Source organism: Trichomycterus rosablanca, chromosome 13 (genome assembly GCF_030014385.1).
Source record: "Trichomycterus rosablanca isolate fTriRos1 chromosome 13, fTriRos1.hap1, whole genome shotgun sequence".
In the NCBI taxonomy this organism is placed as follows: Eukaryota; Metazoa; Chordata; class Actinopteri; order Siluriformes; family Trichomycteridae; genus Trichomycterus; species Trichomycterus rosablanca.
Genome location: NC_086000.1, coordinates 34,453,179 through 34,597,357, shown reverse-complemented (window position 1 = coordinate 34,597,357; position 144,179 = coordinate 34,453,179). Strand labels below are relative to the sequence as shown.

At 41.2% G+C, this 144,179-nt stretch overlaps 1 protein-coding gene and 1 long non-coding RNA gene across 4 annotated transcripts in view; both read right to left on the bottom strand.

Annotated features, from left to right (window-relative positions):
- Positions 1 to 39,101: 39,101 nt before the first annotated feature.
- On the bottom strand, positions 39,102 to 133,546 carry bcl11ba (BCL11 transcription factor B a). 3 transcript variants are annotated; one of them, XM_063006954.1, is made up of 4 exons: positions 133,248 to 133,546; positions 98,227 to 98,616; positions 42,689 to 44,545; positions 39,102 to 39,136 (listed from the first exon to the last, which is right to left on the bottom strand). In XM_063006954.1, the coding sequence occupies exons 1-4, from the start codon at positions 133,318 to 133,320 to the stop codon at positions 39,126 to 39,128; spliced, it is 2,331 nt and encodes a 776-aa protein (XP_062863024.1). In that variant the 5' UTR covers positions 133,321 to 133,546; the 3' UTR covers positions 39,102 to 39,125. The 3 variants fall into 3 exon arrangements, with proteins under 3 accessions (XP_062863024.1, XP_062863022.1, XP_062863023.1); XM_063006952.1 differs by lacking the exon at positions 39,102 to 39,136 and having other exon boundaries at positions 42,552 to 44,545; XM_063006953.1 differs by lacking the exon at positions 39,102 to 39,136 and having other exon boundaries at positions 42,552 to 44,545; positions 98,227 to 98,613.
- A 9,730-nt stretch (positions 133,547 to 143,276) lies between these two features.
- LOC134325825 (uncharacterized) overlaps positions 143,277 to 144,179 on the bottom strand; it is a 4,397-nt gene continuing 3,494 nt past the window's right edge. Inside the window, exon 3 of the long non-coding RNA XR_010014365.1 lies at positions 143,277 to 143,730. This is a non-coding gene — a long non-coding RNA (uncharacterized LOC134325825). The remainder of the gene's footprint in view (positions 143,731 to 144,179) is intronic.

Below are 144,179 nucleotides of genomic sequence, written 5' to 3'. Positions count from 1 at the left end.
CAGTTGGTAATGCTGTTGCCTCACAGCAAGAAGGGCCTGGGTTCGATTTCGATTCCAAATTTTGTTTATTAGGATTTTAACGTCATGTTTTACACTTTAGGTTACATTCATGACAGGAACGGTAGTTACTCGTTACACAAGATTCATCAGTTCACAAGGTTATATCAAACACAGTTGTGGACAATTTAGTATCTTTAATTCACCTCACTTGCACATCTTTGGACTGTGGGAGGAAACCCACACGGACACGGGGAGAACATGCAAACTCCGCACAGAAAGGACCCGGACCGCCCCACCTGGGGATCAAACCCAGGACCTTCTTGCTGTGAGGCGACAGTGCTACCCACTTAACCACCGTGCTGCCCCCAAGTCCAAAGACATGCTGTCAGGTTAACTGAAGCTACTAGATATTGCCCTAAATGTGACTCTCGTGTGTGTGTGTGTGTGTGTGTGTGTGTGCTTATAGGCAACCATTTCTGATTGCTACAGTAACCCTTCTGTTATGAGTTTTCCCATGAGCCAGTGTCTAGAGTTCTGCAGTCAATACTGTTTTTGAGTTTCCCTGTTTGCTTTTCTGGTAAGTATTTGGGTCGTACCTCACCGATGGACTGAGTAGCTGGCGTAGATGCACCCAAGCTGTCTTTTGTTTCATCTCGAGCCTGTCTTTTACATTTAGACCACACTTTTATCCAAAGTGACTTACAGTACTCTGACAGTATACAGTATTGTCTAAGCAATTAAAGGTTAAGGGCCTTGCTCAAGGGCCCAACATTGACAACCTGGCAGTGGTGGGGCTTGAACCAGTGACCTTTTATTTACTAGTCCAGTACCTTAACCACTAGTCTACAACTGTTTTTCTGTGGTTCTGTCCCTGTAATGTTCTTTGGGGCAGGGGCAGCTCAGTGGCTAAGGTACTGGACTAGTAATCAGAAGGTTGCCACTTCAAGCCCCACCACAGCGAAGTTGCCACTGTAGGGCCCCTGGGCAAGGCTCTCAACCCTCATTTGCTCAAATTGTATCTAATGATAATTGAAAGTCGCTTTGGATATAAGTGTCTGCTAAATGCCACAAAAGTAAATGTTTTAGGGAGCAGTGGTAGCTCTGCGGTTCAGGTACTTGACTAGCAATCGAAGTTGTCACTGTTGGGCCCCTGGGCAAGGCAAAGTTGCTTTGGATAAAAGCGTCGGCTAAATGCAGAAAATGTTTTGTTTATTATATTTTGTTGTAATAATATTTTCTCTTTATTTAATTTATCTGTAATTCTGGTCAAGTTTCCCGAAGTTTGGTTCATTGCCTGTTTTCTCAGGTGCAGGGTTTTACCTGGTTACCACCCGGAGATGAGTCTTTCTCTTCATGATGTTGTTATTGCTGTTGCTCCTAAGTTGCGGACCACAAGAGGGCAATCACCAAATGACATACTAAATACATAATAGAAGTATAAAAAGTATTTTTTAGCATTTGTGTGTGCTGTTTGGTGATGTAGGGGGCCCTAAGCAACTCCTTATGACAGAAAAAGCCCTGCTGAGATCTGCGGGAAAAAAAAAAAGTTTATCTTCAGAACGTCGGATTCAGACGAGGGTGGTCCGCCCCGGTTAGCTCATGTTTGCATACTGGCGACTGTACAAATTGCCCTCAAGTGTGTGCAGAGGCTTTTTTTTTTTCCCTGCTCATCCTCATACACACGGAGGTTCTGCTGAAAATTCTTGGTTCTGTCAGTGAAACATTTTCCCCCTAAAGAAATACAGGGGCTGTGTTAAATCCCAGCACCGCTGCCTGGTCTTGTTCTTCTGGAATGCCGTTGCAACCGGAGAAAATGGTATGCAGTTCACTAGATGGGTGGTTGTGGGGGTGGGGGGGTAAGCTGAGCACGAACATGCTCGGGGAAACTCTCGCTTTAATAGACTGTACCGTATGTACAAATACCACAAAGCATTCCCCAACTGCGCCTTTTTTCTTTTTTAATCTTGCTACATGCGACTATTGCAATAACCGTTTCATCTGATGCGGCGCGGCGATTTCAGAAAGGTCAACTTATCTCACCGATGCACGCGTACACCGGCGACGGAGGCCGAGGCGAATACGTAATGATAATTCAGCCCTCAGACAATGAAATGTGACAGAAAGAAAGATTTTATCATGTGACACAGCAACGCGACAAGCTACAACTTATAAAACGGAATCAGAAGATTAAAAATTCGCTCCTAACCACCACCATCCTTATGCAGGTCCAGCCTATTTTGTTTTTTGCACCAGAAGGCTTTTGAAAACTCATTAAGCATTGAAAGAAAGAAAATGAGATCATTAGACTGTATTAATTTTGTGTGTACAAGGAGTCTTAGGCAACAAGTTACTGTTTACTGGTGCTGACTGAGGAATTATGAGGTTTATATGGGCAAGTTGTAGCCTAGTGGTTAAGGTACTGGACTAGTAATCAGAGGGTCACTGGTTCAAGCCCCACTACTTCCAGATTGCCACTGTTGGGCTCTTAAGCAAGACTTTTAACCCTTAATTGCCCAAACTGTATACTGTAATTGTAATGTAAGTCGCTTTGGATAAAGGCGTCTGCTAAAAGCAGTCAATGTAAATGTTGGCCTCAGGTGCAGCATAAAATTAAAAGCCATGCTGCTAGACACTGTGCCTGCATTCCAGGGGTTAAAATCATGGGCGGGGCAGTTAGTGCCAGTCCTAAGAACGCATAAATAGGAGAGTTTTGTCAGTATAAACTGTGCCAAATCAAATATGTGGATGAATGATCCACCATAGTGACCCCTAACGGGAGTAGTCGTTCATATGTGCTTGTCCTCAATGATGCTTCATACAGCGTCTGCATTTATGGTGCTCCTGAACGTGGCTTAATACAATCAGAGCTTTACCTGCATGCTTTTAAGTGCAATTACCAACTGATCTATGCTGCTATCGTCACGGTCACAGCTTCCTGAGCTTTATCTGTATTTTTTCTCATGTTTGTATCTTTGAGAAGCATTAAGAAGCAAGATTAAAAAGGAACCTTGCATCCGAAAGATGTAATATACAGTGGGGGCGGCATGATGGCTCGGTGGGTAGCACTTACAGCAAGAAGGTCCAGGTTCGATTCCTAGGTGGAGCGGTCCGGGTCCTTTCTGTGTAGAGTTTGCATGTTCTCCCCATGTCTGCGTGGGTTTCCTCTGGGAGCTCCGGTTTCCTGAGCTATAGAGTTCAGGCATTTACACCAAACCCACTGGTAACAGTTCAGTAAACAATGAATCAAAATAAACAATGTACTGGGTAGCACGGTGAATCAGTGGGTAGCACTGTAGCCAAATAGGAAGAAGAGCCTGACATTGATTCCCAGTCGGACGGTCAGGGTCCTACACGTGTGGAGTTTGCATGTTCTCCCTGTGTCTAATCACATGCAGTATGTGTGAATGAGATGGACTGGGCCTCGACGGGACCAGGGTGTTTGCTTTTTGCCCTGTGAATCTGACCCACTGCAACCCTGACCAGGATGAAGCAGAAGTAAAACAGACAGTAATGGAATGAATAAAAGCAATTATAATCTATTCCTGTAACAGTTTCTCTCAAATGGGAGAGTGGAAGTTGATGACATTTCCTCAAAGCTACATATAGTGGAAACCAGGCTGTAAAGTACGCTAAAGTAAGAATAATTTAAGCTTCAGAGGGACCCTGTTGACTTTTTTTACATTTTGTTTGTGACTGATCAGGGACCATTCTGTCTCTGTCTCGTCCTAAAGGAACGGTGGTACCAGAAGTTTGGCAACTGTACCATCTCATTTTAAAAACTGGAACTAAATGGGATTAGGAGATTCCTTATATATATATACAGTATATATACAGTATATATATACAGTGGGGTCAAAAAGTATTTAGTCAGCCACTGATTGTGCAGGTTCTCCTACTTAGAAAGATGAGAGAGGTCTGTAATTTTCATCATAGGTACACTTTCACTAAAATTAGAAAAAAAATCCAGGAAATCACATTGTAGGATTTTTAAAGAATTTATTTGTAAATTATGGTAGAAAATAAGTATTTGGTCACCCACAAACAAGCAAGATTTCTGGCTCTCACAGACCTGTAACTTCTTCTTTAAGAAGCTCTTCTGTCCTCCACTCGTTACCTGTATTAATGGCACCTGTTTGACCTCATTATCTGTATAAAAGACACCTGTCCACAGCCTCAAACAGTCAGACTCCAAACTCAACCATGGCCAAGACCAAAGAGCTGTCGAAGGACACCAGGAAGAAAATTGTAGACCTGCACCAGGCTGGGAAGAGTGAATCTACAATAGGCAAGCAGGTTGGTGTGAATAAATCAACTGTGGGAACAATTGTAGGAAAATGGAAGACATACAAGACCATCGATAATCTCCCTTGGGGTCAAGATCTCATCCCGTGGGGTCAAAATGATCATGAGAACGGTGAGCAAAAATCCCAGAACTACACAGAGGGACCTGATGAATGACCTGCAGAGAGCTGGGACCAAAGTAACAAAGGCTACCATCAGTAAACACACTACGCCGAGAGGGACTCAAATCCTGCAGTGCCAGGCGTGTCCCCCTGCTTAAGCCAGTACATGTCCAGGCCCGTCTGAAGTTTGCCAGAGAGCATATGGATGATCCAGAAGAGGATTGGGAGAATATCATGTGGTCAGATGAAACCAAAATTGAACTTTTTGGTAAAAACTCAACTCGTCGTGTTTGGAGGAAGAAGAAAAACCCAAGAACACCATACCTACTGTGAAGCATGGGGGTGGAAACATCATGCTTTGGGGCTGTTTTTCTGCAAAGTGGACAGGGCGACTGATCCGTTTTTAGGGAAGAATGAACGGGGCCATGTATCGTGAGATTTTAAGCCAAAACCTCCTTCCATCAGTGAGAGCATTGAAGATGGAACGTGGCTGGGTCTTCCAGCATGACAATGATCCCAAACACACCGCTCGGGCAACGAAGGAGTGGGTCCGTAAAAAGCATTTCAAGGTCCTGGAGTGGCCTAGCCAGTCTCCAGACCTCAACCCCATAGAAAATTTGTGGAGTCCGTGTTGCCCAGCGACAGCCCCAAAACATCACTGCTCTAGAGGAGATCTGCATGGAGGAATGGGCCAAAATAGCAGCTACAGTGCGTGCAAACCTGGTGAAGACTTACAGGAAACGTTTCACCTCTGTCATTGCCAACAAAGGTTATGTTACAAAGTATTGAGTTGAACTTTTGTTATTGACCAAATACTTATTTTCCACCATAATTTACAAATAAATTCTTTAAAAATCCTACAATGTGATTTCCTGGATATTTTTTTTCTCATTTTGTCTCTCATAGTTGAAGTGTAGCTATGATGAAAATTACAGACCTCTCTCATCTTTCTAAGTAGGAGAACCTGCACAATCAGTGGCTGACTAAATACTTATTGGCCCCACTGTATATACAGTATATACAGTGTATCACAAAAGTGAGTACACCCCTCACATTTCTGCAGATATTTAAGTATATCTTTTCATGGGACAACACTGACAAAATGACACTTTGACACAATGAAAAGTAGTCTGTGTGCAGCTTATATAACAGTGTAAATTTATTCTTCCCTCAAAATAACTCAATATACAGCCATTAATGTCTAAACCACCGGCAACAAAAGTGAGTACACCCCTTAGTGAAAGTTCCTGAAGTGTCAATATTTTGTGTGGCCACCATTATTTCCCAGAACTGCCTTAACTCTCCTGGGCATGGAGTTTACCAGAGCTTCACAGGTTGCCACTGGAATGCTTTTCCACTCCTCCATGACGACATCACGGAGCTGGCGGATATTCGAGACTTTGCGCTCCTCCACCTTCCGCTTGAGGATGCCCCAAAGATGTTCTATTGGGTTTAGGTCTGGAGACATGCTTGGCCAGTCCATCACCTTTACCCTCAGCCTCTTCAATAAAGCAGTGGTCGTCTTAGAGGTGTGTTTGGGGTCATTATCATGCTGGAACACTGCCCTGCGACCCAGTTTCCGGAGGAAGGGGATCATGCTCTGCTTCAGTATTTCACAGTACATATTGGAGTTCATGTGTCCCTCAATGAAATGTAACTCCCCAACACCTGCTGCACTCATGCAGCCCCAGACCATGGCATTCCCACCACCATGCTTGACTGTAGGCATGACACACTTATCTTTGTACTCCTCACCTGATTGCCGCCACACATGCTTGAGACCGTCTGAACCAAACAAATTAATCTTGGTCTCATCAGACCATAGGACATGGTTCCAGTAATCCATGTCCTTTGTTGACATGTCTTCAGCAAACTGTTTGCGGGCTTTCTTGTGTAGAGACTTCAGAAGAGGCTTCCTTCTGGGGTGACAGCCATGCAGATCAATTTGATGTAGTGTGCGGCGTATGGTCTGAGCACTGACAGGCTGACCCCCCACCTTTTCAATCTCTGCAGCAATGCTGACAGCACTCCTGCGCCTATCTTTCAAAGACAGCAGTTGGATGTGACGCTGAGCACGTGCACTCAGCTTCTTTGGACGACCAACGCGAGGTCTGTTCTGAGTGGACCCTGCTCTTTTAAAATGCTGGATGATCTTGGCCACTGTGCTGCAGCTCAGTTTCAGGGTGTTGGCAATCTTCTTGTAGTCTTGGCCATCTTCATGTAGCGCAACAATTCGTCTTTTAAGATCCTCAGAGAGTTCTTTGCCATGAGGTGCCATGTTGGAACTTTCAGTGACCAGTATGAGAGAGTGTGAGAGCTGTACTACTAAATTGAACACACCTGCTCCCTATGCACACCTGAGACCTAGTAACACTAACGAGTCACATGACATTTTGGAGGGAAAATGACAAGCAGTGCTCAATTTGGACATTTAGGGGTGTAGTCTCTTAGGGGTGTACTCACTTTTGTTGCCGGTGGTTTAGACATTAATGGCTGTATATTGAGTTATTTTGAGGGAAGAATAAATTTACACTGTTATATAAGCTGCACACAGACTACTTTTCATTGTGTCAAAGTGTCATTTTGTCAGTGTTGTCCCATGAAAAGATATACTTAAATATCTGCAGATATGTGAGGGGTGTACTCACTTTTGTGATACACTGTATATATATATGGTTTATGCATTTGTTTATTCATTTTCAATTGCCTGATTGCGTCATGTTTCCTCCCACCAATGCCGATCCCTACTCTGATTGAGGAGAACAAAGCTAACCCACTCCCCCTCCGACACGTGGGCAGCAGCCGTATGCATCTTATAACCTGCACTTTGACGAGTGCAGTGCAGCTCAGCACCGTGTATGGAGAGACACACGCTAACAGCACTCTTTTCTCATCTCTGTGCAGACGCCATCAATCAGCCAGCAGAGGTCGTAATTGCACCAGTCATGAGAGAGAGCCATCCGGCTTAGTCCCGCCCATATCTGAACAACAGGCCAATCGTTGTTCATGTGGCCGCTCAGCCTAGCCGGCAGGCAGAGCTGAGATTCGATACGATGTATTCGAGATCCCAGATCTGGTTCCAGCGTGTGTTTTTACCGCTGCACCACCTGAGCGGCAGATTAGGAGATTCTTAATGGACCTGCAGACCTCCAATTCTGACCGAGAAGAGCCATGACTAACACACGCCCCCTATGACACGTGTGCAGTAGCCAACCTCTTCTTTTCACCTGCGCGAGGCGGGTTCATATGGGAATTCAAATCACGCACTGATCCCCATTATCCCCCGTCTCTTTTACCAGCCAGTAAAGGTCATAATTGCAGCAGCTTGCAGGTAGCAGAGATGAGAGTTTGAGATGTTAGCTCTGGCATGTTATACCACAGCTCTACACAATCAACAACTTTTCCTACTTTTATAGAAACTATATAAACAATATTTTTTTTATATTAATATAGTTCTCCAAACACCCCCTAATTTATACACGTCTGTTCAGGGTCTCAGAGACCTCGGCTAGAATATTCACGTTTTTAGCTCCTGTCTGGTGTTAATGGTACAGCTCAATCTTACACACACACACACACACACACTTTACAAAATCTCCCACCACCCTCTCTGTCTGGTTAATTTGGTTTTGCTCAATGTAATTTCCTTTTACCCACAACACCAGGGTCTCCGGGACCCCAAAACACAAGGCATTAAAGTCGACGTCAACAGAACACAAAGAATTTAAAGTATTATTCTACTCTTCATGTATTTTAAATGTCTCTGTGTTCACAGGGTTCCTTCTTTCTTTCTCGTGTCGTTCGGGAACACCTTCTCACACGTTTACAGAAGGATCCTCTTTTGTCTGTAGCGTGGGGAGGGGCGGATGGATCTTGGGTTTCGCTCTCTGTCTGGCCCCAGGCTGAGCTGGCTGATACCGAGAGGAGGTATGTAAACCATCGGAACAGGTCAGAGCAGTTCGCGCTCCAGAGTGTCGGACTTAACCCCTCACTGCCTGCCCTCACTCGTTCACGTTCTGCTGCCTCGCAACAACAAACGTACCGGCGGTGGAGTGATGTCTGAGAGCCACCCTGACACATGAACCCGAGGTGACCTGGGAGGGGAAGTGAGCGGCCAAAAGTGTGCACACGTTTATTTCGGTGGAGAATATAGATGGGTCATCATTTTTAATACATTTACATTTTCAGCATTTAGCAGACGGACTTACAATCTAAGAAACTGAGGGTTAAGGGTCTTGCTCAAGGGCCCAACAGAGGCATCCTGGGATGGTGGGGCTTGAATCGACAACCTTCTGATTACAGGCCACTACCTTCAACAGAGATGTTCACAAGTCACAAAATATGAGTCCAAGTCAGTCACGAGTCTTTAGGCTAAAGTCAGAGTCAAGTCACAAGTCTTTAGACTAGAGTCAGAGACAAGTCACGAGTCTTTGGACTAGAGTCCGAGTCTTGTCACAAGTCTTTAGACTAGAGTCCGAGTCAAGTCACGAGTCTTTAGACTAGAGTCCGAGTCAAGTCGCGAGTCTTTAGACTAGAGTCCAAGTCAAGTCACGAGTCTTTAGGCTAGAGTCAGAGTCAAGTCACAAGTCTTTAGGCTAGAGTCAAGTCACAAGTCTTTAGGCTAGAGTCAGAGTCAAGTCACAAGTCTTTAATTTAGAGTCCGAGTCAAGTCACGAGTCTTTAGGCTAGAGTCTGAGTCAAGTCATGAGTCTTTAGACTAGAGTCCAAGTCAAGTCACAAGTCTTTAGGCTAGAGTCCGAGTCTCGTCGCGAGTCTTTAGACTATAGTCTGAGTCAAGTCACAAGTCTTTAGGCTAGAGTCAGAGTCTCGTCACGAGTCTTTAGACTAGAGTCCGAGTCAAGTCACGAGTCTTTAGACTAGAGTCCGAGTCAAGTCACGAGTCTTTAGACTAGAGTCCGAGTCAAGTCGCGAGTCTTTAGACTAGAGTCCAAGTCAAGTCACAAGTCTTTAGGCTAGAGTCAGAGTCAAGTCACAAGTATTTAGGCTAGAGTCAGAGTCAAGTCACAAGTCTTTAGGCTAGAGTCCGAGTCAAGTCACAAGTCTTTAGTTTAGAGTCCGAGTCAAGTCACGAGTCTTTAGGCTAGAGTCCGAGTCAAGTCACGAGTCTTTAGACTAGAGTCCAAGTCAAGTCACAAGTCTTTAGGCTAGAGTCTGAGTCTCGTCGCGAGTCTTTAGACTGGAGTCTGAGTCAAGTCACGAGTCTTTAGGCTAGAGTCCGAGTCAAGTCACGAGTCTTTAGACTAGAGTCCAAGTCAAGTCACAAGTCTTTAGACTAGAGTCCGAGTCAAGTCAAGAGTCTTTAGGCTAGAGTCCGAGTCAAGTCACAAGTCTTTAGGCTAGAGTCCGAGTCAAGTCACAAGTCTTTAGGCTAGAGTACGAGTCAAGTCACGAGTCTTTGGACTAGAGTCTGAGTCTCGTCGCGAGTCTTTAGACTAGAGTCCGAGTCAAGTCACGAGTCTTTAGACTAGAGTCCGAGTCAAGTAACGAGTCTTTAGATTAGAGTCCGAGTCAAGTCACGGGTCTTTAGGCTAGAGTCCGAGTCTCGTCGTGAGTCTTTAGACTAGAGTCCGAGTCAAGTCACGAGTCTTTAGACTAGAGTCCGAGTCAAGTCACGAGTCTTTAGACTAGAGTCCGAGTCAAGTCACGAGTCTTTAGATTAGAGTCAGAGTCAAGTCACGAGTCTTTAGATTAGAGTCCGAGTCAAGTCACGGGTCTTTAGGCTAGAGTCCGAGTCTCGTCGCGAGTCTTTAGACTAGAGTCCAAATCAGGTCACGAGTCTTTAGACTAGAGTTTTAGTCAAGTCACGAGTCTTTAGGCTAAAGTCCGAGTCACGTCACGAGTCTTTAGACTGGAGTCCGAGTCACGTCACGGGTCTTTAGACTAGAGTCCGAGTCAAGTCACGAGTTTTTAGATTAAAGTCCTAGTCAAGTCATGAGTCTTTTCACTGGAGTTCGAATCAAGTCACAGGTCTTTAGATTAGAGTCCGAGTCAAGTCACAAGTCTTTAGACTAGAGTCCGAGTCAAGTCACGAGTCTTTAGATTAGAGTCCGAGTCAAGTCACGTGTCTGTTCACTAGAGTCCGAGTCAAGTCACAAGTCTTTAGGCTCAAGTAGGGTATTCCACCATTTTATGATGCATCAGAAGAAGAGGCTGTGTCCAAAATCAAGATATTAAAATATGTGTGGACATGCATGTGTTTAGAATTGTCACACATAACTAATGTTAACCCGAGTCCGAGTCATTTGAAACGAGTCCGAGTGAGTCTGAAGTTGCTGTGTGTGACCCCATCTCTGACCTTAACCACTAAGCTTCAACTGCCCTATTAGAATTAAAATGTCCAACTGTAAAATATACACTATAAGGACAAAAGTATTGGGACACATCTTTCAAATTTAGAATTCATGTGTTTCAGCAACAACAATTGCAAACAGGTGCAGTAAATCACTGCTTTATACCTAATATTTTACAGTGGTAGCCTGGTGGGTAGAGCCTTGGGCTATTAATTTAAAAGTTGAGAGTTCAAATCCCACTTTTGGGCCCTTGAAGGCCCTTAACCCTCTCAGCCCTTAACCAGGGGTGCCGTACATTGGCGACCCCAGCTTTCCCATTGGACTTGTTTTGCTTTCCAGACCTGGCAACCCTGTTCTCAATTCCTCTCTCTCTGTTTTGGACAAATGCTGAGCTTTAGCTCTGCCATGCAGCCACTGTTGGGCCCCTGAGCAAGGCTCTTAACCCTCTCGACTCCAGGGTCCCAATACAATGGCTGACCCTGCGCTCCAACCCCAGCTTCCCCATTGGACTCATTTTGTTGTGCAGACCTGGCAACCCAATTCCTCTCTCTCTGTTTTGGACAAATGCTGAGCTTTAGCCACTGTTGGGCCCTTTAGCAACTTCTGCTTTACACTTAATATTTTACAGTGGTTGCCTGGTGGTAGAGCTTTGGGCGATCAGTTGAAAAGTTAAGAGTTCAAATCCTACTTTTGGGCCCTTGAACAAGGCCCTTAACCCCTTTCAGCCCTTTACCAGGGGCGCCGTACAATGGCTGACACTGTGCTCTTTTATATTGGGTTGTTTTTTATTTATATTTTTAATCTGGTTTTGATCAGCCACTTGACTCGTTTCGTTGCGCAGATCTGGCAACCCTGTTCTCAGTTCCTCTCTCTCTGTTTTGGACAAATGCTGAGTTATCACAGCTCTTAAGCCTTAGCTGCCAGCTCTTTCATTCGGTGGCCTTTGATCATAGGGTGGTCGCAGAATTTTGGCCATGAAAGGCATGTTTAGAAACTCGATAGGGAGCGCCGAGCCAACTGAACCCCGTCGGCTCCCTCTGGCACAAACCGAAGCACGGCCGCAGGGCTTTCTGAGTCCGAGTTCTGAGCTGCAGGCCTGAAGAACACCCGTTTCTGGTTTTACTGAGGCCTATCATTTAGGTCAGCGTGCCGCACAATGCAGAGTCTGAGCCACCGTCGAGGATTTAGCGGGGAAACGTCCCTCCGAACGTTCCCTTCACCGCGTCTGCGTCATCTGCGGATGACTCGGCTTACCGGAGCGACTCAGGGGTTACCTGTGGTCCGAGGGCTGGAAAGGTTTACCGTAAGACACGATTTCTCAGGATCCTGTCAGATAAATCATCACATTACAACAATTGATAGGCTGGGCGATGCCCCCTGTGTGCTGGTGCTGCCTAATTAAAGGGTCCGACAGACAAATGAATGCACTAGAGATAAAGAAAGAAAGCATAATATTTTTATTCGGGCAGTTTGCATGCCGTGGCTCATTTTGTTCTGGTCACAAATCCAACATCATCTTAGTCCTGACCTGTGTAGTCCTGTGGTGTTTCTGAAAGTAGGATGCAACGACCTCAAGCTGGGGACTCGATGAAAAGGCCCACAAGACTGCGGCCTCACGGTCCAGTGGGTTATTATAAATGTTACAGTTTCCTCTGGGGAACACACACACATGCTTCTTCCAGCCTGGTCATTTTCTACTGAATTCCCCTACTGCTTTTATTTTTATTTTATTTTATTTATTTTTTTATTTTAAATTCTATTTCTATTTTCAGCCACCATGGATCTTGATCAAGCTTACGGTGGAACAAAAGTCCATCCTCTGCATCCAAAAGTCCTCATTTACACACAACAAGGACAATTCAGATCCGCCAATCAGGCGGCACGGTGGCTTAGTGGGTAGCACTGTCGCCTCACAGCAAGAAGGTCCTGGGTTTGATCTCCGGGTGAAGCAGACCGGGTCCTTTCTGTGTGGAGTTTGCATGTTCACCCCGTGTCCGCGTGGGTTTCCTCCAGGAGCTCCGGTTTCCTCCCACAGTCCAAAGACGTGCAAGTGAGATACAAAATTGTCCATGACTGTGTTTAACCTTAAACTTGTGAACTGATGAATCTTGTGTAATGAGAGAACTACCGTTCCTGTCATGAATGTGACCAAAGTGTAAAACATGACGTTAAAATCCAAACAAACAAACAAACAATTCGCCAATCCATCTACTGATATGTTTTTTTTAAGAAGTAGGAGGAAACAAGTGTTTGGAGGATAAGTTCTAAACTTCACAGACTATAACTGAATGGAATGACCAAACCCAGAGTGCCTGGGCTGTACAGCACCAGCACTATCTAAGCTGTACGGCACCAAACCTTTCTGCCACTGTTCCACCTATTATCCAAGGTCTATAAAGTTGCTCCTAACCACTCTTATCCAAGTTCTCACAAACCCTAATTTTATTTGTGCAAATGTAAATTTCTACACTCAACTTTACTGCTGGTTACTTCGCTTCATGAGCAGGGTTGCCAGATATACATCCACTTCTTATTTTAAATACAAATGCTATTAAAATAGAGCGACCTCAGTGTGATCTTATCAGCTAGTACAACAGCCACTCTTCTGAGAGACTCCTCATAGGACTTTGAAGGATGTCTGTGGGAATTTGTGCTCATTCAGTCAAAAGATGACACCGAGCTTTTCTTCATGTCTTTATAGAGCTTGCATTCTTGCACAGGGTCACAGTCATGCAGGGACAGGAAAGAGCCTTGTGCTCTACACTAGCTTGTGTGAGCTAGTGCAACTACCAGGAATAGTTTAATTTAATTTTGTTTAATTTGGTTAATTTAGTTTAGATTAATTTTGAGCATGTCTGGATATTGGGAGAAACCCCACCTCCTTCCCCACTCTTCCTTGGTCCAGTATGTTAATCAATTCAGTGTTTATGAATGTTATTGTTTTACAGCTCACTGTTCATACCAGTTGTAGATGAACCCTGTTCATTTTTATGTAACGTTGGCGTCTGTTAACCTCACAACGTCCCGTCAGTGCTGATAAAGCTAACACAGGTAACACGCTGGATGGAGATGGCCTGATGAAACATCTTCCTGATCAGGATGCCACCACATGACGATTAAAACACCAGTGTGTTCCAGGCAGTGAAGAGATATTGCCATTTCATATGAATTTTCTGCCTATCGTGGCCATCTGGTTTTAATAGAACATCGATTGATGTGAACAGGAACAGAGGGCAATTTGTTTTCACACTGGGGGGCTTAAAGCTGGATCTCTCTCTCTCCCTCTCTCTCTCTCTCTCTCTCTCTCTCACACACACACACACACACACATTCCCACACAAAAAAAGAAATGTTGGCACTGGGTACCTGGATGTTGGTTTGTCAGTGGGAAAGCCAGAGGCAGTAGTACACAAATTCCTTGAGTAAAATTACAAATGCCAAAAAATAAAAAACCCATATAGAAGCACTTTGTAGTTCTACAATTACTGACTGTAGTCCATCTGTTTCTCTGCATGCTTTGTTAGCCCCCTTTCATGCTATTATTCAATGGTCAGGACTCTCCCAGGACCACTACAGAGCAGATATTATTTAGACACTCCTACCTAGTTAGTCCACCTTGATGTTAAGTCAGAGACGATCGCTTGCTCTTGCTGCTGTTTGAGTCGGTCATCTTCTAGACCACATGATGCTGCCCATGGGGCGCTGTTGACTGGTTGTTTTTGGTTAGTGGACTATTCTCAGTCCAGCAGTGACCATGAGGTGTTTAAAAAATCCAGCAGCGCTGCTGTGTCTGATCCACTCATACCAGCACAACACACATTAACACACCAGCACCATGTCAGTGTCACTGCAGTGCTGAGAATCATCCACCACCTAAATAATACCTGCTCTGTGATGGTCCTGTGGGGGTCCTGACCATTGAAGAACAGCATGAAAGGGGGCTAACAAAGCATGCAGAGAAACAGATGGACTACAGTCAGTAATTGCAGAACTACAAAGTGCTTCTATATGGTAAGTGGAGCTGATAAAATGGACAGTGAGTGTAGAAACAAGGAGGTGGTTTTAATCTTATGGCTGATCAGTGTATATACTGTATATATAAAAGACAGTAAAGCTGTCCAATCAAAGCTTCCCTCTAAATGGCTCAGGCTTTGTTACTGCTAAGTTTGTGACAAGTTTAGCTCACCGTGGGGACACAGGTTTGGTGTAGTGCACACAGAGCTTGTGTAATGATGCGTTTATTACTATAGAACCCTCTCCATGCTGTTGCTCTTTGCTATTGTCTGATTTTTTGTTTCCTAAATTTTACATAAAAACAGACAGTTTTTTCAGACGGGGGGGGGGGGGGGGGGGGGGGGGGGGGGGGCAGAGGGTCGAGGTTTAAAAGTCATGGTTTGCTTCAGGTACTTACACTACATTGCGTCCCACTGCTGGTTGGACACGAACCAGATTCTGTGCTAACGTGTGTGTGTGGATGTGAGGCAGGCTTGTATTTAATACAGTACTGATGGACGTCCAAGATGCCAACACAGCCAGTTTGCTCCTACAGAAAGGCTATGAGCATGAACGTGTGTGTGTGTGTGTGTGTGTGTGTGTGTGTGTGTGTGTGTGTGTTCATGGCTTGCATTTGGTATCTGTGCATATGTAATTTCTATTCGGGCACTTTTTGTTTTGTGTGCATGATACGCCCGTGTGTGTGTGTGTGTGTGTGGAGGGGGATGTGAGGCTTGTATACAGTACTGATGGATGTCCAAGATGCCAACACAATCAGTTTGCTCCTACAGAAAGGCTATGAGCATGAACGTGTGTGTGTGTGTGTGTGTGTGTGTGTGTGTGTGTGTGTGTGTGTGTGTGTGTGTGTTCATGGCTTGCATTTGGTATCTGTGCATATGTAGATTTCTATTCGGGCACTTTTTGTTTTGTGTGCATGATACGCCCGTGTGTGTGTGTGTGTGTGTGAGTGCATTCAGGCGTCTGCTAAGGGGCTTGGCATTGTCTGAGGGGGTGAGGGGGGGATGAATACCCTCTGCCAGCCAGCTGGCATCCCAGCCTCTTTGTACAGCCCAGCTTTTCATATTGTCTGCTCAGTTTACAAATAAACATGGAAAGGGACAAGCAAACACATCGCACGGTCCTCGTACCCACGACCGATCCAGAGCAAATCGAATACGGGGAAGCTTCATTTTCACCCTCGGGGGTGCACAGGGACGCTAGGTTGGATGCCTGTGTTTTTCAATACCTCAAAGACTACAAGATCTAAAGAGATGACTTTCTGTGTGCGCTGCCAAAAGTAGCTTCATCAAGTGCTAATCAAGAGTGAAGGTACATTTTTAGTCAGACTAGTACAGTATGAATTCCAGTCTTGACAGGTATTTTGTGGACGATGGTTGAAGAATTAGACACGACAAAAGACCTTTTAAATGGAATGTTTTCCTTTAATCTACTCCGGATACACTGCCACCTCCTTCTACACACTCGCACCTTCACACACACACACCCTTTTTTAAGTTAAACAAAAGCTGCTTGTACGAATCCCACCCTGCTAACCAAGTAATGCCAAGTTTACACTACACGATATTTGCCCTGATTTTCGCTCGGAGGCAAATCAGCGTTCGCTCTGGCCTGAAAACTGGCTCTCGATCGTGAACGGTTCAACGACTCGATCTGAGCAGCTTGCAGAGCGCTCGCAGACTCAAGAAAAATACCTAGCATGCTAAATATCTGGACCTGTCGGCATTGGTGTAACTAGGAGCTCATGGACCCAAGTGCAAAAAAAATTTTGGGTCCCATTAACAAATTTCATATTGGTCTAGTAACTTTAAGCAGGTTACACAGATTCCCAAAATCCCTTGCTGTGCACTCACTGTATATTTTGATTACATGTATTCTGATATTTCATTGTCTTTTAGGTATTTTAATATTTTACTTGAAAATATTGTCGTGTTTTTACTTTCGTTATCGTCGCACTTTACCGCTAGCATTAGCCACTTGCTACTGTAGAGGGTCGGCTCACCTAGCCTCTGCGAGTGCTGCTCGTCCGGCGGGGATGCTACGGGTCTTTTGCTGCGTGCGGTGGTGGAGGAGTGGGAATAAAGGCACACGACAAGGTAGAGTTCACTTTAACTCTTTAGTCAGGACTTCAATGAGCGTTACAGCACTTTAGACTGCCCAGCTCCAGCACCCAAACTACCTACTGGGTTCAATGCTGGGGCCGTACGGCGAGTCTCATATACAAAATTAACTAACTGCAGAACGTCTGAATGCACATGTATAAACCGGGTGCTGCATTCTGATTGGCTGAGCTGAATGTCACTCACATATCGCCACTACAATATTGTAATATAATAATAACGACCTGGCGAGTGCAGTGCGAGTGAATCGCATTGCATCATGGGTAGAGTGTAGTTTGGGAGACCAGACGGACTCGTCTGAGATTCCTCCTGGTAATAGATGGTGTAGTGTGTGACCCCCTATCGCCGATCAGTCAGTGATTGTAGTGTGAAAACCACGACGACTTAAAAGACTCCTGACTACAAGAGATCGAGTCTTGTAGTGTAAACTGTACAGAGATCTAAACAACTTGAAAGTCATGTAGTGTGAACTTAGCATAAGCCACTTTGCAGAATGAGCAAAAACATCCCAGAGCGCTCAACACACACACACACACACACACACACACACGCACAGGCACACACACACGGGCCAACCTCTCTGTTATCTGACGGCGGTATGCAGCGCCCGTCAGCTCTGACTGATCCAGCAGCAAGTCCTCACAGATGTAAATAACCTTTCTGCGGCGACTCACGGCAGGCCGCTGCTCTGCTGCCATTTGTTTATTTTATTACGCCGGACGGAGCGATACGGCGACGGCCACCGCTTCAGGCGCCGAAAAGCAATAAATAAAGACCTTTCGTCTGGAATTAGAATCACCAAAGTGTTGCCGTGGCTTGACTTCTCCACTAACAGCAGGGCGGCGAATCATCACACGCCGGACATACGGATCCTGCCATGGTAGCACGCGTGCATAAGGGAACGTGTGTGAGATTATGTATTGGGAGGCTATAGAATACCCATTACGTGTGCCCAAAACACAGACACACACAGACGGACCGACCTGTCTGTCTGTCTGTCCGTCCGTCCGTCCGTCCGTCCGTCCGTCCGTCTATCTATCTATCTATCTATCCGTCTATCTATCTGTCCGTCCGTCCGTCCGTCCGTCCGTCCGTCTATCTATCTATCTATCTATCTATCTATCTATCTATCTATCTATCTATCTATCTATCTGTCTGTCTATCTATCTATCTATCTATCTATCTATCTATCTATCTATTCATTTATCTACCTACCTGTCTGTCTGTCTGTCTGTCAGTATATCTATCTATCTATCTATCTGTCTGTCTGTCTGAATATCTGTCTGTCTATCTATCTTCCTGTCTGTCTGTCTGTCTATCTATCTATTTATACCTCAATAGTTTGTGGTAAAATGTTGGTGCAATACCAAAACTGTCCAGTGGTAGCTCAGTGGTTAAGATATTGGACTAGTACTCAGTAGGTTGCTGGTTCAAGCCCCACACCCTTCAAGTTGTTGGGCCTCTGAGCAAGGCTCAAATTGCTCTACCCTCACTTGTTCAAATTGTATTTAGTCACTGCATAATTGTAAGTTGCTTTGGATAAAATGTAAGAGTATATATATGTATTTGGGGGCAGTTGTGGTCTAGCGGTTAGGGTACTGGACTAGTAATCACTGCCAGGTTGTCATAGTTGGGCCCTTGAGCAAGACCCTTAACTTTCAATTGCTTAGGCAGTATACTGTCACAGTAATGTAAGTCGCTTTGGATAAAAGCATCTGCTAAATGCAGAAAATGTAAATGTCCAGTTGTTTAAATGACATTGACCATGGTGATCTAGTCACATTAGGCTGTTCCAGAACTTTAAGTAAAAGCTCAATGAAAAAAGAGATTGATTTCATCTTTGTGTACGTTAAACCTTTTTGCCTCTGGAACAGAAGGTGTTGGGGCATTAGCACTGTATTATGTAAACATCATTGGAAAAGAGGGTTTGCACCATAGGGTGCACCTGGTCCTTCCAAAATGCCTCATATCTTGTGGCTATTTTGACTATGCAAAGCAATCACTGGTGATCAAAAATCGATGATTTTACCAGATACTTACTGAATTATAATGAATTCTTTACTGCACGAACAGATGAAAACAGACATTGGTGTCAATTTTTTTTTTTGCTTCCTTCAAAAATGAGAGACAAAGACCATGGACATGTAGTCATGTTAGGCCAATCTAGAACTTCAAATACAAGTTCAGTGATGTTTCCCAGTAATGGACTGTTTTCTTCGTTACGGTCTGGGAGGCGTTTTCTTGTCTTAAAAGCCAAAACGGAGAGGATGAGAAGGAGCTTTTTTCCACAAGCTATTCGAGTCCTCAACGAAAATAGCATTCAGGACTAAATTTACACAACTTGCACAATCTAATTTATATGTATATATGTGTGTATATATGTAGACATATGTATGTGTATATAAGTATATGCGTGTATACAGTTTTTATATATAGACACACACACACACACACACACACACACACACACACACACATTGAATAAATAAAAAAAACAGGCAAAAACAAGGCCATATTGAGCGCTTTTTAATAACCAAACAATATATTAAATAATCATCAAAAAATAGCTCAACTTAAGACCTACCTTTGATTTCAAATCAGAAACCCACTTTGGGTAGTTAATGTTAACAATGGGCCTATTATTATGCAAATAAAATCAAATAGACGACTAAATAACATTTTCTTATTTATTCATCATTTTTTGTATACTGTTCTATATCATAGAGCATTATGTTTATCCTTCTACATATATTAGTTTGTAATGTTAATTACCTAGCAAAATTATTCCTCATCTGTAAACCTCAACTGTTGAAGTATAAATGCTTGCATGAAAATAACTCCTTGACTAAAGGTGACTTTTCCTACACAGCGTTTTGGCCATGATGCTTTAATGAAAAAATATTGTATGTTTGTATCTATTTTCAACAAATGACTGTGAGAGCTACTTGACATTCTCCTGCAAAATGTTTGTGCTCATGCTTTTTTTTTTTTGGCTTTCACATCAAAATAAGTAAGATTTTAAATAAAACAAAACTAGTGAAACACTTTTGGGGGGAATTGATGACAGAGAGGGTAATATTAATTTTTAAATATTAATGAATGTAGAAAAAAATTGGGCTCCAGCAGAAAGGGTACTTTTCTCGTCCAGGGCAAAAGGGCAGGTGCTTGAGCACCACTAGGGGTCTATCTGTGCAAGTGCCTGTATATACGTATATATATACATTCCACAGCTCTGGAAAAAAATAAGAGACCACTTCAAAATTATCAGTTTCTCTAGTTTTACAATTAATGGGTATATTTTTGACCAAAATGAGCAGTGTTGTTTTATTCCATAAACTACTGGAAACATTCCTCCCAAATTCCAGACAAAAATATTGTATTTTAGAGCATCTTTTTATTTAGAAAATGACTAACAGTCAAAATAACAAAACAGTTACAGAAATTTCAGACCACAAACAATGCAAAGAAAACAAGCTCATATTTATTTTTTAACAACACAGTACTAATATTTCAGCTTAGGAGGTGTCTAGAAATCAATATTTCGTGGAATAACCCCCGGTTTTTAATCACAGCTTTCATGCGTCTTGGCATGCTTTCCACCAGTCTTTTACATTGCTGTTGGGTAACTTGACGCCACTTCTGGCGCAGACATTCAAGAAGCTCAGCTTAGTTTGATGGCTTCTGACCATCCATCTTCTTCCTGATCACATTCCAGAGGTTTTCAATGGGGTTCAGGTCTGGAGATTGGTCTGACCATGATAGGGTCTTGATCTGGTGGTCCCTCATCCACACCTTGATTGACCTGGCTGTGTGACATGGAGCATTGTCCTGCTGAAAAAAACAATCATCAGAGTTGGGGAACATTGTTAGAGCAGAAGGAAGCAAGTTTTCTTCCAGAACAGTTTTGTAGTTTTTTAGCTTTGCACGACTTCAGCCCTGCCTCCAGAAGCCTGTTTCGAACCGTCCTCGCTGTGCATTTCACCCCAGCTGCCGCTTGCCATTCTTTTTGTAGGTCACTTGATGTCATCTTATGGTTGTTAAGTGACATTCGAATGAGGTGGCAGTCATCACAGTCAGTAGAGAGTCGTTTTCGCTCTCTGCCAGTCTGTAGCTTTGTTGTCCCATGTGTTTGCTGCTTGACCTTGTTCTTATAAACCGCTGTTTTTGAAATTTTTAGGATGAAAGCAACCTGACACTTACTGTATTCCTCTGCCAGTAAAGCTAGAATTGAACCCTTCTTTTCCTCACTAAGAACCTTTCTTTTACACTTATTTGGCATGGTCTGTAGTTGTATTTTGACTACACTTAATTTTTGGGTCGTACTGGCACTGCTTTTGCCATCCAGCTGGTTCTATAACAAGAGAATAGTGATGACAGAAGCAGTGGTTTTTATACTATTGCTCGTTAGGATAGGATTTGGGTCAGGTGATCACCTAATCAGCATCTCATTAAGTAGAATGAGGTGGACTGTAAAGGAATTCTCTTCAGAACGGCTGCTGTACATGTGGAGATGCTGATTTAAGAAAAAACTGGAGTGGTCTCTTATTTCAGCCATTCCAAAACCAGTTCTGATGTATAGACACCCAAGGAATTTCAGGTACTTCCTTATGTTTCCTTATGATTATTTGTTTTGCAATGCACCCGTACCTGCATACCTGCAGCAAGAGAGTCCAGGAGTTTGACAGTAAATACGGTTAAAATACTTCGGGTACTCCACACAAATATACACACAAGTAAAAGAAAGTTAATCGATCCCCTGCTTTGATGTTTAAACACTGAATATATTATTCATATATGATAGTTGTTGACTAGTGGTTAAGGTACTGGACTAGTAATCAAAAGGTTGCTGGTTAAAGCCACACCACTGCCAGGTTGCCACTGTTGGGCCCTTGAGCAAGGCCCTTAACCATCAATTGCTCAGACAATATACTGTCACAGTACTGTTGGTCTTTTTAGATAAAAAGTGTCTCCTAAATGTAAAATCTAAATGTGGTTTTAGCCGAATTCAAGAATTTTCAGGTACTCCTCATACTCCAGGAGCCTAATGTTTAACACAATGTTTGACAGTAGGTACGGTGTTGTTGGGTTTAAATACTTACATCACATTATCAGCATTTAGCAGAAGCTTTCATCCAAAGCGACTTACAGTACTGTGAGAGTATACTGTCTAAGTAATTGAGTGTTAAGGGCCTTGCTCAAGGGCTCAACAGTGGCAACCTGGCAGTGGTGGGGCTTGAACCAGCAACCTTTGGATTACTAATGCAGTACCTTAACCACTAGGCTACAACTGCCCTGAAATACCTCAGGTACTCAACACAAATATACACACAAGTAAAGAAAGCAAATCGATCCCCTACTTTGATGTTTAAAGACTGAATCTATTATTCAGATATGATAATAACCGAAGCAGCTGACAAGCCGTTAAGAATGAAACAAACAAACAAAAAAACTTTAGGTCATTGTGGCTGAAGCATATTGATGGCATGTACAGTACGTGTCCCTTACAGGTGAATGTAAACGTTTGACTCCTACACCGTCAAACATTTCAAAAATTTGCATTTCGCCGTTAACCTCAGAAAAATCACCATCCCTGGTCAGATTGAGGCTCCAATCTGCTGTCTGTGATGTACTGTAAACCAATTTACAATCACGGCGGATGAATCCAATCAGCGCGGGGTGCTGAAACAATCTAGGTCACTTTTCAAAATGACTGCCACAGGCAATAAGATTAAGGAGCGCAGCAATTCAGGGGGAGTCGCAGCACTAACCCGGTCTGAAATCAAAGCTCCACGGTTCGTCCCCTCTCTGGTTATTTCTCCGGAAACGTTTCTGTATCTCTGTATCAAAACTAGCGTGAGCGTTTTAGCATAGAAAACTTTTTCCTTCCCCTCCACACACGTGCACTTTCTTTTTCCCATTTCTAAAGCTTAACTTCATTGTCTCGAAACCTTTTCTCTTGCATCTTAAGACAAAGATTTATGTAAATCTCCGGGCCCGGCGTTAATGCGTGGCGCACGGTGAGAAATAGCATCCCTAAATCGCCGTATTGTTGTTGAAAATGACATGGCAGCCTCCTAATCCCACAATGCGATCATCCAAATGTGTCATAATGCTCTGTGTAGGCAGGCGAATCTGAATATCAAAAAGGCACCTCGCACCTCACCGGTGTCGCCGCTTGTTCACCGATTTTTTATATGTACAAAATTTATCCATTTTCAGCAAGTAAGAGAAGAGAAAAGAAGAAAAGTTAGAATGAGTGTCATAATGTAACACTACGACTTCAAAGCGTGGGACTGATTTATTATTTTTCTGCTGCAATTTCATCTTTGTTCATTCATTTGTTAAAATAAAAATTCATTTATTTCTCTTAGTTAAGCCATTTATTCTGGTCAGGGATTCAGGTGCAGATTCTATCCCAGGAAAAGCAGATATGAGGGGTGTGAAAACATCATTTTTTCTTTTACTTTTATAAGCTGTTTAAATGGCTTCGCACATGACTTTGAAATATGTCAGTGGGAATTTGTGCCTATTTGTATTGGCTGGGCACTGTGATTCATTCCAGAGCTATTGAGTGGGGCTGAGGTCAGGACTTTTCTTCATGTCTTTATAGACTTTGCTTTGTACACAGGGACACAGTCATGCTGGAACATGAAAGGGCCTTCCCTAAACTGTTGCTGAAAAGTTGGAAGCAGTCTTCTGTAAATCCTTTATACAAAACTTTGGAGTGTGTCTGTTGGAATTCATCACACATTCTCTCTTGGGGAGAGGTCAGGACTGCAGGCAGGCCAGTCCGGTACCCGTACCCTCTTCCTCCACAGCCACGCCTTTGTCATGTGTGCAGCATGTTGTTTTGCAGCGTCTTGTTGAAAAATGCTGGACGTCCCTGGAAAAGACGACGTCTTGAAGGCAGCACATGTTGCTCTAAGATCTCAATGTACTTTTCTGCATTAATGCTGCATCACAGAAGTGTAAATGACCTTTGCCAAGGGCACTGACACACCCCATACCATGACAGACCCTGGCTTTTGGACTTGTAGCTGATAACAGTCTGGATGGTCCTTTTCGTCTTTGGTCCGGAGCACACAGCGTCCATTTTTTCCAAAAAAGACCTGAAATGCTGATTCATCTGACCACAATACACGTTTCCACTGTGTGATGGTCCATCCTAGATGCCTCAGAGCCCAGAGAAGTCGACGCCGCTTCTGGACATGGTTAACACAAGGCTTCTTTTTTGCACAGTGGCATACATTGCCCCCGTCCCAACATGAAATATCTCAGGTTCATCCTGTCTGACATCAAATAAAAGTCAAAGTAAATGTAAGAAACTCTGTGTTTTTTATTTTATTAGCATTTTCCATACTGTCCCAATTTTTTCTGATTTGGGGTTGTAAATTAACATTTTTCTCCCACACTGCCCTAGATTATTCTTATCATTATAGAGCTCGGTTTGTGCTTATGGGCGTAATCATGCTGTAAGAGAAAGGGAATTCCCCAAACTGCTGCCACATTATTAAAACCATATCATTTATCTTATCAACCATATCATTTATTAATTTATACACGTTAGCAATGGATGTGTTGAAAACAGTTAAATACAATCATAAGGAAGGGGGTCCACATACTTTTGGCTATATAGTGTGAGTGTATGAAACCAGTTGAGCGGTCTGAGGAGGAACGACTGACGTTCCTGCATCAACAGACATTTTTCACAGCTTGGGGTCGAGACGCCACATTCTTTTCAAATTGATTTGAACGTCTTTGATTAGTTTTCTTGTCATTTGTCATGCTGTCAGAGAGAAGAGAGAGATTTTTTTTTTTTTGGAAACAGGCATAAAACATCCATGCCAATCAATTGGACAGGGACAAGTTGGGTGAATAATAGTGGTAATAATTACAACCCTAGTCTGGGGATTTCCCTGATTCGCCGTGACTCCCTTGTTGAGCCGCCTTCCACTAAGACTTCATTTCTCTTTCCATAATTAGGTGAGTCGTCACCGCACCTCTTTTTTCTTTTTGCGGTAGGTAGGACTCGTATTTAAAAGGCGTCTGACTAACGCCGTGCCTTCTCCGCCCCTCCCTCCTGTCCGATGGTAAATTCCTGTGCCATCGCTTTGGGCCCTGATGGGGGATTTTGCCCGAAAATCTAGCCACATCGATCTGGAGATCTTAAGAAGTACCTGTCAGCACGCCCTTTCTGAGCTGAACCGGGGTCTTAAAAGTCACTTGAAGTTTGGCTTTAATGAGAGGGGAGGTTTGCTGCACCCTCACGCTCAGCGCTGGATAATTCTGCACCATCTGAACACCTCATGCACGTGTGGCTTTTAATCCCAGCGCTGTTTATGTAACGAAAGTAAGCAAACGAAGCTTAATGAGAGGCTGCTTTACACTCAAGCACTTTGTACACACATACACACACACACACAGATATACACACAATTACACACACACACATGTACACACACATGAACACACACACATGTACACATACATGAACACAGACACATGTACACTACACATACACACATATATACAGTGGTTTATCAGTGGCGGCTGCTGGTCTTTCAAAGAGGGGAAGCTCATTGTCGGCTTACATCATAAAATTTGTCAATTTATTTATACATAAATTCTGTCCTCCGTTCCTTTTCAAGAAAATGGCCTGAAATGGGTTTCAGTTTGTCTTTCGACTTCACTCTCAAAATCTGTGATGGGACTGAAGCTCTAAGTGATGGTGTAGAGATCAAAATAGCTGTCAATCAAAACGGAATTCAACCTTTCAACTGATCCTCCAATCATCTTGCAGAAGCTCCGCGTCCAGACCCGCCCACAGCTCCATTCACCCCCAGAGACGCTCAGCGTCCGGGGGCGGGACAAAATCGTGGCATTTATCCAATGACCGGCGAGTTTCAAAGCAATGAAAAAAAACGTTCCATGCAGCCCCATTGAAGTGAATAGACGCTCAGCTTCTGCGGGCAAATGCATTGACACTACGGGAATGTATGAGAAGTTCGAGTCAGTCGATTTGTGATAAGTAGCTGATTCTGAACGAACTCGTCTTTGAGATGAACGTGTTCTAACGCATTTGTAGTCAATGAAATGTTAACACAACTGTACATATTTGACCATGAAATTTTTGACATTTTAGGGGAAGCTGAGCTTCCCTTGCAGTCTTAGAGAAATCGTCACTGATATATATATATATATACCCATGGACACAAGCACACGTGCAAAAGGACACACATGTTCACTACATACACACACACACAACACAGAAACACATACACACACACGTACACTGCACACACACGCATCAACACAGACACACATATACACACACACACATATACTTTACCCATGCACACACACACACATAAACTACACATACAATTATACTATACACATGTACACATGCACACAAACGCACACACACACGCAAACACACAGACACACGTACACTAAACACACACGCATGTATACTATACTTATATATACTTATATGAACATATACACACATGAAAACCACACACGCACACACTTGCACATATATACCCGCACACACACACACACACACACACACACACACATACATACATATATATACATATATATATATATATGAAGCACTTTGTAGTTCTACAATTACTGACTGTAGTCCATCTGTTTCTCTACATACTTTTTTAACCTGCTTTCACCCTGTTCTTCAATGGTCAGGACCCCCACAGGACCACCACAGAGCAGGTATTATTTAGGTGGTGGATCATTCTCAGCACTGCACTGACACTGACATGGTGGTGGTGTGTTAGTGTGTGTTGTGCTGGTGTTAGTGGATCAGATACAGCAGCACTGCTGGAGTTTTTAAATACCCTGTCCACTCACTGTCCACTCTATTAGACACTCCTACCTAGTTGGTCCACCTTGTAGATGTAAAGTCGGAGACGATCGCTCATCTATTGCTGCTGTTTGAGTCGGTCATCTTCTAGACCTTCATCAGTGGTCACAGAATACTGCCCACAGGGTGCTGTTGGCTGGATATATTTTTGGTTGGTGGACTATTCTCAGTCCAGCAGTGACAGTGAGGTGTTTAAAAACTGCAGCAGCGCTGCTGTGTCTGATCCACTCATACCAGCACAACACACACTAACACCATGTCAGTGTCACTGCAGTGCTGAGAATGATCCACCACCTAAATAATACCTGCCCTGTGGGGGTCCTGTGGGGGTCCTGAGCATTGAAGAACAGCATGAAAGGGGGCTAACAAAGCATGCAGAGAAACAGATGGACTACAGTCAGTAATTGTAGAACTACAAAGTGCTTCTATATGGTAAGTAAAGCTGATAAAATAGACAGTGAGTGTAGAAACAAGGAGGTGGTTTTAATGTTATGGCTGAACAGTGTATTTAATGCTTAGATTGTGTACTGACACAGTACTGTAAGTTGCTTTGGATAGAACAGTCTGATAAATGCTGTAAACATTACATGAAGATAACATTTTTTGGCTCCGCCCACTTTGTGTCATCAGCACGTTGCATTAACGTTCATCATCGGTCTCAGCCGAGCTCCTGGTACTGCGGCACAATTTACCCTCATACGCTGTCGTTTCACTCAACTCTAAAACTGCATGTTTATTCAGGATGTAGAAACAACGTTAATATGAATGTGTTTACATGAAACTGTCTAGCAAAATTGTTCATTCAACACACACACACACACACACACACAACACACACACACAGCTCTTGTTATCATGTGAATGGATAGGCTAATAGAAATCCCGTCCTCTTCAGTCAATGAGATTAAATAAAATATTAAGTGCCTGGCCTCGCGTTTCCTCCGCTATCTTCTCTTCTGTTTTGACAAACACTTCTTTTTATGCACAGATTGCGTCTTATCTGTCGAACTTTTATTGCGCCCTGCTGATTTTTTTTTTTCTTTTCTTACGAGAGCAAAACATTTTAATCATCACGATTCAGTCTCCTTCTCCAGAGCCGCGTCTTTAAATATATCGCATCGGTCGCTGACCTGAGTCATCGCTTTACGCTCATTAGGTTCTGATTATCGACTCTAAGTGGGCTCCAGAAAACAGAACAGATATTAAAAACTTTAAAACGATTAAAACGGACAGTTAGATAAACAGTGGAGGAACAGAAGTCTAAAATCCTAGATTTTTTTCCCCTAAATTTCCTTCCAATCTAGTTGTATCTAATTACATGATTTGTATTTCCGCCTCTGTTGCTGAAGACCTTACACTCCCGACCAAGGAGAACCGTAACTAATGATACGTGTGAATTAGCCAACCGTTTCTTGGTTTATATGGAGATCTGTATCATGCACTGATCCCCATTATCCCCTGTCTCTGTGCAGGTACCATCAATTGTCTGTCTGTCCATCCGTCCGTCCGTCCATATCTATCTATCTGTCTGTCTGTCTGTCTATCTATCTATCTATCTATATATCCATCTGTCTATCTATCTGTCTATCTATGTCTGTCTGTCTATCTATCTATCTATCTATATATCCATCTGTCTATCTATCTGTCTATCTATATCTGTCTGTCTGTCTATCTATCTATATGGGGTGCTCAGGTAGCACTAAATCAGACTAGTGTACTACTGCTGATATCTGGGGTTCGAATCTCAGCAGCTTCACAGACATGACTGGAGCCTAGACATTGTGAGGTGCACTTGTCAGTGCGCTTGTCAGTGCTGGTCACAAGCCTGGATAACATAAGGAGGTTTGCATCAGGTTGGACATCCATTGTATAAACTGTGCGTGGACCAGCTCTGCAGTGGCGACCCCTAAATATTGGAACAGCCAAAAGAATAAAGACAAATGGAACACATAGAAGTGTTAATTAATACCTAATACATGTGCAAGGTGACTACAGCAAGCTGAACTGAATTAAACGTGTAATGTAAATTGAATGTAATAAAGAAAGTGAAAGATTTTTGGGTCGATCTGGGCTGAATCTGGGCAGCCCGTCCTGGTGCTCCTCACTTACACACGACTGGAGAGTTGAAAGCTGGAGTCGCCTTCCCTCTTTTCCCTCGCTCGTTCTCCTGCTTTAGAGGGAATAATCCCCCCATGGGGAACTTCAAAGAGCGGGCCAGTCAGGGATTGGCTTAATTACCCTTTTGCCTTGAAACTGATGCCAAATCAAGACTTGTCCTGGTTCTGGGTTCTGTCTCAACAAGCCTCATTTTTAGACAGACTATTTTTTGTAAGTCGAATAAAAGAGAAGCTATTTCGACTTATCTTTTAAGAGAGAGGGTCTGTTTGCACCCTGGAAATAATTAGCTCTGACCCATCAGCTGTGGCTTTAAAGCACTTTTTTTCCTATAGCTTGGCTATGAGGTTCATTCATTCATTTATTCATTGTCTGTTTTACCGTCAACTTATTCTGGTCAGGCTCATGGTGGGTCTGAATTATTGGGCAAAAGGCAGTAAACACCCCGGACACTACATTTGTCCATCACAGGGCACACACACACACACACACACACACATACACTTAGGCCAATATTCAGCACCTCCACTTGGCCTGGCTGTATGTGTTTGGACTGTGGGAGGAAACCGGAGCACCCGGAGGAAACCCACACAGACACAGGGAGAACATGCAAACTATTTTATCACCGCTTTATCCTGGTCAGGCTTATGGTGGGTCTGTTTTATTGGGCAAGAGGCAGTAAACACCCCAGACACTACATTACTCCATTACAGTGCACACACACACACACTTAGGCCAATTTTTAGTAGCTCCAATTGGCCTTGCTGCAAGTCTTTGAACTGTGGGAGGAAACCGGAGCACCCGGAAGGAAACCACACAGACACAGGGAGAACATGCAAACTCTACACAGAAAGGACCCTCCAAATTGAACCCAGGCCCTATTGGGCCTGTTTTTAATTTTTGTAATTTATTAATGTTAACTAATTTTGTCATCCTGGGCGAGTTTGAGGTTGGTCCAGCAACAACACTGGACACAACTGCATGAACATGCACACACATTGTAAAGCAGATGAATGCTGTCAGGGGGTGAAAGGAAATTAAAATTATTTATTTATTTTATTATGATTTTAGTGTCATGTTTTACACACTTTGGTTACATTCACGACAGGACAGGTAGTTACTGGTTACACAAGATTTATTAGTACAAGTCTTCACCGTCAAACACAGTCATGGACAATTCTGGAATGGAATCTTCAGTTCACCTCACCTGCACGTCTTTGGACTGTGAGAGGAAACCGGAGCTCCTGGAGATAACACACCGACATGGGGAGAACATGCAAACCCCACAAAGAAAGGACCCGTACCCCCATTACCTGGCAAGAGGCAAGAGCCTTATTAATGATAGAACCTTGAGAAAATCTTGTGGACACAAGAAAACAGAGAGAACTTTTAATGTCCAAAATTGAGCGTCTATCCCAGGTCTGAAGGATCTTGGTTTACTACCTGTGTGTCACTGTCTTCTCTCTGTGCCCACATGGGTTTCCTTCAGGTAGTTTCTCCAGTTTCCTCCAGCTCAAACACATGTGGTTGGTAGGTTGATCTAAACTGCCTCAAGGTGTGAGTGAATGTGAATGTGTGTGTGTGTTGCCTTGAACTAAACTGGTGCATAAGTGTGCATTCATGCTTATATGATTGGCAGAGGTGTCCAAACTTTTCTTGTTGGGGACCAGATGGAGTAAAAATATGCAAATAGACTCTTTTGTAATAAAACAAATAAAAATACAACAGAACTACCTGATTACTCACAGTCCCACTTCCTTTTTTATTTAAGTAATAATATGTAATGAATTACATTTACTGCATTTATCTAAAGCAACTTACAGTACTGTGACAGTATGTTGTCTAAGCAATTGAGGGTTAGTGGCCTTGCTCAAGGGTCCAACAGTGGCAACCTGGTAGTGATGAGGCTTGAATCAGTGACCTTTTCATTACTAGTCCAGTACCATAACTGCAAAGCTATAACTGCCCTGTAGTCTATAGATTTTCACTCGCCAGTTTATAATCCTAATGAAACGATTTTTATACGTCTTTAAATTAAACATATCCACTTCCCTCTGAACTCATTCATTTTCCCAGCACCTAAAATCTTCTGCATTCGCATCTAGTTTTCTTGTCATTGGAGCCGCTATGGAACGTTAATGTAGGTGTAACGTTAATGTTTTATGTCGGGGGAAAGAAGACCGGGAGCGTTTATTTAACATACCCACTTTCCTCTGAACTCATTCATTTTTCCAGCACCTGAAATCTTCTGCATTTGCGTCAAATTTTTGTTCTTTATTTGGAGACACCATTAAACGTTCATGTAGGTGTAACGTTAATGTTTTTAATCGGGGGACAGAAGGCCGGGAGTGTTTTAGATTTGTTTTATGCAACAGAGTTTAGGCTGTTCTTTTTTTAACCTGCTTAATAGTGGTACACCTTAATTTTATTTCTAAAATCCCTCATGAGCCGTTTCAGAATGGTAATGAGTCGCAAATGGCCCGTGGGCTATAGTTCGGACATCACTGGAATAAGGTACTGTGTGTGTGGGTGGCATAGTGGGGGTCACATTGCAACACATCCTTAGTAAATGTCAAATGTAGTTCCAATATATTTTAATTATATATTTTAATTACATTATTTTGGTAATAATTGGTTTAAAGAAGTGGCTCCAAATTCACTCACTCACTCACTGTCTTAACCTCTTATCCAGTTAGAGTCGCGGGGGGGTGCTGGAGCCTATTCCAGCTTTTCAATGGGCGCAAGGCACACAGTAACACCCTGGACGGGGAGCCAGTCCATCGCAGGGCAGACACACACACACACACACACACATTCACCTATAGAGCAATTCAGTGTCTCCAATTAACTTGAGTGCATGTTTTTGGACTGTGGGAGGAAACCGGAGCTCCCGGAGGAAACCCACACAGACACGGGGAGAACATGCAAACTCCACACAGAAAGGACCCGGACCGCCCCGCCTGAGGATCGAACCCAGGACCTTCTTGCTGTGAGGCGACAGTGCTACCCACTTAGCCACTGTGCCGACCTGGCTCCAAATTAATAATTAATTTTTTTCTGCTAGAATTTATTGATTTGACAGTCAGGCTGACACAAAAATTAATATCTTCAACCTTTATGAACCTATAAATAAAAAAATAAAAAAAACGTGATTTATGACCCCAAACTCGAACAGTCACCTCTACTTCAGTACGTTAAAACCTCCTCCCTGTTTGTGCGCCTCTGAGGTCGGATAAAGAATCTCAGGCTCTTTTTTTCCGAGCCGAGTGAAGTGTGAAAGCCCCGTCGAGCTAAGCCGCGAGCCTGTTTGATGGCTGGCCGAGGGGAACGCGGTATTTAACACCGCCGAGAGTTGAGCATGAGCCGGGGCTTAATGATGGGATGAGCGCTAATTCAGCGCCCGGCGCCTGCCAGCCGCGGGGCACCTGCGGAGCTCGGCGTCGCTCGGCTCGGGAGCCCCGAGACGATCCGCGTTCCTCCATCTCACGTTCACACAATGCTGAGCGCTGACACTTCTGTCAAAGACACTTTCTGCAAAATGGCCTCAGACAGCAGCCGCGCCTGCTCTCACGGTTTGTGTTCAGCTTTCTGTCCGGGTTTCGTCGCTGCTCCTGACAGCGTTCAGACGGCATCGTAGAAAACACCAGCCGTGACCTGTGGATTCAGTTCATGTGTTTTAATAAAGGGTAAAGATACACAGCACGCCGTCTTAAATCTGTGACCCGACCCTGCTGATCTCACGCATTTCTTCTGAAACTAAACCAAAATAAAACTGTGCAATTACAGCTCAGGTCAAGGTTTACATACACACAACAGTTTTGGATTTTTAATGATATTTGCAATGTTTTTTGGGTCAAAAATACATAAAAAACACCTAAAATTTGGTTGTATGCCTCTTCTTTCACTTCAATTAACCTTGTTAAATAGCTATCGGCAAGCTTTTGGCCCGACTCTAGTTGGATCTTTAATCGCTCTAAACGGAGAGAGTTTATCCACATTTGTTCATTTTTAAAACAGATTTCAGTACAGTCCAAATATTCCAACTGCGGGCGGCACGGTGACTTGGCGGGTAGCACTGTTGCCACACAGCAAGAAGGTCCTGGGTTCGATCCCCAGGTGGGGCGGTCCAGGTCCTTTCTGTGTGGAGTTCTGTGTGCATGTTCTCCCCGTGTCTGCGTGGGTTTCCTCCGAGACCTCCGGTTTCCTCCCACAGTCCAAAAACATGCAGTCAGGTTAATTGGAGACACTGAATTGCATTATAGGTGAATGGGTGTGTGTATGTGTGTGTCTGCCCTGCGATGGACTGGTGCTACTGTGTGCCTTGTGCCTATTGAAAAGCTGGAATAGGCTCCAGCACCACCACCCCCGCGACCCTAATTGGATAAGCGGTTAAGACAGTGAGTGAGTGAGTATTCCAACTGCAATATATCTCTTTATCATTCTGACCACTTTCTGCAATGCATCAGATTTCCTGACCAATGAACATCTTTCAAAATATTTCTGGTCATTATGGCCAAACAACTCTGATTTTTACTACAGTACAGCAGTACCTTATAACTCGAAATCTTTGAAACTCGACGCCCTTTGTGGAGAAATTTTTACCCTTAAACTCGATGTTTCCCTTAAATTTGACGTGTTCAGCTTTAATTTATTTATATTTTTTCAAATTAAAAATAAACAGCTGCTTTGTTCAGCGCTTTGCTTGAGACGTCATCAAAGTGCCAACATGAGACGAATCTACATTATAGCTCAGGGTTCTGAGAAATTGTGAGAATCATCTTTTCCAAATTTAAAACACTTATTATAAAAAATAAAGCTTAACGTGGTTTAATGTAGTAAAAGAAGGAGACAGGAGCATTAAACTTCATTATTACTGCTCACAAGTTCTCTCCACTAATGAAATTCTTCACTCGTTGTTTCAGTGCAATAAGTCTATATAAATGAAATACAATTGCAAACAGTTAAAAATCTATATAAAACTACAATAAAAGCTGCTTTACGTCTTTATGGTTTCCTTATGCTTCTTAATGAGATGCTTGATCTTGGTATTCCGTATTCAGCTCAGTAAAGGTGCAAAAGCTATATACAGGTATATATATATATTTTTTTTTTTTTTTTTTTTTTTTTTTTTATATATATATTGATTTTAACTGTTTTTTAATTGTATTTTTATATTACATTTGTGTTATATTTCAGTGTATACGTGTCAAAAACAACCCCATTATTTTACATAAGCCTAAAATATTTGCAGTTTCACGGGACCATGGAACACATTAACAGGTTTCCCAAACATCCTTATGGGAAAAAATATTTTTTAACTCTCTATCTATTTCCTCGGCTGCTCCCGTTAGGGGTCGCCGGAGGATCGTGATCCGCATTATTGATTTGGCACAGTTTTTACGCCGGATGCCCTTCCTGACACGACCCTCCCTATTTATCCTGGCTTGGGACCGGCACTACAATGCACTGGTTTATGTATCCTAGCGGCTGGTACCTATAGGACAATTCAGTGTCTCCAATTAACCTGACTGCATGTTTTTGGACTGTGGGAGGAAACCGGAGCTCCCGGAGGAAACCCACGCAGACACAGGGAGAACATACAAACTCAGCACAGAAAAGACCCGAATCGCCCCACCTGGGGAACGGACCCAGGACCTTCTTGCTGTGAGGCTACAGTGCTACCCACCGAGCCACCGTGCCGCTCTTGGAAAAAATACTTTAAAACTCAACGTCTTTAAAACTCGACGCCACTCCCAGAACCAATTCCAGTTCCAAGGTACTGCTGTATTCTGCTCCTGCTGGTAGTTGTTACTCATGTAATCAGAAACAACTTTTAGAGCTTTAATCTGCTAATATTCATTTTAAACAGTAATCTAAAGCTTGCTTGTCCATGTAAAGCATCGTTTTTTAAACAGACCTGTTAACTGGTGTTTCATGAATTCCATCTGACCAGCTGGACATTATTCCTCTATCCTTCTACAATTTCCTATTGTATTCTTGTTCAATAAACTGATGTTGTTGTATTTAATGAGAAAATGTATACATACATATCCAGGCAGCACGGTGGTGAAGTGGGTAGCACCGTCGCCTCACAGCAAAAAGAGCCTGGGTTCGATTTCCCGGCTCGACAGCCAGGGCTCTTTCTGTGTGAATTTTGCATGTTCTTCCCATGTCTGTGTGCATTTCTTTCAAGTGCTCTTGTTTCTCAGTGTGTGTGTGTGCGTCAGCATCACATGCGCCGTATGAGAACAGAGGAGCTTCTTTGATGAGCAAGGGAGGAATTGCTGGTGCTGTTTTGACTCCTTTATTCATTTTATTACCTCTTGTTGTGTAACTCCCAGTGTGGTGCATTGTTCTGATGACTTGCTTACGAAATACGAGGGATCTTCAAAAAGTTTTGACACTTTTATATGTTGGTTGGAAGCAGTGAGGGTGGGAGGAGTAATCGGTCGTGTCTAAGAGACGCTTATAGTCCGGATTTAGCTCCATCTGATATTTACCTTGTTGGACGCTTGATTTTCATGTGATGATGATGTGAAAGCAGCGGATCGCAGTCTATCGCAGGGCAGCTTGTTGAATATTGTATTTTAAAAACAAATGCTATTAAAATAGACTGACCTCTATGAGATCTTTTCAGCTAGAACAACAGCCACTCTTCTGAGAAGGTGTCTCACAAGAATTAGAAGTATGTCTGTGTATGGGAATTTGTGCTCATTCAGTCAAAAGACTACTACTACTAGACAACTCCTGGGTACTAAAGTTGGTCAAGAAAGCCTCAGTTGATGTTCCGGTTCATTCCAGGGCTGTTGAGTGGAGCTGAGGTCAGGGCTCTGTGCAGGACACTGGAGTTTCTTTAAATCAAGCTTTTCTTAATGTCTTTATAGAACTCGCTTTGTGCACAGGTTACAGTCATGCCGGAATAGGAAAAGGTCTTTCCTAAACTGTTACTACAAAGTTGGAAGTACATAATTCCCTTTATATGATTGATTCATTACACCTGTTAGCAATTGTTCTTGCTGAAACCCATGAATGTAATAATTTGAAGTGGTGTCCCAATACTTTTTGTGCTTTACTAAGGTTTATATACAGGGGTTGGACAAAATAACTGAAATTATTCATTTTAGTGTGGGAGGTTTCATGGCTAAATTGGACCAGTCTGGTGGCCAATCTTCATTAATTGCACATTGCACCAGTAAGAGCAGAGTGTGAAGGTTCAATTAGCAGGGTAAGAGCACAGTTTTGCTCAAAATATTGCAATGCACACAACATTATGGGTGACATACCAGAGTTCAAAAGAGGATAAATTGTTGGTGCACGTCTTGCTGGCGCATCTGTGACCAAGACAGCAAGTCTTTGTGATGTATCAAGAGCCACGGTATCCAGGGTAATGTCAGCATACCACCAAGAAGGACAAACCACATCCAACAGGATTAACTGTGGACGCAAGAGGAAGCTGTCTGAAAGGGATGTTCGGGTGCTAACCCGGATTGTATCCAAAAAACATAAAACCACGGCTGCCCAAATCACGGCAGAATTAAATGTGCACCTCAACTCTCCTGTTTCCACTGTCCGTCGGGAGCTCCACAGGGTCAATATGCACGGCCGGGCTGCTATAGCCAAACCTTTGGTCACTCGTGCCAATGCCAAACGTCGGTTTCAATGGTGCAAGGAGTGCAAATCTTGGGCTGTGGACAATGTGAAACATGTATTGTTCTCTGATGAGTCCACCTTTACTGTTTTCCCCACATCCGGGAGAGTGACGGTGTGGAGAAGCCCCAAAGAAGCGTACCACCCAGACTGTTGCATGCCCAGAGTGAAGCATGGGGGTGGATCAGTGATGGTTTGGGCTGCCATATCATGGCATTCCCTTGGCCCAATACTTGTGCTAGATGGGCGCGTCACTGCCAAGGACTACCGAACCATTCTGGAGGACCATGTGCATCCAATGGCGGTGCCGTGTATCAGGATGACAATGCACCAATACACACAGCAAGACTGGTGAAAGATTGGTTTGATGAACATGAAAGTGAAGTTGAACATCTCCCATGGCCTGCACAGTCACCAGATCTAAATATTATTGAGCCACTTTGGGGTGTTTTGGAGAAGCGAGTCAGGAAACGTTTTCCTCCACCAGCATCACGTAGTGACCTGGCCACTATCCTGCAAGAAGAATGGCTTAAAATCCCTCTGACCACTGTGCAGGACTTGTATATGTCATTTCCAAGACGAATTGACGCTGTATTGGCCGCAAAAGGAGGCCCTACACCATACTAATAAATTATTGTGGTCTAAAACCAGGTGTTTCAGTTATTTTGTCCAACCCCTGTAGAGTCACTATATAACATTTTATTTCAGTTATACTAACGTAATGATTATGTAGGTAAAGCTAGTAAGGGCATCTGACCTTGAGTCACTGGAGCTTCTACACCAAACTAATCAAATTATGGCTTATTTAAATAATATAAATATAAAAATTTATTTATATGTGAACTGTGTATTTATTTCACTTAATACTTGCTTAGTTTTTTAGTCATTAATTGTTAATTTTCCCGACTTTAAAAAGTCAAACTTTAAAAGTTCTGGTAAAATTACATTTCATGTGTAAATACTCTTAAGTAAATGAATCGTAAATGAAATGACGACACAGATAAGCATGTTGAGTTAGACAAGTAAAACAGTTTGTATTTGTGCTCTATTCTTTTCATGCTAAGAGAGCTGCAGCTTTACAGCTCCGTACAGAACCGTGTTTTACACTCAGATTCGAACACACAGGGCCGGGGGCGGAGGGGGCGAACAGGTAAAAGACAGGCTGCTGCCGGGGCCACTCCCAACACACACGAACAAAAAAAACCAAACCAAACCGAAACCTGAACAAAGTCTGGGTAAGCATTAAAAAAATATTTACAACCAAAAGGATAGTGATCAAAACATTTACTCTCATATATGCAGCTACAGTACACGGCTGTCGAGCAGCCCTCCGATCCCAACTATACAAGGTTCAGATTATCAGCAATGCATTTTTTTTATCTGGACAAAATTAAAATAAAAAATAACAAAGAAATAATAGTGGCATCTCGTGCCTACAGCTCGTTCATGACCAGGCACCCAAAATCTTGTGAGAGACAAAGATAGATACAAGGTCCGAAATGCAAAATGCCATCGAGAATCCATTCCAGATTAAATAAAACATACGGATGATTTTTTTTATTTATTTGCTAAACTCTGGGGGGAATCTCCAGGCATCCAGGTATCGCTTTCCTCTCAGCTTACAAGCTCCGTTTGCAGTCCTCTTCTTAAAGATCATATGAGTTTGTCTTCTCACACCCAAGGCAGAAAAGCTACAAAAATTCAAGACTTTTACAAGTACAGTGACAAAAGAAATGTAAAAAAAAAATGTAAAACTCATTTTAAAACAGTATTTTTTGAGGAGGGAGGAAGAGGAATAATGTTCAAAATAAAAAAGGGAGGTTTTTTTTCCGTTTTTGTAAAATCCCCAGGCATTCTCAATATTACAAATACTGGTATACTTTACAGTAAACAAGGAAAAAAAAGGAATATATATATTTATATTTATATATTTATATATATACTAAACCCCGTCACCAAAAAACCAATATACACACAGCCACTATGGCATTCAGAGAAATTTAATAAGTAAGTGTTGAAAAAAAAAAGCATTTTCTTTTCATTTCAAACACACATACACAGAAATCATTTTACCCTTGTACTCATTTCAATACTGTAAACGTATTTAAAGACAGAGTGCACTAAAGTTTGAGTTTCTGTAGTTCCTGATTTTTATCCAGTCTTTTCCTTGTAGCAAAAAAAAAAAATACAAATACAAATAAAATGACGTTTTGTCTGGGATGCAGTCGTATCCTGAAGTAAATTCTACATATATACGTTTATAACGTGTGTGCTGTGCCGTATGTACATATGCATATATACACAGATGAGGCATAACATTATGACCACCTTCCTAATATTGTGTTGGTCCCTCTTTTGCTGCGAAAATAGCCCTGCGACTGTGATGCTCTGTGTATTCTGTCACCTTTCTATCAGAACCAGCATTAACTTCTTCAGCAGTCAGCAGAGCTACAGTAGCTCGTCTGTTGCCTTCGCTCCCCACGTGCATCAATGAGCATTGGCCGCTCATGACCCTGTCGCCGGTTTACCACTGTTCCTTCCTCGGACTTTTGATAGATATTGACCACTGCAGACCGGGAACACCCCACAAGAGCTGCAGTGTTGGAGATGCTCTGACCCAGTCGTCTAGCCGTCACAATAGTCCTGATGAAGATAATCAGTGTTATTCACTTCACCTCTCCGTGGTCATAATGTTATGCCTCATAGGTGTATATATACACACACAGACATACATCAGTATTGTGCTGGCTATTCTCACCTTTATTTCACTTAAATTATTTCACTGTTTCTTTTTAGAAGCAAATAAATTTTATGGACACGTTTTCGCCTTTTCAAATCTTTGCTTCACAAAACAAAAGAACCATTGCATTTTGTCTAAAGACAATAAATAGGAAGATCAGTATTCAAGGCACACTCATGTCAAACTGAATGGCAGTACAACTGTCCGAATAATTTAATCATATTATTTTAATTATTAATATTATTCTCTTTTATAGTGCCTGTGTTGTGAAAGCCAAGCCTAACAACACGTGCACTCGAGTCTCACATGATCCCTTTAGCGACTGAATCCTCGGCGTAATTTCTTGCTCAGAAGCCGTTTTCTGCGTGAAGTTGTGAACCGACAGACAAATCGTAAAGTGCATTTTAAATGCATCGAATCGGCTGATTTTTATTTATTTTTTCTCTCTTCTTTTTCATTCTTAACTGTTATGGTGCTCGGCCCTCCTGTGACGTGTTCATCAGTGAAGAAAGTGATTGGACAACGTTTCAGGCATATTAAGTAAAACATTTAATGCTAGTTTTATTAGATTCAGCATTTATAAATCCTATTATGGGCGCCCAGGTGGTGCAGTGGGATATTCTGTTCGAAACTCGGCATTGCCACCGGTCGGCTGGGCGCCATCTAGCGGGCATAATTGGCAGTGTCTGCAGCAGACACGGTTCTGCTAGGGCGGGAAGACCGGACTCTGTGGGTGGGGTCTACAAACGCTGTGTAAGGACTCTGATTAGCAGATAGAGAGGCGCCTGTGCAGAGTGCATGGGGGGGGAAAGGGTTCCACAAAGGGCTGTGCGTGGGTCGGAGGAGGCGTGAGCAGCAATATATTAACCTAGACTGCAATCGGGGATCCACCAGCAACGGAAGACAAATTGACTACGCTAAATTGGAAGGAAAATGGGCGAAAATACATAAATTATAGAGTACTCATTCTTAATCTGAACTGATTATATTGATTATAGCTGCAGATTAATTAATGATTTATAACATTATTGTAAATCAGGTGTATTTAACAGGAGTGTTTAAGCAAGCATAATAAAATGATTAATAATAATATTATTTTTTACAATAATTATAATTTTTAGGCAGTCAAACTACATTAAGCTATCTACTGTTTTAAATTGTGTTTACTTCCGCCCTGCGTGCAAAACTAAACTAAGCAAAACTAGAATACTGTGTAGAATTATTACACAAACGAAACGGCAGTAAAGATTTCTACAATTTCTCTGCATATCAGTGATTCACCACAAATCCAAAATCAAATCGTTCTCTTAATCATTAAAGAAAGCAGTCGAGTTCGACCGAATACGAAGCTTCTCGGCAAACACGTTATTTCTTCCCTCAAAACAATTACTGAAAAAAACTGAAGCATAAATAATTGTTTGTATCCAGAGGGGTCGGAAGTATATTCAGCGGCTATGCTTTATTTCCCAGACTGCATTTTCATTACTAATTCATGGACCTCGGTGAACGTCTGTGTTTAGAGCTCATAATGCGTAAATCTGTGATTAATATGTGTTGCCTAATATAAAACATTACCAAAAGAAGGAGGGAAGCAAGGCTTAAATTTCAGCTCACTACCTCAGCTACACATCACAGGAAATCCTGAACAAGAAGAGAGAGAAAAAGATAGTCTTACACTTTTTAAACAGATACTCTGTCTGTGCATAAGTTCTGCCATCAATTCTCAACATGATTGAACATTTGTGTATAAAATAAGTAATTCAGCATTTTTAGAAGTTTAGTTTGTTATTTTCTTGCTTTCTTTGCATCATAACTAAAATCAGACGGGTAGGTAGATTGCTTCATTAACCTGGCTGAGTTAATAAATAATAGTTTACAGTAATAAAAAGATCGAATGCATATATTTGTATATACAACTATCAGGCATAACATTATGACCACCTTCCTAATATTGTGTTGGTCGCCCTTTTGCTGCCAAAACAGCCCTGCAACTGTGCTGCTCTGTGTATTCTGACACCTTTCTATCAGAACCAGCATGAACTTCTTCAGCAGTTTGAGCTACAGTAGCTCGTCTGTTGCCAGCCTTCGCTCCCCACGTGCATCAATGAGCCTTGGTCGCCCATGACCCTGTCGCCGGTTTACCACTGTTCCTTCCTTGGGCCACTTTTGATAGATACTGACCACTGCAGACCGGGAACCCTCTGACCCTGTCGTCTAGCCATCACAATTTGGCCCTCGTCAAACTCGCTCAGATCCTCAAGCTCGCCCATTTTTCCTGCTTCTAACATCAACTTTGAGGATAAAATGTTCACTTGCTGCCTAATATATCCCCCCCACTAACAGGTGCCGTGATGAAGAGATTGAAGAATCAGTGTTATTCACTTCACCTCTAAGTGGTCATAATGTTATGCCTAGTCAGTGTATTTTTATAGCTGTAAGTCTTACAGAAATGTATAGCTGTGTTAAAATCAATGTTAAGTCACGCTTAGGTAGTCGATGTTGATAGAAGTTGCGAGTCTGCTCAGCACAAAAAGTTAAACTCGAAGCGAGGGACCTGCTTGTGCGCATATCATGGATGTACTTGGTACCAGGAAGTGTCTGCCTTGATGATTATTATTATTTTTTTTTTTATTTCATTCAGGTTTACTGTCATATCTGACATTCAGTGCTACACTCCCAACCCCAGCTAGACCGGGACGTCCGAAATCAGTTCACACCACAAGCTCTAAGGATTGCTGTCCGCTTTTTATCTAGTCTATTAGGACTACAAAACAATCAAAACCATAAAATAAAAATAAAAAATAGCTTTCTCCATGTGACGCCTATTCAAAACCGAACCCGGCTTCTCTTCAAGAAATTACTCGCAGCTTAAATATACAATTTCATGAGCAGCGGCCTTAGAAGAATCGTACTCTGTTGTGAATAAAGAAAATCTCAGGTCTGGGTTTCAATAAAATAAAATAAAAATAAAAAGAGAAGAAATCACAGCACTTAAAAAAATAAAAGACGACGTGAAAAGAAATAAAATGCACCAACACATGCCAAAACATTACAAAATCCAATAAATACAGAAATTATTGCACAGTTAAAGATTCCATTTAGAAATCATCTAATTCATCCACTCAGAGACAAACAGACTGAAATAAAATGCCAATTCAGGCAGTTTCGACCCGCTCCAATTATCTTCCCTTAGTCCTTTTTATTCTCAGATGGCAGTTAGGCAAATCTAACTCAAATTATTATAACCGTTCGAAGAAGAAATAAAAGCAGAGTATCCAGCTAGCCAAGGAATGATTAGACAAAATGGGAAAATCTGGCTTAGCTTCTCTCGGCTTGTTCGATTTTGACCTCGTTCGTCATCAAGTGTTCGCCGTGCCACTTTTTCATGTGTTTCTCGAGTGTGCTGTAGACGCTAAAGGGCATTTGGCAAATATCACAGCGGTACACTTCCTTACCCAGCTGCCCGTGCGTCTTCATGTGGCGGGTGAGTTTGCTGCTCTGCGCGCAGGCGTAGTTGCACAGCCCGCACTTGTAGGGCCGCTCCCCCGTGTGGCTGCGCCGGTGCACCGTCAGGTTGCTGCAGTTCTTGAAAATCTTGCCGCAGTACTCGCACGTGTCGCTGCGCCGGCTCTCCTTGGAGCTGGGACGTCCCAGGCCGCCGCTGCCGGACAGGTGGGGCGTGCTGCCTCCGCTGGCCGTGCCGCTGCGCCCGGAGAGGCCGCCGTCCAGCAGGTCCCCCGGCGGGGTGGAGAAGCGCAGGCTGCCGTTCTCTGACGAGTGCTCGGAGGACGTCGCGAAAGGGGATTGTCTGGAATCAGTGAAGCCAAGAAAGGGGTCTCTGATAAAGTTCCTAGATGCCGCATAACCCACCAGCCATTGGGAGTAGACGTTCTCGGAAGGGATTAGAGGTGCTGGCGGCATATCCAAGTCCTTCTCGATTTTTATCCTTTTGGAGGAGTTGGAGAGGTGGGGACTGGTGATGGGGGTGGGCTTGCGTGGAAACAGGCCTGAGAAAGAGTCGCCTGAGCCGCAGTTCCTGCCGTTTACCGTGGTCCTCTGCACTCTGTCTATTTCCTCAACCACAGAGTCCTCATCCCCAGTGTCTCTCTGTCCCTCTGAACCTCTTTTAGAGAATGGAAGCCTTTTACGATTGTCAACGATTAAATTATTATACTGCTGGATAGAGTTCAGCCCGACAGTGTCTACTATTTTACCCAGCGACAGGTTCTTTTCATCAGCAGGGGGTTTGGCCCCATTTTCCCGGTTACGACTGAACTCGAAGTCCATACTAAAGTTTGATTCGGGCCTGCTCTCGTTTTCCAGTTCCTCCTCCTCTTCTTCCTCCTCCTCTTCCTCGTTCTCGGCCCCTAGACCCTCCCCTTGAAAGTCGCCATCCCTGTTTTTCATGTTCTCCCCGGTAACATCGCTGGTGCCCGGTTCAGGCGAGCTGGTGGTGGAAAGACCGTCGTCCGATCGCCCCGTCACGGAGCCAGATTTGTGCATGTGGGTCTTCATGTGGCGCTTTAGCTTGCTGGCCTGAGAGCAGGCGTGGTCACAAAGCTGGCACTTGTAAGGCTTCTCTCCGGTGTGGCTTCGCCGATGCACTATCAAGTTGCTCTGAAACTTAAAGGTCTTGCCACAGAACTCGCAGGACTTGCTTTTGTCCTGGGTCTGAGGTGGCGTGGTGCTGTTCGGGGGCATGGGCGGCAGCGGAGGGGTGTTCAGAAAGGGCGACTTGCGGTTGGGCTGAAAGGGGTTGGGGTTGAGCAGACGATGCATAGGGTTGGCACGACTGGGTGAGAGCGGAGGGGTGGAGTTGTTGTTGCCGGCCAGTTCTCGTAGGCGGCGCGAGAAATCCATAGACTGCGTCTCCATGGCCATGGGCGTCAGACGCATCACTCTCTCGAAGGCACTGGGATGCTGGGAAATCAAACCCATTTCCTCCGCGCTAAGGCGTTCCAGGCGATGAGGGTCTAAATGGTGGCGAGGAGGGGGGCTGACGAATGGCGGGGTGTTCGGGAGACGGTTCTCCATGAAGCTTGGTGTCGGTTCACGGAGAAGCGGGGCGGTCATCCGGAGAAGGTGAAAGGGGTTGGTGTCCCCGAGAAAGTTAGTGAGAGGCGATTGGGGGATGGAATCAGCACCAATAGGAGGAGGAAGGGTGATCCGTGGGGTGAGCGAAGTGGTGGAACCGTTGGGCTCCAGGTAGATGCGGATGCCGTGAGTGTTCTGAGCGTGTTGCAGGAGGAACCAGGCACTGGCGAAAGGCTGCTTACAGGTCGTACAGATGTAGCTGGAAGGTTCGTCTCTACCTGCAGGCAAGAACAGGCAAAAAGGGTGTGGTTAGGATTCAAGTGGTCACATGACTTCCATGTCCAAGCAATACAAGCAATACAAGCAATACAAGGTCTTGCGTATGGGCCCAAAAGTGGCAGCTATAGAAGTTGATGAGCCTTGAATCTTTTACTTTCCAATTAATAGTCAATAGTTCAGTGATCCAACCTCCACTGCTTATTTATATTTATTTAACTACACTTTACGGACAAAAGGTGGCGGCACGGTGGGTAGCACTGTCGCCTCACAGCAAAAAGGTCCTGGGTTCGATCCCCAGGCGGGGCGGCCCGGGTCCTTTCTGTGTGGAATTTGCATGTTCTCCCCGTGTCTGTGTGGGTTTCCTCCGGGAGCTCCTGTTTCCTCCCACAGTTCAAAAAACATGCAGTCAGGTTAATTGGAAACCCTGAATTGCCCTATAGGTGAATGGGTGTGTGTGTGTATGTGTGTCTGTCCTGCGATGGACTGGCCCACCTGTCCAGGGTGTTACTGTGTGCCTTGAGCCCATTGGAAAGCTGGGATAGGCTCCAGCACCCCCTCATGACCCTAATTGGATAAGCGGTTAAAAAAGTGAGTGAGTGAGTATATGGACAAAAGTATTGGGACACCTAATTCTAATTACTGAATTAATGTGTTTCAGTCACAACATCTGTAACAGATAAATTACACAGAGGTCACTCTATTTTAATAGCATTGTTTTTAAAATGGGACGTCCAACACCAACAAGCTCATGGTCAGGTGTCCAAATACTTTTGGCTATATAGTGAATATGATAATCAATAACAATAAATGAAAAGGTCATGAAATAAAGTCAAACAAGACATGCCATTACAGGCACAGAGTCCTGATCTCAGCCCCACTCAACAGCTCTGGAATGAACTGGAAAATCAAGTGAGGCTTTCTTGACCAATCAGAGCCCAGTTATACAAATGCTGTCATCTTTTGATGACACAAATTCCTACATACAGTACATACTTCAATACTACTCATACTTGTGAGAAACCTTTCATAGCTGAACATATCACATGGACGTCACTGTTTAATACAGTATGTTTTTGATCTAGGATGAAGCTGTAGCCTAGTGGTTAAGGTACTGGTCCAGTAATCAGAAGGTTGCCGGTTCAAGCCTCACCAAATCAAATCAAGGTTTATTTGTCACATACAGAGTCATACACAGTACAACTGGCAGCGAAATGCTTTGGTGACTGCACGGCCACGTTTGTTACAAAACAGACAAAGTAGACAAAAATATATATTTATACAAAAAAATAGAAATGTTTTAAAATCTAAAAGTGTAGAAAAATACAAAAAATTAAAAATGTAAATATAATTTAAAATAGAAGCAATTTAAAGTGAACCAAGCGTGCAAAAGTGACAACAGTTGTGCAAGAACTGAACATGATACTGAACACACCACTGCCAGGTTGCCACTGTTGGGCCCTTGAGCAAGGCCCTTAACCCTTAATTGCTTAGATTGTATACTGTCTAAGTCGCTTTGGATAAAAGCGTGTGCTAAATGCTGAAAATGTACATGTCTAACAAGCTCATGGTCAGGTGTCTGAATACTTTTGGCCATATAGTGTATAACAATGATTGTGATATTTGCATTAAACACACAGCATGATTAATATGTGTCACAGACCACAGGGCGTTTCGGACCGCACTCGGATAACAACCAGTCGAGCCAGAGAGTTTTTTGTATCTGTGCAAACTGCTGTATTGTAAATCAAGCACACAGTCCAAGAACAAACTCTGCTCCGGGGCATTGGACACGTCTTAATATTTGCTTTGCACCCCGGGCGACGGGCACGGCCTCACTCATCCCGCTGCTCTTTGAAAAATTCTGCACAAACTTGACGAGCTCACGACAGGCGCATTTCCATACGCAGCTCGGATCGGTTAGTGCTGGAAACACAACGAGTCCTACAGCGGCTCGTCTTTAATCTCGCCGAGCACAAACGACGGCGTTATTAATCCTCCTCAACCAACACGCAAAACCCCGAGCACCGGGGTCGACCCGGGGTGCTAAAGTAATATATGGTGGTAAATTGGAAAAAATACAAGTTGGACTGTGATTTAAGGGACTCTTATTACTATCAAACAAATAAACTCGTCCCCTGCAGGAAACAAATATGGGTCCATCAAGATAAATGGTTTCTAATAAACAGTGAATACTGAGTTTGAAGAAGCTGAGGAGGGGAAAATGTGACTTAATTTTATTCCGTGTCAAGGTCGGTGGCATTTAAAGCAGCTTTAGGGTGTTATTTGCTCTGCCGTTAAAAAAAAGAGAACTTTCTTTTCTTGTTTCTGCACTTTTTCTGTGTTAATAAAGCTTCATCTTCAAAGCCGTCCACATTTTAAAGAAAGCGTTTTCATTGCAAATGTTAATTAAACAAGCTGTTTTAAAATTATTTATTAAAGATTACTGTTCCATTCACATTTGTAAAGGTGCTATGAATCTAGTCCTGTTTATATGGGCACAGAGAAGTCACCAGTTGTACACTATAGAGACAAAAGTATTGGGACACCCCTACTATTTTTCTTCTATTATGTTAATGCATTTTCTCCCAATCTCTCCCAATCTGTCTTCCGCTGCTGGGGGATCTTCCTGGGGCAAGTCGTAGTCTAGTAATCAGAAGTTCGCTGGTTCAAGCCCCACCACTGCCAGGTTGCTGCTGTTGGGCCCTTGAGCAAGGCCCTTAACCCTCAATTGCTCAGACTGTATACTGTATCTGTAATGTAAGTCGCTTTGGATAACAGCATTTGCTAAATGCCGAAAATGTAAATGTAAATCCGACCCGCGCTCAGCCCTTAGCGAAACCCTTTTTTCACCTAAGCACACTGCACACGCACCTCTCTATCTGCTAATCAGGGTCCTTACACAGCGTCTGAAGACCCCACCCACATAGTCCGGTCATCCCGCCCTAGCAGAAACGGGTCTGCTCCAGGCACAGCCAATTATGCCCACTAGATGGCGCCCAGCCGACCGGTGGCAACGTTGAGTTTCGAACCGAGGAGTTTAGAATCTCTGTGCTGGTGTGCTAGCGGAATATCCCGCTGTGCCACCTGGGCGCACCCCTTCTAATGATTAAATCTATGTGTTTAAGTCACAACAATTGCTATCAGAACAGCTGTAAATAATCGAAATGCTTTTAAGTTTGCAGCAACAGTTTAGGGAGGGCCCACTCCTGTTCCAGGATGACTGTCCCCCTGTGTACAAAGCAAAGCTCTATAAAGACGTGAAGAAAAGCTCGATTTAAAGAAACTTCCGGACCTCAGCCCACTTGGGAATAAGCAGCAACATCAACATCAGTGCCCAGCCATACAAATGCTCCTGTCTTTTGACTGGATGGGCAGAAATTCCCCTACACAGACATACAGTACTTACTTATACTTATTCTTGAGCAGCTGTCTCAGAAGAGTAGCTGATGTTATAGCTAAAAAAGATCACACCGAGGTCACTCTGTTTTAATAGGGAGCAGTTGTAGGCTAGTGGTTAAGGTACTGGACTAGTCAGTAGAAGGGTGCTGGTTCAAACCCCACCCCTTGCCAGGTTGCCACTGTTGGGTCCTGGAACAAGGCCCTTAACCCTCAATTGCTTAGACTGTATACTGTAAGTCGATTTGGATAAATGCGTCCGCTAAATGCTGAAAATGTAAATAGGATTTGGTTTTGAAATGGGACGTCCAACAGCAACAAGCTTATGGTCAGGTGTCCAAATACTTTTGGACAAGTAGTGAATATAATAATCAATAACAGTAAATGAAAAGGTCATGAAATAAAGTTAAACAAGGCATATCATTATAGATTTAAACACTGGCCACTGCTCAAAACTGTTCCACTGTTTGACTTGAAGCAGCTAATTAAGTGCCAAATTGACTGTGTGCTAAAAGCTAATATTGATGCTCCGGTCAGCATCGTTTGCAAACGGTCACTGATTAGATATTTAAACTGTGTGTGTGTGAGTTAGAAGGGATTTCAGGCGGGGCCGAGTGATGCCACCCCCCACACCTTTAACTACACGTGACTGATGGATGACGGCGCAGGACGTTCAGGCTGCGCAGGGTCCCCGACGCAAAAGGGACTCGTTACAGAGGGGCCGCAAACGAGGCTGATATACAGAGAGCACGGTGCAAAAACAGGAGACTAAATATTCGGGCTCCATCCTGAGGGACTGGATGAAAAGGAAAAAAAAAAGATGCACGAAGTTAAAATGGTAATTGTGCGCTCAGCAATGAGTCCCATTTATTTAGGAAATGAAAGCTCGGCGTTCTGACCTAATGCGCCGATTTAATACGCGCAGAGAAACATATGCTGCTGTAATTGTTCGGCTGTTTGATTCCAACTCGTGTGTGTTTATGAGCGTTTCTCTTGAACGCACGAGTGTGGAAGCGACGAGAACAATAAGGCCGTGGGCACGCGCGCGCACACACACACACACACGGGGCTAGGAGAAAGTGGCTGGTCGACTCTGATCCATTGTGCAGGATCAGACTGAACAGATCGGCTGAACGGCAACACTCTGGCCTGTGCAGTTCTCCAAAAAACAACAGCACAACTCGACAAAAATCTGAAATGGGGGTTTACTTTCACTATGTGGCCAAAAGTATTTGGACACCTGACCATGAGCTTGTTGGACGTCCCAATTAAAAAACAATACTATTAAAATAAAGTGACCTCTATGTGATCTTATCAGCTAAAACATCATTCACTATTCTGCAAAGCCGCCTCACAATAATTAGAAGTATGTCTATGGGAATTTGTGTCCATTCACTCAAAACATGACAGCATTTGTATTGCTGAGGCCCTGATGTTGTTCTAGTTCATTCCAAGGCTGTTTAGTAGGGCTGAGGTCAGGGCTTAAACCAGTGCCAGGAGGGAACTCACTTAATGACCCAATCTACCAACTGCACCACTGTGCCACATACACTATATGGACAAAGATATTGCGACGCCGCTTCTCTTTTCAGCCACAACAGTTGCTTACAGTTATAATAAATCAATTATATTCCAAGTATGCAGCAACAGTTTAGGGAAGGTCCGTTCCTGTTCCAGGATGACTGCACCCCTGTGTACAAAGCAAACTCTATAAAGACGTGAAGAAAATCTCGGTTTAAAGAACTGACCTCAGCCCAACTGAAGAGCTTTGGAATTAACTGGAACATCAATTAAGGCTCTTGACCAACATTAGTACCCAGCCATACAAATGCTCTTTTGACTGCATGGGCCCAAATTCTCACAGACATGCTTCAAAGTCTTGTGAGTTTGTTTGTTTATTAGGATTTTAACGTCATGTTTTACTCTTTGGTTACAATGATGACAGGAATGGTAGTTACTCATTACACAAGATTCATCAGTTCACAAGGTTATATCAAACACAGTCATGGACAGTTTAGTGTCTCCAATTCACATCATTGGACTGTGGGAGGAAACCGGACCGCCCCACCCGGGGATTGAACCCAGGACCTTCTTGCTGTGAGGCGACAGTGCTGCCCACTTAGCCACTGTGCCACCCAGTCTTGTGAGAAGGTCAAGAAAATAGAGGTCACTCCATTTTAATTCCATTTAGCTCATGGTCAGGTGTCTAAATACTTTTGGCCATAGTGTATTTGTTGCATCTGAATACACAGAGACAAAATTCCTTACGTGTGTAATGAGTGGTAATTCTGATTTATTAATAATAATAATAATAATAATAATAATAATAATAATAATAATAATAATAATGAATAAATAATCATAATAATAATAATAATAATAATGAATAAATAATAATAATAATAATAACAATAATAATAATAATGAATAAATAATAATAATAATAATAATAACGCCCTGACAATAAATGAAGCAGATGAAAGCAGATAGTTCCACACACTGTCTGTAGTAACTGACCATAAGTCTCACGGGTGAGAAATGTAAAGGACAGATTGAGGTTAACAAACGTATTTTAAGTTCTTACTCATTAGGAGGCTAATTTGTTTTAGGCAGAATAAAGAACCCAGCTGTTCACCTCTGCGCTCCGTCTCGGCCTCTAAGCCATCCGACTTAATTACAGTGGACAGAGCAAGAGCGTTCGCTTACGCACAACGCCCGTCCTTTTTTCTCTCCGGCCTTCTGAGACTCACGCTCACGTACAGTCACACACGGCTCGGTCCTCATTGCTTGTTTTATTATAGCCCAGCCTTTCAAAAGCTAATGCTTCATCTATAGGGGGTCTAAAAAGTCTCGGTTCTGTTTGTGCTCTCGTTCCGAACGACGAGCAGTTCATCTGCTTCCAAACCAGGACGGAGTACAGTCATCCGAGAGCTGCCTGTTTCTTTTTGCCCCCACAATTAAGACAAATCAGCGGCCCGCCTCACGGAACGGTGTTTGTATCCGTGAGTTTATTGAGGAGCGTTCCGCGCCCGGTCTCCCGGGGGGATCGCGGTCCGACGCAGATGGCAAATAAAGTATGCAGCCCGAGGCGAGAGCGCATTATGCTAATTCTAATGTCAGCTGTACTTTAATATACAGCTCTATTTAATCACCCCATTATTTCACATTTCCATATGAAAAAAAGGGAAGAGAATGCAGACCTGCACCAATATTCCAGACACTAAATCTGGGCTGGGGTTATAGGGGTTCGGACTGGGTCTGCTGTCCTTTAAGTCAGTGCAAATGACATGCACACAAACACACCCACACATATGCATGAGCATGCAAACACATGCAGGAACAACACAGAAACAAGCATGTGTATGCACATCGCATTTATGTGCATGTACAGTCGCGTATATGAACTAAGGCTGGGGCATTGTAGATTGGATACTAGAGAAATTCAGGATCTTTGAGAGGACTTTGTTATAGTAGAGGTTCACAGACAGTAACTACAGGTGAGGATTAAAATCAGGTCCTTTAAACCAGTGTTGCTGTGCAGGAAGAGCTGCAGAATTTATCAACATAAATAATCAAGATTTTTAAGCAGCTTCAAGTGAAAAAACATTCACATGTTTACAAATGAGCTTATTATATACACACTCCAGTATGTAGTTACATACATAATAGTTCATTCCTGCACTATTCTGTAGTTCTATTATTCATAGGTTAGTTCCTTTGCTCATCTGTTACTCAAACTTATTAGATTTTATACTTAATTACTTACTTAATTATGTATGTATCCAAAATTTGTGATGTTGGCTTCAAATTCACATGAGTTACTATAAGATGTGGTCGTTCTGTCATGTATGCCTCTATTATATGTCACCTCCTCATACACTATATGAACAAAAGTATTGAAGATAAATAGTTATTAACTATAATAACAATTATTAACATAAATAATCTAGATTTTTATGCAGCTTTCAGAGCTTACAGTGTGTAGTTTCATATGTAAAAGTTAATGCAGTATAATGTAGTAATGTAGTATATAATAGTTAATAGTCCTGTACTAGTCTGTAGTTCTATTGTTCATAGGTTGGTTTATTTGCTCATCTGTTACACAAAATTATTTTATTATGTATTTATCCAACATTTGTAATGTTGGCTTCACAGTCAAATGAATTACTATAAGACGTGGTCGTTCTGTCATTTACGCCTCTATTATATGTCACCTCTTCAAGTATTGGGACACTGGTTCTAATTTTTGAATTCATGTGTTTCCGCAGGTGTAATAAATCAAACTGCAGGAAGATAAATAATTATTATCAACTTTAATAATAATTCTCAACATAAATAATACTAATCTAGTCTTTTAAGCAGCTCTAAGTAAAAAGAAACATCTAACTAATTCAGATAAAATCCAAGACGGATCTTTTGACTGACAGCTACTTAACACGTGATCATATCATGTGCTACCTGATACTTATAATACTTAAAAACTAAATTAATTGAACATAATAAACACACATATGCAATGTGCTGTATTTAAAGCAAAATCAAACCGAATTATATCTGTAATCACTGTAGTGCAAACGAAGTGGAGGCCTGTTCAAAAATAACTCCTAAATACAACAGCATTTATAGCCTCATTATTTATACCATTAACAAGCTAAAAATAAAACCCTAAAATCATTGTTTCATCCTGATTCAATCCCTAAATACAGTAGAAGGGTTGAGCACAGAGAGATGGAAGAGGATAGAGAGCGGGAAATGAGAGGTTTGCTTGATTCATTAGGAATCGTTTTATTTGGCAGTAAAAAATACAAGAAAAGGAAAGACATATTTAAAAAAAAGGGGAAAAAAAGCACAACCTGGTGAATTGTACTGACAAAAGAAAGGAATCTGATGGAATTTCGCATTTGAACACAATAAGCGTCGGGATTAAAGGCGAAGGAGGGGGACGGGAAGAGGGATATAGCATCCTTTAATGAGGTGCTCATTGGCTGACATTGGTTTTTACTACGGGGACTTCATTTAGGCTGTCATTAAGCTATTATCTAGCGTAAAGAATATTTGCCGTGCTGTAAGTAGCGTGTTGGGTCTGGAAGCTTTTCTCTCTCTATTAGTGGAAGCGTGCCGTGCTGGCCTGGACTGCTGCCTGTGTTTTGTTTGGCTGCGGTTCACACACAGCTCTGGCAAGAGTCTCGTTGGACAGCTTACAGAGAAAAGAGGGAAAGGCGTGCGAGAGAATGAGTGGGGGGAGAGAGAGCCGCGTTCGGTAGCCTGCCGGTCCTATAAGGCACCCGAGCTTCCTGCTTTTGGCATTTACAGTCACGGCCCCCGAATTTCCAAACAGAAAAGTGCCGTCGGTACAGTCAAACCAGATCCAGATGCAAGATAATACCTCTGAGCAATCCTCCGAACGAACGGACGAACGAACGCCGCCGATTCATCATGTTTCTGCTGTCTGAGACTTTTTTATTCAGTTTCTAAAAAAATCAGTGAGATATCGTTTGTCATTATGAAGCTTTTTTAATAACATTCCTGGTGATGACGGTGCTATTCAGCACAATTCACCCAAATTTCTCCGACAGGTTTTATGAAATCTATAAAATCAATTCTCTCTCATGAGCCACATATTTGGTTTAAAAAAGAAAAGGTACTTTTTAGATATCTCTGTCCTTGAATGTTTAATAGCAGTCACATTCAGCAACCAGACCGCTCTAAATAAATAGGCACAGCCTACACAGCCTGTACTGTATTCATTTTTGTACTTCATATTTTAAAACCTAATTCTATAGAAAAACAAAAAAAACAGGGGTTCCTTGCCAGTCCATAACACCTCGAAACTATAGGTCCGTCCTTCTATTTTATAAGCCTGTTGTTTCTATATATTCACCAGAGTTGCTGCCTGTTGCAGCTTAGCTGACAAAATGGTTGAGAGCTACTGAACAGGGTATAACTGCTACGTAATTAATGTAATATTTTTTAGTATTTATGAGAATATATTTATTTAAACTACAGTACGTATCATACATCATTTCTATAAAACATAGTTTAAAAAAATTAGATTTTAACATCCAGTCCAGTCAGCTACATGTGAGGAACAACATGTGTTTGAAAAGAGAGCTGCAGCGCCACAGTTTCACTAATATCTCTTTATATTGTTTCTCTTTATATTATATCATAACAATAGCAGAATACACACTGTCCTCACACTGACAAGCTACCCCCTCCCAATGATAACTCAACGATCTTTCTCCCCCACCTTTTCCTGCACTTGACTTTACATTCCATGCAACACACATATGTGTATACATATATGTGTAGATATAGTGTTTTCCTATATAGTTATAATTTGTCCTACTGCTGTACAATAGTCATTACATTACATAGTCAATATTTTTATTTTATTCTACTTTTTTTTATTTACTCTGTGCTAGAGCTGCTGTAACACTCATATTTCCTCCATAGGGATCAGTAAAGGAATCTTATTTTACTGTACATATCAGTGTGCTACTAGAAGTGACAGTGGATTTTGTCAGTGCTGTAAAAAAACTTAATCTAATTATTATTATTATTGGTAGTAGTAGTAGTAGTAGTATTTATTTATTTATCTATTTATTTATTTATTATTAGTAGTAGAAGTAGTAGTAGTAATAGTAGAAGTAGTATTATTTATTTATTTGTTTATTTATGTATTTATCCATTATTATTGTTATTATAATTATTATTAGTAGTAGTAGTATTTATTTATTATAATTATTAATATTATTATTATTAGTAGTAGTAGTAGTAGTATTTATTTATTTGTTTATTCATTCATTATTATTACTATTATTAGTAGTAGTAGTATTGTTTATTTGTTTGTTTATTTGTTTATTTATTTATTATTATTATTATTATTATTATTATTATTATTAATATTTCTCCAGCGTGTTTCTTCAGAACATCCTGTCTTCTGCTATATCATATCATTGTATCGCCAAGGCCTAAAATCATTTTAGGAAAATGCAGCAATACAGTAGAGTCACATTCTGATAAAAACTATGAAGTTAAATTCAAATTTGAATGATTATTAAACTGGTTTAATGAGGTAGAATTGAATAATGTGTGAAAATATTTATAACATTACATTAACAGCCTATATGAAGCCTGTACATTTTTTTAAGGTGAAAACACAATCTGTAAATGTTTATTTTTATGTTTTTATATTAGGTAATTTACTTTTTAGTATAATTATTTATTATTTAAAAAATCCAACTCTTAACAAAATAAATCCTTAAATACTTGCTGGTCTGAGCTGGTGTTTATCACATCAATAAGTGGATAAATCAGTCTGGTAACTAGAGCTCGATGATTGCAGTCATTGGGGCGTGTTTAAATACAAGAGTAACACTGACTCTCTCTCTCTCTTACACACACACACACACAGGCTTTCTTTATTGATTAATAAAAGCTGGAGGTGTGCAGGCTGGTGTTTAATGCTCGTTACAGGACTTCAGCACAAGCCTCTGGGTGACCATCTTGCACGGTGATTATTAGTAAGGACACTGAGCTCTGAAAATGAACTTCCTCTCTCCTCGGACAGACATGTACAAAGACGCCTGTCCCAGTAATGAGGTTCGAGCTGCTGCTTGTAGACAGAGATCATCAGTATGGTGGAAGCTGTGATACTGGACGGTGTCTGGCACCCAAACGGCAAACGTTTAACTGGTAATAATCACCCATAATAACCTGTTTGTTTAGGTGCATCAGGAGGAGAATCAAATGAAAAATCTGGAGTTCATGTTTAGCTGCTTATAAATATGAATTCAGGCTAGTTAGGTATTGATCATACAGCCTGAAGATCTGTTTTAACTATTTATTTATTATTATTATCATTATTAAATTTATACAGTGTTTTTTTAAATTAAATACATTTTTTTTAAACATTTAAAAGGGTGCTCAAGTGGCACAGCAGTAAAGTACACTAGTCCACTCATGCTGAGATCTGAGGATCCAGGGTTCAAACCTCAGCTGTGCTATCGGCCAGTCGGGAATCTGCATGGACCCGTCAGTGCGCTCTCAGTGCTGGTCACAAGCTCAGATAGAACTAAGATGATTGTGCCAAGTCTAATCTAATGTGGCTTCCCATATAAGGGAGCAGCCAAAGGAAAAAAATTAATATAATAAAAGAGTATAAATAATTATATATTTTTAATAAATACAATTACATCTGGACTGGTAAAGGTTTTATTTACTAGACACTAAGGCAAAATATTGTATAAATGTTGGATAGATGTGAAACCAAGGTATAATTTGTCATTTGGGAACGCCTGTGATTGTGTCTGTTTTTTTTTACATATATATATTTCTAATTTCTAGCCCAGGGATGGAGGTAATACTAAAACATTGGTACGTGAACCATTAGAGATGTATTGCATCCTGCTTTTTGGAATAGCCTGAAGCATGCCCGCGTTCCCAGTTTATATTCTGACTTCAGGCTTTTCCCGGATTCAGAAATGAAGCGGTATCAGTCACGTCGAACGCCCCTGTTCTGTAAGGGAAGAGGTGGGTGGTGCGGATAGACGGCGCACGGCATTGTGGGTGCTCCCCTGCTGTTCCTCCCCAGAGAACTGTGATGTGCGCTCTTCAAAAGGGCTCATGTCACCGTCACTGCCTCATTTAAAGTCAGACTCGCCCGAATTTGCATCTCACAGCAACGTACAGGACGTGCCATATGTCGGCCGAAAAAAGACAATGCTCACAAATAAATTGGCAGCATCAACGCACCTACACGCCCCCCCCCCAACACACACACACATGCACACACACACACACATGGATAGACAAGAAAAAAACAAAACAAATATAATGACCAGACGAAGAAAAAAACTACTTAAAAACAGCAACCAATAAAGAAATAACTGGAGGAGAGTAGACACTCCTTTAAAGCAATTACTGCCGCCGTGAAATTGAGAGATGCCAGTTAACACCGTTGAGCGGGCGCATCCCCGTTCATTTAGCGAGGCGTCCGCGGATGTGAATTTGTTCATATCCTCTCAGGGTTTGCGCACAGAATCAAGTCACACCTCAGAGCCCGGCCGCAAAGCGCAATAACAAATAAAAATGCTCATTACCGAATGTTTTCTCTATGATTCAATTTGCAGTAATTACCGCGGCCCGCGCTAATAAAATTCCGCCACAGAAAGCGAAGGTCAACTACCAGTTAGACGTGTTCATTTTCATCTCGCCGTATTCATCCTCGATGCCTAATGGCCCAATTTTCTCCCCTCGCTCTTCAATAAATATCGCCGGAATTACAGGTTAAATAGCTAAATTAAATCATGGCTATTATGGTAAGGCTGTACGACCGAGCAAAGCTGCCTCATTCATTCATGCATGATTACAGTTACAGAGAAGAGCCAATCACAACACAGCGAAGAGCCAATCACAACACAGCGAAGAGCCGATCCGCACCTCTAATATCACAAATCCCAGAGTCACAAAATGATTTACATCTCAGAATCCTTTACTCCATCTCACTTTGTTAGAGAAATGTATTCACGTCTTGTATTGTAGGTGAATAATGAAACAAACTGGCACAGCAAGGGTTCTTGGTGCCACATTGGTCCTAAATTTAACTTCTCCTCTGTTTGATTCACTCCTGGTACTTTCATTTCCCTTTCTGAATTGGCTACTTGAGTAAACGGGGAGTGTGTGATGCCCTGTAATGGATTGGCACTCTGTCTAGGTACACCCTTCCTGACTTGTGCCCAGTATTCCCAGTGTACATTTACAGCATTTAGCAGAGGGCGGCACGGTGGCTCAGTGGGTAGCACTGTCGCCTCACAGCAAGAAGGTCCTGGGTTCGATCCCCAGGCGGGGCGGTCCAAGTCCTTTCTGTGTGGAGTTTGCATGTTCTCCCCGTGTCTGCGTGGGTTTCCTCCAGGAGCACCGATTTCCTCCCACAGTCCAAAAACATGCAGTCAGGTTAATTGGAGACACTGAATTGCCCTATAGGTGAATGGGTGTGTGTATATGTGTGTGTGTCTCCCTGCAATGGACTGGCAGCCCGTCCAGGGTGTTACTGTGTGCCTTGCGCCCAATGAAAAGCTGGGATAGGTTCCAGCACCCCCCACAACCCTGATTGGAAGAAAGTGAGAGAGTGAGTGAGTGAGTGACAGTGAGCATTTAGCAGAGGCTTTTATCTGTCACATACTGTCACCTATATTTTAATGTGACAGTATACTGTCTAAGCAATTGAGGGATAAGGGCCTTGCTCAAGGGCCCAACAGTGGCAACCTGGCAGTGGTGGGGCTTGAACCAGCAAGCTTTGGATTACTAGTCCAGTACCTTAACCACTAGGCCACAACTGTCCCTAACTGTCCCTAACTGTCCCTAACTGTCCCTAACTGTCCCTGTCAGCTCCTAACTGACTGCCTATTAACTGTATTTTACCTATTATTTCCTTCTTCCCTCCTTGATGGATCCTCGCACCCACCTCCCCTCATTCCCTCCACAGCTCTTCACGTTCTTGTTTTCCTAATTAAAAAATGGTAATTTCCTGTTTTACTTACTGTCTCAAAATCACTCCTCGTCCACTGTAGTTGAAGGCGTGGCCTGCACTCGTACACTGTCTTTGCAGGTTTACTCCTGGTATTTTAACATCCTTACAGTTTCAAAATCGTTGTATTAAGTAGACTGAATGTTAAGACAAAAATCCACTATTATATTGTGGGATTGTGGTCAAAAGTATGGGCAGTTGCAGCCTAGTGGTTAAGGTACTGGGCTAGTAATTGAAAGGTCGCTGGTTCAAGCCTCACCACTGCCAGGTTGTCACTGCTGGGCCCTTGAGCAAGGCCCCTTAACCCTCAATTGCTTAGACATTATACTGTCACAGTACTGTAAGTCACTTTGGATAAAAGCTTCTGCAAAATGTAAAAGTATGTGGACGCTTCTCTTAATTAATGTATCTACTGCATCTATTTTAGCCATGCAATATTACTGGGTGTATACTGGGTGACACTGAAGAACATGCTCATTTACAACATGCTACACTCTGTAAGTCCAGTTCCTGCTCTGCTACAGCTGATTGGCCGTCTTTAAGTGCTGCTATAACTGCCCACGGAAGCAACCCAAACACAACAACTGTTTATCAGGAGTCTGACAGTTTTGGTTTCCATAGTTAAGCAAGTTAAGCTGGACACAAACCTAAGGTCAGTGGTGTAAAACACACTATCATTGGACTCGTGAGTGATTCACTGATTGTAAGCTGATGCATATGTGCTGATTTTTTAATTCCAGGAGAGGATCATTTGTCAAAAATTACTGTAGCTGTAGCCTAGTGGTCAAGGTACTGGACTAGTAAGCAAAAGGTTACCACTGCAAGGTTTCTACTGAGGGGCCCTTGAGCAACTGTAATACTGTAAATGTCATAAATGACTGTCTAAACAGTGAAGTGTGGTGAAGGAGGTACCGTTTAATCATCTTTTTTGAGGATTTAAGCTGGAAGACCTAATTTCAGAAACAGAAAATGATTAGGGCTCAGATTTGCGCCAACAGTTTGCGTGTGAAACTTGAAGTCCCCATGCAGAGTGTTTGTTTGGATTGCACGGCGCCATAATCGTAATCCTATTCAACCAATTTGGGATGCATCGGAATGGCTACCGAGATTTAGTGCCAACATTGACTTCAATAATAAGCTGGAAAGACTGGAGTTTAGCACCACAATAATAAAGTGACATCCAGTAAGTTATGGCTGTTTAGTGTCCACTAACTTTTGGAAATATTGGTACCACTATAAAAATAGGCTTTTTTTAGGTAAAGGTTGTTAACTAGAACTTTAAAGGTCCAGGTTCGTGAAAGCACGGTCAATTAGCATGTAGCGTCCTGGAGAGTTTTTAATTGGCCGAGATGAATATGGTTCCGTCTGATAAGGCACGGGGGCTCTAATGACCAGGGCTGGAGACGAGGTGGGAGCACTGGTGAAGCTGGAAGGTAATTCCTGTAATGACGGTAGATGGAGGAATGATTCGGTGCAGTGTGTTTGCACAGAGCACCTCTCATTATCCTCTCCAGGCTTTGCTGCTTAATTAATATCATAACCTTTTAAGTTATTTTGGGGGGACTCGCCTCTCGCCTTTCATGCCACCGAGACCAGGAAGAAAGAAACGGGGGAAAAAATTGGGCACAAGGGACGACGGAGGCGCACTTCAAAACTGGACATCCTGTTAACCAGGACTTACACAGATAACCTTGGATTGTTAGAAGCTTTCGTCTTCAAGCCAGCGCCGTGTGCTTTGAACTGCCTGCCGTTTTCGCATCGAGAGTCTTAAATTATTAAGGTCAATATTGTATTCATTTTATTTCACAGCACCTTGAGCTTAGAAAAGCTACGGGGCCTCCAGCGCGCTCTCGCCCAGGCTGAATTACTGAAAAAGTGTGCTCGTTTTTAAAGCGTGACATCGATTCGCGGTGTAAAACACGTTATGGATCGATAATCTGAATCTACAGGAATGAAAAGGTCTGGACACTCACGCAGCCAGCCTCACACGCTTCAGGTTTGACAGAGTCAATGTCACAACAAACTGATTTGCATTTAGAACAAAGATGACACAAGCCCCAGGCCGGCTGTCGGCGGCTCCCTGGCGTCCGCCCTGGCTGGTGGAAAGTTTCCTGACATTTCTTGCATTATTAAGCCGGGGCTTCATTACCATGTGTGTGATCTGAGAGTCTCTCAGGCCTCTAATTCCTCACCTTGAATTGATAATGTCTTGTTTATGACTATCACAGCAAATCTCCGGCAACAATTATATGCAAATCATTTTCCCAGCACGTTGTGCCATTATTAACGAAGCCAAAGATTCGTGCCCTGACTAATGTCTGGTGATGCAACGATATTAATATTGCAATCATTTTTTTCCTGGATTTTCCCGCTTTATCTCCTAATTTGGTCATCGGGCTAGATTTCCTTCCCTCCATCAAATGCATCTAATTGTGTCTGAGTCGATGCTTAGCCAACTTGTGAGTTCAAATACGTTAGGACCCCTGCGCCTGTCGCTGGACTGGTGTGTTAAGTGACTATGCAGCCCCATACACACAAGTGTTCGATAAGGGTTTGATATATATATATAAGGGTTCAGATTGATTCGTTCTGATCAGAGTCACTATGATCTGGTTAATTGATTCATTCTGATCAGTGTTACTATGATCTGTGAATTGATTCATTCTGATCAGAGTCACTATGATGTGCTGAACTGATTAATTCTGATCAATGTCACTATGATTGGGCGAACTGATTCATTCTGATCAGAGTCATTATGATCTGGTGAATTGATTCATTCTGATCAGAGTAACTATGATCTGTAAATTGATTCATTCTGATCAGTCACTATTATCTAGTAAATTGATTCATTCTGATCAGAGTCACTATGATCTGTGAATTGATTCATTCTGATCAGAGTCACTACGATCTAGTGAATTGATTCATTCTGATCAGTGTCACTATGATCTGGTTAACTGATTCATTCTGATCAGAGTCACTATGATCGGGTTAACTGATTCATTCTGATCAGAGTAACTATGATCTGTAAATTGATTCATTCTGATCAGAGTCACTATGATGTGCTGAACTGATTCATTCTGATCAGAGTCACTATGATCGGGTTAACTGATTCATTCTGATCAGAGTAACTGTGATCTGTAAATTGATTCATTCTGATCAGTGTCACTATGATGTGCTGAACTGATTCATTCTGATCAGAGTCACTATGATCGGGTTAACTGATTCATTCTGATCAGAGTCACTATGATCTGTAAATTGATTCATTCTGATCAGAGTCACTATGATCTGGTGAATTGATTCATTCTGATCAGTCACTATGATCTGGTAAATTGATTCATTCTGATCAAAGTCACTATGATCTGTGAATTGATTCATTCTGATCAGAGTCACTATGATGTAGTGAATTGATTCATTCTGATCAGTGTCACTATGATCTGGTTAATTGATTCATTCTGATCAGAGTCACTATGATCTGGTAAATCGATTTAATTCATTCCGATCAGAGTCACTATGATCTGGTGAATTGATTCATTCTGATCAGTCACTATGATCTGGTAAATTGATTCATTCTCATCAAAGTCACTATGATCTGTGAATTGATTCATTCTGATCAGAGTCACTACGATCTAGTGAATTGATTCATTCTGATCAGTGTCACTATGATCTGGTTAACTGATTCATTCTGATCAGTGTCACTATGATCTGGTTAATTGATTCATTCTGATCAGAGTCACTATGATCTGGTAAATTGATTCATTCTGATCAGAGTCACTATGAACTGGTGACCCTACTGTCCACATGGGAACGAGACAATTAACCTACTGTAAAATTTTGGGGTGTGGTAGCAGCCCACCTCATTCCCACTTCCTGTTCGCTATAAGAGCGCTGTGTCTCTCAGAAGCTCATTATTGATGCGTAGCTTAAAAATCTGTGACAGTGGGCGGATCTGAAGCGTGCTCGGCGATGCGGTATAAAATCATGGCTGATTTACTAAGTGTAAATGAGCCGACAGAATCTGGAAGCAGCTGTTTTTACAGCCTGTTAGACACACTGGTGCAAACCTGGAGTGGACAGCACACAGCTATTTTCCACCATCAACATCTGTTTTACATTCATACGCTCGGGCCAAATCCCTGACTGGACATGTTCGCTTCAGCAGGATCCAAAAACCTACCGCTGCTCTCATACACATACAGAATATATACAAGAAATAACATGTTCATTATTCATTTATAATGTATATAATCTATTGCCCAAAGTATTTGGACACCTGACCATGAGCTTGCTGGAACAGTATTAAAATAGACTGACCTCTATGTGATCTTTTCAGGTATTACAACAGCCACTCCGCTTAGAAGGCTTCTCACCAGACTTTAGAGTACATCTGTGGGAATTTGTGCCCACTCAGTCAAATAAGCATTAGTTGTAGCCTAGTGGTTAAGGTGCTGGTCCAGTAAACTGCCAGATTGCCACCGTTGGGCCCTTGAGCAAGGCCCTAAACCCTCAATTGCTTCGACTGTATACTGTCACAACTGTACGTTGCTTTGGATAAAAAAGCGTCTGCTAAATGCCGAAAATGTAAATGTAAGTATGACTGGGAACTGAATTTGGTCATGAAAGCCTCAGTTGATGTTCCAGTTCATTCCAAAGCTGTACAGTTTATTACACCTGTTTGCAATAGTTAAGGCTGAAGCACATAAAGTCAATCATTAGAAGGGATGTCCCAATACTTTTGTCCATATATAATCACAGCTTGACTTATGAATCTTCATTTAATTTATATTATTTATTTATGAATAAATGAATAAATATTAATTTATTTAAGAATTGAAGATGGTTTTAAAATGTAATTTTTTTCCCAGTGCCTGTTAGACTGGTGCCGCATCGCAATATGGGTCCCAAGCATCTGGGTTTTAATCGTCATCTTCAGTCACTGTCTGTATGGAGTTTAATTGGTTGGTTGGTTGGTTGGTTGGTTGTTGGTTGGTTGGTTGTGGATTGATTGATTACGTGGGTTGATTGATCTCCAAAGGGAAATCACAAGCATCTCACAAAAAAAAACAGGTCAATGTAAAGCAAGTAAATAAAATGAAATAAATATTTAAAATAAAAATGTAATGAAAAAATAAGATATAAAAATAAAAAATATAGAACATATAGAATAGAATAGAAAGTCTTTATTGTCATATATACATATACAGGTGGACAGTACAACAAAATTCTTTCTTTGCAAATCCCAGCTTGTTTGGAAGCTGGGGTAAGAGCGCAGGGTCAGCCATTGTACAGCGCCCCTGGAGCAGAAAGAGGTAGGGGCCTTGCTTAAGGGCCCAACAGTGGCAGCATGGCAGAGCCAGGATTCTAACTCTCAACCTTTCGATTGACAGCCCAAAGCTCTACCCTCTAGACTACCAAAGTACAAAAAACTAAACAGGTAAGCCTAAAAGGTGCAGTTATAGACATTATGTGTGCATTTGTGCGCTGTGCAAATAAAACAGTACCATGTCTAAATGTGCATATCAAATAGTACCATTTACAAGGTTGTTTGGTATGTTCTCTGTGTGTCTGCATGAGTTTCCTTTGGACATTTTAGATCAGCCAATTCACTTTCTGCACGTGTTGCCAGAGATGGATTGGCACAAGTTTAGGGTGTATTTCTACCCTGCGCTTAGTGTTTCTGGGTTGTGCCAGATCCACCTTGACCCTGATCAGGTTAAAGCAGTTAATGCAGTTATTAAATCTAAAAATGAGAAATCACAAAAAAAGGAATATGAAAACATGTAAAAATTGCTTTCTTTCTCTCGTTAGCTCTTCCTTTCTGGTTCTCATCTCTCTCAGGTCTCCTCACGTGAGATTAGAGTCGACAGGGATTAAGCAGGGCAGAAAGTGTGAGGTTGAAGGATGGTGTAGTGTGTGTGTGGGGGGGTGGTATTATTTTTGACTTGAATTAAACTAACACTGAGCAGCTTAGAGAAATCAGAATAAATTAAATTCATGACACTGTCGGCTGGTGACAGGGAAGTGCCAGAACTAAGAGATGAAGCAGGCAGTTCTGTCCAATAATTGCATGTTTCTCTAAACCAGCACAGGGGTGAAGGAGGGACGGTTCAGTTTCACTGAAGATGGTGTCAGAAAGCCACGGCTCATTGGGTCACTGAGATCATTTTTAGGTTCTTCATCTCTGCAGCAGGAAGGTAAACGTCTAAACTGGAATAAATTTAACCACTTAACATCAGGGGGCGAAGGATTAAATATGTTTTAATTAGCATAACGTGTGTCGGCATGTGCACATTATTTGACCCCGACTTCCAAACAAGCCGGTATACGCTAAAAATTCCTTTACTTTACTGTGTGTCTGTATAAATCTGTACAGGATAAAAATCTGATAGAAAACATTATTCTTTCTTTTTGATGAGGTGACCTGGGCCACCCGTCGACACAGAAAGCGTGTGTTGACAGCTCGGCTTTTGTGTTATTTTAACAAATTAAAGGTGTCTGTGAACATGATAGACGTGGTCTAGAAGAAGCTACAGGCAGGGGGCAGAGATTAGGCAAGTAGGGGGTTTATAGAACGCCAATCTGTAAGAGTGACAGACTCACCTGCAGGTCTGTACCTGCCCTGGGCATGTGAGCAAACTGGCAACACGGCTAAAACCATGAAGTCGTGCGTTCAACTGGAACCGATCTTATCAAAGAGTCAATCAGAACTGAATGAGTAAGAGTGATGTTGAATGATCGTGCTGCAAATGGCCAAAAAAACAAGTAGGTGGTGAAGAACACTGATTAAAAGGGGTGTGGTCATGCAAACAGTGTTTGATCAGTATTAGAAGGATGAGAAAACCCTACTCCATCATTTGACCACCAGCAGCGGCCTGCACTTCTGACACAAGGCAAGTTGGATATATGAATTTACACTGTTAGATGTAAATATCTATCTATCTATCTATCTATCTATCTATCTATCTATCTATCTATATATCTATATATATATAGATATATAGATATATCTATATATATATATATATATATATATATATATATATATATATATATATATATATATATATATACAGTGTATCACAAAAGTGAGTACACCCCTCACATTTCTGCAAATATTTTATTAAATCTTTTCATGGGACAACACTATAGAAATAAAACTTGGATATAACTTAGAGTAGTCAGTGTACAACTTGTATAGCAGTGTAGATTTACTGTCTTCTGAAAATAACTCAACACACAGCCATTAATGTCTAAATAGCTGGCAACATATGTGAGTACACCCCACAGTGAACATGTCCAAATTGTGCCCAAAGTGTCAATATTTTGTGTGACCACCATTATTATCCAGCACTGCCTTAACCCTCCTGGGCATGGAATTCACCAGAGCTGCACAGGTTGCTACTGGAATCCTCTTCCACTCCTCCATGATGACATCACGGAGCTGGTGGATGTTAGACACCTTGAACTCCTCCACCTTCAACTTGAGGATGCACCACAGGTGCTCAATTGGGTTTAGTCCATCACCTTTACCTTCAGCTTCCTCAGCAAGGCAGTTGTCATCTTGGAGGTTGTGTTTGGGGTCGTTATCCTGTTGGAAAACTGCCATGAGGCCCAGTTTTCGAAGGGAGGGGATCATGCTCTGTTTCAGAATGTCACAGTACATGTTGGAATTCATGTTTCCCTCAATGAACTGCAGCTCCCCAGTGCCAGCAACACTCATGCAGCCCAAGACCATGATGCTACCACCACCATGCTTGACTGTAGGCAAGATACAGTTGTCTTGGTACTTCTCACCAGGGCGCCGCCACACATGCTGGACACCATCTGAGCCAAACAAGTTTATCTTGGTCTCGTCAGACCACAGGGCATTCCAGTAATCCATGTTCTTGGACTGCTTGTCTTCAGCAAACTGTTTGCGGGCTTTCTTGTGCGTCAGCTTCCTTCTGGGATGACGACCATGCAGACCGAGTTGATGCAGTGTGCGGCGTATGGTCTGAGCACTGACAGGCTGACCTCCCACGTCTTCAAAGTCTGCAGCAATGCTGGCAGCACTCATGTGTCTATTTTTTAAAGCCAACCTCTGGATATGACGCCGAACACGTGGACTCAACTTCTTTGGTCGACCCTGGCGAAGGCTGTTCCCGAGTGGAACCTGTCCTGGAAAACCGCTGTATGACCTTGGCCACCATGCTGTAGCTCAGTTTCAGGGTGTTAGCAATCTTCTTATAGCCCAGGCCATCTTTGTGGAGAGCAACAATTCTATTTCTCACATCCTCAGAGAGTTCTTTGCCATGAGGTGCCATGTTAAATATCCAGTGGCCAGTATGAGAGAATTGTACCCAAAACACCAAATTTAACAGCCCTGCTCCCCATTTACACCTGGGACCTTGACACATGACACCAGGGAGGGACAACGACACATTTGGGCACAATTTGGACATGTTCACTGTGGGGTGTACTCACTTATGTTGCCAGCTATTTAGACATTAATGGCTGTGTGTTGAGTTATTTTCAGAAGACAGTAAATCTACACTGCTATACAAGCTGTACACTGACTACTCTAAGTTATATCCAAGTTTCATGTCTATAGTGTTGTCCCATGAAAAGATATAATGAAATATTTGCAGAAATGTGAGGGGTGTACTCACTTTTGTGATACACTGTATATATGAATGCTGGGATTGGACGATCCCTCGTTTTTCAGTCGGATTATCATTTGGAATTAAGGCTTAATTAATTAAGAATTAAGTAGGAGCATTTTAAGGAATCTAAGAATTTAGACATGCCCTCTTCTCAGGAGTGTAGGATGAAGTAAAATGCGCCTGTGTAGAGAGATCACGAGGTTTTCGGACAGACCCCGTGTTTCCTCACGTCTTCTGTATTCTGTGTCCTCTATCCACCTCCAAGTTTGACATTCGGTGCCTTCTGAGATGCATTTCTGTTCACCACAGTTGTTAGACTGGTTATTTATGTATTTGTTATATCGTTACTACTAGCTTAATTCAGTCCAGCTATCGAAGCGCTGTTGCTGCTCGCCGAACTGCCGCGCACTGGATGTGTTTTGTTTTTCACACAGCATGAAGCTCTTCACCCATGTGCATGATTGTATGCATCCCACTGCTGCTCCCACTAGGGCAGTTGTAGCCTAGTGGTTAAGGTAATGGACTAGTAATTGAAAGGTCACTGGTTCACACCCCAACAACGCCAGGTTGCCACAGTTGGGCCCTTGAGCAAGGCCCTTAACATTCAATTGCTTAGACAATATACTGTCACAGTTCTGTAAGTCGCTTTGGATACAAGCGTCTGATAAATGCTGCCAAGTTCATAAAGCTACTGTTAACTGTAGATTTTTATTTATTCATTTATTGTATATTTTATTAACCAATTTATGTGTCACAGTGGTTCCAGAGCCTATTCGAGAAACACTTGTATGCCAGTTTATTACAGGGTGTCAGACGTTTACCTATTTTCACACACATAAACCTAGGAGCAATTTAGACCCTGATTTACAAGGATCTAAAAAAATATTTTATTGCAATGAATATAATTTGTATTTAAAAGAAAATCACTGGCATTGTTGTGCTTTTAGCTGTAACTTAACCATGAAAGACTGCCCTACAGTCATCTGCTATAATGCAATGCCTAATTGGCCAGTGGCATTGCTTGTTTTGCAGCCATATGATGGGCATCTAAATTAGAAAGTGAGAAAAGAATTGTGCCACAATTCACAATCGGTGCATCCAAAGGCATGGCATACCAACAGATTTTTGGACAGCTTTTCTGGTCCACCCCTTCTTTCCTTCCCAACATCCTTTTCTCAAAGTGAATCGGGCCAAATGAAAGCATCCGTACAGCTTATATACACTCCACGCCTGACGAGTCCTTCATTTCTGGCTCTCCGTTCACACTCTGATGTAACCAAGATGTGTCGTGTTGGCCAAACATATCAGGCAACATGCTGGATTATTATCCAACCTGTAGCTTCTATAAATAAGGCTAAATAAGTCTGTTTTCTTTGCCTTGTTTCAATTTCGCAAATAATACGAATTTTACTTCCTAGCCTGCCTCTTTATTCCGCTATAAAATTGTCATATTACTTCTCGCTGAGATGCTAGTGCTGGTGACAGTGGGAACAAGCTGACCCTGAAATCAGCCTCCTGATTGCTTCGAGGATTCCTCCGTGCACCCGCGGTAAAGCGAGCGAAAACATCTCCTGACACAAAATATAAAAGGTTTTGTGATGTGCCCGGGCATCCTTATTTACCCAGCAGTCAGCTGTAACTTCAGACTGGATGAGATATGAGACAAAAAAGGAAAAATAAACACGAGCATAGAGGAAAAGTGCAGAGTAGCCGTGACTGAAATATGAGTGGAATAAAGTACCCAGTCCAGTGATGCCATCTTTCCATAAATTTGTAGCCCACTTGTTCAGAAAATTCCTGGTGGTGTTATTATAGCTCAGATACTCTTCATTACTGTCATGCAGAGAGGACTGAAAATTAAAGGTGGAAAAGTGCTGAGATACCAACACTGTACTGAACATACGTCTCTCACACGTGTATGTAAATGTTTATGTTCTTTTTCTGTGACTAAATAATTGACATATATTAACAATTATTAAGCGGAGACTTTCTGCAGTTGTGACCAAATACAACACCTTGCTCAGGTGTCCAACAGTGACAACTTGGCATGATGGGGCTTAAACCAGCGACTTTCGGGAAATCTGAAAATTTCCCTCAGGATCAATAAAGTATCTATCTATCAGTCTGTCTGTTTGTCTGTCTATCCACCTGTCTGTCTGTCTGTCTGTCTATCTATCTATCTATCTATCTATCTATCTATCTATCTATCTATCTATCTATTCATCCATCCATCCATTTCAACCTTCTAGAAATCTTTAATATCTTTTGATATCAATAAAGTATCTATCTATCAGTCTGTCTGTCTGTCTATCCGTCTGTCTGTCTATCTATCTATCTATCTATCTATCTATCTATCTATCTATCAGTCTGTCTGTCTGTCTGTCTGTCTGTCTGTCCATCTGTCTATCTATCTGTCTGTCTGTCTATCCATCCATCTGTCCGTCTATCCATCCATCTAACTATCTGTCTATCTATCCATACATCTTTTTATCCGTCCGTCCGTCCGTCCATCCATCCATCCATCCATCTATCTATCTATCCATACATCTATCTATCCGTACGTCTGACCGTTCATCTGTCTGTCTATCTATCTATGTGTCTGTCTATCTGTCTGTCTGTCTATCTGTCTATCTTCTGGTCACCAATTGGAAGGTTGTTATCTTACTGCTTCATCAGTTGTGACCAAATACAATCCAAGCAATTGAGTGTTAGGGCCTCGCAAGTTAAAGGACCCAAGCAGCACTGGGGCTTAAACCCATGACATTACAAATTCTAGTTCAGTAATAACTGAGTGTTCAAATCTGTATTGGACAGTTGTAGCCTAGTGGTGAAGGTACTGGACTAGTAATCGAAGGTTGCTGGTTCAAGCTCCACCACTGCCAGGTTGCCACTGTTGGGCCCTTGAGCAAGGCCCTTAACCCTCCACATGTACTGTCACAGTACTGTAAGTCACTTTGGATAAAAACGTCTGCTAAATGCCGAAAATGTAAAATGGATTAGCAGTCAGAGGGTTGTCAGTGGTGGACTCACTTGCTTGTATTGTATTTAGTGGTAATTGTAAATCGATTTGGATAAAAGCGTCTGCTAAATTCCGCAAACGTAAATATAAACGTAATAGTTTAGGCATCTGTAGGAGCAGTCATGCCAACTCACGTCCACTGATATTACAGAGCCGGTTATATTGACTGGCAACACATGCCACAAGTTTAGTCTTTTGTCTGTTTGTCATGGTTATGCAAGTCACGCCAAGACACAGAGCTAAAGTACCCAAATAAAAACAGGAACATTTAAATGTTACTATTTTTTGACAACACAATTTAATGGACTGCATAGGTTGACCATTGGCACTCGTTGGGTATCCTGCCCGATGGTTTGTCCCTCCAATCCCTTTAAAAAAAATGAAAAGGACAAGAAGAAGGGAGGGTATCAGTGTGTGTGTGTGTGGTTTGTATGACAAAGCCAGGTCCGTGCATTCTGGCCCTGGTTTGTGTGTTTATACTGAGGAGACAGAGCAAGTCGTGTGGGCTCTGGCCTGCACGAGCAGATCCAGACCAGATGAGGGCTAACCAAAGACTCGGGGGTGATGGAGGGGGGCACCTCTGCTCCAAACAGCCCTTATAAGGTTCTGATTCCACGCAGAGACGAGGGACAGCCGAGCCTGCCGGACTACGAGATCCGTACGGCGCGTGCACTTTACGAAAACGAAAACGGAGCACGGGGGGCTTCGGATCATCAAACACAGCGGGTGTGAAAGGCCTTTAACAGGCACCTGTAAAATGTAATCAGGCGTACCGAATGCGCCAATAACGGGAGCGGACGCCGTGCCAGCTCGGCTCGTTCGCGTCTTGGGTCGGAAATGTAGCGCTAATTACACAATGATAGAATTTCCTTTGAATCCCACTAAAAAAATATATAAAACAAACATGAATGGATTGGCTTTTAATAGGCAGCGTGAAATAACAAATTAAATCTTTTAAAGAAGGCCAGGAGAGGTGGGAGGTAACGTAGATGTAATTAGCAAACAAAACACAGGGGCTTGTGTGTCGGAAAGAGGCGAGGAATCCAGGCCTACCTGATGGAGCCATCTCGCCCCGGTTACTATTCTCAAGGGAATAATAATTACAGTCGGGGTTTCCTGTATGAACCCTAAAAACAGAGCTCTCTATTTGTCCGGATAAAGAAAACACTTCATTGTAGGGTAATTATATCAGAAGGTCTAGGCCTACATGAAGTGGCATCGATGTCAATGTGAAGGCCACGATCAAACGAGGACTTATACAGCCTGTCAGCCCCTCGTAAACCAAAAGGAATTTATTCTTAAATAATAAACAAAACTACAAGAGCACACATCACTGTACTACTTCAATTCTCAGGCTGTGAAACGGAGCTGAAAAAAAAAACTTAAAATTAAATAAAATAAAAAAAAGTCCAAGGGCCGCAGAAAGGAGCAGCGCTGGAAAAAGCATGTCAGAAGCTGTAAACGGAGGAGAGGGTGGCGGTAGTGGGGGGTATGGCATTCACACAGTACGCCTGTCTCCAGTCTAACTGAAACCAGGCCTGCTTCCATAACCAGTCCAATCTGTTTTCATTTGCAAGAAACAGAGCTCCTCTACCAGGCCCCCCCTCCGCCACGGCTATGCCCATATTCAAGGACTTTAAAGAGTCCTCTCGCATGCTTTGTCTTCCAGATTTAAGTCGGGTGACATCACAACTTTTCCTTTTCGTGTGTGTGTGTGTGTGTGTGTGTGGTTAAGGCTGATACATCTATCGTAATACAGCTGTTTAGGTTGACACCTTATTTATAGCATTTTTCATTACTACTAGTGTTTAACATTTGCATTTCCAAAGCGATGCAGTTCTGTGGATTGACTGCAGTTTAAGTGTCACTGTGAATACTGTGATGTTATATGTATTGTTTATTAGGATTTTAAGGTGATGTTTTACACGTAGTTACAGGTTACAAGACGGGCGGCACGGTGGCTCAGTGGGTAGCACTGTCACTGTCACACAAGAAGGTCCTGGGTTCGATCTTTCTGTGTGGAGTTTGCACGTTCACCCCGTGTCTGCGTGGGTTTCCCCCAGGTGCTCCGGTTTCCTCCCACAGTCCAAAGACATGCAAGTGAGGTGAATTGGGGATACAATATTGTCCATGACTGTGTTCGATATAACCTTGTGAACTGACGAACCTTGTGTAATGAGTAACTACCGTTACTGTCATGAATGTAACCAAAGTGTAAAACATGACATTAAAATCCTAATAAACAAACAAACAGGTTACAAGATTTGTCAAACACCGTCACTTCCAATTTTATAGCTCCAGTTCACCTCACTTACACATCCTTGGATTGTGGGAGGATGTGGGAGGAAACCGGAGCTCCCGGAGGAAACCCACACAGACACGGGGAGAACATGCAAACTCCACACAGAAAGGACCTGGATTACTCCACTTGGGAAGCAACAGTGCTACCCACCAAGCTACCATGCCACCTTGAATGTGAATAAGTGAGTAAATGTGGTCCTGTCAAGGAGCAATGATCATTTAGTGTTTGATGTATCAAACTACTAGACTGAGGATTAAGAGTTGTACTGTACGGCTACTTTTTACCCCCTTGAGTCTGGATAAGCTGCAACCCTGACAGATCAACCATAAAACAGACCACTGAAAAAGATAATTCTGCTACCAGTAGGCTGGGCACCTATTTGCTCAGTGTTTGGCTGTTCTGAAGTTACTCATAACTGCTGCAATTACGGCCTTTTCTGGCTGATTGATGGCTCTTGCACAGAGATGGGGGATAATAGAGATCAGTGTGTGACTCTCTGTGCACTATACGGATCTCCATATGAACCCACATTGTGCATGTGAAAAGAATTGGAAGGGGTGTGTGTTAGTCATGGCTCTCCACGATCAGGAGTGGAGGTCAGCAGCAGCAGAGGATGTGAAATGTGATTGGATATGACTAAATTGGGAGGCAAATTGTGGCTAAAAAAGCAATAAAAAGAAAGAAACGATGAATTTCCTATGTACAATTAGCCATCTTTGAATAAAAATAAATAACATGGCTTTACAGTCCCTACTTATGCTCACTACATAAGGATTATTGGCAATTTGGAACCTAAGTGATAAATGCCATTTGAAGACTACAAGGTACACTAGTGACTATGTAGTTTATTATCCTGGTCAGGGTTGTGGTGGGTCAGCTTTCCTGGAAAACACTGGGCCCAAGGTAGGAACATAAACCCGGACTCAGGGCTGGAGTCATTGCAAATTAGTTTCATATTTTTATACTGATCTTACTACCAACTGGATAACATAACCAGAATACTGGTGCCAGTTACATTTTAAGACCTTAGAACGTTTAAGTTAATTAATCAAAGCTGTGTGGCTTAAACTAATGGTCCTAATAGACGTCTCAGAAAACAGGAAGGATATTCCTGCACGACACCCATTCTGCTGCTTCCAGCTGTGCAAAAGGTCAAATTAAGCAGTCTTAACTACTGTGTTGCACTGGAAAATTAGAAGGTAAACCTCCTTACAGCTTTAAACCCAAGTGTGTGAGCTCACATGCCAGCGGGCAGAAAGCAAAACAGTAGCATGGAACAGACAATGCATGAAAAAAAACCCTAATGTTCAGATAGTCCATAAAGAACGGACTTCATGAAATTACATAATCAATATTATGGATCTCAATCAGTGAGTGGACTTGGTGAGGTGGCAGAAGTTAAACACGAGCCTCTAATTTGGCTGGAGGAGTCTGCTCGAGCTTGGCCGAGACTAAAGCGACCCACAAAGGACATTGTTTAAGACGAGACGACAAAGATTCATTTAAGTTTCAACCTCAATCAACAAGAAACTAAACAAAGATCTGGACAGGCGGGTGAAGAGCGCTCTGTCCTGTCTGAAACGTGGTGCCTGTAATCTCCACGGAGAGTCGCTGACCTCAAACCTGTTTAGGCTCGATGCGATTTCTTTGAAGGCCTGAAAGTGGAGGAAAAAAGATGGAGAGAGGGAGCAACGGGAGTCTGGGCGAGCGAATTAATTACACGTGCATTTTTGGATGGAGTATACTATAATGAGCCCCAGCTGGGCCAGGCATCCAACTCCTTAAATGTAACTATAAAAAGCCGGGCATTCAGCATCCCCTTCACAAAGAGAAGTGGGCACCATAAAAGGTCCCTGTGATGTCTGCAAAAAACATGGCATGGAATACGTGCCAGCCAAGAGGGCAAGGAAACTTTTTCTCAGGCAGCAGGAGACCGGATTGTGATTACGCTACATCCAGATGGGGCCGGAGCTAAGGGCCAGCTAAAACCAGCTTGTTTTGTTTGTTTGTATTGTGCTGGGTTGTGTTTGATTTTGTCATTGCAAAAATTAAGAAGTTAAAATGTTCTACACTTGGGTTGGCACAGTGGCTCAGTGGGTAGCACTGTCGCCTCACAGCAAGAATGTCCTGGGTTTGATCCCCAGGCAGGGCGGTCCGGGTCCTTTCTGTGTGAAGTTTCCATGTTCTCCCCGTGTCTGTGTGGGTTTCCTCCAGGAGCTCCGGTTTCCACCCCCAGTCCAAAAACATGCAGTCAGGTTAATTGGAGACACTGAATTGCTCTATTAGTGAATAGGTGTGTGTATGTGTGTGTGTGTGTGTATGTGTGTCTGCCCTGCGATGGACTGGCGTCCCGTCCAGGGTGTTACTGTGTGCCTTGAGCCCATTGAAAAGCTGGGATAGACTCCAGCACCCCCAGTGACCCTGATTGGATAAGCGGATAAGAAAATGAATGAATGAATGAATGAATGTTCTACACTTGCCAAAAACGATCCTATTAATTCCTCAAGAGAAATGTAACTAGAGTTCCCAACCTAAAATCTGCTAAATGCTAAGAAGAGCCATTAGCTGCTTGGCACTGCCAGTCTATAAGAGTCTGTTTGCGTTATTAGAATATGATCTGATTGCATTACTACATTATAGACCGAGAGGAAAGTACCGCCGATGGTAATATTTCCACTCTTGATTTCGCCGACAGGCATCACATTCATTCTGCACCTTGCAGTCTAACGAGGTTGATTGGTATCACTATCATCTGAGGACGGAGCGCTCTCCGCTCCTCTCCATCACGACGCCGCTGATTAGTTTAATGATGCACGCTTGGCCCTGCTTTCTTACCTGATTTCTGAGTCTTAAGAGAGTGAGAGTAAGTGAGAGAGAGAACTAAAGAGAGGACTCGCAAGCCCAAATTAGACCGGGCCGACGCACTGGCCTTCATTTAATTGAATTTCTCATGCTACCTCTCACTCTCACATTAGGCAGATGGCCAAACTTGTGCCGGCGGCGAAAGTCCATCTGAGTGGCATACTTATCAGAAATGGGCACCGCAGACTGTGATTACAGTAAAGTCTAGCCAAGACCTTCAAGAACCAGAGAGAATCAAACATTAAACAGCTGCAAATGATACAAATAAAGGACAATAAAGATTATAGAGGCCAGATTAAGAGTAGCTGAAATATTACTTAGATTACAGGAGTGTGAGGTCACAGAAGAAGCATCTATAAACAGTATTTTAAAACACTATAAACACTGTTATAAAGACTATTATTCTGGGATAGTGGTAGCCTAGTTGGTAGAGCTGTGGTTTTCCAACTAGAAGGTTGTGAGTTCAAATCCTGGCTTTGCCATATAGCTACTGTTGGGCCTATGAGCAAGACCCTTACCCCTCTCGAGTCACTGTCCTATATGACCTTGTTGGACATCCTATTCCAAAACCATGGACACCACCACCCTCTTTTTTACAGCAATGACAGCCTTTACACTTTTGGGAAAGAGATTTTGGAGTGTGCCTGTGGGAATATATGCCTATTCAGTTAAAAGAACGCATGTGAGGCCAGGCAGCCATGTTGAACAAGAATGGAACGTTCCAATTCCAAATTTCCAATTCCAGGTTCCAGGCCAAATATTTGGAGGCCTATAATTTATTTAACATTATTCTTTTTGTTTTGTTTGTTTTTTGTTTGTTTTCTTACCCCTTTTTCTCCCCTTTTTAGCGCATCCAATTGTTCAATTAGCATCGTGCTTCCTCTCTGTCTATGCCGAACCCTGCCCTGACGGAGGTGATTGAAGCTAACCCGTATCCCCTCCGAAACACGAGCAGCAGCCAGATGCATCTTTGCCACCCACACATTGACGAGTTTGGCGCCACCTAGCGTTGCATGCGGAGAGACACACCCCAAGGGCACCCTCCCTCATCTCTGTGTAAGCGCCTCCAATCAGCCGGCAGAGAACACAATCGCATTCTGACAGAGAGAGACCCACATCCGGTTCTTTGTCCCACCCCCCACATGAGCAACCGGCCAATCGTTGCTCATATAGCTACTCAGCTTCGAACCGGTAAAGCAAGGCTGGATTCGATACCACGCTTCTCAGAATCCAGCCCTGGTTGCAGCGCATTTCTTTTTACCGCTGCACCACCTGAGCGGCCTTATTTAACATTATTGATTGTATACAAAAATAGGTGTGTTTGAAATATCTGAACTCTGCAATTTAAATGGGTGTCCCAATACTTTTTTCCATAAGGTGTTTCTCATAAGCACAGTTAAACTGCCTAAATACATTTTCAATTACAATTGAGTTGCCTGTCCAACCCAACCTTGATAGCAAATTCAGAAATTCAGAAAGCGGTCTGTTTTACGGGTCAGAGTCATGGTGGATCCATTTTATTGGAAAAGAGGCAGGAAACACTTCCCGGACAGGACGCCAGCCCATCACGGGTACAATATTTTTATAAAACGATTTATTGTCTAGTGGGCTGATATCAAATTGATAGCAGATATTCATGCTGTTCTTCAATGGTCAGGACTCTCCCAGGACCACCACAGAGCAGGTATTATTTAGGTGGTGGATCATTCTCAGCACTGCAGTGACACTGACATGGTGGTGTTGTGTTAGTGTGTGTTGTGCTGAGTGGATCAGACACAGCAGCGCTGCTGGAGTTTTTAAACACCTCACTGTCACTGCTGGACTGAGAATAGTCCACCAACCAAAAATATCCAGCCAACACGCCCTGTGGGCAGCGTCCTGTGACCACTGATGAAGGTCTAGAAGATGACCGACTCAAACAGCAGCAATAGATGAGCGATCGTCTCTGACTTTACATCTACAAGGTGGACCAACTAGGTAGGAGAGTCTAATAGAGTGGACAGTGAGTGGACACGGTATTTAAAAACTCCAGCAGCACTGCTGTGTCTGATCCACTCATACCAGCACAACACACACTAACACACCACCACCATGTCAGTGTCACTGCAGTGCTGAAAATGATCCACCACCTAAATAATACCTGCTCTGTAGTGGTCCTATGGGGGTCCTGACCATTGAAGAACAGGGTGAAAGCAGGTTAAAAAGGTATGTAAAAAAATAGATGGACTACAGTCAGTAATTGTAGAACTACAAAGTGCTTCTATATGGTAAGTGGAGCTGATAAAATGGACAGTGAGTGTAGAAACAAGGAGGTGGTTTTAATGTTATGGCTGATCAGTGTATACAAGCTGTTAACAATAAAGTGCATATAGTAAATGCAATGCCTAATAAAAGGTTTGAGATGTTACCTAAGAATTAAGCATGCTACGTCAAGAAATACAATATCAGAGTATCTGAAAATAAGACCAGTTCTTTATTTTGGTTGGATTAACAGCACTGAGAGTGATTTATTGTTCTGGTTGATCAGAGGGACGGGGATTGAGGCACGGTGCCTCCTTTTGGCTGAGGTCCAGCATTGTTTTACAGCTAAAGTGAGCTCAAATAAATACATGAGCTTGCCAGCGTCTTCCTAACATGTTGCCTTTCCACCTCTGGTAATCTAATACGTGTCAAAATCTGCACCTGATTTTATATAACAGCAAATCTGTTTGTAAATCAGGATCGAAACGTAACGTTACATTTGTCTGCACAGATCGATACGACCAGTGTGTTATTGTGATTACGGTTGTGTGGGGTGAATAATTTGATGTGTTTTTTAAGATCTGAACCCACGAGGAGAAACTCGATCTGGTTTTGCCGCTTTTCTGCAATTTACTTTGGCACCACCCAGCCTGCTCTCCATACACGCTAAATAAAAATAAAGAAACAACCCTGCAGTCGTCAAGGTGATGCCCCGTGATGGGAGAAACATTAAACGCGGCATGTAAAGAAACAAATCGTGGTGCGGGAGGACGACGAGATGAGAAAATGGATTGGAAATTATCTGAATCTCAGTGGATGTGTTTACACGCAAATACTTTTATCAATCTGAATGCAGTCGGTTCGAGTGCATTCAGATTCCCAGCGTCCTTACACTCAGCTAGTGAAATAAACAGTTACCAGCTCAGCTTTGCTATAAGACTGAAGCATGAGTCCAGTACAAAGTATTTATTCTATCATTGGAAGATGGTGAGTCTGAGCCCTAGCAATGCCACAGCTAACTCCAGCTAGTACAGAGAGTAGAATTGGCTCTACTCTTTAAAAGAATGTCAATGTTTCTCTACCTAGGGTTATACTTGAGTCAAAATACATTTTTGAGGAAGTATCTACTACCTGGTTGACGTGTTAAACTCAAAACTACTGGAAATTGGTATAGCCTTAAGCCCCCTAAACAAGAGGATCAAGCCACATTTGTCAGGCTGTGTCGCCCTCCGGCACACTCCAAAACTCTTCCCGCTTCCCTCTATCACAAACAAACACTCCGCCACTTGTAATTGGGCTCTAATTATTTCACAAAATGTGATGCCCTGTTAGGGCGGCATGGTGGGTAATTGGGTAGCACTGTCTCCTCACAGCAAGAAGGTCCTGGGTTCGATCCCCAGGTGGGGCGGTCCGGGTCCTTTCTGTGTGGACTTTGCATGTTCTCCCCGTGTCTGCATGGGTGTCCTCCGGGTGCTCCGGTTTTCTCCCACAGTCCAAAAACATGCAGCCAGGCTAATTGGAGACACTGAATTGCCCTATAGGTACCGTGCCACTTGGATGCATAAACCAGTGCATTGTAGTGCCGGTCCCAAGGAAGGGCGTCTGGCGTAAAAACTGTGCCAAATCAATAATGCGGATCACGATCCGCCGGCGACCCCTAACGGGAGCAGCAAAGGCAAACGATGGATGGATGGATGGATGGATGGATGGATGGATGGATGGATGGATGGATGGATGGATGAATAGATGATAGATAGATAGATAGATAGATAGATAGATAGATAGATAGATAGATAGATAGATAGATAGATAGATAGATAGATAGATAGATAGATTAAATGTTATAATGTCATGATCTCAAGACAGAGACATACTTAATAAAAATAATAAAATAGGTTAATAAATATAGCTTAAATAATAGCTGTTGCTCTTTCCTCTTCAAAGTTCCCATCATATTTTTTATTCTTTTGGAATGGCCTGTAACTTAAGGAGATAAAAAAGAAAAACAGACTGGCAGTGCCCATAGAGGACAAATCAATATTGCAGCACACATCCTGATATTAAGTGTGTTGAGTCTGGGGAGAGGGTCTGGGTCTCGGTTTTGTGCAGCAGGCGTTAGCATGTGAAATTGGTATAGCCTTAAGCCCCCTAAACAAGAGGATCAAGCCACATTTGTCAGGCTGTGTCGCCCTCCGGCACACTCCAAAACTCTTCCCGCTTTCCTCTATCACAAACAAACACTCCGCCACTTGTAATTGGGCTCTAATTATTTTGCTAAACGTGATGCCCAGCTTACCAGCACTACTTCTAGCTATCATTGTGAAAAGGTATCAAGGCTACACGGCTAAATAGCCTTTTTTTTGCGAGACTTTATTAGACAGTCGGGATTTAAAGTGGCAGGCTGGACTAATTCCTTCAGCCACGCTGTGTCAAAAAACCCAGGAGAGCTCGGAGCGGCGGCGAGGAACCTGCACTAACCTGCTAATCCCATCCTGTCCACCGCTTTCTACACGCGCGTCATTGTCCGCAGGCGTATCCGCTCTCGCCAAAGCTGCTTTAGCGCGAGGTACGGAGCACCGGGCCCGCTTATGTCCCCGCTGGAAGGGTTTACAAGTCCTCCTCCAGGCTCTCTCCCACGCTTTACAAATTCAAATCTCCATGCTCGCTTGACTGGCTGGCTAAACAAACACTGTCTGGGCTAGCGCTACTGTTACAACATGCAAAATCTGACGGCCGCTTTTCAAAGCGGTTATGCAAAGGCGAGCTCTTGGCACAAAGTGAGTGTGTCATTTCAGGAGAACTGGTTTCCATTCCAGAAGCTTAAGAGGATTTAAGAGCAGAGTTACCTCAGATAATTCTGTTTAAAAGTACGGCAGAACATCCTCACTGAGTAGGAAAAGAAAGAAAAGTGCAGAACGCTGTAAGCGTAAGGGCAGAAACCGGCAGTGCATGCAGAGAATCGTCGGCGTTCTTCAACCTAATCAGTGACAAGTTTATTTACTTCATGTGGTACAGAAATGTTGAGGCGCTGTCGTACCAGTACAGAGTGGCACCAAGAGCTTACATTTATCATAAAATCTTACTGGATTACTGCTTTTATATTGTTTGTTTTGTAGGATTTCAGAAGGAATCAGCAGGTTCAAGTCCCACCACTATCAAATTATCACTGTTGGACTCCTGAGCAAGGCCAAAACCAAAGAAACCAGTATGATCATCCTGAAGATTTATCCAAAGCGACTGACAGTACTGTGACAGCATAAAGTCTGAGCAATAGAGGATTAAGGGCCTTACTCAAGGGCCCAACAGTGGCAACCGCAGTGGTGGGACTTGAACCAGAGACCTTTTGATTACTGGTCCAGAATTTGAACCATTAGGCTACAACTGCCCTGAAGATGAACTTCTTGTAGGGGTTGGGAAGTTGGTACTGTTGTGAGGTTGGTAGGGACAAAAATACCTACAATCTATTCTGTGCTAATGCTCAGGGGTTCAACAGTGGCTACTTGACAGTGATTAGGCTTGAACCAGCAACCTTCCGACCACTAATCCAGTATCTTAACCACCAAGTATCAACTCCCCTTAAACTACATTTATTTACATTTTATATTCATGCATCTGGACCACTGATGTCAGTAACGCGTTACTCTAATCTGACCACATTTTTCAGTAACAAGTAATCTAACGAGTTACTATTTCCAATCCAGTAATCAGATTAAAGTTACTTATCCAACTTACTGTGCGTTACTATTTTTGCAACTCGGGGAGTGACGTCTGGCCTATGCGACAATTAAGTCACGAGCTGCAACCGAAATCGCATACTTACAGAGTATGCACTAGATTGGAGGAAGTATGCACTACTCAGCCAGTAAAGAAGTACATACTTTCAGTACAGAAGTATGCAGTATGCACACAACACCGCTACGTACTACACGTGGGGACGTGATGACGTAATATCACCATTGTTACAGACTCATTACAAACCCCACTCGCCAAAATTTTGGATATTCATCGTCTTTTTTGTTTTGTTTGTTAACATTTTTTTTTTATTTATTTATCTTACTTACACTTGTGAACAGAGGACTCCGTTTTCCGCATCTTTCTTGTTTCTTATTCCGCTTCAATCCCCTACGCAGCTCCAGTTGCATTACGGCAGCTGCTGAATGTAACTAATAAAGTAACTTAACTTAGTCTAGTAACTTAACTTAATCTAACTTAGTTACTTTTAAAATCAAGTAATCAATAAAGTAACTAAGTTACTTTTTAAAGGTAACTATGCCATCACTGATCTGGATGCTCGGGTGGTGCAGCGGTCTATTGCGCTAATTTAGCAGACACCTTTATCCAAAGCAACTGACAGTACTGTGACAGTATATAGTCTGAGCAATTAAGGGTTAAGGGCCTTGCTTAAGGGCCCAACAGTGGCAACAGCAGTGGTGGGACTTGAACCAAAGACCTTTTGATTACTGGTCCAGAATTTGAACCATTAGGCTACAACTGCCCTGAAGATGAACTTTCTTGTAGAGATTGGGAAGTTGGTACTGTTGTGAGGTTGGTAGGGACACAAATTCCTACAATCTATTCTGAAATCCATAATTATGTTCTGCATAATGAAATAAATAATGAGCGCGGTTCCACTGCGCTAACCATTTACATTTTTATCCAAAGCAACTTACAGTATTGTGACAGTTAAGGGTTAAGGGCCTTGCTCAAGGGCCCAACAGCAGTCATCTGGCAGAGATGGGGCTTGAACCAGCGACCTTCTGATTACTAGCCCAGTACCTTAACCGCTGAGCTACCACTGTCCTCTAACCACCCAGCCTTCGCTGGGATCAGGTAAGAATCTCAGCAGTACTATCAACCGCCCTGGCCTCTACACGGACATGAGGTGGCTGAAGTCCTGAGATGAATTGGCGCCCAGTGTTGCACCCAGTGTTCTCCAGTTGAGCCTATTTAAATAGTTTTAGGGTTAAGAACCGTCCAAGAGCCCAGTAGAGAAAACCTGAAGGTGGTGGGGCCTGAATTCTCTAAATTCTAATGTATAATCCACTCTAACCAGTAAGCCACTACTTACACACCTCACTATTGTAACTGGATTATATGCTTCAAGACTTATTAACAAATAAAATGCATCGCCACATATCTGAGTGTCTGTGCTGCTGATAGCCTGGTCAGGCACTGGTCAGACACAGGTCAAGTACCGGTGTCTGAGGGAGGGAAGGTCAGATGGGAAATCAACTCATTGCCGCTACAACAGCGACTTCTACTGTCTAACTGACAGTGTACAACACTTTTTAATGGCTTGACTTGGACTGATTTCTGAAAACACAGTGGGTAGCGCTGTCTGGGTTCGATCCCCCAGATTGCTCTGGATCCTACCCACAAGTCCAAAGACATGCAGTAAGGCCAATTGGAGCTATTAAACCACTCTTAGTGTCTGTGTTGTGTGTGTGTGCGCCCTGTGCCAAGACTAGTGACCTTTCTGGGGTGTTTCCTATGTTTCACCCAATAAATTTGACCCACCGCAACCCTGACCAGGATAACCGGTGGGTGGTAAAACAGACAACGAATGAATGAATTCTCACTTCTTGTCCAACAAGGGCACTAAGAATAAGAAGCGTCTCCTTTTTCATGCACACATGTCAGTGTTTAAAAGCAGCCGCGCCGAAGCCGCGCAGAGCCGTCATGCTAACGACCGGCCAGCTCCGCTCCGTTTTGGACGCCGCCCTGGACCCGTCACATCCTGGCTTTAATTTTACACAAAACGAGATGAAGCCCGGCGCTTGATGAAAGGAAAACGGGGAGACACATTAAACCGCACCACACACACACCTAGTTAGCCGGTGCGAGACGCGTACACGGCCGAGCACATACACACCACGAGAGAACACACACTCACACACATGCACACACAGCGGCGTGTGATGCTTTTGCCAAACCACAAGTGAGGGGGCCAAAATTCCACAGGCAAACGCTTGAACTCAGCATGGTCTCGACAAAATGGGGGGAGAAACTCGGTGGAAAGGCAGTGTGGATACAAGGTGAACAAAACCCACCTACTGGAATCCCCTCCGGACCTAAAATGATGGCAAACATGAGCGGGCATTTAAAGGGTGCATAGATGAAAGGACGACCAAGAAAAAGTGTTATTTGGCATTATAATTAGGAATTGCGTAGGCGTGGCGAGCTGGGACGGATGGGGAATTGTTCATGGCCCTACTTAGTACCTACCAATGTGTGACTGATATAAACCTATATTTTCATTTCATTTTCATCAGCCACGTTATACTGGTCAGGGTTGCGGTGAGTCCGGTTCTACCTAGAAACACTGGACACACCTTTGTAGGGTGCCAGTCCATCACAGTGATAACATTATATGGACATTAATAGCTGCTTATTTTAACCAGCTGTGCCAGCTGTCAGGGAGCCGGGTAGATCTGGTCTTCCAAAAGTATTTGGACACCTGACCATGAGCTAGTTGGACACCCAATTTCAAAAACTAAATGTATTAAAATAGACTGAACATTAATAGACTGGACATTAATAGCTGCTCAATTTAACCAGCTGTGCCAGCTGTCATGGAGCCGGGTAAATCTGGTCTTCCAAAAGTATTTGGACACCTCACAATAAGCTTGTTGAATGCTCAATTTCAAAAACTAAATGTATTAAAATAGACTGACCTGTGTGTGATCTTTTCAGCTATAACAACAGCCGCTCATTTGAGAAGGCATCTCACAAGACTTGGAGTATGTCTGTGTGAATCTGTGCCCATTCAGTAGAAAAGATGGGAGTGTTTGTATGGCTGGGCACTGATGTTGGTCAATAAATCCTCAAATGATGCTGTAGTTCATTCCAAAGCTGCACGGTCATGCTGGAACATGGGCAGTTGTAGCCTAGTGGTTAAGGTACCAAACTAGTAATCGAATGGTCATTGGTTCAAGCCCCACCACTACCAGGTCATCACTGTTGGGCCCTTGAACCCTCAATTGCTTGGCCAAAATACTACCACAAATTTAATGGTTAAGAAGGGGCCTTCCCTAAACTGTTGCTGCAAAGTTGGAAGCATATAATTCCCTTTATATGATTTATTTATTACACCTGTTAGCAACTGTATTGGCTGGAACACATGAATTCAATAATTAGAAGGGCGTTTCAATACTTTTGCCCATATAGTGTATTTAGTTTTGGCCTGTTTAATTCCATTCAAAACATAAAGAAACAGAAAATCCACCACTGAAAGGATTCTGCAATAAATAAGGTAAACTATTGATTTGCAAATCTGCAAAGCCGCAATCGAGTGGATTTTATCCCGGCTGCTTCGTGCTGTTTTATTACACGCGATTCTTTTCAGTCTCTCAATTTTTCTCCGTTTTTTTTCTCGCTCCAATTACCTCCAGTCTGAGTAAACGCTAACGGTGAGCGAAATAAAGAAGAAAGTCGCTCACGCAAACACACAAATGTGCCATCTTCTCTTTCTCCCAGCTACATCCGACACCATCTCCCTCCTCCTGACGCTCCTTACTTATGACCCCCCCACTCACACACACACACACACACACACACACACATACATACCCCCACCGCCACCATCTCCACCGCCGCCACCAATCACAGCCCTGACGCCAGGACATCAATTCTCGCAAGTCTCCCAAAATTACTATGCATGAATGCAAAAAAGCCTGATCAGGAGTAATTAACACGGCTTCATATGCAAATTTTATTAATGCAGAACTACAAAGTCATTATGCAAATTCAACTTTCGTCAAGCCTCTTGACAAATATTCAGAGCTCCAGCCAGAGAACAGGTTTTTCTCTCGGCTTCTCTCGCTTTCTTTTCTCTCTCGCTGCTTTTTCCACAACAAACGCTTGCTTATTTTAAACTGGAGGGTGGATTTTTTCCTCTCCGTCGTTTCCTCTCCGTCGTTTCTTCTTTAAATCCGAGCGCTACCGTGTCAGCGATGACGGCCAGGCATCAGCAATTAAAGCGCTGGCTCTCGGTAATGACTTTTTGGCTTTGGAGCGAGGTAATGAACCTGTAATTCGGGGGAAAAGAGTGGGCGCAGGGAAGGAGGGGGGTGGTTCGGAGATATGAATATGCATGAGGATGCTCCCTGGCTTTGATGATTAAAGAAAATTTTAATATTTAAATGAGCGCATGCAAAGTGATTAACGCAGGAAAGCAACCAGGCAAAAATCTGAAAGAGGGATTTAAAGATGCTAAAAAGTACATCGATGCAGCGGGTGCTTTTTTTACACCCCATTAGTGACTAAAACTTCACTCTCTGTCATCCTTACACATACATACAGAGGTGTCAAAAAGTAAATGCCCCCCTTTCTTATCGCCTCCATATGTTGTTGCATATTTGTCAAGAACAAAAGATGATATTTCTTAACAAAAACATATCAAATAAGTTATCAAACACCTAAATCTCCTTTAAAGTAAAATGTGCCCCATTCGTTTCTCGATTATTAAGCCAATTTAGCTAATCGAACACTGCTGGGATTTATCCAACCCTGTAAAATATAAATCTTGCTCATCTTAAACCTGTACATCAAAGACAAGCAGTCACACTAACCCATGATTCAAAAACAGAACATTTATACATTTCCAGAACATTTATACAGCTCTAGGACTCCACTGAATCACAGCGAGAGTCACAGTCTTCAAATAAAGCAAATTCAGAACCCAGGAGTGTGTGAATTGCTTGGAAAATTGGAATTTTCTCAAGACCGCAGTCACGACGATTCCAATATATAATTTTATATACAAAACATGAAATTATAAGACAACCAAACCAAACTGCCTTGTCGTATGCAAACAAGGAATTAAATGCAATTGTTGCATGTAGTAACAGTATGTTTGCACATGAATTAAATTATAATGCTGCATTCAGGGTAAATTAATGAAGATAATAATATAATCTAGTGCAGACCAGTGAAATGTTTCCTTAGTTTTTCCCAGTGTATTTGGAAGCTGTCAAAATCAGAGCTGGGACTTAAACCCACAACATTCCCTTCGAGAGCACAAAGCTTTACCCACCAGGCTACTACTGTCCCTTTAGACAAACACATAAAAGTCAGGTGGAAATAAAATAAGCCAGTTGTAGCATAGTGATTAAGGCACTGGACTGGTTATCAAAAGGTCAATGGTTCAAGCCCCACCGCGGCCAGATTGCCACTTATGGGCCCTCAAGCAAGGCCCCTAATTCTCAATTGCTTAGATAATACACTGTCACAGTACTGTAAGTTGCTTGGATAAAGGTGTCTCCTTAATGTTGTAAATGTAAATCTGTTTTATAGAAGAACAACAAACATACCTGCTGTGATCACTGCTCAGTGTGTGTGTATGTATTTTCATTTTCTACTGTCATTATCGCCGCTGTTCTGTTGGTCTCTTAACGCGACTCTGCTGTCTTCCTTTCCATCAATTTTTGTGCTTCCAGGAAGAAAAAAATTACGTTTAGATCCATGGAATGAATTTTTATTCATTTCAGTTCGTCTGTGTAATAGCAGAATGTTTTAATCTAATATCAGTGTTAATCACGCCAGTGTGGTCATGTTTGGTCAGGTAAATTGGTTCAAAACTGTTGTTGAACTTTCATCTGGAGCTACTGTACCATAGGTCGTCCTGTTATAAAGACAGACGTATTATATTAATAATATGTGCAATAAATATAAATATGTATGCAGAAGGTAAATTTGCTGATCTGAACTGCCCGTAGATGTGAGCACATATTGTAAAATTAAGCAAACCCATTTTACTCAGATCCAGACTCAACATTCAACATTCTCAAGTGAGGTTCGAGGTTAAATAAAAATGTTAACAGATGATTTTTAAGCAGGCAGATGGAGCGACACGTTTACGCACACGCTTCCGTGAACGCTCTACCAACCTTCGTGTCGGACTATGCATCAAGCGATGCTTCGTGACGCGCGCTGACATTTATTGAAATGCGGGTGTGAAAATATATATTTAAAACACCCGGCGTCATAAAGAAAGGCAGAAAAGAATTAACAAAAAGCCTAAAGCGCGAGGCTAAAGAGAAAGAAAGAGAGAGAGAGAGAGAGAGAGAGAGAGAGAGAGAGAGAGAGAGAGAGAGAGAGAGAGCGAGAGAGAGAGAGAGAGAGAGAGAGAGAGAGAGAGAGAGAGAGAAGGAAAAAAGAGAGAGAGAGAGAGAAGTGAGTAACTAGACAAAAGTGGGCAATTACCACTTCAAAACGCCTGCTTGGTCCCAGCTCTCCTGGCTTTATTGAAACAACAAAAAAACAAGACGACCAGCAGGAATAATGGCTCTAAGAGAGCACATTAAATCAAACGCACATTCACCTCGCCACATAATCTGCAGGCATCGATTCTGGCACAGCCGCGGCACCGGGCCGGTCCCCCCACCAAGCCTTTGTGAATTTTAATTGGAAAAAGGCATGTGTGTCGTATTACGGAAACATGTTTTCAATATCTCCTGGCCCGTGTTGCATCATTATTTATTGAAGAGCTCTCTCAGCGAGCATGTCGAGTGCCGAGAGTGGAGGGCAGACTCGATTGAGACGTCCTCCACGCCGACACACGGGTTCAAATATCTGGATTTTTTTTTTTTGTCCGGCGTGTCCCGTTTGCTCCAGGACATGTGTGTGCCAGCGTGTTTCCTTTCAACTCCGTCCAGCTCTGCGTGCTCAAAAACTGCATTAAAATCCCCTCTGACTGTACGGTTACACCGCAGGGTGCGCGCTTACGTATTAATTACAGACGGTAAGTGTCTGTACCGAAAGTACAGCAAGAAAAATCGTGGAAGGTTTGATTGCACTGCTATAAAAATACACTATATGGCCAAAAGTATTCGGACGCCTGACCGGGAGCTTGTTGGACGTCCAGGGTGCGAGTCAATCACATTGCCTTCCTGTTAACTCACTTTCTATCTGTTATAATTTTTACAAGTATTTTGTTACCCCTAATTTTTCTTTGCCAATTCTCATCTAGTGTCCAGTGTTCCTAAGATAGCCTTTGGGTCCTCTGCCACCCTGACCAGGATGAATTTAACTTTCATACACTGGGAATTTGTGGGCAGCTCCTTAAGTCCATTTTACTTTAATGCTGATGTGTTTTTATTTCGATCATTTTAAATCAGAAGAAAGAATCTGCTACAGCTAATTAAACACCACAAAACCTTGTACAGAGAGAAATGGATCACTGTATCCAAATACTATTCTAATACCATCCAAATATTATTCAAATACTATCCAACTATTAACCAAGTAGTATCCAGATACCATCCAAATATTATTCAAATATTATCCAACTATTAACCAAGTAGTATCCACATACCATCCAAATATTATTCAAATACCATCCAAATACTATATATATACCATTTAAATATTATTAAAAATACTATCTATATAGCATCCAAATGTTATCCAGACACCATCCAAATACCATCCAAATATTAATCAAATAATGTTGAAATACTATCCAAATACCATCCAAATATTAATCAAATACCATCCAAATATTATCCAATTACCATCTAAATAATATTGAAATACCATCCAAATACCATCCAAATATTATTCAAATACAATCCAAATACCATCTGAAATTACTGAAATATTATCCAAATATTAATTAAATACTATTCAAACACCATCTACATTTTATTCAAATACTACCCAAATATGATCTAAATATTAACCAAATATTATCTAAATACCAGCTGAAATTATAAAATACTAGTCAAAATCATCCAAATATTAACCAAATACCATCCAAATATCATCCAAATATTATACAAATACCATCCAAATATTAATCAAATATTATTCAAATACCATCCAAATATTATTCAAATATTATTCAAATACCATCCAAATACCATCCAAATATTATTCAAATACCATCCAAATATTAATCAAATATTATTCAAATACTATCCAAATATTATTCAAATACCATCCAAATACCATCCAAATATTATTCAAATACCATCCAAATATTAATCAAATATTATTCAAATACCATCCAAATATTAATCAAATATTATTCAAATACCATCCAAATATTAATCAAATATTATTCAAATACCATCCAAATAATTATCAAATACCATCCAAATAATTATTAAATACCACTCAAAAATCATCCAAATATTATTCAAATACCATTCAAATACCATCCAAATATTATTGAAATACCATCCAAATATTAATCAAATATTATTCAAATACCATCAAAATATTATTCAAACACCATCCAAATATTAATCAAATATTATTCAAATACCATCCAAATATTATTCAAATAACATCCAAATATTAATCAAATATTATTCAAATACCATCCAAATATTATTCAAATACCATCCAAATATTATTCAAATACCATCCAAATATTAATCAAATATTATTCAAATACCATCCAAATATTATTCAAATACCATCCAAATATTATTCAAATACCATCCAAATATTAATCAAATATTATTCAAATATTAATCAAATATTATTCAAATACCATCCAAATACCATCCAAATATTATTCAAATACCATCCAAATACCGTCCAAATATTATTAAAATACTATCTATATACCATCCAAATATTAATCAAATACCATCCAAATATTAATAAAATTTTATTCAAATACCATCCAAATAATTATCAAATACCATCCAAATAATTATCAAATACCATCCAAATAATTATCAAATACATCCAAATAATTATCAAATACCACTCAAAAATCATCCAAATATTAACCAAATACTATCCAAATACGATCCAATATGATCTAAATATTATCCAAATATCATCTTAATATTATTCAAATATTATTAAATGTTACACAGATACTATCCAATAACCACTTAAATGCCATGCCAATATTATCTAAATACCACCTAATTGTTATAAATACTATCCAAGTGCCTTTTAAATATTACGTAAATCATTTTCAAATACATCAGATCCAAATACAGCATTATTTCAGTAGTCTAACAATACCATTTAAATACTATCCCTCCAAAAAAAAGCTCAAAATCCATAAGCAACCCGTATCAGCTCATCCAGTTTCACTTTCTACACGATTATTATCATGAGCTGCTGATTATTTAGGATTGATAATTCATCCTCAGAGTAAAATTTTAGCCCCAGATTGTAACAGCAAAATAACAAACAACCAATAATAAATGTGTTTTAATAAATAATGATTCATTAGAAATTTTAAAGTAAGTAATTTATAGTTGTTGTGTTTATAAAAGCATAAATTTACTGCTCGTTTTGTAAAATAAAAGTCTGAGGATTTAAAGTTATTTAAAGACCAAACTCACCGCTCATCTGTACTTAAAGGAACAATCCAGAAAATTACAAAATCATTCTGATTTTACTGGCTTTTATTTAAAACAAATGCTCGACTTACTTCTTTAGTTTCGTACTGCCGCTAACAGGCTAACATAGTTAGCAAGTAATGGAAGTCAGTTTAACATAAAAAGATATAAACGGTTTAATGGAGGAGCTTCTTTATTCTGGATGCTCCAATTATGGCTCCAAGTTTTGATCACTGTTTTAACATGGCTGAGCATGACCACACACACACACACACACACACACATACACATACCCAGCAGCTACTTCTCTAGCCTACAGCTATGCTAAATGTCATGTTTTATTTAATTAGGGTTATTAAATATAATTTAATTCTGCCACAACTTTAGAAGCTAAATGACTGTATATTGTTCGAGCGAGACAGTGTGTGTGTGTGTGTGTGTGCTGCAGATATTTACATAAGAAAAACTGCATTTAACTCTCAAGTGGCTTCTTATTCTCACAGATAACAGCGGCTTTTACACACACTGTTACACACACAGGAAAACATCACTACAATCGCTGCACAATGTGTCTTTAATAAAGCCATATATAGAGGTCGCTACAGCGGCCCTGGTCCGCGTACCAGGCTTGGCACAGTTTGCACTGATAGGTGCGCCCCCCTCAGACATAAGCCAATCATGTCCGTGCAGATGCCCGACTGGCCGATAGCACTGCTGTGATTCAAACCCTGGATGCCCAGATCTCAGCAGTAGTGGGCTACCATACTTTTCACTGTGCCACCCGAGTGCCTCTTCCTTTTTACCCAGTGTAGTTATCTCCAGTTGCTTATTGTGTTTCCTATGCTGCATGCACCACACCCCTTCTGGCAAAGGATGGCTGCAGACTAGCACACACATCTTTTTACATAGAGTCTTTAGCTGAAGAGGAACATGCTATGCTCTTTTAAATCCTCCACCACCTACACTGAAGCCTAAACTTTAGAGCTAATCTGCTGACCAGATCTTTGGCACTGCTGAGACTCAAACTCGGGTCTTTGCGATGATGGACCAGCTTAGATTGTGATGTGATGCAGGTTGGCATGTAGAACCGAAGCCTGACAGACCAGCGCTGGTGCGTCATGTTCAGACAAAGAGAGAAAAGATCAAACTGCAGTGACTCAAAGTGCCAGAGCCAGTCAGTGTGCCAGTCAGTGTGGCAGTCAAGGTGCCAATAAGTGTGTCAGTGACTATGCCAGTGTGTGAGCCAGTCAGGGTGCCAGTAAGTGTGCCAGTGAGTGAGTTAGTGAGTGTGCCAGTGATTATGCCAGTTAGTGAGCCAGTGAGTGAGCCAGTCAGGGTGCCAGTAAGTGTGCCAGTGATTATGCCAGTGAGTGTGCCAGTCAGGGTGCCAGTGAGTAAGTGAGTCAGTGTACCAGTGAATGTGCCAATAAGTGTGTCGGTGACTATGCCACTGAGTGTGCCAAAGAGTGTGCCAGTGACTATGCCAATGAGTGAGCCAGTCAGTGTGCCAGTGAGTGAGCCAGTAAGTATGCCAGTCAGAGTTCCAAAGTTCCAGTAAGTGTGCCAGTCAATGTGCCAATAAGTGTGCCAGTGAGTGTTCCAGAGAGTGATCAAGTAAATGTGCCAGTGTGTAAGCCAGTTAGTCTTCCAGTCAGTGCACCAGTGTGCCAGTGAGTGTTCCAGAGAGTGATCAAGTCAGTGTGCCAGTGAGTGTGCCAGTGTGTGTGCCAGTGAGTTAGCAAATCAGTGCACCAGTGTGCCAGTCAGGGTGCCAGTCAGTGTGTTCAATACTTCTGACACTAATTATGCTGTTATGGTCATAATTAATTTTTAATTCTGTGTAGCGCCTCACACAGGCTCTTAGTCATTCATACACACACACACACACACACACACACACACACACTTATTCACACTCTCATAGACACTCACACACAAACACACTCAGTAATAGTTACACACAGTACATACACACTCTCAAAGACACACACAGTCATACACACTCTTAAAGACACACACACACAGTCATACACACTCTTAAACACACACAGTCATACACACTCTTAAACACACACACAGTCTCACACACACACACGCACACACACACAGCCATACACATTCTCAAAGACACACACATACACACTATCAAAGACACACACACACACAGTCATACACACTCTTAAACACACACACACACACAGTCAAACACACTCTTAAAGACACACACACACACACAGTCATACACTCTTAAACACACACACAGTCTCACACACACACACGCACACACACACAGCCATACACATTCTCAAAGACACACACATACACACTATCAAAGACACACACACACACTCATACACACTCTTAAACACACACACACACAGTCATACACACTCTTAAAGACACACACACAGTCATACACACTCTTAAAGACACACACACAGTCATACACACTCTTAGGGATATACACACACAGTCATACACACTCTCACTCAATACATACTCTTTTACGCACTCTATCATTTACACACACACACACACACACACACTCAGACTCTGTCATGGCCACACACACTAACTTATACACTCTGTCTCTCATTTTCAATCGAGAGCTGACAGACGGATTTATAAAGGAGAAAAAAAAGAAAGAAAGAAAATGGATGAAAAATGATCCGCACTCTCAGAGCACGAGCACCGCCGCTGTTCCGCGAGAGGGTTCGGGGTGTTTTTTTTTCCCGCGCGTCATTTTCTATTTCACGTGGAGAACAAATGGGAGCGGAAAGGTTTAGCATAAAAGAATACTTTAACCTGCTGGGAGGCAATTATGAACACAAGGCAGCATGCACATGTTTAGCTGCATGCCCAGCTGACATTCAAGCTTCTTAATCATCTTCCGAGGACATTTCATCTCTGCCTTTATTCCCGCAGCCTGAAAAATTCACTCCCCTCTCCCCGACGCCCAACTAATGAAAGGGCTTAAATTTACTCCTCGTCACATAGCACAATGTGATTTAGGGAGGCAAATGTTCATCTTTCATTTCAATAAGCCATTATTCAAATTCCGAAGTTGAAACAAGATTAAAAATTATCCTCCTGCAAACCGGAGCTTATTAAGAACGAACTTTAAAATAGAAATTGTATTATTATAAAGGCAATTTAAAAAATGGAGAAATATTGAATGACTGGGTTTGATATGTGAGCACTGTATTAAATGCAGGTTTACACACACACACACACACACACACACACACACACTGAGGTGTGGTCATACGATTTACTATTGCAAAGCAACATACGTTCACTCATTCACTCACACTCAGGTGTAATTTACTGTGGTTTTTGGAAGACAGGAGGAAACCCAAAGAGAACCCACAAAGAAGCCGAGAAGTGACCAGTAGCAAGGATTAAACCCTAGTTCACAAGACCCAACTGTGCAGCACCAATTGTGCTGGTATTCTGACACCTTTCTATCAGAACCAGCATTAACTTCTTCAGCAGTTTGAGCTACAGTAGCTCGTCTGTTGGATCGGACCACACGGACCAGCCTTCACTCCCCACGTGCATCAATGAGCCTTGGCCGCCCATGACCCTGTCGCCGGTTTACCAATGTTCCTTCCTTGGACCACTTTTGATAGATACTGACCACTGCAGACTGGGAACACCCCACAAGAGTTGCAGTTTTGGAGATGCTCTGACCCAGTCGTCTAGCCATCACAATTTGGCTCTCATCAAACTCGCTCAAATCCTCACGCTCGTCCATTTTTCCTGCTTCTAACATCAACTTTGAGGATAAAATGTTCACTTGCTGCCTAATATATCCCCCCCCCCCCCCCCCCCCCCCCACTAACAGGTGCCGTGATGAAGAGATAATCAGTGTTATTCACTTCACCTGTCAGTGGTCATAATGTTATGCCTGGTCAGTGTATGTACCCTGCACTGCTGGGCAAAAAAAGAGCCAAACAACGAAGATATTTTAGAAGATTTTGAACATCCAAGCATGTGTTTTCAATTTCTTTCCATACAAGTAAAGTTTAAGTGAAGGCCCCTGTTTCCACCACACACACACATACACACACACACACACACACACACACACAAACAGTATTTGTATTTGTATTTGTTTAGTTCTTGCTTATTTTATAACCAACCATTCCTCATTATGAATATAAAATGAGTGATATCAAATAAATCAATGAATTATGCGGGCTGAGCTAACGAAGATGAAATGTGCATGGCGTAAGTGAACCTAGCCTTTAGGGCGACACATTTACCCATGCCTGGATAAATAGGAGGGTTGCGTCAGAATGGGCATCCAGCAAAAACTGCCCCAAATTAAATATGCAGACAAATACTCCACTTGAGTGTATATTCATTCATTCATTGACTGTTTTATAACTGCTTCATGCCGGTCAGGGTCGCGGTGAGTCTGATTCATTGTGCGAAAGGTGGGAAACATTTACATTAACTGCATCTGGCAGACGCTTGAATCCAAAGTGACCTACAAGTGTAAGCACTTGAGGGTTAAAGGTCTTGCTCAAGGGCCCAACAGTGGCAACGGACAAGGGATCTTCAAAAAGTTTCCACATTTTTATATTGTGGTTGGAAACGGTGAGGGTCGGAGGAGTAGTAATCAGTCATGTCTTATAGTCTGGATTTAGCGCCATCTGATTTTTATCTTTTTGGATGCTCAAGACGTTTTAAGGGAAAGAATATTTTCATGTGATGATGATCAGTGGCTACACACTCAACCAAAAAGTTGGTACAACACTGGAAAAATGCATCAGAAGGTGATTGTGTAGAAGAGTGATTCCATTTGTTTTTAAAATTCGTAATAAATAGTTTTAAAAATGTGCGGAAACTTTCTGAAGAACCCTCGTAGTGGTGGTAGGGCTTTGTCAAGAGGAGAACTTGTTACAGACATTAACTAACTGAGGTCATACCGCTTCATCTATGCTGTTTACTTACTGGGAATGATAGTCATGGCAAACGTACACAGCGTAAAGTGCCAGCGTGTGTACATACAGTAACTGTTCCATTATAAATAAAAACTCAGTAACCGAGAGGAACACTTCAACATCAAGTTAGCCTACAGTGTTTAGGTAGTTAGGTCAGTATTAGCATGTTTATCTGTTAATGTTACCCGTACGCTCGAGTGCTAATGCCTCTGGTATGTAGAAGACACCTATGTGGCGCTATGTAGTAGTACGCTTTGTCTATGAACGTTCGTACTGTCTTTCGTAATTAACGCCGAGCAAGCGTCTGCGTCTGCACTGTGAGGCTGCCCGGGCTGCTCGGCACCATGTGGGGCTGGGACTAAATTAGCTTCCTCCTGATTATTAAGGGCATTTAAATGTGTGCCGTGCCACGGTGGCGGCGAGTAAATTGTCTTCGATGCCGCGGGAAACCTTCGCAAACAAGGAACGGGAAAAAAAGAGGTTATTAAAACCGGAGCCAGTGTCATAAGCTGCTCCACTCGCTTTTCCCCCTGCCAACTCGGTCCGACCCTGGATATTATTTTACGAGACCCATTTCCCGAGCTCCCTCTGGCTGATTCGGGAAGGACCCGACCGCACGGTTTTGTAAGATAACTAAAGAAGGGAAGGGAGAGCGCACTCGTTCCCCTGCAGCTGGACAGAGCGAAACTGCCTCTTTACCCCCCGTTCAATAGCAAACCGGTGCTTTTAATCCCTCTTTCTCTCCGGTCTCTGCTTTCTCTCCTGCCCTCATTTGGAGCGTTTGAATTTTAATGAGCTTTCCAACTTTTAAACAGATGGCTCAGGATGGATTTCTCCAGAAAAAAAGCAAGAGCTCACTAAGTTTGTCTTGTTTTGCGCCACTTGTTTTAACTACCAGACTTTCAGGGGGATTTGGGGTCGGGGGCGGATTTATGGGGGACTTTGGGTTCATAATGTGGTGGTACTGCACTGGCTCCCCTAATGAAATCAGTCATAGGAAAACAATCGCTACGAAGGCACAGAGATGAGCAGGGTCAGGTCGAACGAGTGCTGGGTTATGTCTCTTGATAGGGTTCAAAGGTATGCAACTACAGTGGAAACGTGTAACTCGATGTTAAATCCTCGAAACTCGATGCACTTCAGGGAGAAGTTTGTACCCTTAAACTTGACGCTTCCCTTAAATTTGACGTGTTCAGCCTTTTTATATATATCTACCTTTTTAACGCGTCTAATTGCCCGATTGCGTCACGCTTCCACTCCACCAATGCCGATCCCCACTCTGATTGAGGAGAACGAAGCTAACCCACGCCCCCTCCAACACGTGGGCAGCAGCCGTATGCATTTTGTCACCTACACTTTGACAATGTGCAATGCGGATCAGCCCTGTGTACGGAGAGACACACCCTGACAGCACTATTTTCCCGTCTCTGTGCAGGCACGTGTTCAGCCTTTTTTTATTTAATTTCAAATTAACAATGAACAGCTGTTTTGTTCAGCGCTCGGCTTGAGCGGTGCGTTAAAACGTCATCGAAGTGCGAATATGAGACGAATCTGCATTTGTGTGGAATAACCGTCAGATCCAGTGTTACAGCTCCACATGTATCTGTGTTTATCCGGATTTTCCTTACTGTTTCACTTTTAAACTTGTGTTACAGCTCGAGCTTCTGAGAAATTGTGAGAATCAGAATCAGCTTCTCCCAGAGTCTAAAAAACGCTTATCGTAAAAAAAGCTTTATGTGGTTTAATGTATTAAAAGAAGGAGACAGGCGGACTAAAGTTCTCTTAATTTTTACTGCTCATAAGTTCCTCCACTAATCAAAGTCCTCACTCACTGTTTGAGTACAATAAGTCCAGAAAAAAGCGGAAATGTGAATGCGGTGGTACTGAACAGAATACGGTATTCCAAGATCAAGCATCTCCATGATTCAGAAGCGTCAGGAAACAATAAAGATGTAAAGGTAAAGTGGAGGTTTTGTATTTGTATGTCGATTTTTAATAGTTTTTCAGTGTTTTTATATTATATTTGAGTTATTTTCAGTGTATAAATGTCAAAACGACCCAATTATTTTACATAAAGCCTAAAATATTTGCAGTTCCACGAGACCATGAAACACATTAACAGGTTTCCCAAACATCCTTATGGGAAAAAATACCTTGAAACTCAACTTTTAAACTCGACGCCACTCCCAGAACCAACCGAGGTTGAGTTTCAAGGTACCAGTGTACATATCGCATATATAGTGTGTGAATTTTATGATACAAAATTTGATCTTTTGAGATTCATACATTTGCAAAAATAAATATAAATGAACAAGATTTCTACAGAATAATAAAAGTAATATTTGATCTAGTGATTCTTCACAGTGAGTAACAGCGGGCGACGTTCCTGTTTTGGAAACTTCAGGCTGTGGGAGAGAGATACACGTACCTGCCAAGCCACCCTCCTGCTTGGGGCAAATTCCTTTCGGACGCGTCAGCAGCCTGTCCTCCTGGTCCTCGGGTGTCACCTGGATTCCGATTTCCACCGGTTCCTCCACCTTTCTCAGCTCGGCGCGAGGCGGAGAGGGGCTACTCCGGTCCACCATCTTGTCGTAGCAGCCGTGAGTGCCGGGCGGGCCATGGCACTGCTTCTTTTTGTGCTCGATGAAGAGCAGGATGTGGCCCAGAGGGAAGGTCTCCTGGCACTGGCCGCAGGTCAGGAGGTCATGGTCTCCCAGTCCCGGGGGCAGCGGGGCCACCATGTTGGGGTCCAAGAGGGTGGGGGTGTGGCGGCCGAGTTCGGCCAGAGATAGTTCTGCATCCACATGCTCAGCTACTGCTGCAGGGGAAAGAAAAACAACATACGAGACACGGTCAGTGTGGATTCTGTTTAAACCGAGAACTCAAAGTTGGCAAATGTTTGCTGGGTATAAAGTTTATGATTGATTGACTAGGGCAACATGGTGGCTGGTGACCTGGTCACCGTCCGAAAGGTGCTTGGTATGTTCTCCCTGGGTATGTTCTTCCCAATAACATGCAGAAGGTCTTACATATTTTTACATTTTCGGCATTTAGCAGATGCTTTTACTCAGAGCAACTTGCTGAAGGGCCTTGCTCAAGGGCCCAACAGTGACAACCTGACAGTAGTGGGGCTTGAACCAGCGACCTTTTGATTACTAGTCCAGTACCTTAACCGCTAGGCTACAACTTTCAAGGCACACGTTAAACGCCTTTGAACTCATGCAACCCCTTTTTATTTTAACCAGACTTGGGACCGGCACTGAGAGTGCACTGACAAGTGCACACCAATACCCCCCAGACATAGCCAATCATGTCTGTGTAGACGCCTGACCTGCTGATAGCACTGCTGAGATGAAAGGCCTGTCCAGCCTCTCAAAGAGTTTGCAGGGGAAAAAATACAAATTCTTCATCACAATTAAAGTAATTGTGATAAATAATCACTAATTATTTTTTTGTATTATTTTTTTCTACTACGATGCAACTCTTGTAGTCATACCGGCTGTAAATTACAAGCTACGAAAGCTAATAAGCATGGTTATGTGTCACGGCGCAGTAATGAAGCATATTACACGTTACATGGAACTTAACATGTAACTGCACATTTCTCTGGAATCACAGAGCACTTCGGGCAGGATTTAGTTATTCAGCTTGTTAAAATGAAAGAAACGAATAGCCAGGCCTGTTTTACAGTTCAGCTCTGTCCCAAGACGGTGTCCCTAAACGCGGACAGGCGAGAATAAAGAGGAACTCCCCACTTAATCATCAGAGCGGCCACACACACACACGGCAGCGCTCTCCGACATGTTCCACCCTGTACCTAAAACCCCCATAAACATTCGTATGTAGGACTCAGACCAGCAAACGCTGAGACTATTTATACACAATGCAGGAAAGAGAAAGCAGGACTGGTTATGGTACTGAGCACCGGTGGCTAGTAATCCTCACCACAGTAACTTTTTTAATGAATTTGACTCATAAGACTTGATTCAGTTAAAAGATGTGCTGTTCTCAATATTAAAATTACCGTGTAAATAAAAAAATGAAATGGTGCTTAGGTGGTAAAACATGCTGGTCCATCAGTGCTAAGATCCTGAGCTCTCGAGTTAGAATTTCAGCTCTGATATCAGCCAGCCGGGCACCTACACAGACACACGATTGGCTGGGTGTATGTAGAGGGCGGGACAATGACAGAACAGGGTTCCTCGTCACGTGTGTAAGTGCGGCCTCTGCTGAGCGGTCGAGGCACTAGGTTAGCTGTATACCAGCCAATGGTCCACTGATGTGTAAATAATTATAAATAATAATTTTCTGTTAATAACAAAACAAAACAAGTTTCACATTTCATACAAAATTTTAGATTATAACGCTAACAAAAACTATGAGCTGTTACCTAGCTCACAAGCAATAAATGCTATGCATAATAAACCAATGATTCCTTTCAACGTGATTAGTGATTAGCAGGGGGCGCCAAAGTGATTAGGTGCAGCTCATCTTCACGCAACCTTTCTATTTATCTAGGACCGGCACTGATACATGTCCACTTAAACGCTAGGTTTTTGTTACACCATGCAACTTTTGTATCTGTGTGCCCAGTCCGGGATTCAAATCCTCAAAATGCAGTGGCTCTAACCATTCACCAAATGAGTTTACTAAATGCTATGCATAAAATTTTTATATAAGGGATCTTATATTTTGGTTATAAGCAGTGAGGGTGGGAGGAGGAGTAATCGGTCGTGTCTGAGAGACTGAGAGATGCTTATAGTCCAGATTTAGCTCCATCTGAAAAAGCTTTAAGGGGAAGAAGATTTTCACCTGATGATGATGTGAAAGCAGCGCTGCATCAGTGGCTACGTGCTCAACCAAAAACCTTTTTTGTTGATGGCATTAAAAAGCTCATGGGCCCCAGTGCCAAAAAACAAACAACAAATTTCATTCATATACAGGAAACTGAGGAGCATATATATAATGTAATGTAATGTTAAGCAGGTATAAAGGCACACGACAAGGTAGAGTTCACTTTAACTGTTTAGTCAGGACTTCAATGAGCGTTACAACACTTTAGACTGCCCAGCTCCAGCACCCGAACTACCTACTGGGTTCATACGACTTATACATACAGTATATACTCACAACTGATGTTCGGAGGACGAGCAAAGTATGAATTGCATTGTACAGAGTAACTGCAGTCCCTACTGTTTACATGACAATACAACTCTTACATCTCCTGAATCTCTAATGTACAACCAAAGCACTGTTTCACTGGACAGTTCCTTGAAACTACAAGTACTAAAGAGTCTAAAGAGTTTTTAGATCACTTTTCCCCAGTGGTGGTCAGGAGCCAGAGATCGTACTAAAGGAAAGAAGCAGTGGGTTTAAACTTGATGCTCTACAGGCCTCTGAACACGACTGTCACGTAGATAAACAGTGAACGATAAACAAACCGCAGACCCTCCGGACACCTCGTCCCCACTCGCCGCCTTCGTTTTGAAATATCGGCCCACGCTGTTCGCCGCAGTCTGGCCTTTATAGTCGAGCAGTCGGTTTGTTTTCTGTTTTGTTTTGTTTTATTTTAGAGTAGATGAGCCTGAATCTGGAGACATGTAGTCGCTTTGTTGACTTAACGTGACGGCTTCAGCTTACAACACACTAATCACACAGATCTACACAAACACCTAGACTAGCACTTCATGCTCCTCAGTTTCCTGTCACCACTTTCAGGCTCTGCATGAATGTGCATTTAAAGATAATATTTTTTTTGGCTAAAGCGGTACTTTAAAAGCGCCCAGGCAGCACAGCGGGATATTCTGCTAGCACACCAGTGCCAAGATTCTGAACTCCTCGGTTCGAAACTCGGCATTGCCACCGGTTGGCTGGGCGTCATCTAGCGGGCAGAATTGGCAGTGCCTGCAGCAGACACTGATTGGCCACCATGTCTGCTAGAGGGTGGGATGACCGGACTATGTGGGTGGGGTCTTCAAACACTGTGTAAGGACCCTGATTTGCAGATAGAGAGGCGCCTAAAATTGGGAGAAAATGCAAAAATAAATAGAAAAAAATCAGTACTTTACATATATATAAATGTACACAATTTTAATTGATGTGTTTTTAACAGATGTGTACTGTGCTACAGTAATAAATGCATATATTAATAGTCCTAAACTCGTCCCAGCATCTCAACCAAAAAAAAAAGACAGATATAAGACGGACGTGAGATGGATGAAGACACGACTCGTGGTGTGTAGCGCAGGTAGCCATGTTTACATCTCCCGAAGGACTCGGCTCGCCGCTAATTTTAGATGATGAATTACAAGCAGCCTGCGCCTCCATCTGCAATTTATCTACGCTCCCAATTAGAAGTGTGGACAGATTTGTGATGTGTAATGTGATAAGCCAACCTGGTGTTAGAAGGGATGCTGAGAAAGTCTTAGTTATAACGATAGTGGCCATGAAGAAAAGAGTAAATAGCTGAGAGTGTATAAACCGCTATGTATGAATAATTAATACAATCTTATTTTCCTAACCACTGTTTGATTGTTACAGTGTGTATGTACACCGATCAGCCATAACATTAAAACCACCTCCTTGTTTCTACACCCACTGTCCATTTTATCAGCTCCACTTACCATATAGAAGCACTTTGTAGTTCTACAATTACTGACTGTAGTCCATCTGTTTCTCTGCATGCTTTGTTAACCCCCTTTCATGCTGTTCTTCAATGGTCAGGACCCCCACAGGACCACCACAGAGCAGGTATTATTTAGGTGGTGGATCATTCTCAGCACTGCAGTGACACTGACATGGTGGTGGTGTGTTAGTGTGTGTTGTGTTGCAGCATGAAAGGGGGTTAACAAAGTATGTAGAGAAACAGATGGACTACAGTCAGTAATTGTAAAACTACAAAGTACTCCTATATATACAGTATATATATATATATATATATACAGTATATATATATATATATATATATATATATATATATATATATATATATATATATATATATATATAGTGTGTGGTGTGTGTGTTGATATTATACCTCCCAAAGTTCCTTTTTGGATTTAGATACGGTAACTGGGGAGGACATTGAAATACCCTGAATAGTGAATTGTGGCAAGAAAATGATGCAGTATTTCTTATTGGACAGGTTCTTACAGGTTACCCATAATTCATCAGTTCAAGTTCAATAACAAACACAGTCAGGGCCAATTTTGTATCTCCAATTCACCTCACTTATATGTATTTGTACTGTGCGAGGAAACTGGAGCGTCCAGAGAAAACCTACACAGACACGGGGAGAACATGCCAACTCCAAAAAGAAAGGACCCAGATCGCTCCACCTGGGGATCGAACTCAGGACCTTCTTGCTGTGAGGCGACAAGACAAGCTACCCACTTGTTTTATTACACAATACAAATGTTACATTTTTGGCATTTAGCAGAGCTTTAATCCAAAGCAACTTACAGTATACAGTCTAAACAATTGAGCAATTGAGGGTTAAGGGCCTCGGTCAAGGGCCCAACAGGGGCAACCCGTCAGTGGTGGGATTTGAGCCAGCAACCTTCTGCTTACCAGTCCAGTACCTTAACCACTAGGTGAAACTCTATAAAGAATAAGAATCATCACTCTAGTACTAGTGCTGCAAATACAGTGATATGAAGTCTGCGGTGTGTGTGTGTGTGTGTGTGTGTGTGTGTGCTGGGAACTTCCAGCAGCAGTAGCAGCCAAGCTAAGGCAGGATAAGTAGAGACAGGCAGCTCGTCGTCACTCTGCCAAAGATAAATCTGCCATCACCCTCAGATCTACGACTTCAGAAAACATCAGTTCCCAGAGTTCCTCGGTTCGGGCCCCTCGTTCTGACCGTACAGTATAATCAGCGTGTTGTAGCTGGTAATAAGCAGGTAAATAAAGTGTTTATAAGCAGGCTGAGCGCGAGAGTGAGGAGGAATGCGAGGCACGGAGGTGGAAAGCATTAGTTTAACATGTCACCGCTCCGGCGTGGGTCTGAATCACACTGACAGAGAGAGAGAGAGAGAGAGAGAGAGAGAGAGAGAGAGAGAGAGAGAGAGGGAGAGAGAGAGAGAGAAAGAAGCCGAGCGGCACGGCGAAGAAAATATGTGCAGCTTAAATTCTCTCGCTCTTTTAGTTTCTCTCTCTTGGGCAACCACAGGAAGCACTCTGCTAGCATGCAACACTGTCAGTGTGCACTTTAAAGCAAAATACGTAACCCCCACCTCACTCCACACACACACACACACACCAGGTGTTGTTATCAGGTATTTCACTTATATGCTGGCAGTGCAATCTCATGTTCTAATATATGCGAAAGAAAATCGTACCACAGTCGGCTCCAGACATACACTATACAGACAAAGTATTGGGACGCCTCTTCTAATCTTTGAATTCATGTGATAGTCATTTATTACTTTTTTAATTAAGAGGAATTAAGACTAATAACAGTAATAATAATGACCAGTGCATTGTAAAGCACATAATTGTGTGGTTGTGGCCTAGTGGTTAAGGTACCGGACTAGTAATCGAAAGGTCGCTGGTTCAAGCTCCACCACTGCCAGGTTGCCACTGTTGGGCCCTTAAGCAAGGCCCTTAACCCTCAATTGCCGAGACTGTATACTGTCACAGTACTGTAAATCGCTTTGAATAAGAGCGTCTGCTAAATTAAAGCAGAGTGATGTGAGGTGAGGCATTTACTGTAAACTAAATGGACAAAAGGGCGGCATGGTGTCTCGGTGGGTAGCACTGTCCCCGTGTCTGTGTGGGTTTCCTCTGGGAGCTCCGGTTTCCTCCCACAGTCCAAAAACATGCAGCCAGGTTAATTGGAGACACTGAATTGCCATGTGTGTGTGTGTGTGTCTGCCCTGCGATGGACTGGCACCCCGTCCAGAATGTTACCGTGTGCCTTGGGATAGGCTCCAGCGACCCTGATTGGATAAGCGGTTAAGAAAGTGACTGAGTGAGTAAATGGACAAAAATATTGAGACACCCCTTCTAATTACTGAACTGTGTTGTTTCAACCACAACATTGCCAACAGGTGTAATAAATTAACTATATAAAGGTAATTATATGGCTTCAACTTTGCAGGAAGGTCCTTTCCTGTTTCAGCATGACTGTCCCCCTGTGTACACAGCAAACTCTACAAAGACATGAAGAAAAGCTCAATTTAAAGAAAATTTCAGACCTCAGTCCTACTGAACAGCTTTGGAATGAACTGGAACATCAACATCAGTGCCCAGCCATACAAACGTTCTTTTGACTGAATGGGCACAAATTCCCATACACAGACATACAGTGTATCACAAAAGTGAGTACACCCCTCACATTTCTGCAAATATTTTATTATATCTTTTCATGGGACAACACTATAGAAATAAAACTTGGATATAAGTTAGAGTAGTCAGTGTACAACTTGTATAGCAGTGTAGATTTACTGTCTTCTGAAAATAACTCAACACACAGCCATTAATGTCTAAATGGCTGGCAACATAAGTGAGTACACCCCACAGTGAACATGTCCAAATTGTGCCCAAAGTGTCAATATTTTGTGTGACCACCATTATTATCCAGCACTGCCTTAACCCTCCTGGGCATGGAATTCACCAGAGCTGCACAGGTTGCTACTGGAATCCTCTTCCACTCCTCCATGATGACATCACGGAGCTGGTGGATGTTAGACACCTTGAACTCCTCCACCTTCCACTTGAGGATGCGCCACAGGTGCTCAATTGGGTTTAGTCCATCACCTTTACCTTCAGCTTCCTCAGCAAGCCAGTTGTCATCTTGGAGGTTGTGTTTGGGGTCGTTATCCTGTTGGAAAACTGCCATGAGGCCCAGTTTTCGAAGGGAGGGGATCATGCTCTGTTTCAGAATGTCACAGTACATGTTGGAATTCATGTTTCCCTCAATGAACTGCAGCTCCCCAGTGCCAGCAACACTCATGCAGCCCAAGACCATGATGCTACCACCACCATGCTTGACTGTAGGCAAGATACAGTTGTCTTGGTACTTCTCACCAGGGCGCCGCCACACATGCTGGACACCATCTGAGCCAAACAAGTTTATCTTGGTCTCGTCAGACCACAGGGCATTCCAGTAATCCATGTTCTTGGACTGCTTGTTTTCAGCAAACTGTTTGCGGGCTTTCTTGTGCGTCAGCTTCCTTCTGGGATGACGACCATGCAGACCGAGTTGATGCAGTGTGCGGCGTATGGTCTGAGCACTGACAGGCTGACCTCCCACGTCTTCAACCTCTGCAGCAATGCTGGCAGCACTCATGTGTCTATTTTTTAAAGCCAACCTCTGGATATGACGCCAAACACGTGGACTCAACTTCTTTGGTCGACCCTGGCGAAGCCTGTTCCGAGTGGAACCTGTCCTGGAAAACCGCTGTATGACCTTGGCCACCATGCTGTAGCTCAGTTTCAGGGTGTTAGCAATCTTCTTATAGCCCAGGCCATCTTTGTAGAGAGCAACAATTCTATTTCTTACATCCTCAGAGAGTTCTTTGCCATGAGGTGCCATGTTGAATATCCAGTGGCCAGTATGAGAGAATTGTACCCAAAACACCAAATTTAACAGCCCTGCTCCCCATTTACACCTGGGACCTTGACACATGACACCAGGGAGGGACAACGACACATTTGGGCACAATTTGGACATGTTCACTGTGGGGTGTACTCACTTATGTTGCCAGCTATTTAGACATTAATGGCTGTGTGTTGAGTTATTGTCAGAAGACAGTAAATCTACACTGCTATACAAGCTGTACACTGACTACTCTAACTTATATCCAAGTTTCATGTCTATAGTGTTGTCCGATGAAAAGATATAATGAAATATTTGCAGAAATGTGAGGGGTGTACTCACTTTTGTGATACACTGTACATCAAATTCTTGTCAGAAGCCTTCTCAGAAGAGCGGCTGTTGCTCTAGCTGAAAAGATCAGCTAGAGGTCACTCAGTTTTAGTACCATTTGTTTTTGAAATTGGACGTCCATCAAGCTCATGGTCAGGTGTCCAAACACTTTTGGCCATATAGTGCACATTCCATATACTGTGTGTCTACAAACACGTTTGCATAGAAAATCTTCAGACTTAAAGATGCTTTGAAGTATCTCCCAATAATACCACTGTGTGGACAGTGATAGCCTAGTGGGTAGAGCTTTGGGCTGAAATTGAATTGAAAGGTTGAGAGTTTGAATCCCAGCTCTGCTATGCAGCCACTGTTGGGTCCTTGAGCAAGGCCCTTAACCCTCTCTGCTCCAGGGTCGCCGTACAGTGACTGACCCTGAGCTCTGACCCCAGCTTCCAAACAAGCTGGCATATGCGAAGAACGAATTTAGTTGTACTGTACATACAAATACATTCCCAAATGCAGCATGCAGTAGGTGTATTGGCTTTATTAAGTTGCTCCTACATGAGAGAAAGTGTGTGAGTGAGTTTGTGTGAGTGTGTGTCGCCCTGGAATAGATTTGCACCCTGTCCAGTGTGAGCGTTTCTGTGTAGTGACGGACCCACTGAGACCCTGACCAGGATGAAGTGGTTAGTAAAAATTTATGAAATAATAAATGACAGAAATGGTTAGACCAGAGTGTGTGTGTGTGTGTGTGTGAGAGAGAGAGAGAGAGAGAGAGAGAGAGAGAGAGAGAGAGAGAGAATGGTCCACTTTACTGGACTAGACAGATACACACACATACCAATACACACTCATTCACTCCCCACACACACACACACACACACACACACACACTCCTCTCCTCTCTGCCGGTGATAACAATGCTGTCACCAAGGTAACATTACAGCTCATCATTTTCTCTGATCCCTCAACAAATACTGTGTATAATTCTATCAGGGCTGCAGAAATGTCAAACCTTATTTGTCTTTCTGAGAGCTCCAGCAGTCGGGCCGCACCGGCAGAACAATGGAGTGAAGATTTAAAATAATCTGAGGTTATCTACAGCACACACTGTCCAGTCAATGATGTGAGGCTGTATGTTACACTGTAGAATTTACCGGGTTCGTACTGCGCTCATGATGTGAACTTATAGGATTATAAAAGCACTTTCTGTGTTTCCTTCCAGTCCTAAAATGTCTGCAGTTTGTCTGGTATAAATAGGAGAGTTTAAAGGAAAGCACTTACTCACTCACTCACTGTCTTAACCACTTATCCAGTCAGGGTCACCAGGGGTGCTGGAGCCTATCCCAGCTTTTCAATGGGTGCAAGGCACACAGTAACACCAGGGGCGCCAGTCCATCGACAAGTAGACACACATACACACACCCCTTCACCTATATGGCAATTCAGTGTCTCCAATTAACTTGACTGCATGTTTCTGGACTGTGGGAGGAAACCCACACAGACACGGGGAGAACATGCAAACTCCATACAGAAAGAACCCGGACCGCCCCGCCTGGGTATCAAACCAAGGACCTTCTTGCTGTGAGGCGACAGTGCTACCCACCGAGCCACCATGCCGTGAAGAAAAAGCAGTTACATTTAATTTATGAATAAAAGAGCTGAATAATACTGGACAGTTTTAAATGTTGCTGGTTATACTTTAGCTCTAAATTTTGCACTCTAGTATTACTGCACTTTAGCTTTAATAAGCTATTTTTATCTTTATTTTAAAATGTTGTGGACAAAATAATGTGCTGCATGATGCGACGAGTCAGGGGTTGATTTGTCTAATTAAGGAACCAGTCAATACCTTTCCATACAATCCGTCATTAAATCTAACATAAGCAGTTGTGACTGTAAACACATAATAGTTTAATAATGTTCAGTCTGTTTTTTTATCTGCTGCCAAAATCTGATAAGAGAGCAACTGTAAATATTGGTCAGGTTTATCAAGATAACCTACTTGGTACTACGTGCATGCATTCAACTCTACCCTCTCTACATTCTATCATTGGTGCGCATAAATATACACTATATAGCCAAAAGTATTTGGACACTTGAGCACGAGCTTGCTGGACGCCCCATCTCATAAACAAATGGTAACAATTGGTCAGCCTAATGTGATCTTTTCAGCTATAACAACAACCGTTCTTCTGAGAAGGCTTCTCACAAGACTTTAAAGTATGTCAGTCAAAAGAGCATTTGTATGGCTGGGCAGTGATATTGGTCGAGAAAGTCTCAGATGATGTTCCAGTTCATTCCAGAGCTGCTGAGCTCTGTGCAGGACACTGCAGTTGTTGTTTTTTTTAATCGAGCTTTTCTTCATGTCGTTATAGAGTTTGATTTGTAAGTACCCTTCCTAAACTGTTGCTGCAATGTTGGAAGTATATTATTTTCCTCATAAAATTGATTTATTACACCTGTTAGTGACTGTTCACTGTGAAGCACTTGAACTAATAACTCTTACATTAAAAGATGTGTCAATGACAATATGTATATAAAGTATAACTATACCTAGAAACATTTGACAGATTGTTTTATTTATTTTAACATGTTTTAATGTGTTTTACAGATATTCATTAATTATATTTTAATATGACTGGGGTTAAAGCACATCATTTTCAAGATTTTCAACATCATCGTTAATATTTACTGCAAAGACCACTTCACAACAGTTTATTATATTACTAATTATATATCTTATCTGACAGTATTTACTGCAATGACACTTTTACAGTTTTATATACAGGGGTTGGACAAAATAACTGAAACACCTGTCATTTTAGTGTGGGAGGTTTCATGGCTAAATTGGACCAGTCTGGTGGCCAATCTTCATTAATTGCACATTGCACCAGTAAGAGCAGAGTGTGAAGGTTCAATTAGCAGGGTAAGAGCACAGTTTTGCTCAAAATATTGCAATGCACACAACATTATGGGTGACATACCAGAGTTCAAAAGAGGACAAATTGTTGGTGCACGTCTTGCTGGCGCATCTGTGACCAAGACAGCAAGTCTTTGTGATGTATCAAGAGCCACGGTATCCAGGGTAATGTCAGCATACCACCAAGAAGGACAAACCACGCAAGAGGTGGACGCAAGAGGAAGCTGTCTGAAAGGGATGTTCGGGTGCTAACCCGGATTGTATCCAAAAAACATAAAACCACGGCTGCCCAAATCACGGCAGAATTAAATGTGCACCTCAACTCTCCTGTTTCCACCAGAACTGTCCGTCGGGAGCTCCACAGGGTCAATATACACGGCCGGGCTGCTATAGCCAAACCTTTGGTCACTCGTGCCAATGCCAAACGTCGGTTTCAATGGTGCAAGGAGCGCAAATCTTGGGCTGTGGACAATGTGAAACATGTATTGTTCTCTGATGAGTCCACCTTTACTGTTTTCCCCACATCCGGGAGAGTTACGGTGTGGAGAAGCCCCAAAGAAGCGTACCACCCAGACTGTTGCATGCCCAGAGTGAAGCATGGGGGTGGATCAGTGATGGTTTGGGCTGCCATATCATGGCATTACCTTGGCCCAATACTTGTGCTAGATGGGCGCGTCACTGCCAAGGACTACCGAACCATTCTGGAGGACCATGTGCATCCAATGGCGGTGCCGTGTATCAGGATGACAATGCACCAATACACACAGCAAGACTGGTGAAAGATTGGTTTGATGAACATGAATGTGAAGTTGAACATCTCCCATGGCCTGCACAGTCACCAGATCTAAATATTATTTAGCCACTTTGGGGTGTTTTGGAGAAGCGAGTCAGGAAACGTTTTCCTCCACCAGCATCACGTAGTGACCTGGCCACTATCCTGCAAGAAGAATGGCTTAAAATCCCTCTGACCACTGTGCAGGACTTGTATATGTCATTTCCAAGACCAATTTACGCTGTATTGGCCGCAAAAGGAGGCCCTACACCATACTAATAAATTATTGTGGTCTAAAACCAGGTGTTTCAGTTATTTTGTCCAACCCCTGTATATACGGTATATATACATACAGTATATATTACATACAACATTTTTTTAATCTATTTAATTACTTAGCATTGTACAACATTACTTCTGTACTTTAATACTTTGTTTATTAGGATTTTAACGTCATGTTTTACACTTTGGTTACATTCATGACAGGAAAGGTAGTTACACATTACACAAGATTCATCAGTTCACAAGGTTATATCGAACACAGTCATGGACAATTTAGTGTCTACCTCACTTGCATGTCTTTGGACTGTGGGAGGAAACCAGAGCACCAACAGTAAACCCATGCAGACACGGGGAGAACATGCAAACTCAGCACTGAAAGGACCCGGACCGCCCCACCTGGAGATCGAACCCAGGACCTTCTTGCTGAGAGGCGACAGTGCTACCCACTTAGCCACTGTGCCGCCCTTTAATACTTTGTACTTTAATAATTTTGTACTTTAATACTTTTTGTTTTTTGAGCTGCAGTAATAACTGACATTCCCTATGCAATTAATAAAGTGATCTATCTATCTATCTATCTATCTATCTATCTATCTATCTATCTATCTATCTATTGCAAAGTAATCTTGGTTTAAAGCAGAGCGATATGAGCTGAGGCATTTACTGTAAACTGGGTTAACTACGCTTTTTTCTGCACCCTAATACTGTGCAAAAGAAAAAAAGCTACGTCTCAGCTTCTTGAAAGGAAAAAAGAAGCATAAAAGCACTGATGCACCACTGTGTTTATGTCTGAGAGTTTGTGAACATGTATTAATATTAACAAGGGCAATGTTAATAGTAGAAATATATCGTTTGTTACAGGATTGTTGCCTGGTTGGCTGTTAAACAGTGTGCGTGTGTTTTGGATCCAGTTTTGGATCCACTAAATAAGCAATTTAATTAGGATATTTTGTCATATTGTCTTAGTTTTAATTGTCTTAATTACCCACATGGAAATGTAATATAAAACATATATGCCCCTATATCAATAATGTTTTTTCTACATATGTTACCTGTAAGGTGATATATTATTATAACACACATGTATCCTTTGAATATATGTTGATATAAGTTTATAACATATATGAAATACCCATAATAAAATGTGTGTATGTACATATATTAAATATATCTATAAGATGAATGTATATGGTATTATATGTTGCACCCAGCATTAATATAATTAATTTATATATGCAATTTTATTAATATAACATATATAAAAAGGCTGTACGCCAGCATATGATTTTTCTGAATTTTAGGCAATCATGTATATGTGGAGTATAGACAGAATTAGAGATTACTAATACTACGCTGAATGCGTTTATTTATTCTGTGTTATATTCTAAAGAAAAAAAATGTTTTACAAAAAAGCATCAAAAATTCCATTTGGGTAAAGAAGAAAAAAAGTTAAGGTTAGGGTTGAGTGTAGGCTTTAACTGAGTGATAAAATGACCTTTATATAGTCATATATTGACATTACAAACTTTACAAATTAATAGATTTTCAGCTTTTTAAGCAACTGTACAAACCCTGATCACCCTGAATACATCAGGCCAGTCGTGTTTCAGTAAACAATTAGCTGGCTGGTGCAGCGCTAGCAGCGTGAGGCTGCTCTCACATATAAACCGTAGATGCGAGCGGTTTGTGTTGACGTCCTAATTTACCTAATAAGGCTGGATGAGTCAGAACGAGCTCTAATAGGATTTCCGTCGCTGGTGTAAAGAGCAAAACGTGAGGCAAATCAGGCATCTAAAAGTGGCCGACTCACAATGCAGTTCTTAACGTTTCCATTTCAGATCAGAGCGCCATTGTATTAAACACCAGGCTGCTCTAATTCCTCCGTCCTACGGAATAAAGGCTTTGTGGAGCAGAAAGGGGAGTGAAATTGCTGCTGACAGGTATTTGGCTGATCAAACCCTAGCGGTCTGGGTTAGCATCCAAAAATCTGCACACTTCTGCAAGACTTAATATAAGAATTCATTTGCTGAAGTGAATTGAAGTTAAACTGTCGTTTGCTTCACGTTTCATTTTATCCCAACACTAAACATCAAGCATGTGGCTTTTTTTATCATTGATAAGAAACAAACACATTAAAAGTCTTTAATAATCATACTGTAAATGTGTTCATATGTGTGTTCATGTGTTTTAGTTAGTTTAATACTAACTCTCATGTTCTAGCATTACACAGCCACTTCCAGCTGTTAAAAATAAACATAATGGCCAATTTGTAACTGTTTAACTAAGTTTATCAACCAAGCTAGCTTTCTAGCTAATGTACCATAAATAAAAGGCAAATTATGACTTAAAATTAGCAATAAGCATGACAATACAGATTGTTTACTCGAACATTGAAACCGTATTGTGGCTATACTGCTTGTTCAGTAAAGCTGTGCAGTTGTAGCCTAGTGGTTAAGGTACTGGACTAGTAAGCAGAAGGTTGCTGGTTCAAACCCCACCACTGCCAGGTTGCCACTGTTGGGCCCTTGAGCAAGGCCCTTAACCCTCAATTGCTTAGACTGTAAGTCGCTTTGGATAATAGCGTCTGCTAAATGCCGAAAATGTAAATGTAAAGCCCCCTAGTGGTTGGGAGACCCTAAGCAGCCACTTATTTGCTTATTAAGAAGACTTGGCTCTGATTAGGAACCAGGTTTTTCAGCGGTTGGATTTATCTGGGCAGTTGTAGCCTAGCGGTTAAGGTACTGGACTAGTAATCAAAAGGTTTAAGTCCCACCAACCCCAGGTTGCCACTGTAGAACCCTTGAGCAAGGCCCTTAACCCTCAATCGCTTTGACAGTGTACTGTCACAGTACTGTGAGTAACTTTGGATAAAAGCGTCTGCTAAATGCTGTTAATGTTAATCTGGATAAGGACCTGATAACATTTCAATGCCAGAGGTTCGGGTTTTCCTTCCCGTTGCGACTCGCCGTGGCTAATTAGACAACGTGCAGCATTTTTACAGATTTGGGATCGGTTTTACTAGCCTTATAAATTTCCCTGTTTAAATCTTGAAAGCCTTTTTAATGTTATCCAGATATAAACATTTACCCCGAGCCAATTAGAGCCATTCAGAGAGCTCTGTGCGCCGACAGTGAAAGTCTGTATAGAATAAAAGCCGAAAGGAAAACTTTGGGCAAACTATAAAAAGATACAGTTTACTGGGTTTTTTTTGGATTAGTTACTTTGCCATCCTTCAGATTAGCGTATTATTTTTTGGGTAGCGTTTACCCCGTGGTGCTGCCTAATGCAAACCTGGTTACAGATGACGAAACGCTGTAGAAAGACGCGTACAAAAGCAGATTCGCATCCGTAAACAGACAGATGGACACGCAAGCGACGAAGTAACGAGGCTCGGCCTCTGCACGATGCACGTGTCCATCATGTGTGTGAATGGAGCGCGACTGGCCACACACTCGCTCATCAAACCCCACCGACTCTCAGGAATCTTTCAGGAATTAATTAGGCCATCATTAATCCGTAACCTACATTAGAGCAGGCCGACGCACAGCAGCTGACAGACGCTTCTCCGGCTCGCTGCTTTTTCCTGTTTCTCTGAGAACAGTGAGCTGAAGGAGGGTGTGTTAGCTTCTGCGAGTGTCGGCGTTCTCTAGGACGACCGTGTTTGCTACGGATTCTCTGAGTAGAGCCCACGTTCCTAAACAGAGCACAGCTTAAAGAGAATAATGAAAGAAATACTCCATTGTTTTTTTATTTATTTATGCATTTATTCATTTTTAGTGCCTAATTTGTATTTGTATTTGTATTAATACACTAACAATTAACCATAAATAATCATTTCTACCAATAGAAATCATAGTTATTGTCAAATTATCGTTACAAATATAAGATGAATGATTATAATAATTATAAAAAGAATAAAAAACATCATCATTATCATTATTATTTACATTTACATTTGTGGTATTTAGCAGATGCTTTTATCCAAAGTGACTTACAGTACAGTAAAAGTATATTGTCCAAGCAACTGAGGGTTAAGGGCCTTGCTTAAGGGCCCAACAGTGGCAACCTGTCAGTGGTGAGGCTTGAACCAGCGACCTTTCGATTACTAGTCCAGTATCTTAACTGCCCTAATCATAATATTATTATTATAATTATTAGTATTGTGGTTGTACTGTCCATATTCTGGACTAGTAATCAGAAGGTCACAGGTCCAATACCCACCACTGCCAGGTTCCCAGTGTTGGGCCCTTGAGCAAGGGCCTTAACCCTCAATCGCTTGCATAGTATTCAGTCACAAGTGTTAAGTCACTTTGGATAAAAGCATCTGCTAAATGCCATAAATGTAAATGTCAATGCTACAAAATCAGCCATTAAAGAAACATTTGTCTTTAATAAAAGTTCCAACTCTTGCTAAGGCAGGAGTGGGAGTCTTTATTCCTCCTCTACATGTGTATTATGAGTGACTCTTACCCAATGTTATTAAAATAAAAAACTTAGAACTTAAACAGAGTTGGTTCTGTAATACTGACTCTCATGTTGTATTGTTACACTGTTTGGTTGGAAAACCAATTCCTACCTTTTTAGTAAAGCTGGAATAAAGCAAGCCGTAGCTTAGTGGTTAAGGCACAGGACTGGTAATTCAAAGGTTCAAGCCAGTAGGTTGCTCAGACTGTATACTGTAACTGTACTGTAAGTCGCTTTGGATAAAGGCGTCTGCTAAATGCCGAAAATGTAAATGTAAATGTAAATGAATAAAATTCCAGTTTGTAATCCCTAGACAGTCCCTAGTGTAGAAAAGATCAATTTAAATACATCAGGCACATTCACAAAATAATCAATAATTATTAAATAATTAATGTTACAAATGCCCTTAGTCTAACGTTAATTACTGTCAGTGTGGAAACCACCCACCCATCCGTCAGTCACAAAGTAAAAGTATAAAAGACACGGAGTATTTTTACAGGTAGGATCTTCCTCACGTGTGCAGTGCCAGCTGAGCTTCAGGGCAAAACTCGCCGATACGAGGGGAGACGAGAGAGGTGTAATTAATACAAGAAAGAAAAAAAAAGAGAGAAATTAGTCTCTGTGCAGGTAAAAGAGATTAACACACCGATGTCCACCGGGAGTCAATGTAAGCTTTGCTAACCTTCTATTTGAAAATCTCATCAGGGAAACGTTACCTAACGTCTTCATACAGAGAGAAAACAGTGTTACCGCCATCACCACGTTACTTTCCGGTCTAGCTAGAGCTCGGGTCTGCCTCATACAGAGATCTGCCTCATACAGAGATCTGCCTTGTACAGAGATCTGCCTCATACAGAGATCTGCCTCATTCAGAGAACTGCCTTGTACAGAGAATTGCCTCGCATAGAGAACTGCCTCAAACAGAGATCTGCCACATACAGAGATCTGCATAGATAGATAGATAGATAGATAGATAGATAGATAGATAGATAGATAGATAGATAGATAGATAGATAGATAGGTCGGTAGATAGATAGACAGATAGACAGACAGACAGACAGACAGACAGACAGACAGACAGACAGACAGACAGACAGACAGACAGACAGATAACAGACAGACAGATAACAGACAGACAGACAGACAGACAGACAGACAGACAGACGGATAGGTGGGTAGGTCGGTAGATAGACAGACAGACAGACAGACAGACAGACAGACAGACAGACAGACAGATAACAGACAGACAGATAGGTGGGTAGGTGGATAGGTCGGTAGATAGATAGATAGATAGATAGATAGATAGATAGATAGATAGATAGATAGATAGACAGACAGACAGACAGACAGACAGACAGACAGACAGACAGACAGACAGGTGGGTAGGTGGATAGGTCGGTAGATGGATGGATGGATGGATGGATGGATGGATGGATGGATGGATGGATGGATGGATGGATGGATGGATAGATAGATAGATAGATAGATAGATAGATAGATAGATAGATAGATAGATAGATAGATAGATAGATAGATAGATACTTTATCGATCCCAAAGGAAACTAAAGTACTACTAAAATGTACACTACATGACTTTAAAGATTAGAAATAAATAATAACGTCAAAAACATTGACAGGCATTTAACAACATTACAGTTTTGGACTTAAACCACCTATTTTAATATTTTGTAAAGACCACAGACCTTTGCTGGGTTTACCAATGTCATGATTTAAAGAGTGAGTTTTCAGTCTTTAGTATCGTTCAAATCTGTCAATGATATCAAGTTGATCCTTCCACAAACAACAAAATTGGTCTCAATGACCCAGATCTACTCACATTTTCATTTACACACAATAGTGAAAGCTATAACATGCTAATCTACAGCCTACTGCATTTTCTATGCTACGTTATTCATAGAAAACACACGTTCACGTTCACACATCAGCTATTCATGGCATAACGGTTCCACGCTCATGCCAGCTGTGGGACGTCAGTCGGCGTAAATCTCCCTGTGAAAGCCACTGGATATCAGAACCCACTTCTGATTAGCACTGAGGGACGATTTACAGTTCTTTCCAATAAAAAAATGCACACACACACACACACACACACATATGGACAATCATCTCTCAAACAAAAGCGCCTGAAACCAAGAGCGGCGAATTTGCAAGCGTATTAATCACAATCGCCAGGCAGAAACGTGGCCATTGTCTGAGAGAAAGCACCTTCTCGACAGGATCTCCCATTTTTTCCATGTCAGATGACCACGTTTATTTATTTAGATAGCAAGAACAATGGATTCTCAGTCTAAAAAATGGCTGTAAGTTCTGAGGCCACTTCATCATCCGTCCCTCAGCCTTCAGCTAAACAAACGAGCCGCTCGGCAGCTTTTCTGAACGGATTCTGAAATATCTACATTTTATTTTTCATAAAACTGCTTCTGCTGTTACGTATCTGAAGCATTTTACCTCTACATATCATAATAAATAAAAATTTTTGTGTGTTTACACCTTTTAAGAGTGTGTCAACTGTAAAGTATAGCAAACATTGAATTTCTTATTTCCTAAAAGCCTTCAGCTTATGAAGTTATAATAAATATGGTTTAATTTTTAATAAAGGTTTAAAATAGTTCGTTTTACTGTTTTATTCCAAGGTCTGTGTTGCAAAAGTACTTTTTAAACAGTGCTTTTTTAAAACATGCATAGGATATGACTAAAATTATCCTTTTTTACCTTATTATGGTCAACTTCATAAGAAAGGAACATATTTTGGTGATTTTACAGAGCCTTGTTTTCAGAAATGTCTACTTAAAGACTAAAAGTGGCTGTAGTTTACACGCAGGGGGAAACTGTAAACTGATACCCACACTTTTTTACCAGAATTCACTCATTTATTCATTTCCATTAACCAGTTCATCCTGGTCAGGGTCTCTCAGAGTCCAGCACCACCCGGAAATACCCGGAAAACAAGACAGACTTACAACTTGGACGTAATGTCAGTCTGTTACAGCGCAGTTGAAGTCTAGCAGTTAAGGTACTGGAATAGTAATCAGAAGGTCCAGTAATCAGCTGGTTCCACCCCCCAATGCTAGGTTGCTACTGTTGGGCCCTTGAGCAAGGCCCTTAACACTCAATTGCTTAGACAGGATATTGTCACAACTGTAAGTCGCTTTGAATAAAAGTGTCGGCAAAATGACAAAAATGTAAATGTATTACAGGGCAACACACACACATACACACACACACACACACACACACACACACACACACATTTACACATTTAGCAATTTAGAGCAACCCCTCCATGTTAAGTATATTTTTGATAGATGGGAGAAAAGCAGTAATAAAGCCTCACATGAACTGCTGACTGTTAGTTCCTGACATTTCATTTACATTCACAGCATTCAGCAGATGCTTTTATCCAAACAACCTGAATACAAGTCAATTAAGTGACGGTTAAGGGCCTTGCTCAGGGGCCCAAGAGTGTCAAACTGGCAGTGGAAGGGCTTGAACTGGGAACCATCTGATTACAAGTCCAGTATTATGAACTGAGCAACTATATTTACATTTACATTTTCAGCATTTAGCAGACGCCTTTATCCAAAGTGAATTACAGTACAGTTACAGTATACAGTCTCAGCATTGAGGGTTAAGAGCCTTGCTCAAGGGCCCAACAGCAGCAACCTGGCAGTGGTGGGGCTTGAACCAGCGATCTTCTGATTACTAGTCCAGTACCCTAACCACTGGGCTACGGCAGCTACTGTTACCACTTTAAAAAGACAAGCTGCTAAGACTTCACCTGAATGGATTCCAGTGCCAAAATTACACTTAACACTCGCTACTGTATAAATGCATAATTTTATTACATTTTTACTCTGCTGTGTAACATTACTTGTTATTTTTATTCTTATTTTCTTCTTACATTTTCTTCTAAGTTTGGCGTCACTAAGATCACACAGCAAAAGAGAAAAACAATTGTTTATAAAGCTGCCAAAAAGCTAAAAAACAGAAAAAGAAACAAAAAACAAATGGAAATGTTAAATACGATTAAAACAAGCTGTGGTTTAAAATGTGCACTGCTCATTTTTTGTTTCTCCTTTCTTTTTAAATGTGCGTGTTGTACAGAATTTGCAAATGTAAAAAAAAACAAATGTAATGAAACCTTTAGAAAGGTAAAGAACAAGAGAGATTTTCAGATAAGAAGCTGCTTTAAAACGTACCCACTCACTCTCATGTTCTGCTTCATGAACCTGAGAAATGTGCCAAAAAATTCAAAAATCTCAAAGTGAATGTAGGACAAGAAAGAGAACGAGAAAGAGGCGTTAAACCTCAGGAGAAGAAACTGCTAATTTAAGATATCAACAGTTAGACGTGCTAATGGTGAGCACCGGAAGCGCCGGTGCATTAAACATTAGAGAGTGAATTTTAATGATGTTAGAATTATAATTTAAAACGTTTATTCTTTGCTTTTTCTTAACCATCTTTGTGATCTTTGTAGAAAATGTAAACAATATAAAGTATAATATAATAAAGTATAAAAGCTTAACAATTACTGTGAATGTAACATGTAAAAACAACAAATAGATGAATAAATCTTATTGAATATATACATTTTTTTTTATATTTAAGGGTCACCACACACATACCAGAACCGTTTTTATGCTGGATGCCCTTCCTAAGGCAACCCTCCTACTTCTGTCTGTGCTTGGAACATGCACTGAGAGCGCACTGACAAACGTGCCTCCCAATGGCTAGGCTGTTTCAGCCACCCGCCTTGGACATTAGCCGATCATGTCCATGCAGACAAAATTATTTATATAGCGCTTTTTACAATGGACATTGTCTTAAAGCAACTTTACAGAATCCAGGACCTACAGACCAAAAACCTCTATTGAGCAAGCCAAGGGCAACAGTGGCAAGGAAAAACTCCCTTATAATTACAGGAAGAAACCTTGAGAGGAACCAGACTCAGCAGGGACCCCCATCCTACTTGGGTGGCGATTTGAACCCTGGATCCCCAGATCTCAGCAGTAGAGGACTGGCGTACTTTACAGCTGCGCCACCTGAGCACCTTACAAGTAGGTTATATAAAAATAAATAAATATATAAAAAGCAAATAATAAATGAATAAGAGAAATCATGATGTATTGTACAGCTTATGAAAACAAGCCACTGCATGAAGACGTTGACTGGCAGTGTGTTGTGTTAATGGTAATCTGGTGGTATGATCTGAAACACCCGTGCATTAAACCTAAGCACCGAACAATAACGAATATACACAGGCCTCGCTCCTGATCCCCTCTGTTTATACTGAATAATTGTGATCAGAGCATATTTACTCCATAAAAACTGTTTCATAAGAATAGATAAAAATGAAACAGCGTGAATATGAGCTGATGAGCTGATGCTTAAAGACGATGACAGCTGAACTCAAAACATTCAAAATCCGTCAAGCATGTGCGTTTATTACTGTTATTTGACACTGATATTTCTTACACCGTTCGTTCTTTTTTTCTCTTCACACGGAGCATGTGAATAAAGCAAACGTGTAGTTAAAGTTACAGGAAAATAAATGAAAAGGACCACCAGGGGTTAAAAGAAAGAAGGTTCTGATTAAAGACTGCATGTGAATGCATGTGTTTATTCAATGTACCTAAAACATTCGTACATCAAATCATGATTATATTTTATTTTTTAGGATGAGCAAAAAATATACGGATTGTTGAAAGACAGATCAACAAAAAAGGGAGGAACAGATCAGTAAAAAGATGGCGAACGCTGTGAGGATGTGCTTCCGTAATAAAAACATCAGCACTAAACCAGCGTGTATTAATGTACGATCTGTAACACGTACGTGTCACTACTGGTGAGTGTACAGGGAAGGATGCTAAATGATACGAAGATAAACTGCTACGTAAAGACATTGGCAGTCTGAAATTCGTTGTCGACTCTCAACATGAACTTATGTCATTACTGCAAAATATAAAAACAAGAAGAAAGATGAGCAGCTGCAGCTCCAAATCTGCATTAAAATGACGTGTGATTGTACAGATTACTGATATCAAAATCATAAAATCATAACCTGACATCAGCAATTCATACAATCATGTGGTTTATATGACTATGAATATTTATAACATGTACTATTAGCACAAATCTTCTTGACCTTCTTAATAATGCTTATTTTAAAAATGGGACAGCTAGAAAAATAATTTTACTTTGAAAATACATATACTTAGAAAATTTTAATAACAAAAACAATGAGCTGATCTTTAAATATGATGATGGGAATTCAAGTCTGTTTATGTTGTAAAGATCTAAAAAAAACACAGTGCATCATATACTGATTATTTATTACATGGATGTGCCTGCTGCATTAATACTTCATTATTATTGTTACCACATTTGCTTGCTCTTGTATTCTTTTATATTTAAGAACGTGAACATGTAAGAGGTGAAAAATGGGAAAACACAAAAGAAAATAAGGAAAAAGGAAATGATTTCATGTGTACTGGTGTGTGTTTGGATAATGTTATTATTTAAATTTTTGTGCATTATATTTTTATACTGTGTTAAATGTATTACAGTAATTATTACTTCTAATTGTGTGTAGTTGTGCCAAAAAGAAAAAAAGAAGAAAAGATAGAAACAGGCAGACAGATACAGAAAGCGTAATAAAGTGATGCACAGAGAAGCTGCTGTTTAAAGCCGTTGACAGTTTTGTATGATTTTGTGTTCATGCTGACTGCTACGTAAAGACATTGGCAGTCTGAAATTCTGTAATTGTGAAATTCTGAAATTCTGAAATGCTGTTTATTTTTTATTTTTTATTTACAGCACAGAAATACACTGTTGTATAATAAGAACTATATTTATCTTATATTTACTTATGGCAGTCATTTGCTCACATATACTGTAAGTTACCTTTTAGTGCAAAATTTAAAAAATCATGATGAAATTAGAAAGAAAACAAAGAAATCATAAGAGAGAAACAGATTAAGAGACTGAATGTATTAAAAATGAGCTGCTGCATGAGGAGGTGAAAGATTAATATGAACTTGACTTGTTTGTTATATTTACATTTACAGCATTTAGCAGACGCTTTTATCCATCATGACTGAAAATAATGCAAGCAGGTTAAGGGCCTTGCTCGTGAGCTCAACCGTGGTAACTTGGCAGCGGTGGGGACTGAACCAACAACCTTTTGATTAGTAGTCCAGTACCACAAACCCTGAGCTACCTCCAAACAAAGTAGGTACTTTTATTTTCTTCTTTCATTACTGTAACTATTTATTTTTCATTTAGACACTGCTCACTTTAATTTGTGTACATTTTAAGTTTAGGATTGGAATTAAAACACAGAAAAGTCAATAAGGAGAAAAGTAATGAGAATTAAATAAACAAAATGAGGTGCTGCTAAATAACATAGTTTTATTTTAATGTCTGTATAATCTGAAACATACACCCATCTAATGTACACTATTAGTTTAATAATACATTACATAGTTATATTTTGTTGAAACTGAAAAAGGTGAACAAGACTGCTGTGAACATGGATGTTCTGGAATATCATTCATAAATTATAATGTACATCTTACTTTTAAACTAGACTATAAATATAGTACATATCTACATTATTGCTGTTAGAAGCCTTATACACCCGTATACAAAGTTTACTCTTATTTACTCTCATTTTATATGTTTTATTTTGTACATATGTGTAAAACAAACATCTGAAATTAGAAAAATGAGAGAAATCAGGACAGTAAGATTGAACATTGTTGAGTTGAGCTGATGTTTGATTCAGTGTGTGCTTGACATTTTTTTCCTCCTAAAATCCTAATGTTCATTATTTTTCTGACTTATAATATACGAGCTTGTAATAACTGCACAATCTTAAAATGTAAAAACAAGAGCAAGAAGTGTATGAGTGTAAAAATTATTTTGAGAAAAATAGGTATGAGAGTCCCAAAGTTGGTCTGATCTGCAAAACGCAATTATTATTATTATTATTATTATTATTATTATTATTATTATTATATTTATACATGTATAGGTCTAATTTTACTTTTTTTGCAAAATAAATAAAGAATTAATACAATATTAAAGGAAGGAAGTGAAACCAAACTACAGAAAAGGAAAAAAGTTCAGATTCTACAGCTGTTAAAACAAATAATAATATTATTATTATAATAATAATAATAAGTTTCCTTTTCTCTTTTTACCTTGCATAAATTGCATGTGTAACACTAAAACATGAGCTAATACTGCACACATGTAATAATGTTAATTAATTATAAACCTGTGCACATTTAGAATGACTCTTTACCACTATGATGAATTATTGCATTATTATAAATGTAAACATTTATAGTCTTTTCACTTTAAGGAGTGTATACTTGAATAAAGAAAAAGAAAAAGAAAGGAGAGGGGTGAGACATTGAGGTTGGCGAGAGCAGCTGCTGAGCGGAGCAGACGTTGACAGTTTCATGTGAATCGGGCGCCTGGATGTTCGATATCATCTACAGCATCTATGCAGAGTCGTCAAAAAGCCACCGCCTAGAAGTTCAGCCGACTTCAGCCTCCTCCCCACAGCCACCCCTTACACACAACATTTAGGAAATATGTTTTTATAATGGTTTGAGGGCTGCCTGCGACCCCCTGTGACAGACTTAGAGCTCCCCCTAGCAGCACACGGCCGAACAACACACCAGCACACACACACTGCTAATCCAGTCTGCTCTGTCCTCTATTAGCACACAGGCCTGTTCCTCTCTGGTGCTTCTCCACCGGGAGAACATCAGCACCGAGACATCACTCAGAGACGAGGCAACGACTAACAACAACAAGCTCGGGCACATTATAACAGGCTCTCTGTGTTAGGGATTCATGCCAACTGTGCATCTATCTCTTTGACCTTCAGTGCAAATGGTGTGAATGGTGCAAATCCAGTTTTGCATTTCTACATAATGTAAATGTTAAATGCTTAAAAACTGCCGTGATAAAGATGAAACTGTCAGTTTACTGTTTTGTGGCTTTTCTGTATTGTACGTATGTGTGCAATAAGGTGCAAAAAGATGGAGAGAGCAAAATAACTTTTAATAAAACATTTCATGTTGCATTAGTACAGTTTAATAGAAGTGAACAGATTACATACAAAAATGTATTAGTTCCAAATTAAATGCACAATCTGAAAATTGTGAATGCTAAAAATACAGTGCAAGAAATATTTAAGTAAATAAACAAATGCAGGCTATAAAGAGTCAATAAAACAAATTTTAACTTAAAAATACATTGATTTTACGGAAATCACGGAAAATTTTTTAGTAAATAATTGTACTATTATAAATGAATTTAATAAGTCTCTCAAAATTAAGAGTGGAGAGTGACGTACTATAATTTACGACACTTCAGAATCTGCATTGAGTAAAAATATACTGCCTGATACTGCCTGAAGTAGGAAAGCAGTACGCTTGCACACTGAACACACACACACACACACACACACACACACATATACAGTGTATCACAAAAGTGAGTACACCCCTCACATTTCTGCAAATATTTCATTATATCTTTTCATGGGACAACACTATAGACATGAAACTTGGATATAACTTAGAGTAGTCAGTGTACAACTTGTATAGCAGTGTAGATTTACTGTCTTCTGAAAATAACTCAACACACAGCCATTAATGTCTAAATAGCTGGCAACATAAGTGAGTACACCCCACAGTGAACATGTCCAAATTGTGCCCAAATGTGTCGTTGTCCCTCCCTGTTGTCATGTGTCAAGGTCCCAGGTGTAAATGGGGAGCAGGGCTGTTAAATTTGGTGTTTTGGGTACAATTCTCTCATACTGGCCACTGGATATTCAACATGGCACCTCATGGCAAAGAACTCTCTGAGGATGTGAGAAATAGAATTGTTGCTCTCCACAAAGATGGCCTGGGCTATAAGAAGATTGCTAACACCCTGAAACTGAGCTACAGCATGGTGGCCAAGGTCATACAGCGGTTTTCCAGGACAGGTTCCACTCGGAACAGGCTTCGCCAGGGTCGACCAAAGAAGTTGAGTCCACGTGTTCGGCGTCATATCCAAAGGTTGGCTTTAAAAAATAGACACATAAGTGCTGCCAGCATTGCTGCAGAGGTTGAAGACGTGGGAGGTCAGCCTGTCAGTGCTCAGACCATACGCCGCACACTGCATCAACTCGGTCTGCATGGTCGTCATCCCAGAAGGAAGCTGACGCACAAGAAAGCCCGCAAACAGTTTGCTGAAGACAAGCAGTCCAAGAACATGGATTACTGGAATGCCCTGTGGTCTGACGAGACCAAGATAAACTTGTTTGGCTCAGATGGTGTCCAGCATGTGTGGCGGCGCCCTGGTGAGAAGTACCAAGACAACTGTATCTTGCCTACAGTCAAGCATGGTGGTGGTAGCATCATGGTCTTGGGCTGCATGAGTGTTGCTGGCACTGGGGAGCTGCAGTTCATTGAGGGAAACATGAATTCCAACATGTACTGTGACATTCTGAAACAGAGCATGATCCCCTCCCTTCGAAAACTGGGCCTCATGGCAGTTTTCCAACAGGATAACGACCCCAAACACAACCTCCAAGATGACAACTGCCTTGCTGAGGAAGCTGAAGGTAAAGGTGATGGACTAAACCCAATTGAGCACCTGTGGCGCATCCTCAAGTGGAAGGTGTAGGAGTTCAAGGTGTCTAACATCCACCAGCTCCGTGATGTCATCATGGAGGAGTGGAAGAGGATTCCAGTAGCAACCTGTGCAGCTCTGGTGAATTCCATGCCCAGGAGGGTTAAGGCAGTGCTGGATAATAATGGTGGTCACACAAAATATTGACACTTTGGGCACAATTTGGACATGTTCACTGTGGGGTGTACTCACTTATGTTGCCAGCCATTTAGACATTAATGGCTGTGTGTTGAGTTATTTTCAGAAGACAGTAAATCTACACTGCTATACAAGTTGTACACTGACTACTCTAAGTTATATCCAAGTTTTATTTCTATAGTGTTGTCCCATGAAAAGATATAATAAAATATTTGCAGAAATGTGAGGGGTGTACTCACTTTTGTGATACACTGTATATATACATATATACATACATAACAACACACGTCACAGATCCTTCCAGATTCCACCACTCAGGTTATATGGTAATATTATCTCTATTAATTTGCATCTTTTATTAATATCTGCAATGTTTGGAAATGTCACTGATACTCTAGAATCTAGATCATTAGAGTAAGTAGTAAATAACTGCTTTGTTTCGCTTTATTCAAAATACATTTAGTGAATTCCTATTTAATTTAAAAATAACCCTGCATGTGCTAAAATCAACTATTTTAATCAATTGAACCTGTGTGATAGAGACATAACAGCTAACAAAAATCTACAACTATTTAAAGGCAGGTATACATACACACGTAACGAGTCCGACACAACACACGCAACACATGATGCATGACGCCTTAATACAGGGACTTAAACTATAAGTGCACACGCTTGTTAGGATGTAAACCTTAATGAAAAATAAAGACGGATATGTGAGAGCTTCCTGATATTTCCAACATAAACTGATCATATTTCAAACAAACATCCATCACAACCAAAGTGCATTTATATACAGTCTGTGAGTGTGTGTGTGTGTGTGTGTGTGTGTGGGGCACACAACCTCAGGCTAAGCCAGTAAAACTGCCAATGCTGAGAACATGTATGAATTAGCTCTCTGCTGAACTTTTTCCCACACACACACACACACACACACACACACACACACACACACACACACACACACTGCAACTGGCTTCCACACACACACACACGACACAGCTAACAGATTCAAAACCCTATAAAATGACATGCTGACCGGCAGACATTTACATCAGACATTTCTATCATGTTGGGAGTTGTCTCATTTAGAATGACGATAGTTTAGATATAAAAATGAGGATTATCGATCACCAGATCCAAACTCAACAGAATATCTATATAAATAGTGGACCGAAGTGTTAGACACAGCTCTCTACCACCAATATTGAGACACTAATTCTTAGTAGAAATTTTTAGGACAAATGGTTTTCAATCCAGCCAGTAAAGATCAATTTCTACCAAATAAGCATACTTTAGTATTTTTCTGTATGTATCTCACACACATGCATTTAAAGTGAAGAGAAACTCTTAGGATGAGCCTCAACACTGATGGGTATCTGTCAACACCTGGCTGGCATAACGGCTGAACATAAAACACACGCTGCACATCACACACTCCTTCATTTAACTGGCAGTAAAGGTCCTACAAACACGTGCACCGTAAAAGCATCTGAGCGACTGTAACTTCTCCCTACCCCCCACAGTCAGACAAAAAAAACCTCTGCTATCTGGTTTGGTGACTACTGTGTACGTGTGTGTGTGTGTGTGTGTGTGTAGTGGTATGTTTCTCAATGTATTCTGATATATGAGGGTTGGGTTGGTTACATCTGTACATGCTACAGTAGAATGTTCAGGCAGATGGAAGGCGTTACAGTAAAGCCGTTCCGCCATGCCACTTTTGTTCGAGCAAACAAACGTTTAATGCCGGTTTACAGTATCTGACTCAAATCATGTCCACAAAACGTCAAAGTGTATTGAATATACACTGAAACGTTTAGCAGTCGAATCTTAACACCTTTCTCTTGTTTAGAATTTTGACAGAGCAGCTGATTCATTAAAAAACAAAAATAATAAAACTGAAATATTACTTTACATGTAGCAACTATGCCAAGGGTCTAAATTCTCAACCTATGCTTCAAAAAGTGTTCTGAAATGAGACGTAGTGTTGCATGGGTCCTAAAATTGAAAGGAAAGCGATTCATTTGCATAGAACCCGTTCAAATTGCAAACAAAATGAAACAAGCAGTGTAAAGTCCTGGAGTTCATTCTAGCCGTTTGAATTGCATAATAAATATTTCAGTTTGTTTGAATTAGAGCTTACTGTCCTTTAATAGTAATGCAACATGCTTATAGTTTGCTTAAAACGTCAGCCACAAAGAAAACGAAGGAGCCGTCAGTGAATGAAGTGTTCCTGAAGTAAATGTAAAGCACACACACAGCATAACCCTGCAGACCTGAATCTTGATTTGGGTGGCATCGCATCTCTGCTCTCTGGTACGAATTAGCCGGATTAGTTTTAAATACATGGCACGCATTAAAGAAAACTAGATTGATTTTGTCATCTTTGAAGTGCTCGTTATCTCCACCGGGTTAAATCTAAACTAGAAAAGAAAACAAGTAGGTGGTCTGGAAAATGTACACGTTGTATATATCACTGACGAAATGATCGTAAATAAGAAACACGCTGCTAAGACCGTGGATTTAAAAGCTGAAAAGTTGAAATCGTAGTCTGTGCGTTAGGTTTTGCGTTTTGAAGTATGTGTATGATGCAACAATTAAAAAAATATGCAAATAAGTTGGCAAAAGATCTGCAGGTTCAGTAGTAAGTAAATAAGGAAATAGGAAGCAGTGAGAAATTGAAAGGAACCGTGTTGCAACATACTTTCCCCCCTAACCGAGCCAAAATCAAAGAGACCACTGATCTAGGACTAACCCCTTGACCTAGTCCAAACGTCTGTACAGTCTGTACAGATTAAAAAAAGCAAAAGGCAGCACCATCATGTGTTCCAAATAAATGATGTTTGTGTGTTATTTTTTTTCTACAAAATATATGCAAACGTATTATTTTTATTGCTAACCATAGCTGTATCTACTTTGAATCGTAGAATCCTTGACCTAATCCAGAAGTCAGTATAAAAGCTTTTAGCAGTTTTGATCTGCAAAATGTAAAATCTGGATTTGCTCTACAAAAATAATAAAAATAAATAAACAAATCTGCAGAAGAGCTGCAGGTTTTGCAAAGGCTATAAAGTAAATAAAAGAAATGCAGCAAAAATTAAAATGGTCAGATGACATTTAGGTTGTGCATTAGGCTTTTCCCTGTACAATATATGCAAACAGACAGTACGGCTCAGGTGACAGTTTGTAGATTTGGGCTAATTTTTGAAATGCAGAATGTAAAATGCAACAGTGGGTGCGAAGCATCTCTTCTAGTTCAGGTACAACCGCAAAGTATTATTCAAAGCTAGACAATATAGTATATATTAATGAGATGTACTACAAGTTAAAAAATAAATAAAAGTAAATAAAAAATGTAGTAGTTTTACATATTAAAACGAGTAAAATAGCGAGTGTAGAGTTCTAGCAATATTACAATGTAGTTCATGCTTATTGAACTGCACGACAAATGCAAAAATCCAGGAACCTTTCATTTATATCCACGTTTAAGGCATTTCAATAGCTAGACTACAGAGGGTTTCAATACTAAAAAATAATAATCACTAAATTTAGCATACAGTCAAACACAGGTAACCAGAGTGTCAAAGTACACACACAAACTATTACTGTACATGAGCTTCACGTATGTAAGTAAATGTAACATCACTGGAGGAACTGATCCAACAGCTTAAATTATCCATACATTCAATTCAAATGACAGAAATTAAAAGAATAAATTTTATGTTTTACAAGTAAAAAAAGAAAAACATAAGTAATGCACTTGACACTGAGATATTTAGGTGTCAAGTGATTGTAAAAAAAACTGACTATAAGCTCCAGTGATGTAAAATAATATATTTAGCTGATAAATAATAACAGACATGCTGAATGCAATATGAAAGAAGGAACAGGGGCTGCAGAAAGTCTTTACACTTAGTGTAATGAATGGTATGTGCTTTTTATTTCTTTAAATTTTAGAAAAGAAAAAATGTAGCATAGTCAAAACTGTTGAATCTGAAACTATGCTGATGGTAGCACAAAACAATATAAAAAAATAATAATATACAGCACACTACGCTTTTAAAAACATGAGCTCCAGCGATAGTGCATTGTCTTCTCCAACTAAATCATAAAATCAAATGCAGTATGCACCAGTAGGTGAAGGAAAGATTTCACATTTAAAGCTTCACATTTCACACACATGCCAAGTGAAATAAAAATACAAAACAGTAATAATACTATAAGCTTTTAAAATCCAAAATGTTCTATAAATGCTCTATAAATTCAGAAAATAATAATATGTGGTGTCACTTTAAAGTTAAAAGTTGTGAAACAGAGAGTATTTCTTTAAACTAAATGTAAAACATGAGCCTTAGTGATATTGAGGTGTACCTTAAAAAATCAGACAGAATATCACTGTAGAAACTGCATCACATGGCAGCGGGGAAACCTTTTCTATATAAAGTAAAAGGTCATTGTGTTTTTTTTCTTCATACCTTTCAACAATAACACATTACTATAGTATTATATTTATATGATTATGTACAATTTTAATTTAGAAATAATGGGATAATGTTTAGATAACCATAAAGCAAACTAATAACTAATTGCTCTCTACATTATATATGCAACCTGTCTACTTGCCTTCGAATCTTCATACATATGAGCGCTGGCTATTTTACACTGTACCTGTCCAGGCTATACGTTCACTGTAACTGTACTGTCACACTTTATTATAGTGCAAGGTTTTAGTACTATACACTGACACAATTAAACGGAGAACAGCTAAATAAATAAGACATTCTGCAGACTAAAAAATAAAAGGCACAAACATGCAAAGCATATTTTCTATAGATGTGAACACACTATATCACTTTTAAAACACAGGGTCCAGTGATAAATGATTAAAACATAATATGCAAAACATAATATGTCATATGTGACAGTGGCAGCAAGGAGATTTTTACGTTTAAAGACCTCATACAAGGTATTTACTCCACACGTGCAAACAGAACAACTATCCCAAACACCCAGATGTATTCGAACAAGCAAAATGTTTTGCAAATCAAAAAAAGAAAGAAATCTGCACCACTGAAGGTGTTTAGCCTAAAATGTAACTATAGTGTATACTGTTTGCCCTGCACTACATATGCAAACTGACTGTAGGTCTGTACATACTTAAGATGTTTGCAAATTCGTGAAAGGAATGAAAATGAAACTGCACCGTGGAAGGAGGTCAAGTTCAAACTTAAGCAAGAATAGGTGCAAACTGTCGAATGCATGAGCTTCAGCGATGCTTTATACTTCATTATACGTATATTTAATTTGTATGCAGTGCGATACAGAATTCTGTACAACACAGATTATGCATTTCCCATAAGATGTACAGACTTTAAAACCTTGTACAACCTAATAAAATTGTGTGTTGCATTAGAATTGTTTGTGATGGCCAAATTAAACTAGTTTCTAAGCAAAATAGGCATTCAGATCATATCTGTAGTATGCATTTATAATGTAAAAATAATAAATGAATACAAGAGGTAATAATGAACTAAGCCTGTGTAAGCCTGAGACTGAGTGTAACTCCGAGTCCCCCTTTTTTTAACTTGATGTTTGTTGTAAACCTTTATTTAAACTTCCTATTTTACAACCTGTATTTACAACTGCTTAAATTCTTCTTCACGCTTTGCAGTGCACAATGTTTCCCATTCAAATAAGCTGGTCTAAAAAAAAAGAAAAGAAAGAGAAAAAACTGGATTTCCACAGTAAACCTGTCCTGTGTAACCTAATCTAACCTCATCATGCGGCATGAAAAAAGACAAACCTCAAATCATGCCTGAAAGCACAAACCGTTAGGACCAATCGTAAAGTTAAGAAGATTTGTGTGTGTGTGTGTGTGTGTGTGTGTGTGTGTTTGAGTGTGTGTACGCAACAGTACCAGGTTTTATAAACACACTCTTCAAAAGATAGCATTTAGATAGGGTTTAGATTATTAAATTAATTATAAGTTATAAAAATAAGCAATCTGCATGTAATTTTAGCTTTTTATTCATTCTCATTATATTGTGTTTTTAATTTAAGTTGATGTTACAGTTTTAGCACTGTTTAATCGTCAAAATGGCCAAATACTTGGGCTGCAATAAAACGTTTGTACTATTACAGTATTATAACACTTTAATATCTTATACGTGTGTAATTATAGGGGTTATAATGAAATACTGTAAATGCATTACATAAACTTTATATAGATTTAAATGATTCTATTATCATTCTAATATTATATACATGGTTTTGTTTAAGACATGTATGTAATACATTGCATGTAGTTTGCTTTCTGTGTCTTTTAGTATTTGATTATTAAGAAAATAAAAGTGTGTTTAATCTGGAGCCCAAACACCTGAAGTACACAGTAAATTCTAAGTTTTGTCTGTAATATCTGGTTTTATTCAATACATTGTATTATTTACTGCTATAAAGTGTCATAATAATTAAAATAAGCTGATCTTTTGCTGATATATATATTATTAAACACATTAAATAATTAGTAAAGATGTCAAATATGCACAGTTTACACTAAGTCCTTTTTCAGTTTATACAATGAACTGTATTTATAGAGTCCCGTATGAGACCTTATGTGCCTACTGGCTGCTGAAGTTTGTGACACAGACAATATAATGCACTTAAGCTGAAACTCTTAAAGAAAATGTAAAACAATTTTTTTTGTGACACAGACAATATAATGCACTTAAGCTGAAACTCTTAAAGAAAATGTAAAACAATGCATGCAAGATTAATTTTTTAGTTCAGATTAAAAAGAAAACTACACATGTGCTTAAGTCAATGAATTAGAAGTGCACACAGTGTGTGGTGCAAAAGTCGTTTTTCTGCAGCCTATACTTCATTCTTTTATAGGATCCAATATGAAACATTTTATTTGCTAATTATACTAGAAAACTATATTTTTAATGCAAAAGTCTGTGTATGATTTGGAGTTCAGATGGTAAAGTGTAGTGTTGCTGACGGTGCACAGCCTCTGCCACCTTCAGTTCGGATGTCATTTTTCAGTTTTTACACTACACTATTTCAGTTCCAGATATAACATGAACAACGCGTGTTCACTGTATTAGAAGTCAAAGCTTAATTAAATTATTTTATTTAGTGTCACTTTGGCAACTTTTAAGCTCTTTTATGCAGAATTAGGAGTATAAAGCTGTGGCCCAAAAATCAAGCGTATATGTTAAAAAAAAGCTATTTATATGTTTATTCAAAACTAAAAGCTTAAAGCAGGTGGGTGATGGTACTTACTGTTTATGATCTCCCTCTGTGATAGATGCTGAGGGTTCCCCTGCTTGCGACGGGACATCGCCCTGCCTGGCATCTACACTGGCATCTACAATGGCATCTACAGTGGCATCACCCGCTGTCAGATCCGTCGTTCGTGTCTCTTTCCTTCTTTTATTTCTTTCTTCTTTACTGTCTCTTTTTTCTGTCTTTTTCTCTTCTTTAGTAACTTTGTTCCCGGGACTGTGCGCCACTCAGGTTCTTAGCAGGTCAGTGCATAAAATGTGCAGAATAAATGCACAATCTGTCCGAGGATGAATGAAAAAAGATCCTGATTTAGTTGCAATTCTGCATTAACCAAAAATGCGCAAATCGACTTTTATAAACACAAAGTCTCTGCAGGTGTAGAAAAAAGTCTTGGTTAGATGGATCAGGCTGCCCGGTTGATGCAAAACAGTTTGGTTTCGGTGATAAAAGTTGCAATAAAAGCACGTATAAGGTGGATGGATAAGGTAAAAGAAGCTGTAGCGAATCCCAGTTGTCAGTGCGCTATCTGGCGATGTGCGCTCCTTCGTGTCCCCTCAGTTTGCCGGCCGCGCTCCGGACACATCGAGCGTCTTCAGCTCCTTGTTCTGTCTTCCCTTTAAAAGCCGGGACCCCTGCAGTCTTTCAGGTCTTGCGAATCTCCTCTATCTCTACACAGATGACCGGGTCCGGTGTGTCCGAGCGCTCTCTCTCCGACTGGCTGCTCTCTTTCTGTCTGCGCTCTCTCTATACTCTCTATCCGCGTCTGCGCTCTCTATGTGTGTGTGTGTGCGCGCACGCGTGTATGTATGTGTGTGTGTGTGTGTGCATGCAATGGGATAAAATTCAAGTTCATGTGCGGACGTGACGTTGAAGTCCAGCTTACAGTGGTATTGGGGGAGGAAAGAAAGGAAAGACAAACTGGTGAGAGCAAGAGCACTGGGGGCGACTAGCGGTGGCTTTACACAGAGCACGCGCTTTACACAAAGGTGGACACGCGCTTACACACACACACACACACACACACACTTCGCTTTTGCGAAGAAACATTTCTGCACTAGCCATACAACCATCCAATATATCTTCATTTAATTGTATTCATAATGCTTTAAACATTAATGCATAAGTCATGAAGCCACCGCTTGTAATAATGCATTAATGAAAGTGTTAATATATTTTGAATACATTAAATAGCCTGAATTACTGCAAGAATGAGGCCTAAAGTAAGCTAATTAAAGGCTGATATATATATATGGGACAGTGGTAGCCTAGTGGGTAGAGCTTTGGGCGATCAACCAAAAGATTGGGGGTTCAAATCCAGGCTCTGCTAAGCAGCCACTGTTGGGTCCTTGAGCAAGACCCTTAACCCTGTCTGCTCCAGGGGCGCCATACGATGGCTGACCCTGCGCTCTGACCCCAGCTTCTGAACAAGCTGGGATATGCGAAGAAAGAATTTCATTGTACTGTACAACTGTATATGTATATGTGACAAATAAAGTATATCTTCTATCTATCTATCTATATATATATATGTTAGAATTTTAACGTCATGTTTTCTCTTGCACGTATTTGTACTGTGGGAGGAAACAGGAGCTCCCGAAGGAAATCCACGCAGACACGGGGAGAACATGCAAACTCCACACACTCCACACCGCTCCACTTAGGAGTCGAACCCAGGACCTTATTGCTGTGAGGCGACAGTGCTATCCATCTATCTATCTATCTATCTATCTATCTATCTATCTATATATATATATATATATATTTACTTTATATATATGTCTATCTATATCTATCTATCTATCTATCTATCATTATATATATATATATATATTTTGAACACAGTCAAAACAATCCTGGCTTTTTTATTGTCAGTCTACACCGCTGTGCCAACCCCTCTAATACTATTAAACCCCTGTATATCAGGGACGGGGTTATAATTAGTTATAATTAGGCTATAGTTAATGATAAATATAGGGTGATGACATAACGACGTGGAACGAAACAAGGAAACAAGGTGGGATTTGTGTTTTATTGTTTTTAAAGTGACAAACGATAGAAATCAGATCGTTGTTCTGCATAGTATTGTGGATTATTATTATTATTATACATTTGTTTTGCTTGGGTTTTGGGGGGGAATTCATAAGTAGGCTCATGCATTCACATACGGTTTTGTTTTATTTTGTAATATGTGTGTTTGTACTTTTAATATTTTGTGCTTATAGGGCTATTTGTTAAACCTGTGGTCTTTGTATTTTAAAATATATTGACGCGCACTGACCATGCATCTTAATTATACCATAATTTAATATACATACTTTCTTTTGTAACGCAGTGAACATTTTCATATATCATGTTTGTATTTATGCATGTTTGTAAAATGATGCCATTTTTTACTTTAGAAATCATTTATATTATTCTTTCCTCTGTAAGCTTTTTCTAATGCCATCATTCTGCATCGCACACGGACGCGGTCGCGCTCGCATCTCTTGCGTTTTGCGCGCACATGCAACAAAATGCTAAGATAATCCCAGTTTAGAATCCCAGTCAGTTTCCTAAAGAAATCCAGCAGTGATTTAGGAGCAAAGATCTTTAACTTGATGTGTCTGAGCTCTGTTTTATAAACGGCGCATCCAGTGGTGTGCAGAAACGCACGATCCAGGGAATGTGCGCATCTGTGCGCTTAAAAAAAGTTGCGCAAAAACAGGCGGTCAGTGTGTTGGACGCAAATACACAGGAGTTAGAAATTGACTAATTATAGATGTAAAATCGCCGGATGATGCAAAAAATCTTAAATGCGTGATCAAGAGGACTTAAAATGAAATTCCAACTCACTCGTTTATTCCAAGTTTACTCCGACAATGACATGTTTTAGACATGGTTCATATTTTCAGGAGGGCGAAGCTGGTAAAGTGGGTTCTGTGTTTGTTTCTCACATTTGGTCACAGTTTGGAAAGATTTTTTTATGTATGTTCACCTCGTGTCACCTTGGGTTTGCTCCGGATCCATGTCCTAAAAACATGCAGAATGTGGATTGGCTGTTTATTGGCTGCTTTAAATTTTCCACTAGTTGTAACCCATGCTGGATCTCTGTCCTGATTAGGGTGTTTCCCATCTTGCCAGTATTTCTGGGTCATTCTACACAGGAGAAAGCAGTTCGTAAATATAAATAAATAAATAAATGAATAAAATAATGATATGATATTTGTTAAATGAACATATTTCCATTCACACCATGGATACTGTGCTGCTATTTATTGAATATTCAGCTGGCAACTTTGCACATATACATTTATTTTTTCTATTCCAGAGGCACATATACATATATATTTTTACCGTGTATATTGCCTTCATGTAAATTATTTTCTATATCTTGTATTATTCTTACTTGCATGTAAACACAAAGCTATTTCATTGCACTAATACAGTGGTAGAATATTCAGTCTATTCTGATAGCAGAATAAATATTTATACTGGGAATCCTGTGCCCACAGACACTGTAGGAGCGTAGAAGCTCATTTCTATTCATTTCTGCAGGATACACAGTTATAAAAGAAGTAAGGTGATGAGTTCTAAATAAGCGTGTTAAATGAATAAAATTAAGAGCCTTTATTTTCAGGATCTATGCATAATGAAGCCACGCTCACTGACACCAAGCTCCTGGCAGGCTCGGGTAAGAAACTGGATAAGGAAAAGTAAGAAAAATGGGAAAGGAAACAGAAATAAGCAGGGAGATGAAAAGAAAAAGGAGATGGAGAAGGAAATGCTGCTACTGGCACTTTCACTGGCAGGTTGGATGCAGTATCTGTTAAACTCTATCCATTTCCAACTGGCTGCATACACTAAACATTACACTCCTGCAAGACATGCTGTATATACGTACACTATATAGCCAAACATATACAAAGGCCTCATATAATTATGTTTAGGTGTTTTAGCCACACCCAGTGCTGATACAGTGTATCACAAAAGTGAGTACACCCCTCACATTTCTGCAGATATTTAAGTATATCTTTTCATGGGACAACACTGACAAAATGACACTTTGACACAATGAAAAGTAGTCTGTGTGCAGCTTATATAACAGTGTAAATTTATTCTTCCCTCAAAATAACTCAATATACAGCCATTAATGTCTAAACCACCGGCAACAAAAGTGAGTACACCCCTAAGAGACTACACCCCTAAATGTCCAAATTGAGCACTGCTTGTCATTTTCCCTCCAAAATGTCATGTGACTCGTTAGTGTTACTAGGTCTCAGGTGTGCATAGGGAGCAGGTGTGTTCAATTTAGTAGTACAGCTCTCACACTCTCTCATACTGGTCACTGAAAGTTCCAACATGGCACCTCATGGCAAAGAACTCTCTGAGGATCTTAAAAGACGAATTGTTGCGCTACATGAAGATGGCCAAGGCTACAAGAAGATTGCCAACACCCTGAAACTGAGCTGCAGCACAGTGGCCAAGATCATCCAGCGTTTTAAAAGAGCAGGGTCCACTCAGAACAGAACTCGCGTTGGTCGTCCAAAGAAGCCGAGTGCACGTGCTCAGCGTCACATCCAACTGCTGTCTTTGAAAGATAGGCGCAGGAGTGCTGTCAGCATTGCTGCAGAGATTGAAAAGGTGGGGGGTCAGCCTGTCAGTGCTCAGACCATACGCCGCACACTACATCAAATTGGTCTGCATGGCTGTCACCCCAGAAGGAAGCCTCTTCTGAAGTCTCTACACAAGAAAGCCCGCAAACAGTTTGCTGAAGACATGTCAACAAAGGACATGGATTACTGGAACCATGTCCTATGGTCTGATGAGACCAAGATTAATTTGTTTGGTTCAGATGGTCTCAAGCATGTGTGGCGGCAATCAGGTGAGGAGTACAAAGATAAGTGTGTCATGCCTACAGTCAAGCATGGTGGTGGGAATGCCATGGTCTGGGGCTGCATGAGTGCAGCAGGTGTTGGGGAGTTACATTTCATTGAGGGACACATGAACTCCAATATGTACTGTGAAATACTGAAGCAGAGCATGATCCCCTCCCTCCGGAAACTGGGTCGCAGGGCAGTGTTCCAGCATGATAATGACCCCAAACACACCTCTAAGACGACCACTGCTTTATTGAAGAGGCTGAGGGTAAAGGTGATGGACTGGCCAAGCATGTCTCCAGACCTAAACCCAATAGAACATCTTTGGGGCATCCTCAAGCGGAAGGTGGAGGAGCGCAAAGTCTCGAATATCCGCCAGCTCCGTGATGTCGTCATGGAGGAGTGGAAAAGCATTCCAGTGGCAACCTGTGAAGCTCTGGTTAAGTCCATGCCCAGGAGAGTTAAGGCAGTTCTGGGAAATAATGGTGGCCACACAAAATATTGACACTTCAGGAACTTTCACTAAGGGGTGTACTCACTTTTGTTGCCGGTGGTTTAGACATTAATGGCTGTATATTGAGTTATTTTGAGGGAAGAATAAATTTACACTGTTATATAAGCTGCACACAGACTACTTTTCATTGTGTCAAAGTGTCATTTTGTCAGTGTTGTCCCATGAAAAGATATACTTAAATATCTGCAGAAATGTGAGGGGTGTACTCACTTTTGTGATACACTGTATGTGAATAAAATAACATTATATAAAATAAATTACATGCTTCCAAGTGTGCCAACAGTTTGTGAAAGCATGATTAAGACATAATGGCATGGTTTAATAAGTTTAGTATAAAGAAACTCCAGCCCTGACCTCAACCCTATTAAAAATCTTTGAGATGAATTGGAAAGTTGATTGCAAGCCAGACCTTCCCATGCAGCCCAAGTGTCTGACCTAACAAATGTTATTTAACATTGAGAAGACTTGTAAAAAGTGCTCCCAGAAGATTGAAGGCTGTTATGATGTAAAGACAAGGGCAACTATATTAATACCCATGACCAAGGGCCAGTCTTAAGGGTGAAGGAAGGATTTCTACAGGATTTTGAAGCATGTCTGTGGATCAGGCACTGATGCTGGACCAGACGGCCTGGTTTGCAGTCAATATTTCAAATCATCTTAAAGGTTTACCACAGGGTCGAGGTCAGAGCTCTGTCCAGGCTGGATTACCTTCAAACCGAATTGGTTAAACTAATATTTGCTTACATCCAAGGAAAGGTCTTTACCAAATCATGGTATTAAAATTGTAATGTAATATTGTAAACACTTTTTAGGAATCAATTTAATAATTAAGACAGGTGTCCACAAACTTTTGCCTATGTAGTGTATAACCAATAAGCAAAACATGTACTTTTATGAATGAATATCTTAAAAGAAGCTCCAGGCTATTAAACAAGCACTGCCAGTTTTACAGGTTGTGGTACCAGTGAATCTCTTCCAATTATATTCTGCAGAAACCGTGGTATCACGCTGCATTGAATTGTGTTGCACACATTTATTTGGACACCTACAGGATTCTACTTTACTCACTCCCCATGATGCCTTGGGTGTTTTTTGCAAATAGCCCATTTCCTAAAACATCAGCAAAGTACCTCACGAAATGTTTTTCAATGCCCACGTTTTACTGTCTACGAAATGATCACAAAACTATTACATTAAATCTTAATGCACCCTCATACTGTCGCTGTAGCTCCTATTATACTTCATACAGCGGCGTGTGTGATTGCTCAGCGTCTGAATTACTAGAATATGAATTTTATCTCCCTGTTGGTGAAGCCGTTTTAGCAAATACACAACATGTACCACAGAGGTTTTGACAATCAGTTGTTGATCTAGAAGCACAGACAGTACAAAGTGTATTTCATCAGATCACACGATTTGATCTCCAACTCAAGTTTAGCATGTAAGGATTAATATTTCTTATTGAATGATTTTATGAAGCAACTTGGCCAATTATGCTATAGCTGGATATTTCACACATTAATAAAACTATATTATTAAAGTAAAAAAAAACTCATATATAATTAAAATACAGATATAAAAAATATAAAATGTTTTCACAACTTCAGCTTTTTAGTTTATAGTAATCAATATACACTAAACTTAATTAAGCTTTGTTTGAGCTACTGAATCATTTAGAAGATACAGGTCAATAAAGTGGGGTGCAGTGGGTAGGGTTAGGGTCTGGGTTTGATTCCTCGACCCGCCCTGAGTTTGTGTGTTCTCCCTGGGTCAGCGTGGGTTTCAGGTTAATTGGAGCTACTACAAATTGCCTTAAGTGTATGTGAGTGTGTGAGTGTGTGTGTGTGGGTGTGTGTGTGTGTGTGTGTGTGTGGGTGTTTGTAAATGTGACCCACTGCGACCCTGACCAGGATAAAGCATTCATTACATTTATAAAAACATTTATACCAATCACGTCTTTAGTAGCCTACATGACTTCCGTGCTATATCATGTTATTTATAACCAAACCTTTATGCCTGCAACAACTGGACAGAGTTTGTATATTATATTTGTGTATTTTAATCTAAAATAAAATATTAAATCATAATTAAACATGTTTTAAATGATCAAACTGACCTAAATCGCAGTGTGCAAAGGCTGAGAATGGTTGGATCAGATTAGATTAGATCACTCTCTGAGTTTGTATGTTCTCCCTGGGTCCATGTGGGTTTCCTCCAGGTGCTCCAGTTTCCTCCCACAAGTCTAAAGACATGCAGTCAGGTCAACTGGACTTACTACAAATTGCCCTCAAACGTGTGTGTGTGTGCGTGTGAATGCGTGACCCACTGCAACCCTGACCAGGATAAAGCGATGGTTAAATAGACAATGAAGGAATGAATGTAAAAGTCAATTAAGTATTTCATCTAAAACATCAGTACCGTTCATAACATCTTTAGTAGCCTACATGACTTCTATGCTCCAGCATGCTATTTGTAACCAAACCTTTACACCTGCAACAACCGGACAACGTTTGTATACTGCATTTGTGTATTAGAATCTAAAATAAAGTTATAAAACACTACATTAAAACTAAACTTGTTTAAAATGATCAGACTGACCTAAATCGCGGTGTGTACAGGCTGCTGGCTGGATCAGATTAGATCAGATCGCAGGGATGGTGTATTGTTGTTGCATTGTGCAGGTGTCGCTGACTTGTAATGCAACAGCGCCCTCTGTTGGCTGGCTGGGTGTCACATGAAACACAGACACTAATAAAATATTACATACCTGCATTTCATTTACATCTTCTAAAATCTGTTAAGTAGTCTAAAGGGTGAAATGTTAAAAAAGATGATGAACAATTAGGTTTATTAGTACCCACTAACATTACATTTACAATAATTGAAGCCTCGATCAATTATTTATTTTAGTACTTCTTTACATACAATTGTAACTTCCATTATTGTGGTCGAGAGTCTGGAAATCATTTAGTTACAAGTCAAAATTTTCAGGTCATCAAAAATCCACCAAATTTAACTGTTTAATTAATCACACTTTTTAACTGAGATATTTTTTCTTTTTCTTTATTTATTTCCTTTATTTGTTTCATTCATTTTTCTGGCTTTTTATTTGCTATATTTTAATTTATGTCATTTCACAGATGCTTTTTATCCAAATCAACTTACAACTGTGACTGAATACAATGCAGGCAACTGAGGGTTAGGGGCCTCACTCAGGGGCCCAACAGTGGGGCTTAAACCATCAACCTTCTGATCACTAGTCCAGTACCTTAACCACTGAGCTCCACTGCTGTCATTTACTGTTAAAATTTTGTTAATATTTATTTTAAGGTTATGTTGGTTTTGTTGCCTATTTATTTATTTATTATTTATTTATTTTGTTTCTTAATTTCTTTTTTTTTATTTTCTTTTATTTCTTATTCTTTTTCTTTTTATGTTTTATTTTGCTTGGTTATTAAATTATTTATTTAATGATAAACTGTTTGATTTATTGATTGAATGAGTGATTTAATGATATATTGGTATGAATTATACCTGTATGACGGTTGGACAGGTGTTTAAACTCTGTACGAAATGAATTGCAAATCAAACTAAAGTTTTTCAGTTATACAACAGAAAGCAGAAGCACTGTAATGATTTACAGGTAAACACAAACATGTTATTTTCATTATTAATATGAACAGCCATCATTTATACTGTTAGAATACAATAATATGCCTTCATCATGTGATTTATTAATGTTTTACATAACTTATATAAATATACAAATATATAATATACATTTTCTTGAATCAATGCTCTTAATTGCCAGATAGTTTGAGTCTTGCAAAAGATATAATGAATATTTAATTGACCTACTGTACTAATGACAAAACACTTAAGTGACTGGTGATTTTTATCCATGAGAGCTTACATCCATTGTTACGACAGGTGACGTTACGGAGCACACAAGTGATTTCCTACCTGCGTCCCAAACCACATTTTTTGTGCTGTGGAGTATTTAAATGTATATATACACTCACATATATATTTTATTTATACACTGATCAGCCATGACATTAAAACCACCTCCTTGTTTCTACACTCACTGTCCATTTTATCAGCTCCACTTACCATATAGAAGCACTTTGTAGTTCTACAATTACTGACTGTAGTCCATCTGTTTCTCTGCATGCTTTGGTAGCCCCCTTTCATGCTGTTCTTCAATGGTCAGGACCCCCACAGAGCAGGTATTATTTAGGTGGTGGATCATTCTCAGCACTGCAGTGACACTGACATGGTGGTGGTGTGTTAGTGTGTGTTGTGTTGGTGTGAGTGGATCAGACACAGCAGCGCTGCTGGAGTTTTTAAATACTAATTTTATATAGTTTTTAAGTGTGTTGGGGGGGGGGGGTTTGATTATTTTATTTGATTTCCTGCTTCAGGATACAGGCAAAATTAAAACTGACGTTGGTGCTGCACTGCTCAACCTTCCCATCTATGGTTCAGCCCAAAAGTTTCTCCAGACACGTTCTGTTCGAGATAAGTCAGACCCTGCTCGTCTATTTATCTTAAAATCAGTTTGACCCTCTCATCTGCTCATAAAAAGACAGCCGGGCTGTATTCCAAACCACAACAGTATTACCACACAAAATACTACGTTAAATATCCCACATGCTTCTGTTTATTGATTTTTCCTGGTTTTCTTCTGTACTGATGTGGTTTCAAACAGAGGCGCAGACACACAAAATGTCAAATATCTTCTGACTCAGATCAGTTTGCATGCATGCAGTTATAAATAAAAACATTAAACCCCTCATACCTTAGAAAGATACTATGGTTATGTGAGGATAGTATTCATCTGGTCATAAACCTTGTCTTTATTGCGCCCGACAAATCGCTGATCCATGTGGACAAACATTAACAGTTTTGATTCATCACTCCATAGAGCTGAGTCCCAGAGCTCTGCAGGCCTGTACAAATTCCTTCAGGCATGTTCCAGTCGACCATTCCTGTACTTGTTGGTCCAGAGTGGTGTGCATGGTGGAGTCTGGCTATAAAGTACTTGGTTGTTGAATGATCTTCTCCTGGTTGCCACTAACACATTTGTCCCAGCCTCCATCAGATCCTCCTGTAAGCATTTGAATCTCTGGGTAGCGTATATATGTCACATCACAGCTAAAGCAAATGAAGGCTGGTTATTGAGTCCTGATGGTTTAATCATGTTGTAACCCAACTTTAGATCCTACAGACTAGCAGTAGGTTTTAAGGTGAGTAATATTATCTAGGGGTTGACTAATAGTGACATGACAGTGTTAACAAAATATCCTTCTACTTTAAAATAGCACATCATTTATTCTACATATATAATTATTATTTATATATGACATACACCGACTAGGCATAACATTATGACCACTGACAGGTGAAGTGAATAACACTGAATATAACACTGATAAACTCATCATTACGGCACCTGTTAGTGGGCGGGACATATTAGGCAGCAAGTGAACATTTTATCCTCAAAGTTGATGTTAGAAGCAGGAAAAATGGGCGAGCGTGAGGATCTGTAGCTACTGT

Excerpts from the sequence above, each read along its gene's own strand:
- bcl11ba (XM_063006952.1), bottom strand. The coding sequence starts at position 133,320 with ATGCCAGGCAGGGCGATGTCCCGTCGCAAGCAGGGGAACCCTCAGCAT. Across the intron at positions 98,617-133,247 it reads ACAGAGGGAGATCATAAACA|CAGTAGCTGAGCATGTGGAT; the intron begins GTAAGTACCATC and ends TTTCCCCTGCAG. Across the intron at positions 44,546-98,226 it reads GCAGGAGGGTGGCTTGGCAG|GTAGAGACGAACCTTCCAGC; the intron begins GTACGTGTATCT and ends TCTTGCCTGCAG.